The sequence below is a fragment of the Tursiops truncatus genome, chromosome 17 (assembly GCF_011762595.2).
Source record: "Tursiops truncatus isolate mTurTru1 chromosome 17, mTurTru1.mat.Y, whole genome shotgun sequence".
NCBI classification, from domain to species: Eukaryota; Metazoa; Chordata; class Mammalia; order Artiodactyla; family Delphinidae; genus Tursiops; species Tursiops truncatus.
This window is the reverse complement of record NC_047050.1, coordinates 37,589,955-37,727,302: the sequence shown is the minus strand read 5'-3', so window position 1 is coordinate 37,727,302 and position 137,348 is coordinate 37,589,955. Positions and strand designations below refer to the sequence as shown.

The 137,348-nt window shown below is 41.2% G+C and overlaps 1 protein-coding gene and 1 pseudogene across 1 annotated transcript; one reads left to right on the top strand and one right to left on the bottom strand.

Moving 5' to 3' along the window:
- The first annotated feature begins 20,028 nt into the window (after nt 1–20,028).
- Nucleotides 20,029–119,954, top strand: CDH17 (cadherin 17). The gene is made up of 18 exons (XM_033842714.2): nt 20,029–20,580; nt 32,014–32,084; nt 44,663–44,761; nt 61,067–61,201; nt 62,122–62,260; nt 64,430–64,588; nt 64,696–64,895; nt 68,883–69,014; nt 69,329–69,479; nt 74,648–74,863; nt 78,524–78,600; nt 80,724–80,915; nt 103,445–103,689; nt 106,978–107,108; nt 109,267–109,506; nt 115,688–115,804; nt 115,939–116,052; nt 119,052–119,954. Exons 2-18 carry the CDS (start codon nt 32,034–32,036, stop codon nt 119,150–119,152), a joined length of 2,499 nt encoding a protein of 832 aa, XP_033698605.1. The 5' UTR covers nt 20,029–20,580; nt 32,014–32,033; the 3' UTR covers nt 119,153–119,954.
- On the bottom strand, nt 51,441–59,845 carry LOC117308743 (uncharacterized; annotated as a pseudogene).
- Nucleotides 119,955–137,348: the final 17,394 nt, after the last annotated feature.

Sequence of the window (137,348 nt, the reverse complement as noted above, 5' to 3'; positions counted from 1 at the left end):
TCTCACATGTCCGGGGGCTTGGTTGGGACAGGTAAGCTCTATTTCATGTGGTTTCTCAACTTGTAGCAGTTAAGCCCAGGTTTGTTCACATGGCAAGTGAATGGAAGCATGCAAGGTCTCCAAGATGTAGGCCTACAATTGGCACTCTAGTACTTTTACTGTATTCTGTTGGTCAAAGCAACTCATAGAATCAGCCCCGATTCAAGAGGAAACAAAAAGGAATCTCCTTTTGGATACAAGGAGCTGCAAAGCCACATGGCAAAGGTGTGGATACAGGGCAGAGTGAAGTACTGTATCTATGTTTTGTAACCTATGGCTCCATCTTTTCCCCTCAGGGTCTCTCCTATTGTCTTATTGTTGGATCTCCAGTCTCTCCTCCTGGACTGTCTGGATCTCTTTCCAAAGAGATCTCTTCTCCCTCTTCTAGGTTCCCCAACTCTTCTTCCTACTTGAAGAAGACTCCAACTTCTTGTAACTTTATTATGCAAAATGTTTATTTTTCTTTGTTGACAATGTTTTCCTTTCCAATCATGTTCTCACCAAAAATAGTCCTAAGTGTGTTGATGAATGTATACCAGTGGTTCTCAACCTGGGCATTGGAGTCACCTGCAAAACTTTAACAAATTACTGATGCCTGGATCCCACCCCCAGATGTGGGGTAGGCTTTGATGTTGGTATTTAAAAAAAATCTCTCCAGGTGGTTCTGATATGTAGCTAAGGTTGAAAACCAGTGGAATAAACAAAAACACCGTGTATCTCTGAGATGAATTTTGCTCCTTTTTTAAAATGTGGACATCTTAGAAGCTGGATTTTTTTTTTTAATGAGCAAATTCCCTTTTCATACTACACTTGTGTAGTGTCCAGTGCATTGCAGATAGCTCACTAAATATGAGCCATCATCAGTGTTACTGTTGCCGTCAAGGATAGGACAGTGTGTTGGTGAGGAACGTGGGCTCTGAAGTCAGACCATTTCACCTCTCTCTGCCTCAGTTTCCTCATCTATAAAATGTGGATAATTAAAATTCTTACTTCATAAATATCTACTTACCTCATAGGACTGTTGTGGGGATTGTCTTAATGGTTGAACTTAGACACAGAGTAAGTGTTCAATAAATGGTGGGTACTATGTAATTATTGTTTTATTCTTTCAGCACCCCATTTTTTTTTTAACTGAGCTCAGTTTCCTTTCTCTTTGGACCAGTTTCCAAATCAAATGTGATGACAATGGATGGGGAGAGGTGGTGGTGCAGTTACACTGGAGCGTGCTGGGGCTGGAGGATGTGGAAGAGAGACATTTCCATTGCTTGGGGGAGCCCTCAGCTCTGCCAAGTCTAGATTAGTCACAGCATTAAGAAAATTCTTTCACAAACTTGGGAATTGTCTTTCTTTTCCAAGTTGAAGTTTTCTTCAGCCCAAACATTCAGTTTAATGGAGGGAGCTTCAAACTTGTGCAATTACTTGAGTAGTGCATAGTTGGCACATTTAGCTAATTCAGATGTCCTGAAGATAATACATGTGAACTAGGATACGAAAATCTGCCAGGAGCCTGGGCCGGGTCTGAGTGCCCGCCTGGGTGGTGGGGTACAGTCAGCATACTGAGGGGGTGGTGGGTAGGACAGAGGACATCTTGGAATCACAGAGAGAGTCAGCGGGACCCTTTGATGTCTAGACCCACATATAGGGTAACAGAGTCTTAGAAGAATTAAGCATATCCAAATCATAACTGTGACTGGTAGAGCTCAGACTAGGGGAATCACGCGGATGTTAACTGTCATTGTGTCCTTCCTTGTGCCAGGCTTGTGTTGGGTCTCTATCTTTACTACCTCAGTTACATCTCACAATTCCAGGAAATAGGGATTATTGGCTACATTTTGTAGCTGAGAAAACTGAGGCTTCGAGTTATGATGCAGCAGCAACTAAATGAAGAGTTAGGTCACCACACAGTAAGCCTGTGACACCACAAGGACTGTTTAAAGCATTGGAATGACTTAAAAAAAACACAAACTCCTGTAAAAATTCTGTTCACCCAGAAACAAATTGCTCACCTATCTGTAGATGCAGAATGGAATTAGCTCCATGGTATGATTATAGGAAGACCGTAAGTTAAAAAAAAATCCTTTCCAAAAACTGAAAATCAGAAAACCCAAATCTCACTTCAATTTCCTCTCACCTTACACATTGATATTGGAAAATAAATTAGAGCTCAACTTAAGGCTTGAATTTCTGATACAATGAAATCATTCTTGAAAGAAGCTAAAACTCAGTGTGACCTGAAAGACGCAACATGGTATAGGGTAATGAGCAGTGTGATCTCATATTTTAAAGAACCAATTTGGGTTAAAACTTGGTCAGCCCAGAACAAGTCACATATATGGAAAATTCTGGAGGAAAGGGCATGGACAAGATCTTATTTGTTGGAAAAAAAAGTCCAAATTATAAAATATTTAGAAAATATACAATTTTATTATTATTATTTATAAAGAAATGTATGTGGATAAGATGGGGATAAGGAAAAGATAAATCTCAACAGCCCTATTAATGTCTCACAGGCATAAAAAAATTACAAAATTAGGATGTCGTATAGTAGAGTGGCTAAGTTTTTAGACTTGGGAGTCACACTTCCTGGTTTCATATCCTGCTTGTATCATGTTTCTAGTTATGTTACTTTGTGTAAGTTTACTTAACTTCTCTGGGGTTGGGGACCCCTGAGTTAATGTATTATTATCTTCTTCCCAGTGCAGGATTCTCTTAATAGAAATCCTCTCTGAATTGTTACCTTATTGCTAGTAATATGTTTTTTTGATTTTAGGCAACCACTTTCCTGGTTTCTGGTCATTATCTTTGCATCGGAATGTCTGGGATTACCTCTTGTCAACTTTAATTTACCACTTGCCCATGGTTTCCTTGGCTTAGACCAGCTGCTCTTGCATTGTTTTTCACATTAGTCATGATTTGCAGAGCTTTGGCAAATGTACACTGGCTCATTGTTTGCAGCAAGAGGCACTGTGGAGGGGAAGGCAGTTTCTCCTGCGTCAGTCCCACCAGAAGGTGGCCATGGCATATCTGCTTGCTCTGGACATGTCTGTTGGGTGTGTAACTCATGGATGGGTGTGTTATTTTCATGTCTGCACCCAGTGGCTTTGCCGAGCACTCAGCCTCTTACCTACTCCAGGTCCTCCTGGAGATAAGGCACTGCACTAAGGCAGGAATAAGGTTATCTGGGGGCCATACGGAGAAGAAAGAGATAGACTGCTTTCCTAGCCAAAATACCACCACAGACTTTTTATTAAATTAATTTTTTTTGGAGTAGAGTTGATTTACAATGTTGTGTTAGTTTCTGCTGTACAGCAAAGTGAAATCAATTATACATATATCCACTCTTTTTTAGATTCTTTTCCCATATAGGTCATTATAGAGTATTGAGTAGAGTTCTCTGTGCTATACAGTAGGTCCTTATTAGTTATCTATTTTATTTATAGTAGTGTGTATATGTCAATCCCAATCTCCCAATTTATCTCCCTCCCCAATCCCCCTTGGTCCAACACAAACTTTTAAAAGCAAACAGCACAAATGTCTCTATTACCATGTTCTTGGATTGGAAGAATCAATACAGTGAAAATGACTATACTACCCAAAGCAATCTACAGATTCAATGCAATCCCTATCAAATTACCAATGGCATTTTTTACAGAACTAGAACAAAAAATCTTAAAATTTGTACGGAGACACAAAAGACCGCAAGTAGCCAAAACAATCTTGAGGGAAAAAAACGGAGCTGGAGGAATCAGACTCCCTGACTTCAGATTATATTACAAAACTACAGTAATCAACAATATGGTTCTGGCACAAAAACAGAAATATAGATCAATGCAACAGGATAAACCCAAGAGATAAACCCACACACCTATGGTCAGCTAATCTATGACAAAGGAGGCAAAGATATACAATGGAGAAAAGGCAGTCTCCTCAATAAGTGGTGCTGGAAAAACTGGACAGCTACATGTAAAAGAATGAAATTAGAACACTCCCTAACACCACACACAAAAATAAACTCAAAATGGATTAAAGACCTAAATGTAAGATTGGACTCTATAAAACTCCTAGAGGAAAACATAGGAAGAACACTCTTTGACATAAATCACAGCAAGATCTTTTTTGACCCACCTCTTAGAGTAATGGAAATAAAAACAAAAATAAACAAATGGGACCTAATTAAACTTTAAAGCTTTTTCACAGCAAGAAAACTATAAATAAGACAAAAAGACAACCCTCAGAATGGGAGAAAATGTTTGCAAATGGATCAGCAGACAAAGGATTAATCTCCAAAATATATAAACAGCTCATGCAGCTCAATATTAAAAAAATGAAAAACCCAATTAAAAAATAGGCAGAAGACCTAAAAAGACATTTCTGCAAAGAAGACATACAGATGGCCAAGAGGCACATGAAAAGATGCTCAACATCACTGATTATTAGAGAAATGCAAATCAAAACTACAATGAGGTATCACCTAACATGGGTCAGAATAAGCATCATCAAAAAATCTACAAACAGTAAATGCTGGAGAGGGTATGGAGAAAAGGGAACCCTCTTGCACTATTGGTGGGGATGTAAATTGATACAACCACTATGGAGAGCAGTATGGAGGTTCCTTACAAAACTAAAAATAGAATTACCATATGACCAAGCAATCCCACTACTGGGCATATACTCTGAGAAAACCATAATTCAAAAAGACACATGCACCCCAATGTTCATTGCAGCACTATTTACAATAGCCAGGTCATGGAAGCAACCTAAATGCCCATTGACAGATGAATGGATAAAGAAGATGTGGTACATATATACAATGGAATATTAGGAATGAAAAGGATTCCTTAAAAAGGAATGAAAAGGATTCCTTGAAAAGGAATGAAAGCCATAAAAAGGAATGAAATCGGGTCATTTGTAGAGACGTGGATGGACCTAAAGACTGTCATACAGAGTGAAGTAAGTCAGAAAGAGAAAAACAAATATCATATATTAATGCATATATGTGGAATCTAGAAAAATGGTACAGATGGACTGGTTTGCAAGGCAGAAATAGAGACACAGATATAGAGAACAAACGTATGAACATCAAAGGGGAAAAGTGGGGTGGGGGGTGATGGTGGTGGGATGAATTGGGAGATTGGGATTGACATATATACACTAATGTGTATAAAATAGATAACTAATAAGAACCTGCTGTATAAAAAATGAATAAAGAAGAAAAACAAGTTATGCAAGTGAAAAAAAAAAGAAGAAGAAATAAAATAATAGTGCCTTGAAATTGATATGATGATGCTCTCATCAGGCAAGTGACCTCTTGGGAGGGCTCCAGAAGACCCCTGGTGCTTGGCATTATGATGTAGATACTTCCTTCCTCACTTTGTAATGAATCTTGATCAAGTGTGTGTGTATGTGTGTGTGTGTGTGTGTGTGTGTGTGTGTGTGTGTGTGTAAAAGAGAGAGAGTGATTGTGACAGTTAAGGGACAACTTGGCTGGGCCATGCTGCCCAGATATGTTGTCAAACATATGTGTTGTCAAACATATGTGAGAGTGTTTTTGGATGTGATTAAAATTTAAATTGGTGGGCTCAAGTAAAGCAGATTGCTCTCCCTAGTGTGGTGAGCCTTACCCAATAAGTTGAAGGCCTGAACAGAACAAGACTGATTTTCCCCTGGGCAAGAATTCTGTCAGTCGATGGCCTTTGGACTTGAACTGCTCTTCCTGGTTCTCCAGCCTGCTGGCCCACCCTGCAGATTTTGGATTTGCCAGCCTCCATAATGCATGAGCCAATTCCTTAAAAGAAATCTCTTGCTGTTGGTTCTGCTTCCCTGGAGAACCCTGACTAATTCTGGTGAGACAATAGGAGTATCAGTGTTCTCTGCTGCCTTGTATCAGCTGAGGGACTTCACTTGACAACTCTGCTCATAGCACTTTTTTCACAAAGATTCTGCATTTTAGAAATACTGTAGTCTTTTTCTCTTGTGCCTGCTTTTCAGTATTTCCTTACTTGGGATAAATTAAAAGCATAAAACAGGGAATAATATGGTCATTATTAGAGTGTACTATGTTCAAGGGAATCTTAATTCAAACTAAGACCAAAGACACACACTCACTCCTCTTCTGATGACAAAATAAAAGACAATATAAGCCAGTTTCCATCAACGTAGTTCTATTATAAGGAGCTACAAGGCAAGGATCATTTTAATAATTATAATATGATAGTAATAACAATAGCTGCCACTTAGGAGCCCTTACCAATTATTGGGCATATACAGGACTTTACATATATTATTTCCTTAAACATGATAATAGATTTGAGCAGCCTCCCCAAATGCACCGGGGAATCACTGCAGGCTCCCAAGTTGTAGTGTTTAGTATCTCCCTAGGAATGATACATTTTGAAAGGGCTATCTCCAGATGATTTTCTACCAGATTCTTTCCAGTTTAGTTTTATGTATCTTCAACCCTTCATGTGGTAGAGTAAACATGTACGGTGGAGGTTTTGTTTACCTAGATCCAATGGCAGAAAAGCCAGCATCATCAGAGAATATGTTTATTCTGGGTAATCAAGTATTCTGGTTATACAGAGTTCACATAACCATATGCAGCTGAACAGTTGTCAGATAAATTTAATTCAATAAGATATATTTAATGCTCTGCCTCTGGAATGTAATTGCATTTTGATGGGTCATAAACCTCTTTAGGATATCTCACTGCCTTTGGGTCATCTTCACAGTCTTCAATTCTCACTGTGTTGTACCACTACTTTTTTTTTTTTTTTGCAGGGGTATAAACTTTACTCCTAATATTTTATGTCATAAGCTGGGCAATAGTAACATGGGAGTTTAATATATAACTTACATTCTTCATGTCTAAACTGTTTTAAACAAAAAACAAGAACAAAGATTCATGCAGTCTCTGCTTCCAGAGAGACCTGGTTTTGAATCCTGGGTCTGTTACTTAGAAGCTGTGCAATGCTGAGTAAATCACTGAACTGCCCTAAATGTTAGTTTGCTTTTCTGTGATTGGGGATAAAAATAGAAGCTATCACATAGGAATGCTATAGAATATTGAAATAACAGGATACTTAAAGCTCTTAGCATACTGCCCTGTTCTAGAATAAGTGCCAAAGAAGAATAACCTCTGTTTAAACATGCTTTAAATAGTCTCCTTGATTTTTTTATGCTCTTTATTTTTTTTTTTGACATCTTTATCGGAGTATAATTGCTTTATAATGTTGTGTTAGTTTCTGCTGTATAACAAAGTGAATCAGCTATACGTACACATATATCCCCATATCTCCTCCCTTTTGTGTCTTCCTCCCACCCTCCCTATCCCACCCCTCTAGGTGGTCACAAAACACTGAGCTGATCTCCCTGTGCTATGTGGCTGCTTCCCACTAGCTGTCTATTTTACATTTGGTAGAGTATATATGTCCATGCTACTCTCTCATTTCGTCCCAGCTTACCCTTTCCCCTCCCCACGTTCTCAAGTCCATTCTCTACGTCTACGTCTTTATTCCTGTCCTGTCCCTAGGTTCTTCAGAACAATTTTTTTTAGATTCCATATATATGTGCTAGCATACGGTATTTGTTTTTCTCTTTCTGACTTACTTCACTCTGTATGACAGACTCTAGGTCCATCCACCTCACTACAAATAACTCAATTTCATTTCTTTTTATGGCTGAGTAATATTCCATTGTGTATATGTGCCACATCTTCTTTATCCATTCATCTGTCGATGGACACTTAGGTGGCTTCCATGTCCTGGCTACTGTAAATAGACGTGCAATGAACATTGTCATACATGACTCTTTTTGAATTATGGTTTTCTCAGGGTATATGCCCAGTAGTGGGTTTGCTGGGTCATATAGTAGTTCTATTCTTAGTTTCTTAAGGGACCTCCATACTGTTCTCCATAGTGGCTGTACCAATTTACATTCCCACCAACAGTTCAAGAGGGTTCCCTTTTCTCCATACCCTCTCCAGCATTTATTGTTTCTAGATTTTTTGATGATGGTCATTCTGCCCAGTGTGAGGTGATACCTCACTGTAGTTTTGATTTGCATTTCTCTAATGTGTATCACTACTTTCTAATCAATAGGATGCTAAATAAATGAGCCTTTATTGCATTACTTGCCACAGGGGAAAAGGGGCTGTGTTTGTCTATAAAAATATCATTTGAGGTCTATTTAAAAGTGTTATAAGGTAATGGGAAAAAGGAGCTGTGAAATATACTTTCTCCTTACTCACTGTCCACCAGCACCTGTCGGGCTTTCTGGATGTTTTTGTCCTGGATTTGCTGCCCGCATAGGCGACAGAGGCATACATTGTCTTCTGAACTCACTTAACTTCTGTAACAGGTATTTATCCTTTCCCTGATGGTGCTGTTGCCCTTATTTCAAGGGGTAGGATTTTCACCCAGGAAATGCTGTGTGCATGGTGCCTGCAGGGACACCAATCACTGGTGTCCACAAAGTGCTGCCCAAGGCCTACCAAACCCAGACAGTGGAGGAAGGCTTTTGCAGGCGGACTTCCCTAGGTTCGAGGACAAATGAAGTCACTTGCTGGCTGTGTGACCCTGAGAGGATAATTCGACCTCTCTGAACCTCCTTTTTCTTATCTGTAAAATTGGGGTGATAATTCCTGTGCCATGGGGGAGGGGAAGGACTGTGAAGATTCAGTGAGCTAATTAATATAAAATGCTTAGTACGTGGTCTGGAATGATAATTCATGAACGGCAGTGAGTCTAATTGCTTGTAAACCCGCCATCAGCTCAGATTTCCCGGACCATTGGAGACACAGAATCTCAAATTATGCTGTTAAAGGCTAAAGACATCCCCAAGATGTCTGAAAATTCCTGAGGCTTAATCCCAAGTGGACAGTCTGCCCCTTCCCCCTACACCCCCTTTGATTCCAGGTCTCCAGCTCTTCTGTCTACAAGCACTACTTCTGTTTAGACGCTAACAAAGGAGAAGAGTTCTTCTGTTTCAATACTAACATTGTAGTACTTTGACCTCCAAATTTACCTTCCAGTTCAGGAATCTTCATTTACTTTTCCTGAAAGGCCAGATTCAGAATGTGAAATTAGAGGAACAGCACATGGGGTGACGGTGGAACCGTCTCTTCTCCGGCAGCTTTCCAATGAGAATGTGCTCATCACTGTCTCTAAAGAAATAAATGTCTTGTTTGAACAAAAAAAATCACCACTCACTCATTATTGACCCAGATCCTTTACTCAAAACATGATCAAGAAGGTAGGGAAAGCCAGTGTGTGTGTGTTTGTGTGTGTGTGTAACAAATTTTTTCGTTTTAAAGTTTTCTAATAGAACATGTCAAAATAAACAAAAGTAGAGAGAATAATGTAATAAACTCCCATGCACCATCATTGCCCAGTTGCTTTGGCAATTATCAGCTCACGCCTAGTCTTGTTTCATTTCTGCTGCCCTCTACTATACTACCCTCCCCAACAGCCGGAATGGATTCTTTTGAAGCAAATACAAGATAGCAAACCACTTCATCCATAACTCTTTTTATGTGTATTGCTAAATGAGAACCTTTGAAGAACTGAAACCATGTAACCATTTTCACACCTCAAAATGGACAACAAAAGAATTTCCCTATATATATATTTTTTTTTCAAAAAAGAATTGGTTTGGGGAATTTCCTGGCAGTCCAGTGGTTAGGACTCTGTGCTCTCACTGCCGAGGCCCTGGGTTTGATCCCTGGTTGGTGAACTAAAATCCCACAAGCCTCAGGGTGTGGCCAAAAAAAAAAAAAAAAAGAATTGGTTTGTTTCAATCAGGTCCAAATAAGGTCCACACCTTCTCTTAAATTTCTTTTAATCTATAATCTTTTAATCTTTTTTTCCTTTTCAATTTATACATGGAAGAAACAGAGTCATCTGTCCTGTAGTTTCTCACATTTTGTATTTTGCAGCCCTGAGTGTCATTTCATCTGTAACTTGTTTCTCTGACCAACATTTCCTATAGAGTAATTCTTTAGACCTACAGTCTAGAATGGAAGGTTTGATCTGATTTAAGTATAATTTTCCATCAAGAATTCTTCATAAGTGGTATTGCATACTTCTTTCAGGAGGCAAACTGGGCAACCCGTTGTCTGTTTGTTGTAGTTTATCATCTTTGATTAGATCCGATTTTTGAGTAGGGATTGCAAAACGGTAATATTCTAATTCTATCATTCCTTCATTTATTCACTGGAAGACTTCTAGAAAGAGAAACTTTTCCTTAAAACTATTTGGTTACCCTGAGATACAGTTTGTATGGCAAAGGCAGGTTAAATCCTTGATTCTTAACATGTGTTCAGAATAATGAATTGTTTCTCAGGCATCCTCCAAAGGTGATCAATGAGTTTTGTTGTCAAGTATAATTACAACCTCATGGATTTTAACATATTTGATGTGTTTCAGTTCATTGCAGTCATTATTCTTGTTGGTTTTCAAAAATTTTGCCTTTTGCCTCTGAGAACCTCTTTCTGTTTGCTTCTGAATCCTTTGATACAAGCCCAGTATTTTTTGATAACTTCCTTGCTGTCCGTTATGACAAATGTTCTAGGTACATTTTGTACATTTCCTGCTCCAGACCTAGAATCAGCAGTTTCTCCAAGGAGGCTTAGTTCCTTCTGTGAAAAGCAATATTGAAAGATCACAAGCTGGCTTTAGGGCTGCTCACTGCTTATGAGTTGGTCATTGTTTCTAGGATGTTTCAGTGGGCAGAATGATAAAAAATATTTAGGAGAAAATACATCATGAGTTCCTGCTAATATTTTGAATTGGAACTTAGTACTGCAGGACTTTAACTTCTTTGATTTTGTATTTGTATATTTCCACTCTTCTGCCTAAAATCTTGGTTCCAAACAATATTAACATAATTACTTTTGACTTTACTATCTACGTTTCAGAATGATGATATTAATATAATTGCTAGCAGAATGATTTCTGAAAACAGTTCAAGATTTTTAAAGTGATTTTTGTCCTTAGGTTCTAACCCACTAGGGTTCACAGAAATATTACTGTTTGTTTTTTTCTTCCTTTTTTAAGATTTTATTTCATTTTAATTTATTTTTGGTTGTGTTGGGCTGTGCGCGGGCTTTCTCCTGTTGCAGCAAGCTTGGGCCACTCCTTGCTGCGGTGCATGGGCTTCTCATTGCGGTGTCCTCTCCTATTGTGGAGCATGGACTCCAGGAGCATGGGATTCAGTAGTGGTGGCTCGCAGGCTTCAGTAGTTGTGGCATGTGGGCTTAGCGGTTGTGGCTTGCAGGCTCTAGAGCCCAGGCTTAATAGTTGTGGTGCATGGGCCTAGCCACTCCACAGCATGGGAGATCCTCCCGGACCAGGGCTTGAACCCATATCCCCTGCATTGGCAGGCGGACTCCTAACCACTGTGCCACCAGGAAACCTGATATTACTGTTTTTAAATTACTTGGATTAGTTCCTCTCAGGTTATGCTTCCGACTCAATACGCAGCGAAGTTCATTTGTTTAATTTGCTTTCTATTTTTAGAAATAGCTTCTTTTCATTTTGATTTAATGTTGTTTTGTAGTTATGTAAAGAATTTACATGGTTCCAATGTCAAATCTATACAGTCAGTTATATTCAGAGAAGTTCTAGCTTCTGTTCTTATTCTCTCCGCTTTGATCCCTCGTTTCCCCTAAGGTAACGATTAAACAAATATGGTTTATCCTTTTATTTTCTGAAGTATAAGCAAATGCACACTTACATGTGTTTATATATGTACATAATTTTATATACATACAAATACATAAATTTGTGTCTTCCCCTTCATTATTAGATAAATGGTATCATACTATATATACTTCCTTCAATCCTGCTTTTTTCACTTAATAGCTATCCTAGAGATTGCTCCATAATGTTATATAGAAATCATCCTTGTTCCTTTTAACTGCAAACTGTTCATCGAGTGGGTGCAAGCACATTTTATTCAACCAGAACCTTATTGTGGGTATTTTGCTTGCTTCTAGTTTTTTTGGTTTTTGGTAATAACTAGTGCTGAAATAAATAACCTTGTACATACATGTTTGGATATTTTTTCCAGTGTATCTATGGGATATATTCCTAGAAGTGAGATTTCTAAGACAAAGGGTAAATGTAATTTTGCTAATATTGCCAAATGCCCATCCACAGCGTTGTAATACCATTTCGCGTTCCCGCTGCTCCCACTAGAAGTGTACGAGAGTAGTTCTTTCTCCATAGTCTCTCCAACAGGACTTGTCTTTTAGGTTTTTATTAATCTGATAGTTAAGAAATAGTCTTTAACTTACAATTGTTTTTTATTTTTAGTGAGGTACAGTGTTTTTCTCATATGTTTTAGGGCTATTTGCATTTCTTTCCTGTAAACTAGTGTTCATATTGCTTGTCCATTTTTTCTTTTTTTTTTTTTTTTTTTTTGCGGTACGCGGGCCTCTCACTGTTGTAGCTTCTCCCGTTGCGGAGCACAGGCTCCGGACGCGCAGGCTCAGCGGCCGTGGCTCAGGGGCCCAGCCGCTCCACGGCATGTGGGATCTTCCCAGACCGGGGCACGAATCCGTGTCCCCTGCATCGGCAGGTGGACTCTCAACCACTGCGCCACCAGGGAAGCCTAATTCTTTGAACAATATTGGCTGCTAGGCCTGGTCTGAGCTGAGCTCTAGTAAAGCTAACCACTTCCTCGTTAGCTCAGAGAGAGGGTGACCTTCCTCCAGACCAGCTGAGAGACAGACTAGATCCAAGTCAGCCAGGTGATGCTCTTGCTGCATGACAAGAGAGGTCAGGGGGACATCTAAGAGGACACAGCTGGGGAAGAGATCTGGGGAGAAAGCGCTCTATGGGATAAAGCGGTTGATGTTATCAGCGCATGGAAATGACACCCGGGCAGGTTTCACAGCCCGGGCAGGATTCCCAGCGAAGTAACTCTCAGAAAAGGTGGAGTGGACGGACAGCTGGTGAGAATGCTCCTAGGGTGGAAGTGTTGACGTTTTGGCTGTGGCTCTGTGAGCTGATGCATCTGCCTAGCGGACTGAGCTGCGCATCTAATTGTCGTGCCTGGTAGGTAAGTAGAGCTGCGTAGGAGACGCATTCTACAGGAGCTCAGCCCAGGGCAGCTGTGAAGTGCTTTGATTTTTTTTTTTTTTAATTCACACCTGGATTCAAGCCTTGGAGAGTCCATTTTTATCTTCTTTGTTCCTCAGTTTCCTTATTTGTAAAGTAGTAAAAATAATGACCTCCCAGTTTCGTTGTGAGGATTAAATGAGATACTATGCTTAGACCAATTCGGAAAGTGCCCGGCAAAGGCCCGCATTAGATCGGTGGGTCTCAGCCTGAGCTGTGCCTTTGGTACCAAGAAGAACCTAGAGATGGTTGCTGTCAGGTCATCAAACACCAATCCTATCAGAATCCCTATGATTCCACGCAGCCAGGGCTAAGAACCTCAGTCCTGAAAATTTATTATTTGTCTTCAGAAAATTCTTTCAGGGGTTAGAAAAGAGTGGTGGGTTTTGGTTAACTTTTAGTCAAGGCCTGTGTTGTTAACTGTTATTAGTTTTCTTTTGTATTTGTAACTTAGAGACGGTACAGCCACCTCTGTCTTGTAAGTCTGTTTGGATATAGTCCTGGTTCTAGGCAATCCCCTTTGTTTCTCATGTTTGGGGAACAGATTTAAAAATAGTCCCTCTGGAGCCCTGCCTCTGTGACACACTGGTCAAGCTCATCAGGTTTAAATTAGGGGCATGGGGGTGAGTGGGATTCTAGCAGTTTAATTCAAGATGCTCTGCAGGGCCTCCCCCATGCTTTGTGAGGGAGACCTGGCGTTTCCTGAGCGTTCATTGGTGACCCCCGAGAATCTCTCCCCAGTGGCCCCCCTCCTCCCCTCCTCTGCACTGTGAGAAGCTCCTGAGGACTGGCAGAGGCAGGGGAACTAAGTAGATCGTAGATGTGAGATTTCAGCTCCTGGATTTTCTCATGTAGCAACTGGGAAATTTCAGGCTTAAGATAACAGAAGTTTTCCAGAAATTCTCCTGGGTTGTTACTGACACTAGGCTTAATATTACCCTGAGTGGAAAGAGCAAAGGGAGAAAAAAATTTCTCCTTTTTCTTCCGAGTTGCTAGGTGTGGTCGTGTAGAAAGAAAATTTTCTTCCCTTTTGGGTGGGCAGTGAGTTTAAAGGGTTTCTCTAGTGTTGAACTGCCTGACCTGAAACACTAGGAGAGAGACCGAAGGGCCTGTTGTCGGTCACACTGTCTTCTCCTTCCTTCTTTGCTCAGGGCAAAGATAATCTTCAAGTACTGAAATGTTCTTATTCACATTTTTAACAGTAAAACATGAAAGAGGAGATCAAATAATAAGTAAACTAAGTAAAACAAGTATATTTAAGTGAAAATAAAATAATTAAAAACCCTTAAAACATCTATGATAATAGAACACAATGAATTTGTTCTGAAATGCCTGGTCTGAGGTAACTGCAAATGTTTAGCCTGTGTCTTGTATTTCCTATCAGGGTGGGTTTGGCTGCAGGACTTACCTCTTCCTTTTTTTGTTAACAGCTTTATTGAGATAAAATTAATGCACATAAAATTCACCCATTTAAAGTATAGAATTCAATAGCTTTTAGTATATTTACAGAATTGTGCAACCATCATCACAATGAATTTTAGAACATTTTCACCAGCACAGAAAGAAACCCCAGATCCTTTAACTATAACCCTCCACCCCATCCCCCTACTCCCTGACCTCAGGCAACCATTAATCTACTTTCTAGCTCTATGAACTTCCCTGTTATGGACATTTCACATGACTAGAATCATACGGTACTTGGTCTTTTTTTGTCTGGCTACTTTTGCTTTATCCATGTTGTAGCATATGCCAGTGTTTCATTCCTTTTTATGGCTGAAAACTATCCTATTATGTGGATATACCACATTTTGTTTACCCATTTGGCAGATGAATGGACATTTGGGTGTTTTTACTTTTGGTTATTATGAATAATGCTGCCAGGAACATTCAGGTACAAGTTTTTGTTTGAACATACGTTTTCATTTTTCTTAGATACATACCTAAGAATGAAATTGCTAGGTCCAATGGTTTAAGTTTTTGAGGAAACTTCCAGATTTTTTTTCCAGAGTGTCTGTATCATTTTACATTCCCACAAGAAGTGTATGAGGATTCTGATTTCTCCACATCCTCTCCAATACTTGTTATTATATGTGTCCTTTTTATTATAGCTATCTTAATGGGTACAAAGTAGTATCTTATTGCGGTTTTGATTTACATTTTGCTTACGCCTAATCACGTGGACCATCTTTTCATATATTTGTTAGCTATTTGTGTACCTTCTTTAATAATGTCTATTCTTACCCTTTGTCTATTTTTATTAGATTTTTATGTATTTATTTTTGAATTGTAAGAGTTTTTTTTACGTCTTCTAGCTACAATTCCCTTCTCAGATATGTGATTTGCAGTATTTTCTCCCATCCTGTGGGTTGTCTTTTCACTTTTTCAATAGTATTCTTTGAAGCACAGATTCTTAATTTTGATGAAGTCCAATTTGTTTTTTCTATTGTTTGTGCGTTTGCTGTTATATCTAAGAAACCATTGCCAAATCTAAGGACGTACAGATTTACCACTGTTTTCTTCTAAGGGTTTTACAGAGTTCTTACACTTAAGTCTTTAATCCATTCTGAGTTAATTTTTCTGGATGGTGTGAGGTAGGAGTTTGACTTCATTCCTTTGCATGTGGATATGCAGTTGTTTCAACACCAGTTGTCGAAAAGGCTATTTTTTTCCCAGGAAATACTTCTTAAGGACAACATTTTCAGAGGCAGTCCCAATGTTTTGTTGTCTAGTGAGAGACTCATAAGCAGAGAAGGGAAACCAATGTTTATTGAGCCCCCAATATCCAAGTCACAGAGTCCTCCTAGACAAGGATGGTGATTTCCAGGCATATCCATTGCCAGTCTCCTATTTGTACCCATGACAGGAATTACTAATCAATCACAGCACACGTGCTACCAGGGCTAGCATGAAGCAGTGGTGTCCCAGGAGGATCTGTTTGGGAGGAATTAAAACCGTGTGGTTAATTTTGGATATGTTGAGTTCGTTGTGCGTTTGGGAAGTGTAGATCGTGCTCTGGCAAAAATTGGTTGGACTAAAAAGACTGAAGCCCAGACCAAGAGAGAGATCTGGGCAGTGAGAGAGACTTGAGACTTTGGTGTACAGATGGGAACAGATCCAACCTCCTAGAATGAGTGATGAGGCCAGACAACTTGGGATTGACCCCAGGAGTCTGGTGAGGCTACAAATAGGACTACCAGGGACTGGCTCGAGAGGTAGAAGAAAAACCAGGACCGAGTACTGGCAAACAAACCAAGGGTAAAGGGCATTTCAGGGAGAGCTGTGGATAGTGTCAGATGTTTCAAGAGGTCTGGTAAGGTGCAGCCTGGAGAGCGTCTCTGATTATCATGAGGAGGTGTTATCACCTTGGCGAGGGCAGTTTCAATGGGGTACAGGAGGTGGAAACAACGTGCAATGGTCTGGGCAGTGAACTGGATGTGAGGAATGACCCATGCTGGTGAAATCTGATAAGAGAGACAGAGATAGGTCTCAGAAAACCAACAAGATTATTGTCATTTCTTGGAATTAAGAAAAAAACTGAGGTCAAATAAAACATTCAGTAGACTGTGAAAAAAAATGTCTGAGGCAAGATGAGCATCTTTGTGTCTGCCAGATTCGGTCTTCACGTACAACATCAAGTCAACTGCAGTGTTGTATGAGACAGATCCTGCAGAAATGGATCCTAAATGATGGGGGGAAATTACTACCGAGCACAGGCCTTGCTAAAGAATATTTACTGGTGGATAAAGCAGAGAATCCTTAAGCTGTGTTTCTCAGAGAAGGGTCCACGTGATTACCCACATAAGGAATCCAGAGGGCTTTAAAAATGTTGATCCCTGGGCTGCACCCCAGACCTGCTGAACCAGGATCTCATGACATAAGGCCCAGTTTTAATAAACTCTCCAGATTTAGAAAGCTCTAGAAGGCATTTGTCCAATGTATGGTTGATGTGGATATTTCCTAACCATTCCAGTCACAGGATTCTCTAGCAGTTTCCTGACATGGGTAACTAGCGCCAGATCAAGGACCTTGTCTAATTGCCGGGAGCAACCATCTGTAGATGGAGTAAAACTATTTCTGAAATAAACAACTGCAAACCGGATCTACTTCTGTCAGAATAGAGAGCAGGGGAAAAAACCTCTTGATTAGCCCCAAACTGTCTTTTTTGAATATTTTTAGGTTGAACACAGGTGACTCTTAGCTAAGATTTTGCAACTGCATTATGTATGGTTCAGTGTTTCTTGGCATTAGTGATTTATTTTCTTATCTAACTCTTAAATCATTTAATAATGCCTTAAAGTGTCCTGGTTTGGAAAATTGCCCAAAACAACAAAAGAATCCCAAACTCAAACAAACCCACAGACGAGTATAAGAGCTGTAAAAGTAGGGGGTGTATTGCTTATATTTAAACGCACGCTGTCCTGGCCAGTGAAAGGAATTAGGGAAAATTCTGCTTCAGCCTCAAACATTCACTAGCAGAAAATTAGTTTCACCTCATCCCACTAAATAAATATGGAACAAAAGATGTAAAATATTGGTTTGAGGGGGTACAAAATCGTTCACTTGTCTGGGTTCCCATCAGCCTTGGTTGAGCCTGCCTGCAATCCTATTTGGAAATATGGAATTAAACAACTGAAAGGAGTTCAATTCTAAGAAATATTTACTGAGTGCTAATGGAAGACAAAGTTTCTGCCATCATTAAGTTAACCTTAAGAGACAGATATCGAGTAATTAAAAAATATTATTGTTACGTATGTATGTATTATCCAACTTCTGTCAGGTGAGGCTGTATGTTGATAGGCTCATGATAAAATGTTCTCAAGACACATGATATGTAATGCAAATAAAGTCCATGTTAAAGTGCAAGTGCATGAAAAATGGAAAAATTTAGCATTCGTAGACTTCATTTACCATGAGTTTTAAGTAATAGGAATATTAAAAATGTAACATACTTTGAATTTTAAGAATCATTCCAAATTTCATAAAGTTTTTATCTGGGAGGCTCTCCAAACTTTATTCATTGCTGACTAGCACTGTCCATAAATTAAATATTACTTATATATTTTCTAGGGCTAATGTTTGAGGAATGGTTAAAACATTATAGACAGAAGTGCTAATATGTTTTAATACCATGAAGCTGTTCGTCAGAAGTATTTGCCCAAATCTTTCCAATTGTTCACTTGTTTCCATCATATACATAATTTATGTCTACTTCGCTCTGATACAGGGAATTAGTCATCTTCATCAATTAGATTTTCCTTATTATTCCTATTATTACTGAGTCAGTATTAAACTACTGAACTAGAAATGCCTCATTTTTGTGTGACAATGGGTTCCTAAAATGCACTGGTGTTCACTCTGAAACACAGGGCAAAGCGTGCATGCTCTTAATCTTTGGATTTAATCTAGACTTATAAAATCCAAATAATTTTATAAATTATAAATGCATAAGTTAATACATAAACGATGAAACACACAGCTCTGAGCACCATGCTAACCTGTTATCATGGAGAGCACAGGAAAAGCCTTTATAACCCAGAGATGCAATCACCTGTTAATTTCTCTGATGGCTTTTTTAGAGTTTAATCAATCTGATGTTCTGACTTGGAAGCTACAGCCTAGAGGTAGCATAAAATATATAGGAAAGCCCAGTTCAGGAACTTGGCCATCTCCTGTCAGTAACGGCCTCACACAGAGGAATTTCTTCCTGTAGATTTTTTTATTACTTGGAGCCAGAAGGAAAATAATCTGGCAAGTTCAACACTTGTGGTGAATAGGTTGGGCTTTGACTCAGACAGACGAGGGCTGGAGTTCTGATTCTGTAATCACAGGCTGTGTGACTTGGGCAAGAGGTAAAACCCCTCTGTGCCTTTGTTTTCTGTTTATAAGATGGAATCCACTTCAGGCCATGTTGTAAAGACTAAACAAGAAAACATCTTTTTTAACATATGCTATGAACATAGCTGTATAATATTGCTAAGAAACAAGGATTAAAAGTGATATATATATATACATCCTTTTACAGAAAACTTTATAGATTTAAACGTACTTTTTGCATACCTTATTAAAAAGTACAAAAAATTTCCAAAGAAGAAGCAAACTCCTTTCAGAGCAATGCCATGAGATGCTTGTCATTGATTCGGGAAGTGAAACATACAAGAGGAAGCTATTTGATTTTGTGGAACCGAGTCATTTCATTCAGCTCAGGGGAGGGCACAGATGTTAAGAATGTGAGAGCTGCTTAGCCTCACTGACCTCATTTCCCTCAATGTAGTTATCTTGGCTGTGAGACAGAGGAAGAAGGATCTTTCCTGGGCCTGCTGGTCCACTGAGTATGCTAAGCACTGGCACGCAACTAGATGGTTTCACTTCACGGTCCCCAAGATAAACGAGGCTTAGAGCAATCACTAAGTCTTCTTGAGGGGATCTGGGAAGCAAGAAGCCCATCTAGACAGTGGGCTGTGCTCTTGTGCTTTCATTGTGCTCGACGCCCACCTAGCAGATGGAAAACACAACACAGCTCAGGAGAAGCCCAGAAATGAATATCAGAATGGATATCAAATTTGACACAAAGGTGACCTTGATTCTCATCTTTAGTGTAGATTCCAAGAGTGACTGAGGGGTGGGAATCAGGAATCTGTCTAAAAGAGCCCTTGCCTTAAGAAATCTGGGGCCATGTTGTTTAATCGGAAACCTCATTCTGAGTGAAAAAAGTAGTAACTTGCTCTCAGGCAAATCCATTCTCAGAGTGGTGAGAAAAAGGACTTGGTTTGTGGTTTGGGGGAAGGCTACTGCTGGTTGTTTCATGCAGACTTTGAAGAGGACCCTTGGGTTTCAGAAGCAGGTGCAGCCCGTTTACGTCATTGGCTGTACCTTCTGAGTCATTTCCCATGTCTCTCGTGGCCGGTTATCAATGAACTGAGTCACTGCTCAGACATGGCACCCTGTGCTTGTCTGTGTTTAAGACGGAATCTACACAAATATATGTCAGCTGAGTCTTCTGTGCTAAGTGGTGGGGGAGCAAAATATGGATGAAACTCTTGGATGTCATGGACCTCGCACTCTACAGATAGTTGAATACACAGAGAGTTTTTCCACTTTAACTTCTTCTTGTCTTCTAATTTATTAAACCTACATTCCAAAATTCAGAAACCTGTTTTGAGATGTATTAGATGTGAATTAACTTCTTTTGGTACAAACGCATTTCTTTCCTGGAGTACAATACCTTTTATGACATCTGATGGTTCCTGAAAATCAATAAAGCCAGTCGATGGTTAATGTTTGACTGAAGGTGAAGGGAGAGGCTGGGGAAGCAGAGCAGAGCCGGAGAGTGTCCTCTGGGGAAGATACTCAAGTCCCAGCAAGAGTCTCAACAGCTGAATGGAAGAAAATAACTTTTAACAACCATTTTGTTACTTACAGAAAGGTAAGCGTTGACATGTCTTAACTATGTCGATAGCGTATTTCTTTACGAATGACAGAATAGATGGTGGAGGGATTACTTAAGTTGCTGGACAAATTGATTCCTTGAGGGGTGCTATGTTATCATTTGCTGGGAAGGAAAGTTTATTCCTAGTGTGATGTTTTGTTTACCGAGCATAATTTCTTTCGTGGTTTCTTTTTATTAGTCTATATCTTTTATAAATTCATTGGATGAAGTGGTTTGGCTTGAATCTAGCTTGGTAGTGACATTAAAGAAAAGAATAAACTTTTGGATGTTTAAATGTGGATTACACCCATTCTTTGTAATTAAAATATAAAAAAAGTTCCTAGCCCTGAGATGCCCTGGGGCTCTTATACTCTACAAATCAGGGCTGGAATCTCATTTTCACAAAGTGTCATATCTCAGATGTGGTCTTCAAAAATTAGAGTGAGATTCAATTCAGAATTCTTTTTTTTTTTTTTTTTTTTTTTTTGCGGTACACGGGCCTCTCACTGTTGTGGCCTCTCCCGCCGTGGAGCACAGGCTCCGGACGCGCAGGCTCAGCGACCATGGCTCACGGGTCCAGCCGCTCCGCGGCATGTGGGATCTTCCCGGACCGGGACACGAACCCGCGTCCCCTGCATCGGCAGGCGGACTCTCAACCACTGCGCCACCAGGGAAGCCCCCAGTTTAGGATTCTTAGGACTGACTGCCCAGGACACAGCAGGGAAGGGGAAAGTCATAGGAGGAAAAACGCCCTTTCTTAAAAGAAGCGGAATAAGATTTGAAAACAGACAGATCTGCCTTCCCAATTGGGAAAGCAAGGCTGGTGTGTATGTTGGTCAGATTCTGGTCCTTCTTTTGGCCACATTGGCAGATGTAACATCAACTAATGTGTGATTATTTTGAGATGTCAAAACGTGTACAGCTTATTGGTGTCTTCAAAGGTCCAGCCCCTGCCTCTGTCTCAGTTTTTTTTTCATTGTGAGTGACTTTCTGGGAACAGATGCCCTCTGTGATGGGGGATACCAAACAGGAGATTGGAAGAGCAATGTATTCTCTAATATTTTCTTGTCTTTATTTTTCTTCAAAAACTTAGATAGCAAGAGAGGAATAATTTGAAAGAAGAAGAAAGCATATGTTTAGGTGACATGGAAAATGGATGGCATTCAGCTCTCACCAGGAAACAAATGAGTCTTACTGAGTGAGGGTTTATCATGGACTGTTGGGTATATAGTTTATGAGTCTTCAGGGTTGGGCAGATGGGTTAGGCCAGTTTCATCATTTACCAGCCAGCAAGCACTGAACAGATTGCTTAAGCTCACTGTACCTTAATTTTTTCATCTACAAAATGGAGATATTTGCCTAACCAAGTGATTGTGAGAGTAAATTAGATCAGCGTGTAAAGAACTCATTACCTTATCTGACACCCAACAGACGTTCAATGAATATTATCTCTTCTTTCCATGAGAAAGTTCAAGCAGGTGATGCAGGTCAAACTGAGAAGTTGCTGTTTCATTCTCTAGGGGAGAAAGCCCAGTAATGCTGCAATAACTACATTGTCCATTGTGCAAGGGAGAAACCAATTCTATGCCAAAGAAGTGGGGTCCAATAATATGAGAGGATGAGAAAACACTTGAGTTTTGCTTTTTTTTTTTAATGAGGCATTTTATTTATTTATTTTTGAGGTTTTTTGGTTTTTTTAACATCTTTATTGGAGTATAATTAAGCAATTATAATGGTGCGTTAGTTTCTGCTTTATAACAAAGTGAATCAACTATACATATACATATGTCCCCATATCTCTTCCCTCTTGCGTCTCCCTCCCTCCCACCCTCCCTATCCCACCCCTCTAGGTGGTCACAAAGCACCAAGCTGATCTCCCTGTGCTATGCGGCTGCTTCCCACTAGCTAGCTATTTTATCTATTTTGGTAGTGTATATATGTCCATGGCACTCTCTCATTTTGTCCCAGCTTCCCCTTCCCCTTCCCCGTATCCTCAAGTCCATTCTCTAGTAGGTCTGTGTCTTTATTCCCATCTTGCCCCTAGGTTCTTCATGACCATTTTTTTTTTTTTTTAGATTCCATATATATGTGTTAGCCTACGGTATTTGTTTTTCTCTTTCTGACTTACTTCACTCTGTATGACAGACTCTAGGTCCATCCACCTCACTACGAATAACCAATTTCGTTTCTTTTTATGACTGAGTAATATTCCATTGTATATATGTGCCACATCTTCTTTATCCATTCATCTGTCGATGGACATTTAGGTGGCTTCCATGTCCTGGCTATTGTAAATAGAGCTGCAATTAACATTATGGTACATGACTCTTTTTGAATTATGGGTTTCTCAGGGTATATGCCCAGTAGTGGGATTGCTGGGTCATATGGTAGTTCTATTTTTAGTTTTTTAAGGAACCTCCATACTGTTCTCCATAGTGGCTGTGCCAGTTCACATTCCCACCAGCAGTGCAAGAGTGTTCCCTTTTCTCCACACCCTCTCCAATATTGGACCTGCCCACCAGAAAGACAAGATCCAGCCTCAGCCACCAGAACGCAGGCACTAGTCCCCTCCACCAGGAAGCCTACACAACCCACTGAACCAACCTTAGCCACTGGGGGCAGACACCAAAAACAACGGGAACTATGAAACCTGCAGCCTACGAAAAGGAGACCCCAAACACAGTTAAGTTAAGCAAAATGAGAAGACAGAGAAACACACAGCAGATGAAGGAGCAAGGTAAAAACACACCAGACCTAACAAATGAAGAGGAAATACCTGAAAAAGAATTCAGAATACTGATAGTAAAGATGATCCAAAATCTTGGAAATAGAATGGAGAAAATACAAGAAACGGTTAACAAGGACCTAGAAGAACTAAAGAGCAAACAAACAATGATGAACAACACAGTAAATGAAATTAAAAATTCTCTAGAAGGGATCAATAGCAGAATAACTGAGGCTGAAGAACAGATAAGTGACCTGGAAGATAAAGTAGCGGAAATAACTACTGCAGAGCAGAATAAAGAAAAAAGAATGAAAAAAATTGAGGACAGTCTCAGAGACCTCTGGGACAACATTAATGAGGCATTTTAAAGCCCCTCTGATGTTTCACTATAAGCCTTCTGGTGAGGTGTGGGGTGGCATCCTTTGAAACTGGCTAAGATGTCCCCTGGGAAAAGTCACTGTCATTCAGGTGAAGATTGCATTTCTGGTACCTCCTCCATTCTTTTATGAAAGGCAAAATACATCCTGGCAGCAACTCGACTTCCTATTCCTTTGTCAAAGGAACTCTCTGGAGAGTGTGCTCTCGCTTTTCTTCCAGGTCAAGAGAGATGACTCTGAGAAGGAAAGCTGAGCACCACTGTGTCCCTTTCTCCAAAGGCTGACAAATAAGTGCTTTTATGGCTCTTAGTTTACACAGATAGAAATATACATATTTATTTGTTGGCATACAATTGTATTCCTTCGGAAACCTCTGGTGTTGAATTTAGAAGGAGCTAGTTGTTCTGTGGTCTCCCCAATGATTAAACAAGGAAAGAGTACTGACTTTTGTTAGGGGAATATCTATCTATCTATTTGTTACTTGTGAGAACAAACATGAACGTTTATTTAGGTATAAGAAATATTAACTTAATAAAAGCAGACATTCACCTAGTGGTTGAGGTTTTAACCATACTCAAGATGAGTTTTTCACTTATGCATATATGACAGACAAAGCTATCCTTGGCTATTGTGTATGTGACACAAAGAAAACTTAATTTCTCTTAAAATATTCTGTAAGCCTGACACTGAGTTCTCTCATCCATGATATTCTGAATCAATGATTTCTTACCGTATGTTAATTATTTTAAAACATTAGGACTTGTGTTTCTGAGTAAGAGATAAAGAGAAATCAGAAAAGTAGATTTATGCCCTTAAAGAATATTTAAACTAAGGATGAGCACATCTTCCTCACACAGAGGGTCTGTGCTTGGTCTCTGCAGTCAGACTGACACCCTTTCCTCAACCTCGCTGAGCTATTTCCTGTCCTGTGGGATGACAACAGGACCTGCCTATAGGATTGTTGTGAAACTTAAATGAAATAAGTCTTCCAAAGTACTTAGCTTAGTAAATGTTCATTAAATGCTAGTTTTTTAAACTTTCAATTATTAAAAAAAACTAGCTAATGAGTGAGATTTCATAGTGGTATGGCATCCTTTATGAAGATAGAACTAAATTTATTTCCACCTTACTCTCTTCCCCATCCCAGTTGTCAATTATGATTTAATTACAGAAATCAGAAGGTTAGCCTACTACACTTGAGCATGACTGTGCATTTTTGTCATTAGAGTCCTTGCCTCAAGGTCACCTCATAAATGAGCTAGTATTATAGCAAGTCTTTTGTTTTGTTTTGTTTTAAATCTCAGTGTTTAAACCATATGGGATGGGATCTAATTGAGATTTACCTCGTACTGAATTTCTAAGGCCAGAATGTGTAGTTTTATTATCTTGACAAAATACTCATCTGTGCACTTTATAATACACAAAGAAATGTTGTATAATGCATGAAGCAACACTTTGTCAAAAATAATTAAGCCACTTTTTTGAGAAATAGTGATTTCTACCCTCCTTTTTAGGCTAGAAAAGACCCTTGTGATGTTGTTCTGCTAGATATGGAAGAAAGAAAGTCCTCCCTCTGTCTCCCTTGTAGAGTTTCTGGGGTGGAAACCTGTGCACCTCGGAGAACTCAACACTGACATCCTTACTGCCAGTCTGCTTAAGATGTCAGAGAAGCACCACGGGGTGGGGGGGTCGCCATCTGTGTCCCCATGTGGGGGGGCCTCCCTTCCCTCTGACCTCCTCACCCCTCCTGCCCCTTCCCTTGCTCATGCTGGGGGAGTACCAGGTGGGACAATAGCCGGCTGGGAGTAAGAGTGAGCACACTTCCTAAAATATCCCTTAGAACTCATTATTATTTTCTTTAATAATTATGCTTGTAATGTGTATTTAAGTCAATCATAGAAATTTAAAATATTTTAAGAGGAGCCATCTATCCTCTCATAAGACTATTTACCTGATCATGAACCTATTGATTAAGTAAGAAATCATCCTCAATTTTGCATATGTGTAAATCCAGATTTTCATATGCTGAAAGATTGGCATACTTATTACGAAGTTTAGGGAGAGGACAAAGTGCTTACATTTATGTGTATGTTGGGTGGGGAGGGGGCAATCCACCCTTCCTTTTCCTTCCTTGGTCCTTCCTTCCTCCCTCCTAATCAGTCTGAAGTGCAAGGCAGCAGCCCAGATTTTATGCCTGCCTGTCTGTTTCTAGCTTTTTGATGGTCACTTTCATCGGGTCCTTAATTTGCCAAGAGTGCAAATTGGTCAGATCCTCCTGTGATTTTTTTCTAAACCTTAAGTGATGTAATTGGTACCAGAGGTTTGTGAGTGAGAACACAAAAGATGGGCATGATTGATCTGAACATTACTTGATGAACAATGGTGTGAGCAGGCTTTTTATCTGATCTTTATTCATATCTGGCCTTGCTGTATAAGTTTTGCTGCTCTTAGCAATATACAGTGCAGAGGTAAAGTAAATGGCACACAGGATTATTTGGTGCTGTTTGGTTCTGGTGATGTTATGAATTCTAGTCACATTCTTTCCTGTCCACATCACCTATGATATTTGAAAACAAATTTTGCAGTCCTCTCCTCTGTACCTTCTTTGTTCTTTGGAAATGTGTGGTTTAGCCTTAGAGCATGGTGAAGTGTTTTAATTCAAAGCCCTTAACTTTTTTTTTTTAACAAAAGGGATGAGCCATGACTGACTCGATTTAAGGTTTGCCTATCACTTAGCTTTCTTAAGAAGGGGGGAAAAACTCAATGCTTATGTATTGATTTACTTGCAGAGTTTGAGAACTGGGACCTAGAAATTTCCTGTCCTTACTCAGATAAATGGCAAAATGACAGGAGTGTCTAAAAATGCCTCTTGGAGTCTCTGGAGCCCAGCAGGAGATTCAATCAAGCTTGGAGTGGACCCCCTGGGATGCCGTGGGCACTGCATGTATAATAACTGGATAAAGTCCCAGCTGAGGCCACCCTATCCTGGGACGGCAGTGCCTTTATCAGTCAAAACTAGAGTTCCTTGATATATTCGTTTGCTAGGGCTGCTGTAACAAAGTACCACAGACGGAGTGGCTTAAGCAATAGAAATTTATTGTGTCATATTTCTGGAGGCTCAAAGTCCAAAATGAAGGTGTCTGCAGGGCTGGTTCCTTCTGAGGACCATAAGAATTGGTCTGAGGCCTTTCTCCTGGGCTCTCAGACGGCTGTCTTCCCCATGTGTCTTCATGTTGTCTTTCCTCTATGTGTGTCTCCACATCCAAGTTTTCCCTTTTGATGAGGACACCAGTTATATGGGATTAGGGCCCACCCTAATGACTTAGTTCTAACTTCATTACCTCTGTAAAGACCCTGTCTCCAAATAAAATCACATTCCGAGGTACTTGGGGGTTAGGCTCCAACATGAATTTTGAGGCAGGGGACACCATTCGACCCATAACACTTGGCTTGGTTGAAAAATGAGAGACTGCTGAGGTGAAGGTCAGAAGGAAATGAGGAGAGAGGGTACAAATCAGAAATAGATGTGCTGTAGGAGCCAAATCTCCTAGACCGACGGCCCTCTGAGAAGGCAGACTCATGTCAGCGTCTGAAGAAGAAGGGCAGCTATGGAGTGAAAAAAAACCTTTTTGAATTTTTGGAAAGATGTGTAATAGATTCAGTGCCGCTAGATGTCTTCTTTATCAGGATGCTTGTGCTTTCATAGAGAGAATAATATAGGAATAGAGTACAGGTGTGAAATTAGCCAGGCAGTGTGATCTTGGACAAGTCTGGTAACTGTTTTGACCCTCACCTCTTGATTTTTGATCTTTGAGAGAGAAATTTTAACAGTACCTGCTTCATAGGGTTCTTATGAAAAATCAGTAAGGTAATTCATATAAATCTCTCCGCATGTGCTGAGACAAAGGGCTTCTAGTAGATGTTAGCTGCCTTTGTGTTGTTATCCTGGCTGGACACAGATTCAGGATGTGGAGGGTTTCAGTGTTTTCTGGGCTACAGTGAATTAAACGAAGGCTTCAGCCCTAATCTGCAAGTCCAGCAGCCCTGATTCTGCATTTGTGAGTGGTCCAAGATTAAAGCAAGTGGTGGTGGCTTTTTAAAACTCCCCCTAAACCTTTGACCTCTGTTGCTAAGGATGTACTTGCCATCTCAGATAGTTGCCATAGAAACTGTCTGAATTTAGTCTTTGTACCTGAGGAAACCCTGACGAATAGCAAAAATTCCCAACAGATGGTTGGATCAACTATTTCAGGTAGTTCAGAAGAAATGTCACTGAATTATCTGGAAATCTACTCCAATCCTTTGCCGGGTAGGGTTTGTGAAATAATCTATCAAGTGTGTATGGCTTGGTGATTTTAGGCCATTTGAGTTATAAACCATGGTTTCCCTCCAGCATCATTATGATCCAGGACGTGGTATTCATTAGTGAAATGATGTCTGTAAAAAGAGGAAATATAGGCAAGACTTGTTTGAGAGGCTGAAGTCCTCTTCTGGAATCATCCTAGCAGTGGTGTAGTTTGCCTTGGATCGCTCAGACGAAGGCTTTGCCTGGCCACTTCATTTGGCTGTGAGAGTGTTGCTGTGAAGGATGCTTCTTGAGTATCCTTATGGCCAGGGCCGTTGAAAGCTGGGAATTGTGATAGGAGCTGTCCTGTGGGACAATATTTAATTTCTGACTAAGCAAACTTGGGTGGCAGAAGGAATTTTTATTTGACAAACATTGTTCAAAATATTAACTTATTGAGTCCCATAACTCTCAAAAGTAGATACTATTATTATCCTTGCTTTACAGTTGAGTAGACATTAGTCAGTGAAGGAGCCAGGATCCAAACCAGACAAACTAACAACCACAGGGTATGATAGATTTGTCCACAAAGAAATCACGAGACCCTAGGCGTGGGAGCAGAAAGCAATTACTTCTCTTTCCCACCAGAAACCCTTCCGTGAAGGATGAAACTGAATGTAAATGACAAAAGAAAGGATGAGTGTAATGCTATGTTTACTTTTTAGGTTCCATTAAAACACCCCGGACGGTGGCCTGTTTGAGCATCTGACTAAAATAAGGCATTTAATTTATTTTTATTTGCTTTTTATCATTCAACTTACATGTCTTTGGGAGATTGAAAGTGCTAAAAAAATCATTTCAAGTGGAGATGGTATATATATCAACCAGCTCTTAACCTATTTACTGAACAGAAATCTGTTCATGTATTTAAAAGAGAAATAATCCTCTTTGTTAACAATAAAAATGTATTACTTTGCATCAAAATAAATCTTTAGATTTCAAATTCGTTTCCTTTAACATTTTCTGTTTATTCTGAAAGCTCTTATAGATTGGACAAATTCATAGAATACCAATGTTAGACAATCACAAGTGTTTTAGAAGTTAAGAAACATCTGTTGAGAGCTTAGTATGTGCAAGCCATACTATGAAGAGCCATGAGAGGTTAAAAAATATAATTTTAAAATGAGGCCCCTGTCTTGAAGGACTTTGTATTCTAGTAGTGGCAGCAACACAGACATGTAAATACGTGATAAAAAATAAAATGCAGGCAGGAGGGGCCTTGAGAGGAAGATGCTTCTGGCTGGAAATCAGGGAGATTTCATGAAGGATGTAGGTTCCAGCTCCATGAAGCAGACCTTGTACCCCTTAGTTTGTCATCCCTGTTCTTAGCACAGTATCTGGCACATAATAGAATGATTAAATTCAGTGATTTTAAAATAAATGAATAAGTTGGTCTTAGATGGTAGGGTATGAGAAGTAAAAGTAGAAGTGAGAAAGGATAATCTCAATCCAGCTTGATTCAGAAAATATCAATTGTCATTTACTCCAGGTGGGGCCCTGTGCCGGGTGGGGAGAACAGCCAGTGACAAATTGTGGAGACAGGGAAGCTCGGTGCAAAGTCCGTGGGGTGCTCAGCATTACTGGGTGTGGTGGGTGTGGGAGATAAGGCCAGACGAGTAAAGTGGAAACAGCATTTAAAGGATCTTGAGGGACTTCCGTGGTGGCTCAGTGGTTGGGAACCTACCTGCCAATGTAGGGGACACGGGTTCGAGCCCTGGTCCGGGAGGATCCCATGTGCCGCGGAGCAACTAAGCCCTTGCGCCACCACTGCTGAGCCTGCGCTCGAGAGCCCGCGAGCCACAACTGCTGAGGCCCGTGCGCCCGGAGCCCGTGCTCCGCAACGGGGGTGGGGGGCCACAGCAGTGAGAAGCCTGCGCGCCGCAATGAAGAGTAGCCCCCGCTCACCGCAACTAGAGAAGACCCACGTGCCAGTGAAGACCCAACGCAGCCAAAAAAATAAAAATAAAAGTAAATAAAAGTTCTTGAACGCTGAGGGGTTTGAGGAGAAAGATCCTCCAATGTGTCATTATTGTCTGTATTTTTACTTCTCTTAAGCAAATATTGGTTGATCGCTGATCATGTTTATTTGGCTAATATAAAAAAAGACCAATTAGACTTAAGAATACCAATTTATTCATTTAGATACATTTCATATTGCAATATGCTAGAACCTGCGATTCTTATTGGTTTCTGTGTGTTTCCAAACCCCGTGAGCAGTCTAAAGCAGCAGAAAAATGTCTTGTTTGTGTTTGACAAGGAGCCAATTCTAAAATGATGTTTGGACACAGCGGCCAGACTAATTCTGTTGCAAAAGCTCATTTCTAAACATTCACAAAATTTACAGCTCTAATTGCACTGAAGGGTTGTAGTCCTAGCTCTTCCTTAACATAGCTGTAGATCCTTGGGACAAGTTGCTTCATTTATATAGCATATACAAGCAATATGTACATTTTATACGTCTCTACATCTCTACACCTACAGCTACGTCTGTCCAGCTATCACACTGTGTAGGGTGTAGCAGAAAGACTCGAAAGGCTCTTTGGACTTTGGCATCTGACAGATCTGGTTGGAAGCATGGCAATGTCACTTCCTAGCTATGTGTCTTTAGGTGAATGGCTTAACTTTGAACCTCAATTTCCTCATGTACAAAATAAGAGTAACATTTCCTAACTCATGTCTGTGAGAAACTCATAAGAGCACTCATTTATTACTGAGCAATTGCTATGTATTTTCCATTTGAGGAAACTGAGGCACAGAGAGATTAAGTAATACACCCACGGCCACACAGCTAATGAAAGGCCAAGCTGGGTTTCTGGTCCAGGCTGACGCAGAGTTTACCTTCTGTACCTCTGACATCCTGTTTGTAAAGGTCCCTCCACTAATCTACCCTATAGAATGATGCTTAATAAATGCTCATTTCTATCTTTATCTCCCAGGGCATTTGTGAAGCTAAAATGTGATAGTACTTTGACCTCTATAAAGTTCAAATATAAGCTATCCAAGAGTAAGGAATTAAACAATTTCAGGGTCTAAATTTTTAGAGTAGTTAGAATTTTATAACCATTTTCCCATGCTGATTATATTGATGATATAAGTTCAATGCAGAAAACTTTAAAAAATAAAGAAAAAATAAAGAAATAAACCAAGATCATCCACAATCCCTAGAGGCAATAAAATAATTGGAATTTTAGTGCAGTGAGTGCATTCTTCACTTCCCTGGTTTTTTGTTTTGTTTTGTTTTAGCAGTCCAATATTATGATAGGCAGCAACCCTGCTTTACAGGACATGTGGAAAATTTATCTCAGATCTTAAAATCAGTTAGTCATGATGTGTCTTAGGGTGAAAATTATAATTTCTGTGAAATGCAAAGGCACGAGGAAAAAGGAAAAATAACATTGAACAGAATAGAAGAGGGGCAGAGTTTGGATTTTTACTGGGTTGCTTTTGAAGTAATAAGAAGTACATTTTTTCCTTAGATGTATGGCATAGTTAACAGGAAGGTTTAGAAGAGCAAAGAGGCAGCTGGTGTGGTCTTTGAATGAAGGGTTGTGAACATTCTTGGGTTCTTCCTGCTTGAAGAAGCTCATCTATTTGCAGGTTTGAGTCAGCACCACTAACATTTTAGTATCTACTTATTGTGGCATTTGCCAAAACATATATCCCCCACGCATATAATGAGTGAAAATTATACTTATTGCCTATCATTTAAGACTCTTAAATGAAGAAGACTAATAAAGTGAAGCGGTTAGTAAAGATGGAATTAGCACACGCTTGTTTCCGGATGTTGACTTGTGGTTGCTGTGGAGGACAAGGTATCAGGAAGCTTCTGGAAGGCCAGGCTGTTCCACAGAGCAGAGGCTGAACTTCAGGGATGCCTTCTACTAGGTTTATAAATGAATATGATCCAATGATCCTTTATGCTTGGAGAAACATGGTTTTAACAGGATTGGCAACTAATCAACTTATCTCCGGTTTATTCACAGGAGCTTGAATAAAGAAAACCATGACGATGCAAGCCCAACTGCACTGCTTGTGTCTCTTTACACTTTACTTGGTAAGAGAAGAGAATGTTCTTTATTTATTTAGTAGAATATCCCCAGTCATCCTTCTACCCCGTACCAGGGAAGCAACGGCTATCATGATGTAAAAACTAGTCTATCAAAATTAACTCATTGTGAGCAAAGGGCACTTTGCCCCGATGGACTATTTTTGTTGAAATAGCTACAAGTCATATGTCCAACCTTTAACCAGAGGTGTGCTTTCTCCTCAGCTCTTAAAAGCCAATGCCACTTCACGGGCAAGGTTTAAGCAAATCCGTCTACTTAGCTTTAGACCATTGCATACAGCTCAGGGAATCTGTAAAGAAAAGTATACTGATACCTGTGTTAGTCTATGTCCCTTCATCTTGACTTTTTTTTTTTTTTAACTTTGACCATGAGAAATTACCACCGAAATTAAGAAAAGCATTTTCTCCATTTTGACCCTGCTCTGCTCTGTACTTTTCTTCCCGTATATGGCTTGGAGTTTTCTGACCAAATTTGTGCTTAGTCACTTGTTGAGCTAACCCTATCGACTCGGGCTTCTAGAAGCTGGAGCTGGATGGAACCTGGGGAGACCAGACCTTAACCTCGGGTAGAGACAGGGGTGCTGTCTTCACTTTCCTTATGAAGCTCATAAAGGTTATACACTTGCCAAATCTGTTGTATTATGAAGCAAGATTATGGGGAAGCTTTTGCTTTCTCCTTAGAAGGAAGCTACTAGATCCTCATACCTCTAATCTTGGTTCCTTTCTTCTAAAACCCAAATATACCATATTGAATTTCAAGTTCCAGAGAGCCCCTGAGAGCCCACACAGTTCAAAATATTTAGAGTGAAATACAGCCAAACTTGTAAACCTACCAGAGCTCTCCCCTTGGGGGGAAAATCTGCAGTTCAAACCTTACGAGCAAGGTGCATCCTCACAGACCAGGGCTTGAAGCGTGTAGCTAAGACTGCCTAAGGACTGGGTCTAACATCCCCACTTGACTTCTCTCCTCTTCCTACCCTCTCAGGTGTCCTTTGCTATCTGTATTATCTCAGAATGGTGGTGAAGTCAGTGCCTAGTTCAAACTCGGCACTGCTATTGATTGGTGATGAGAACTTGGGTGAGTTACGAAGCTCTGAACCTCAGTTTTCTGCCCTGTGAAATGGGTCTAATAATAGTACTTGCCTTATGTGGCAATTAAATGAGATAATGCATTTATCAAGCCCTTGAATCAATGACTCGCACGGTCTAAGGACTTGATAAATATTAACTATTATTATTACTACCATGTTTTAAATATCCAGCGTGTACACTCAGATGGACTCTGACCTCCATGAGGAGAACTGTGTTTTAGTCATCTTTGCAGCCTCAGCACATAGCACAGCGCCCAGAACAAGTTAGAACTTAAATACATAACTACGGGTTTATATTAGGAAACGTTAGGAAACAACAGTGAGACCTAAGGGAGAGAGAAGATTCTGTCATGATAATTTGACATTAGCAGGCTCATCAGCTTCTTGTCTGAGAAGGGGACATGCATTTTTCTTCCTAGATAAAGGATGAAAGTAAGTTTTCCTTTTTCCCTACTCTCACCCCAGTGGGATTTTTACCTGGAGTAAGAAGTACTGCCCAAACTACTGCTGGCAGCAAGAGCCTTGCCCAGGAGACAGCCACGTGCACAGCTGTCTCTGGGTGAAGGAGGGAGGCTGAGGCCTGTGTGCTGGGATTTCAGGGGCATTGGGATGGAGCCATTTCTCTTCTGCCTTCACCGACCCCTATGCCCAGACCCTCTCCTGTGAAGGCTGGAAGTTCAGTTGGAGCGTCTTTCCTTCAGCATAAGGCTTTATTCAGCAGAGGTAGCCATTTAAAGTGATTGCCAGTCATTTATTCTATACTATGAGTGGCTCTCCTGTTCTTTCCTGAGAACTGGTTCTCATAGGGAGTTAGAAACACTGCACGAATATATTGTAAGGGCACTGATGAGAGGGTTTGGGAAAGAGTGCTGAGTAGGGAGGCAGGGAAATCAAGGAGAAGCCAACTGTTTTGGAGTTTTGCCTGGGACTATGCTTCTTCTGGAAGGAAGAAGAGCTGACATACATACTATATAAACAGAGAACTCTTGCTGGAAAGTACAATGACGGTGGCTACTAGGCAGGCAGATCTGATAAGAGCATGTGTCATTTGCTGGCCCGGAAGGCAGTGGAGCAATGTGGTGCGGAGTTGGGGCTTGGTGGTCCAACAGAGCTGGTACCATCCCACAGCGGCACCAGTTATATGTGCCTCTGCTGTGGGACTCCTCCAGAGCTTTCCTGATATTGTTGAGGATCAGAAGAAATGACATGTGTGGAGGTTCTAGTTCCACAGAACCTGTTCTAGTTCCACAGAACCTGTATGGAAGGTTCTAGTGCTTCCATACAGGAAGCACTCAAAAATATCAGTTCCATTCTCTTCCTACTTTTCACCTCTTTATGCAAGATGGTGGGTTTTATTCTTCCAACTCTTTTCACAAATTTCCACCACAGCATTCTTCCCAGTTATGGATGTATGGCTTGATGACTCATGACGTGCCCATGCATTTTGAAATCTTTATAGCTCAGATAGCCAGGTTAATGGGCAGGAAGAGAGATTTGTTGCCCTGATACGAGAACCCAACCCAACTTTGAACATTGCAACTGAGACTTATCCTTTATTTCTCATAGGTGAGCCAGCTCGTCTACCTGGGAAAAATGCAGGCTTATTTGTGAGGTTTGCCTGACTAATGTAGTTTTCCTATAGATGCCGTCACTGGTGTGATCAGCTGAAAGATGGGCTGCTTGCTGATGCGAGCAGAAAGTTGATGAAGACATTTGCTGTTAAGCAGTAGCCCCTCAAAAAGCACTGCCCTCGTCCTGTACCAACCATGGCACCTACTTCTTGTGTCCTGCCTTGCAGAGGAACTGCTGGAGCTGGAGAAGATGTGGAAAGGAGTGGAAGGGAGGAAGAGCCCCCACAGGAAAATACACTTTGAGAGGAACTGATGAGCTAGAAGTCTGTATAGTTATTGTGTCAGTTAAGAATGCTTTTAGCTACAAGCAACTTTAGAGTGTTTCCAGTCAATAGGGATTTATTTTTCTCAGACAACGAGAAGGCTGTCGTGGGCAGTCCCGGGCAGGTTTAGCAGTTCTGTGATGTTATCAGAGATTTGGGCTTCTTTCTCTTTGCTCCACCGTTGTTTGAGCTGATTTATCCCCTTGTGGTTTCATGATGGCTGCCACAGCTACAGACATGAAGTCCATTGCTTGAGCAAGACGAACAAGGCAGAGGCCAGCCACATGTGTCTTTCTTAATCAGGAATACAAAATCTTGACCAGAACCATTCCCTCACCTCCACCCAGGCACAGCAGACTCCACCTTTTGTTTAACAAACCAGAACTAGGTCACTTGGTCACCCTCCTAGCTGCAAGGGAGTCTGAGAAAGAGACCACTTGTATTCCCAAGGGAGAGAGGCTGGCAATGGCTGGGGACAGCTAACCCAAGGGCCTGACACAACTCTGAGGGAGAGGAGACCAAATTCCAAAGTCCTCAGTGTTCTTTTTGTTTGTTTGTTTGTTTGTTTTTTACATCTTTATTGGAGTATAATTGCTTTACAATGGTGTGTTAGTTTCTGCTTTATAACAAAGTGAATCAGTTATACATATACATATGTTCCCATATCTCTTCCCTCTTGCGTCTCCCTCCCTCCCACCCTCCCTATCCCAACCCTCTAGGTGGTCACAAAGCACCGAGCTGATCTCCCTGTGCTATGCGGCTGCTTCCCACTAGCTATCTATTTTACGTTTGGTAGTGTATATATGTCCATGCCACTCTCTCACTTTGTCACAGCTTATCCTTCCCCCTCCCCATATCCTCAAGTCCATTCTCTAGTAGGTCTGTGTCTTTATTCCTGTCTTACCCCTAGGTTCTTCATGACACTTTTTTTCTTAAATTCCATATATATATGTTAGCATATGTTATATGTCTTTCTCTTTCTGACTTACTTCACTCTGTATGACAGAATCTAGGTCCATCCACTTCATTACAAATAGCTCAATTTCATTTCTTTTTATGGCTGAGTAATATTCCATTGTATATATGTGCCACATCTTCTTTATCCATTCAACTGATGATGAACACTTAGGTTGTTTCCATCTCCAGGCTATTGTAAATAGAGTTGCAATGAACATTTTGGTACATGACTCTTTTTGAATTATGGTTTTCTCAGGGTATATGCCCAGTAGTGGGATTGCTGGGTCATATGGCAATTCTATTTGTAGTTTTTTAAGGAACCTCCATACTGTTCTCCATAGTGGCTGTGCCAGTTCACATTCCCACCAGCAGTGCAAGAGTGTTCCCTTTTATCCATACCCTCTCCAGCATTTATTGTTTCTAGATTTTTTGATAATGGCCATTCTGACTGGTGTGAGATGATATCTCATTGTAGTTTTGATTTGCATTTCTCTAATGATTTGTTATGTTGAGCATTCTTTCATGCGTTTGTTGGCAATCTGTATATCTTCTTTGGAGAAATGTCTATTTAGCTCTTCTGCCCATTTTTGGATTGAGTTTTTTGCTTTTTTGTTATTGAGCCGCATGAGCTGCTTATAAATTTTGGAGATTAATCCTTTGTCATTTGCTTCATTTGCAAATATTTTCTCCCATTCTGAGGGCTGTCTTCTGGTCTTGTTTATGATTTCCTTTGCTGTGCAAAAGCTTTGAAGTTTCATTAGGTCCCATTTGTTTATTTTTGTTTTTATTTCCATTTCTCTAGGAGGTGGGTCAAAAAGGACCTTGCTGTGATTTATGTCATAGAGTGTTCTGCCTATGTTTTCCTCTAAGAGTTTGATAGTTTCTGCCCTTACATTTAGGTCTTTAATCCATTTTGAGCTTATTTTTGTGTATGGTGTTAGGGAGTGATCTAATCTCATACTTTCACATGTACCTGTCCAGTTTTCCCAGCAGCACTTATTGAAGAGGCTTTCCTTTTTCCACTGTACATTCCTGCCTCTTTTATCAAAGATAAGGTGACCATGTGTGTGTGGGTTTATCTCTGGGCTTTCTACACTTTTCCATTGATCTATCTTTCTGTTTTTGTGCCAGTACCATACTGTCTAGATTACTGTAGCTTTGTAGTATAGTATGAAGTCAGGGAGCCTGATTCCTCCAGCTCCATTTTTCGTTCTCAAGATTGCTTTGGCTATTTGGGGTCTTTTGTGTTTCGATACAAATTGTGAATTTTTTCATTCTAGTTCTGTGAAAAAGGCCAGTGGTAGTTTGATAGGGATTGCATTGAATCTGTAGATTGCTTTGGGTAGTAGAGTCATTTTCACAATGTTGATTCTTCCAATCCAAGAACATGGTATATCTCTCCATCTATTTGTATCATCTTTAATTTCTTTCATCAATGTCTTATAATTTTCTGCACACAGGCCTTTTGTCTCCTTAGGTAGGTTTATTCCTAGATATTTTATTCTTTTTGTTGCAGTGGTAAATGGGAGTGTTTTCTTGATTTCACTTTCAGATTTTTCATCATTAGTGTGTAGGAATGCCACAGATTTCTGTGCATTAATTTTGTATCCTGCTACTTTACCAGATTCATTGATTAGCTCTAGTAGTTTTCTGGTAGCATCTTTAGGATTCTCTACGTATAGTTTCATGTCATCTGCAAAGAGTGACAGCTTTACTTCTCTTTTCCAATTTGGATTCCTTTTATTTCCTTTTCTTCTCTGATTTCTGTGGCATAAAACTTCCAAAACTATGTTGAATAAGAGTGGTGAGAGTGGGCAACCTCGTCTTTTTCCTGATCTTAGTGGAAATGCTTTCAGTTTTTCACCATTGAGGACGATGTTGGCTGTGGGTTTGTCATATATGGCCTTTATTATGTTGAGGGAGTTCCCTCTATGCCTACTTTCTGCAGGGTTTTTATTATAAATGGGTGTTGAATTTTGTCAAAAACTTTCTCTGCATCTATTGAGATAATCATATGGTTTTTCTCCTTCAGTTGGGTAATATGGTTTATCACATTGATTGATTTGCGTATATTGAAGAATCCTTGCATTCCTGGGATAAACCCCAGTGATCATGGTGTATGATCCTTTTAATGTGCTGTTGGATTCTGTTTGCTAGTATTTTGTTGAGGATATTTGCATCTATGATCATCAGTGATATTGGCCTGTAGTTTTCTTTCTTTGTGACATCCTTGTCTGGTTTTGGAATCAAGGTGATGGTGGCCTCGTAGAATGAGTTTGGGAGTGTTCCTACCTCTGCTATATTTTGGAAGAGTTTGAGAAGGACAGGTGTTATCTCTTCTCTAAATGTTTGATAGAATTCGCCTGTGAAGCCATCTGGTCCTGGGCTTTTGTTTGTTGGAAGATTTTTAATCACAGTTTCAATTTCAGTGCTTGTGATTGGTCTGTTCATATTTTCTATTTCTTCCTGATTCAGTCTTGGCTGGTTGTGCATTTCTAAGAATTTGTCCGTTTCTTCCAGGTTGACCATTTTATTGTCATAGAATTGCTTGTAGTAATCTCTCATGATCTTTTGTATTTCTGCAGTGTCAGTTGTTACTTCTCCTTTTTCATTTCTAATTCTATGGATTTGAGTCTTCTCCCTTTTTTTTTGATGAGCCTGGCTAGTGGTTTATCAATTTTGTTTATCTTCTCAAAGAACCAGCTTTTAGTTTTATTGATCTTTGCTATCGTTTCCTTCATTTCTTTTTCATTTATTTCTGATCTGATTTTTATGATTTCTTTCCTTCTGCTAACTTTGAGTTTTTTGTTCTTCTTTCTCTAATTGCTTTAGGTGCAAGGTTAGGTTGTTTATTCGAGATGTTTCCTGTTTCTTTAGGTAAGATTGTATTGCTATAAACTTCCCTCTTAGAACTGCTTTTGCTGCATCCCATAGGTTTTGGGTCGTTGTGTCTCCATTGTAATTTGTTTCTAGGTATTTTTTGATTTCCTCTTTGATTTCTTCAGTGATCACTTCGTTATTAAGTAGTGTATTGTTTAGCCTCCATGTGTTTGTATTTTTTACAGATCTTTTCCTGTAATTGATATCTGGTCTCATAGCGTTGTGGTTGGAAAAGATACTTGATACAATTTCAATTTTCTTAAATTTACCAAGGCTTGATTTGTGACCCAGGATATGATCTATCCTGGAGAATGTTCCATGAGCACTTGAGAAAAATGTGTATTCTGTTGTTTTTGGATGGAATGTCCTATAAATATCAATTAAGTCCATCTTGTTTAATGTATCATTTAAAGCTTGTATTTCCTTATTAATTTTCATTTTGGATGATCTGTCCATTGGTGAAAGCGGGGTGTTAAAGTCTCCTACTATGAATATGTTACTGTTGATTTCCCCTTTTATGGCTGTTAGTATTTGCCATATGTATTGAGGTGCTCCTATGTTGGGTGCATAAATATTTACAATTGTTATATCTTCTTCTTGGATTGATCCCCTGATCATTATGCAGTGTCCTTCTTTGTCTCTTGTAATAGTCTTTATTTTAAAGTCTATTTTGTCTGGTATGAGAATTGCTACTCCAGCTTTCTTTTGGTTTCCATTGCATGGAATATCTTTTTCCATCCCCTTACTTTCAGTCTGTATGTGTCTCTATGTCTGAAGTGGGTCTTTTGTAGACAGCATATATATGGGTCTTGTTTTTGTATCCATTCAGCCAATCTGTGTCTTTTGGTGGGAGCATTTAGTCCATTTACTTTTAAGGTAATTATCGCTATGTATGTTCCTATTCCCATTTTCTTAATTGTTTTGTGTTTGTTATTGTAGGTCTTTTCCTTCTCTTGTGTTTCTTGCCTAGAGAAGTTCCTTTAGTATTTGTTGTAAAGCTGGTTTGGTGGTGCTGAACTCTCCCAGCTTTTGCTTCTCTGTAAAGGTTTTAATTTCTCCATCAAATCTGAATGAGATCCTTGCTGGGTAGAGTAATCTTGGTTGCAGGTTTTTCTCCTTCATCACTTTAAGTATGTCCTGCCAGTCCCTTCTGGCTTGCAGAGTTTCTGCTTAAAGATCAGCTGTTAACCTTATGGTGATTCCCTTGTGTGTTATTTGTTGTTTTTCCCTTGCTGCTTTTAATATGTTTTCTTTGTATTTAATTTTTAACAGTTTGATTAATATGTGTCCTGGTGTGTTTCTCCTTGGATTTATCCTGTATGGGATTCTCTGTGCTTCCTGGACTTGATTAACTATGTCCTTTCCCATATTAGGGAAGTTTTCAACTCTAACCTCTTCAAATATTTTCTCAGTCCCTTTCTCTTTCTCTTCTTCTTCTGGAACCCCTATAATTCGAATGTTGGTGCATTTCATGTTGTCCCAGAGGTCTCTGAGACTGTCCTCAGTTCTTTTCATTCTTTTATCTTTATTCTGCTCTGCAGTAGTTATTTCCACTATTTTATCTTCCAGGTCACTTATCCGTTCTTCTGCCTCAGTTATTCTGCTATTGATCTCATCTAGAGTATTTTTAATTTCATTTTTTGTGTTGTTCATCACTGCTTGTTTCATCTTTAGTTCTTCTAGGTCCTTGTTAAATGTTTCTTGCATTTTGTCTATTCTATTTCCAAGATTTTGGATCATCTTTACTATCATTATTCTGAATTCTTTTTCAGGTAGACTGCCCATTTCCTCTTCATTTGTTAGGTCTGGTGGGTTTTTACCTTGCTCCTTCATCTGCTGTGTGTTTTTCTGTCTTCTCATTTTGCTTATCTTACTGTGTTTGGGGTCTCCTTTTTTGCAGGCTGCAGGTTCATAGTTCCTGTTGTTTTTGGTGTCTGTCCCCAGTGGCTAAGGTTGGTTCAGTGGGTTGTGTAGGCTTCCTGGTGGAGGGGACTGTTGCCCGTGTTCTGGCGGATGAGGCTGGATCTTGTCTTTCTGGTAGGCAGGTCCACGTCTGGTGGTGTGTTTTGGAGAGTCTGTGGATTTATTATGATTTCAGGCAGCCTCTCTGCTAGTGTGTGGGGTTGTGTTCCTGTCTTGCTAGTTGTTTGGCATAGGGTGTCCAGCACTGTAGCTTGCTGGTTGTTGAGTGAAGCTGTGTGCTGGTGTTGAGATGGAGATCTCTGGGAGATTTTCGCTGTCTGATAATATGTGGAGCTGGGAGGTCTCTTGTGGACCAGTGTCCTGAAGTTGGCTCTCCACCTCAGAGGCACAGCACTGACTCCTGGCTGCAGCACCAAGAGCCTTTCATCCACATGGATTCGAATAAAAGCAAGAAAAAGTAGAAAGAAAGAAAGAAGGAAAGAAAGAAAGAAAGAAAGAAAGAAAGAAAGAAAGAAAGAAAGAAAGAAAGAATGAAAGAAAGAAAGGAAGGAAGAAGGAAAGAAAGAAAGAAAGAAAGGAGGGAGGAAGGGAGGGAGGGAAGGAGGGAGGGAGGAAGGAAGGAAGGAGGGAAGGAAGGAAAGGAAGAAATAAAGAAGATAAAATAAAATAAAGTTATTAAAATAATTATTATGAAAAAAAAATTTTTTAAAGAAAAAAAAGACCAAAAACAAAAAACAAGCAAAACCAAAACCAAACCAAAACAAAACAAAAGGACAGACAGAACCCTAGGACAAATGGTGGAAGCAAAGCTATACAGACAAAATCTCACATAGAAGCATACACATACACACTCACAAAAGGAGGAAAAGGGGAAAAAATAATAAATCTTGCTCTCAAAGACCACCTCCTCAAATTGGGATGATTCATTGTCTATTCATGTATTCCACAGATGCAGGTACGTGAAGTTGATTGTGGAGCTTTAATCCGGTGCTTCTGAGGCTGCTGGGAGAGATTTCCCTTTCTCTTCTTTGTTCTCACACCTCCCAGGGCTCAGCTTTGGATTTGGCCCCGCCTCTGTGTGTAGGTCGCCAGTGGGCGTCTGTTCTCCGCTCAGACAGGACGGGGTTAAAGGAGCAGCTGATTCAGGGGCTTTGGCTCACTCAGGCCGGGGGGAGGGAGGGGCACGGAGTGCGGGGTGAGGCTGTGGTGGCAGAGGCCGGTGTGACTTTGCACCAGCCTGAGGCTCGCCGTGCGTTCTCCCGGGGAAGTTGTCCCTGGATCCCGGGACCCTGGCAGTGGTGGGTTACACAGGCTCCCCGGGAGGTGGGTGTGGATAGTGGCCTGTGCTCGCACACGGGCTTCTTGGTGGCTGCAGCAGCAGCCTTAGCGTCTCATGCCCCTCTCTGGGGTCCGCGCTTTTAGCCACGGCTCGCGCCCATCTCTGGAGTTCCTTTAAGCAGTGCTGTTAATCCCCTCTCCTCGCGCACCAGGAAACAAAGAGGCAAGAAAAAGTCTCTTGCCTCTTCGGCAGGTCCAGAATTTTCCCCGGACTCCCTCCCGGCTAGCCGTGGTGCACTAACCCCTTCAGGCTATGTTCACGCCGCCAACCCCAGTCCTCTCCCTGCGCTCAGACCAAAGCCCGAGCCTCAGCTCGCAGCCCCCGCCCGCCCCGGCGGGTGAGCAGACAAGCCTCTCGGGCTGGTGAGTGCCGGTCGGCACCAATCCTCTGTGCGGGAATCTCTCTGCTTTGCCCTCTGCACCCCTGTGGCTGTGCTCTCCTCCGCGGCTCCGAAGCTCCCCCCTCCGCCACCCACAGTCTCCGCCCGCGAAGGGGCTTCCTAGTGTGTGGAAACGTTTCCTCCTTCACAGCTCTCTCCCACTGGCGCAGGTCCCGTCCCTATCCTTTTGTCTCTGTTTATTCTTTTTTTTCTTTTGCCCTACCCAGGTACATGGGGAGTTTCTTGCCTTTTGGGAGGTCTGAGGTCTTCTGCCAGCGTTCAGTAGGTGTTCTGTACGAGTTGTTCCACGTGTAGATCGTCCTCTGTGTTCTTGTTTGTTACTATTTTTTTGTTGGACAACCCAGATCAACTTAATCAAGATTCAATTAACCAAGGGATATAGTACAAGACCTTTTCCCCCATGATTTCATCCTAATTGTTTTTGGGTTATTCCCAGTGTTTCTATACGATAAGAGCACACTAGCTCCTCATAAAGAAATGGAAAATAAATTCTCTTCTCACTAGTTCTTCTTTCTTTTTTGGTTTTACCTGTCCAGTTCCCCAAACCATTAACTTTCCATATCGTACTTCTAATTCTAACCTATCCCAGCCCTGATTCCCATAACAAGTAGGAGACCTGAAGAACCACTTGGGAAGGAGGGGGCACTGGCATCAGTGTGGGTGTCAGATCCTTCGTTCCAGAGGGTGCTCTCTGTGGTGGGTTTATGGCTGGCTGCCCCTTCCTGCGTTCCGCCTGCTCCGCTCTGCCTCACGACTCCCGTTAGTGACCATTCCTGGTGGGAGACGAAGGGATGGCAGGAACTACTGCTGAATACACCCTCCTGCGCATCCCCATGCTGCCAGCTTCCCCCCCCTCCCCCCCCCCACCCCAGGCTGTCTCGGCTGCTTCTGCTGTTGTGTAGTGGGGGTAGTGGCTAAGAGGGCCGGGTCTGGAGTTGCAGGTTCGAATCCTGCTTCCTGCACTACCTGGGCAAATTATTTAACCTCTCTGCGTCTCAGCCTAATCACCAGTGAAACAGAGCTGGCAATAATAATCCACCCTGTAGGGTTGTTGTCGGGATTCAATGTGTTTAGGACAAAGCTCAGCATATACTAATTTAGCAAGTGTGAGCTCTTCTTGTTGGGTGCCAGGCAAGCATTGTACTCAACACGTCTACATATTTTTTCCCCTTAAAAATTCAATTGTCTTTGAGGTGCCTGAACTCTAACGTGCTGGGAATCTGCCATGGATTTCCTTATAAACTAAAAGGATTGGAATAGAGGGGTTTTAAGAAGCTGGTGTAGGGGTTTCCCTGGTGGTGCAGTGGTTAAGAATCCACCAGCCAATGCAGGGGATAGGGGTTCGAGCCCTGGTCCGGGAAGATCCCACATGTTGCGGAGCAGCTAAGCCCGTGTGCCACAACTACTGAGCCTGCTCTCTAGAGCCCGCGAGCCACAACTACTGAGCCCATGTGCTGCAACTACTGAAGCCCATGTGCCTAGAGCCTGTGCTCCGCAACAAGAGAGCCACTGCAGTGAGAAGCCCTGGCACCACAACAAAGAATAGCCACTGCTCACTGCAACTAGAGAAAGCCTGTGTGCAGCAACGAAGACTCAATGCAGCCAAAAATAAAAAAAGTTAAAAAAAAAAGAAGCTTATGTAAAACCATGTAGAATTTAACAGCATAGTGGCATTGTGGGAAGATCATGAACTTTCCTTCAGCTAGAACCCAGTGTGTGTGCCATGTCCACTGCTTATGGGTTTTACTCTGGGCAAGTAGCTAACCTGTGTGAGCCTCATGTATAAAACGGGAGTGTTAATTTCTCCCCACAGGGTGATTGCTTGAATGGTTAAATGAGAAAAGCCGTGTTAGGCTCTAAGCAAACCATTTTGACATAGTAGAGCCTCAACAACTATTAGACCCCTTCCTGCCTGTTTTGACTAGATTTCACATTGTTTTGAGCCAGGTTAGAATCTTAGGTTTCATATATCAGTCCTGGAACCATAAGAAAATCAGCAAGTGACGCGTATACATTCATAGTAGATGGTGATGCTAATTTTTTTTTTTTTGCTAATTTTCTTTTTCTTTCTTTTTTTAACAGACAACTGGATATGGCCAAGAGGGAAAGTTTAGTGGACCCCTGGAGCCCATGACCTTTTCTATTTTTGAAGGTCAAGGACCGAGTCAAATCATATTCCAGGTAACGGCTACTCTTGATCACTGTCATCTTGATTTTGCAGGCTCTCTCTTTTACTCCTTTATCTACTGTACACCCAGAAATAAAATATAGGCATAGTAGATCTCATTATCAAGAATGATTTCAGAAGCTAAGTTAAACACAGAGATGAGTGGCTTCAGTGCTATAAGACGTTGTACCTAACTTCCTCATTCGGACTTCCTCAGTGGTGTCTGGGGCAAGTACTCCCATCTCTGGGGCGGGGATCTTGGTGCCTGTAGACTCTGCCTCTTCCCCCAGGGTGGGAAGGGAACCTGTCTCTGGAGTGACAGGGCCATCTGAGGATCTGTCTGTTCAATGAGCTGGCTGCTTGAAGCATTTGAAGATGCGGGTTCTCTGGATTACTGCTGGAATGGCCTGCTTTCCTCACCGCCTCCTCTGAGCCCATCCCTGGGCCCTCACCCATGGGTTAGACAAGGCACAGTGGGAGGCAGTCATCTCATTTAGTTAGTTAACTGAGAAAGCATCGGGTTGAGGAGTGGACTGCAAGAGACTTCAGCTTTAAGGGCCCTGAGATAATCCCGGAAATGTAATGGAGAGAGGGAGAAAAACATACTACTGCATTGACCAGAAATCCCCTGGCGAAGCCTGCTTGGCCTTGGAGTGGCTGAGGGTGCTTTGATGAGCCTCTGGGTGGGCCCATGATCTCCTGTCCCATGCACTGGGGGAGCGACAGAGGGTTGCTAAACTACCATCTAAGGTGGATGCCTTCTGTTAACTGTCCAAGCATTTGTTTCGGCAGTTCCCGTCCACAGAGGAGAGACTGAAAGCTGCCTCATGCCACTTTCTGCCATTTGGTACCAAATTAGAGCAAAGGGGCTCCATAGTATGAGCTGTTGGGGGTGCATGTGTATCTCTGTGCCCTGCTGTGGGTATTTTAGAGGCTTTGACCTCTCCAGTCAGGGAAGCCGGCACTGAGCGACGAGCAAATGCTTTGAGAGCTGGAGGCTAATGAGAGAAGAGTGTTCCAGCAAAGGCACAGCTTGGACACCTGCCCTGTGCTGGGAGAGGACAGGGCATGCCCCGAGTTTCAGCAGAAGGCCAGCAGAGAGCCTAAAGAAGAAGGTAGGAGAGGAGGCTGCAGAGACAGGAGGGCCCTGACTTCTAAGGCTCTTAGATTTTCTCCTCAAAGCAGCGGGCCTGAAGCAAGTTTCCATTCAGGGCTACAAACTGGAGGGGGGCGGGAAACGGAAGAGGTTGCAAAGGAACTGGTTGGGAGTCTATGGCAGGGCTCACACAAGAGGTGATCTCGTTAACTAACTTTCCCTCCCTTGCCAGGGAGCACTTAGTTATAGATATCTTGTTTACATTTAAAAAATTCTGTTCAAGATGTAGAGAACAAACATATGGGCACCAAGGGGGGAAAGGGGGGGTGGGATGAATTGAGAGATTGGGATTGACATATATACACAGATATGTATAAAATAGATAACTGATGAGAACCTACTGTATAGCATAGGGAACTCCACTTCGCTGTACAGTAGAAACTAACACAACATTGTAGAACAACTATACTCCAATAAAAAAACATTCTGTTCATTTGTGTATTTTTATGCTTCATAAGCTGGTAAGAATGCTGTGGGATAGGCACACGTTCATCTCTTTTTTGGAATTTGATATATTTGTATTTATTTATTTATTTTTATTGGGGTATATTTGCTTTACAATATTGCATTAGTTTCTGCTGTACAACAGAGTGAATCAGCTATACGTATACATATATCCCCTCCCTCTTGGACCTCCCCCTCCCATCCCACCCATCTAGGTCACAACAGAGCACCGAGCTGAGCTCCCTGCGCCATATAGCAGGTTCCCACTAGCTATCTGTTTTACACATGGTAGTGTATATTCCCAATCTCCCAATTCATCCCATCCCCTACGCCCCCACCCCGTGTCCACACGTCAGTTCTCTATGTCTGTGTCTCTATTCCTGTGTTGCGAATAGGTTCATCTGTACCGTTTTTCTAAGTTCCACATATATGCGTTAAGATACAATCTTTATTTTTCTCCTTCCGATTTACTTCACTCTGTATGACAGACTCTAGGTCCATCCACGTCTCTACAAATGACCCAATTTCGTTCCTGATGGTGCCTATTGTTATAAGGCACTATGCTGGGTACTGAGGATACAAGATGACCCCAACACCATCCCTGCCCCCGCTGAGCTCATAGGGTAGTAGAAGGAGGCTAACAAGTAAGCAAACAATGTAGTGAAGGGTTCTGATTGGAGTCTGGTGGGCTGCAGAGGGAACCAAGCGCAGATGGAGAAAGAGTGCTCGATTTTAAGTGTGGGCGGTAGTGGTTGAACAGAAAAGGTTTCACTGACCCCTCAGCTGAGTATTTAAAGTTGAACAGGCACTCACACACAGAAAGCAGGCCCTGGATACAGTATGGGAAAAAGCACGGGGGTGTGCAAATCAGCAAGAGAATGAAAGATAACAGGTGGTTTAGGGTGTGCAAAGGCGAGGCTGCCGAGGTCGGGTGGCGGGGATGGGTGTCCAGACCGGCCCTTTAACCTGTGGTAGGCTGCAGGGCCCCTGTGGAGGGTTAAAGAAGGTGTGACAGAATTAGACTGTGCTTGCACAGACCTACTCTGTGATCACTGTAAGTGTGGGATGAAGGGGGTGAACCTAGAGGTGGGAAGGCTCTTGGGACAGTTTGCCATAGACCAGTGGCAAGCGGTGGAGGCCTGGTTTAAGTAAGTATAAAGGGGGAGTGGAGGGAAGGAGAGGGGTGGGAGCAATGCAAGGAAGTCACACCTTCTGGGGTTGGTGACTGAATGAGTGCAGTGGGAGAGACGAGGTGTTTAGGGTAACTCCGAGGCCTCTGGCTTGCTTCACTGGCTGGTTAGTGGTGTCATTCAGAGAGAGAGAGAGAGAGAGAGGAAAGGAGAGAGAGAAGGAGGGGAGGGGAGGGAAGATTTATGGGAAAGTCAGTAAATAAGTGTTAGGCCTACTGAATTTAAGGTAATATGTGGGGTTAGCTAGGTGGAGATGTTGAGGAGACAGTGGCCATGTGGGTCTGGAGATACAGACTGGGGAGCCTTCCTCACACAGGTGCTAACCCAGTGCTTGGGTGTGAAAGTCCATCTGTAGTAAGTATCTCAACAGTCCACAAGGGCCAGGTAAGTGATGAATGATGCTATCTTGGGATAAGACAGGCAGTGGCAAAAAAACAGATGTAGAAAAACCTCCAACTGTGCAAACGTGAAATTAACAGTCTTCTGATACTTGGCTCCAGCATGTGGGACACAGGGAATAGTGGGGACTGTGACAAACTGAGGGTACCTCAAAAAGTGTAGCCTTAATTCAATTCCAAACGATTTCACAAGTCAGAATTTGTGTACAGTATTACTGGATTCTATAGTTTTTCCACAAAAGTCAGAAATTTTTATATTTATGTAAAATTTCCTGATCTAAGGATATTGGCACAGTAAAAAAAGTCATCTTATAATCTAAGCAAAATGTACTTGTGGGCCAGAGAGTCTGTGGTTACTTCTGCAACCTCTGTTTGAGGAGACTCTTCAGCAGAAGGGAGTAGATGTTCTGTGAGTACAGGTTCACGTGCCACTGAACAGAATCAGAACTGTACCTCGTGGCAATGTCCAGCTAACAAACGTCACACACCTGGAAACTGCTTCATAGGATCCTTCTGCAGTCTCTCAGGAGCCCAGCCAGTAAAATCATTCCTTGGGTTACTCCACTTCTTTTTCTGTTCTTTTTCCATTAGCCACACTACAAAGCTTGTCTCTTCTTAACAGAAAATGATAGCCCAACTGCCATGGCTGAATGCTTCTTGTTTATGGGTGTGTGTGTTGGAGTGGAGGAGTGTAGGCAATGAAGGGGATTTCCTTCTAGAATCTCAGAGTCTTTGTTCTAGAAAAGACCTTAGAGACTTTTTGTACCAACTGCTTGTTTTACAGATAGGGAAACTGAGGCTTAAATAAGTTAATGGCATAACTGATATTAGAACACTGATATTCTCATTTTCTAGTCAAGCATATCATGCTACTTAACACCATATACAAAAATTAACTCAAGGGCTTCCCTGGTGGCACAGTGGTTGAGAGTCTGCCTGCTGATGCAGGGGACACGGGTTCGTGCCCCTGTCCGGGAAGATCCCACATGCCGTGGAGCGGCTGGGCCCGTGAGCCATGGCCACTGAGCCTGCGCGTCCGGAGCCTGTGCTCCGCAACAGGAGAGGCCACAGCAGTGAGAGTCCCGCGTATGGCAAAAACAAACAAACAAACAAACAAACAAAAAACTCAAAATGGATTAAAGACCCAAATGTAAGACCGAAACCATAAAACTCCTAGAAGAACACATAAAGAGAACACTCTTTGATATAAATCGTAGGAATATTTTTTGGATCTGTCTCCTAAAGCAAAGGAAATAAAAGGAAAAATAAACAAATGGAAACTAATTAAACTCAAAAGCTTTTGCACAGCAAAGGAAACCATTGACAGAATGATAAGAAAAACTACTGAATGGGGGAAAATGTTTGCAAATGATATGACTGATAAGAGGTTAATATCAAAAATATAGAAACAGCTCATACAACTCAACATCAAGAAGCGAACAACCCAATTAAAAAATGGGTAGAGGGCTTCCCTGGTGGTGCAGTGGTTGAGAGTCCACCTGCCGATGCAGGGGACACGGGTTTGTGCCCCGGTCCGGGAAGATCCCACATGCCGCGGAGTGGCTAGGCTCATGAGCCATGGCCGCTGAGCCCGCGCATCCGGAGCCTGTGCTCCGCAACGGGAGAGACCACAACAGTGAGAGGCCCGTGTACCGCAAAAAAAAAAGAAGGTAGAAGACCTGAATAGACATTTTTCCAAAGAGGACATGTAAAAGGCCAACGGGCACATGAAAAGATGTTCAACATTGTTAATCATCAGAGAAATGCAAGTTAAAACCACAATGAGATATCACCTCACACCTGTCAAATGGCTATCACTAAAAAGAACACAAATAATAAATGTTGGTGAGGAGAAAAGGGAACCTTCATGCACTGTTGGTGGGAGTGTAAATTGGTGTAGCCAAGGAAAACAGTGTGGAGCTTTCTCAAAAAACTAGAAATAGAACTACCATATGACCCAGCAATTCCACTCCTGGGGTATATATCTGAAAAAAATGAAAATACTAATTTGAAAAGATACATTCACCCCAATATTCATAGTAGTATTATTTACAGTTGCCAAGATATGGAAGCAACCTAAGTGTCCATCAGATAAAGAAGATGTAATCTGTCTATCTATCATCTATCTATCTATCTATCTATGTGCACACACACACACAATGAAATACTACTCAGCATAAAAAAGAGTGAAATTTTGCCATTTGCAACAACATAGATAGACTTGGAGGGTATTATGCTTAGTGAAATAAGTCAGACAGAGAAAGATAAATACTGTATGATATCCCTTACATGTGGAATCTAAAAAATAAAACAAACTAGTGAATATAACAAAAAAGAAAAGACAGATACAGAAAACAAACTGGTTGTTACCAGTGGGGGGAGTGTAGGCGAGAGGGGCAAGTTAGGAGTAGGGGATTAAGAGGTAGAAACCATTATGTATAAAATAAATAAGCTACAAGGATGTCTTGTACAACACAGGGAATACAGCCAGTATTTTGTAGTAACTATTAATGGAATATAACCTTTAAACATTGTGAATCACTATGTTGTACACCTATAATTTATGTAGTATTGTACATCAACTATACTTCAATTTAAAAAAAGGCCAAAATAAAAAGTAGGTTACATAGCAAAAAAATAAAGTAAAACCTGGCATATACAAAAAAAAAAAAAAATAGAATACTGTGCTCTCTCCATCTTCTTATGTGGAAATGATGTGGAAAACCCAGCCTTGGTAAGATGTACTTTGAGTTCTTTATTACAGTGGTGGGAAGGAGTTGTCCCAGTTCCCTCATCTGTATCACTTGAAATATTCTTACCTGAAGTCAGGGAGGAACAAAGCAAGCTTTCTGCCCCATGAGGTTGATCCTTGGGTTATTAACATGTCCTCCAAAAAACAAAAAAAAAAGAAAGAAAGAAAAAAGAACTAAACACCTATAGACTTGTCTCACTGAGGATTTTCAACTATCCCCAGCTCTGTACTCTCAGGGGCTTCTAGATCTAAGGATAGTATGATACGTATCTCAGATAGGTAATTACTTTTCTTCTTCTTTTTTTTTTTTTTTTTTTTTGCTTCAAAGGAGTAATGTTATTTTATAATTCTCCCCATTTATTAGTTGCTTAGTACTTGATTTTTAAAAGTGCACATTAAAAAAATGAGAGTTGAATGACTTTGGAATAAAGAGGTCAGGAATACCAAATAAATTGAGTCCGTTTTTAGTTTTGTTCATGATAATTAAAGATGATTCAGCAACGATGGCCATTTTACGCAGCTCATTCAGGAGGGCTTCTAGTACATGCAGGTGCATGCACTTGATACAGAGGAGGATTTCATGAAGTTTCAGTGACGACTAGAAATATCATAAGGTGACTATGGACAATCTATAAACACCTGTTGTTGTCACTGGACAGAGAAGGCGTCCAGTTTTCCAATTCACAGCTGGAACCAAGCTCTTGGATCTTCCACTCGTCTTCACTGGCCAAAAGAAAACTTTGTAATGGCTGATATTTTTTCCTTACAATTTCAATGAAGCCTTAGATTGGATCACATGAAAATGCCTCTGCGTATCTTCCAGAACTCCCCAATACCTTCCTTAATAGCATATTCAGCACAGTTCTTGCACTCTTGGGGTGTAAATCCAATTAATGCTCTCCCTGTAGTACCAATTCCCCGATCACTTGTCAATTTTTTAATTTGAGCTTCTATGTAATAAGGAGATACATAATAAAAATGGTCCCCAAGGACACTGTAAGCCATGTATTGAGAGCCTTCTGAGGTTTCTGTAACTTCTTGATCTTCAAAACTCTCTACATTGCAAGCTATCTCCATTTTCCCTTCGTGAGGAAAAGCCATCGTTTGGACGCCCTTCAGTCCATTCACATTTGAGCCCCGAATGGCACTAGCGATCTCTTTTCCCAGAGCCAAGTCTTGAGATCATCTTTGGTAACATTGCAGTTCATCACATACGGGCTAGCTACGACGCCTGATGTGAAAGTTTGCTTCTCAGTTTGCGGTTTCGCTCAGCTCCTGCCTCCCGCAGATTGGCTCTCGTCTGCTCTAGCGGCAGCATGAATCTCCTCACTGCAAAGCTGAAATTCCAATTTTGTTCCAACGCAACTGTCACAACACCCTGAAGCAAGCTGTTAAACCACATCTTCGGGCAGGTGCAGCTCCCAGGTTAGGTTTAAGAACACTGAAATCCCTCCTTGTGAACCAGCCCAGTTGCTTCCTTCTCTGGACAAGAGTGTGCTTCTCAGGCAGGTCAGCCTCACCAAAGAGAAACACAGTGCAGCCAGGAACACGTTGGACCAGATTCTCAGCAAGGCTTCTAGCCACAGCTCCACACTCTTCCACTCCAACACCAGAGAGAGGGTAAATGGGAATCGGGTCCACTGCTCCCAGGCAAGGATGGATCCCCTCTTGCACCTCCATATCAATTGACTGGAAAGCCTCCAGGCAGGCAGCCAGAATGGAATTGCGTAACTCAGCAAGAGAAGCTGCTATTGTAATGTCTTATGTGTTGCACCTTTTTTTTTTTTTTTTTTTTTTTTTTGCGGTACGCGGGCCTCTCAGTGTGGTGGCCTCTCCCATTGCGGAGCACAGGCTCCGGACGCGCAGGCTCAGCGGCCATGGCTCATGGGCCCAGCCGCTCCGCGGCGTGTGGGATCCTCCCGGACCGGGGCACGAACCCGTGTCCCCTGCATCGGCAGGCGGAGTCTCAACCACTGCGCCACCAGGGAAGCCCTGTTGCACTCTTGATCAGAAAATATATTGAGCACTGATACCTCAGGATGTTTCTGTCCACTTTTTTTCAAGAAAAGCTGCTTTCGCTGTGTTCTCAACAACGTATTTTCTTCTGACTTCTGAAATGTTTCATAAACAGGCAGCCAAACGGAGCCCCAGTCTGTGTCCTGCGCACACACCACCGTTAGCACTTTTAGGGCGGCAGAGGCTCTCCGGGGAGGTCGTAGTGCGAGGTCTGGGCAGACACCGGCGCTGGGACCCCCTGCGCGGTCCCGCCCAGGTTCTGGTGTGGAGTGGCCCAGACCCACGTGGGCCGAAGGGTAACCAGAGGGACTCGCTGAGGGCCCCGGGAGACTCCAGCAGGGGGATCAGCGTCCGCGGGCGGCGGGGCCCGGAGCGAGGGGCGGCCGGCGGCGGCGCTGCCCCGGGCCCGCCTCCAGCCTGCGACCACGCCGGCCGCTCCGCGGTTTGGGGGGACGCACCTGCGGGGGCGGAGGACGTCGCTGTAAGATAGCCTCTTTTTTCTATGTAATGTGTGAGATATAGCTTATATATCATAAGATCTACCCTTTTGTTTTTTTGTTTGTTTGTTTTTGTTTTTGCGTACGCGGGCCTCTCACTGTTGTGGCCTCTCCCGTTGTGGAGCACAGGCTCCGGACGCGCAGGCTCAGTGGCCATGGCTCACGGGCCCAGCCGCTCCGCGGCATGTGGGATCTTCCCGGACCAGGGCACGAACCCGTGTCCCCTGCATCGGCAGGTGGACTCTCAACCACTGCGCCACCAAGGAAGCCCTACCGTTTTAAAATGTCCAATTCAGTGGTTTTTAATATGTCACAAAAATGTACAACCACCACCACTATCTGATCCCAGAACACTTTCACCAGCCTCAAAGAAACCCTCTACCAACTAGCGGTCACCCCCTATTCTCCTCTCCTCCCAGCCCCTGGCAAGCACTAATCGACTTGCAGTCTCTAGAGATTTCCTTTACAGACATTTCCTATAAATGGAATCATGTAACATGTGACCTTTTGTGTATAATTTCTTTTACTTAGCATAATGTTTTCAAGGTTCATCCATATTGTAGCAGGTATTAGTACTTTTTTCCTTTTTTATGGCTGATTAATAACCCATTGTATGAATATAATACATTTTGAATATCCAGTTATCATTTAACGGACATTTATGGCTATTATAAATAATGCTATTATGGACATTCATGTACAATTTTTGTGAGGATATGTGTTTTCCATTCTCTTGGATATATACCTAGGAGTAAAATTTCTGGGACATAGTTAATTCACTTTTTAACTTTTTAAATAACTGCAAATCTGTTCTGCAAAACAATTGAACCATTTTACATTCCCACCAGCATTGTATAAGTGTTCTGATTTCTCCACATCCTTGCCAACACTTGTTACTTATCTGTTTCTTTATTGTATTGATAGCTATCCTAGTGGAGTAAAGTGATATTTCTCTGTGGTTTGGGTTTGCATTTCCCTAATGACTAATGTTAATATCTTTTAATGTGCTTATTGGCTATTTGTATATCTTCTTTGGAGAACTGTCTGTTCAAATCCTTTACCTCTTTTTAAATTGAATTATTTGTCTTTTTATTGTTGTAAGAGCTCTTTATATATTCTGCATAAAGTTCCTTATCATACACATGATTTGCAAATATTTTCTCACGTTCTATAGGTTACTTTTCACTTTCTTGATGGTTCATTTGAAGCACAAAACTTTTAATTTTGATGAAGTTCAATTTATTTTCTTTTTTGTTTGTGCTTTTGCTATAACATCTAAAAAACTCTTGCCTCAGCCAGAGTCACAAAGATTTATCTTCTCAGTTTTATAGTATTAACTCTTAACATTTATGCCTTTGGTCTATTTTTAGTTAATTTTTGTGCATGATATGAGAGGTAGGGATCTAACTTCATTCTTTTGCATGTGGATATCCAGTTGTTCCAGCACCATTTGTTGAAAACACTATTTTTTCCCCATTGAATTATCTTAGCACCTTTGTCAGAAATTAATTTGACCATAAATACAAAAGTTTATTTCTGTACTCCTGATTTTGAATCCATTGATCTATATGTCTGTCCTTATGCCAGTGCCACACTCTCTAGAATACTGTAGCTTTGTAGAAAATTTTGAAATCAGGCAGTGTTAAGTCTCCCAACTTTGTTCTTCTTTTTCAAGATTGTTTTGGTTATTCTGGGCCTTATACATTTTTATATAAACTTTAGGATCATCGTGTCAATTCTACAAACAAGACAAAATAATTTTGATAGGGATTGTGTTGAATTAGTATCTCAACTTGGAGAATAGTACTATCTTAACAATATTAAGTTTTTCAAGTTTTGAGCACAGGATGTTTTTTCCATTTATTTAGATCTTCTTTAATTTCTTTCAACAATGTTTCGTAGTTTTCAGTTTACAAATCTTGTATTTCTTTGGTTAAATTTATTCTGAAGTATGTTATTCCTTTTAATCCTATTGTAAATGGAATTATTTTCTTAACATCATTTTCAGATTTCTTTTTGCTAGTGTATAGAAATACAGTTGATTTTTTTTTTTTTTTGTATATTGATCTTTTATCTTGCAACCTTACTGGACTTGTTTATTTGCTGTAAAACTTTTTTATATTCCTTAGGATTTTCCATATGTAAGATCATGTCATCTGTGAATAGAGATACTTTTACTCATTTCTTTCCAATCTGTATGACTTTTATTTCTTTCTCTTGCCTAGGATTTCAAGTACAATGTTATATAGAAGTGACAAGATTGGGCATCATTATCTTGTTCCTGATCACATAGGGAAAGCTTTCAGTCTTTCACCATTATGTATAATATTAGCTGTGGGTTTTTCTTAGATGCCCTTTATTAGGTTGAGGAAGTTACCTTCTATTCCTACTTCGTTGTGTATTTTTTTATCATGAAAGGATGCTGGATTTTGTCAAATGATTATCTGCCTCTCTAGAGATACTCATCTGGTTTCGTCCTTTATTCTATTAATATGGGGTATTAAATTAATTGATTTTCATATGTTGAACCAGCCTTGTATTCTAAGATAAATTCCACTTGGTCATGATATATAATTCTTTTTATATGTTGCTGGATTCAGTTTGCTAGTATTCTATTGAAAACTTTTGCATCTATATTTATGAGATATTGCTCTGTAGTTTTATTTTGTTATTTTTTTTTTCTGTTTTGCATATAAGGATGACGCTAGCCTCATAGAATAAGTTGGGAAGTATTCCATACTCTTCTACTTTTTGGAAGCATTTGTGAAGGTTTGATGTTAATTCTCCCATACTTGTTAGGTAGAATTCACCAGTGAAGTTACCTGGTCCTGGGCTTTACTTTGTGGGAATTTTTTTGATTACTAACTCAAGCTCTTTAGTTGTTATAGTTCTATTCAGACTTTCTACTTATTCTTTGGTCAGTTTTGGTAGTTTTTAATCTAAGAATTCATCCATTTCACTTAGGTTGTCTGATTTGTGGGAAAACAATTGCTTATAGTATTCTATTTCATCCTTTTTATCTCTGTAAGTTTGGTAGTACTGTCCCCTCTTACATTCCTGATTTTAGTTGTTTGATTCTTGTGTTTTTTAAAAAAAATATTTATTTGTTTATTTTGGCTGTGCTGGGTCTTAGTTTTGGCATTCGGGATCTTTTTTTTTAGTTGCGGTGCGCGGGCTTCTTAGTTGCGGCATGTGGACTTCTTAGTAGTGGTATGCATGCGAGATCTAGTTCCCTGACCAGGGATCAAATCCAGACCCTCTGCATTGGGAGCAGGGAGTCTTACCCACTGGACCACCAGGGAAGTCCCTCTTGTGTCTATTTTTTTCTTGGTAAATCCAATTGAAGATTTGTCCATTTTGTTGATCTTTTCAAAAGACCAACTTTTGGTTTTGCTGATTTTCTCCTTTGCTTTTGTATTCTCCATTTTATTAATTTCCACTCTAATTTTTATTTCCTTCTGCTTGCTTTGGGTTAGTTTATTCATCTTCTTCTAGTCTCTTAAGGTAGAAGATTACTGATTTGACATTTTCTTCTTTTATAGGCATTTACAGCTATAGACTTGCCTCCATGTACTGCTTAATCTGTATCCCATAAAGTTTGGTATGCTGTGTTTTCATTTTCATTCATCTAAAAGTATGTTCTAATTTCCCTTTTAATTTCCTCTTTGACCTATTGGTTATTAGAGTGTATTGTTATTTCCATATATTTGTGATTTTCCCACATTTCCTGTTATTTGGTTATAGTTTCTCCATTGTGGTTAGAGAACATATTTTGTATGACTTCAATGATTTAAATTTATTGAAACTTGTTTTGTGATCTATCATATGATCTAGCCTGGAGAATGTTTAATGTATATTTAAGAAGAATGTGTGTTAGGATTTTGTTGGATGGAGTGTTCCATAGATGTCTGTTAGCTTCTGGTTGGTTTACAGTGTTGTTCAAGTCTTCTATTTTCTTGTTGATCGTCTGTCTGTTTGTTATATTCATTATTGAAAGTGAAGTTTTCAAGTCACCAACTATTATTGTTGAATTGTATATTTTATCTTCAATTCTGTCAGTTTTTGCTTCATGTATTTTGGGGTCTGTTGGTAGGTGCATATATGTTTATAATTGTTATAGAATCTTGAGGGATTGACCCTTGTATCAGTATAGAATATCCTTCTTTTCTCTAGTAATAATTTTTATCTTAAAGTTTGTTTGTTTGAATAGTAGTATAGCTTAATTTCACCCTCATTTTGAAGGATAGTTTTGTTGCATATACAATTCTTAGTTGGCAGTCTTTTTCTTTCAGCACTTTGAGTATGTCATTTCACTGTCTTCTGGCCTCCATGAGAAATCAGCTGTTCAGTTTATTGAGGATCCTTTGTATGTGATGAGTCTCTGCACTTCCAAATTCTCTTTTTTTTTTTTGTGGTACACGAGCCTCTCACTGTTGTGGCCTCTCCCATTGCAGAGCACAGGCTCAGGTCTTGCAGGTTCAGTGGCCATGGCTCACAGGCCTAGCCGCTCCACGGCATGGGGGATCTTCCCGGACCGGGACATGAACCTGTGTCCCCTGCATCGGCAGGTGGACTCTCAACCACTGCACCACCAGGGAAGCCCTTTTTGTTTTTTTTTAAATAAATTTATATATTTTTATTTATTTATTTTTGGTTGCATTGGGTCTCCATTGCTGCATGCAGGCTTCTTCTGGTTGCGGCGAGTGGGGGCTACTCTTCATTGCAGTGTGCAGGCTTCTCATTGCAGTGGCTTCTCTTGTTGTGGAGCATGGGATCTAGGTGCATGGGCTTCAGTAATTGTGTCACGCAGCTCAGTAGTTGTGGCTCACAGGTTCTAGAGCACAGGCTCAGTAGTTGTGGCACATGGGCTCCACGGCACATGGGATCTTCCTGGACCAAGGATCGAACCCATGTTCCCTGCATTAGCAGGTGGATTCTTAACCACTGCACCACCAGAAAAGTCCCTGTTTGTTTGTTTTGTGTTTTATTATGATGAGTCTAAGTTTGAGTCTCTTTGAATTTATTGTATTTCAAGTTCAGTGAACTTCTTGGAAGCATAGATTAATGTTTTTCTCAAATTTGGGAAGTTTTTGATTAGTATTTCTTCAAAAAATCTTTCTGCCCCTTTCACTCTTTCCTTTTCTTCTATGCCTCTCATTATGCATGTTTGCTTGATGATGTTCCATTTGTCTCTAGGGTTCTGTTAATATTTCTTCTTTCTTTCTGTCAGGGTGGATAACCTCAATTGATCTATTATCAAATTCACAAATTCTTCTCCTGCTAGCTAAGACTTACTGTTGGGCCTTTTCTAATGAATTTTTCATTTCAGTTATTATGCTTTTCAACTCTAGAATTCTTATTTGTTTTTTTAAAAAATAATTTCCATGTCTTTATTTATATTCTCTATTTGGTGAGACATTGTTATCATACTTTAGTTCTTTAGAGATAGTTTCCTTTTGTTTTTGAACCTGTTTAAAATAGTTAATTTAAAATCCTATTTAGTAAGTCTAACATCTAGACTTCCTTGGGGACAGTTTCTGTTGACTGCGATTTTTCCTTCATATGGGCCTTACTTTTCTTTTATTTGCATGTCTCACAATCATTTGTTGAAAACTGGACTTTATAAATAATATGATGTGGCAACACCAGAAATCATATCCCATTGTCTTCCCAGGATTTGTTGTTGTTGCTGTTTGTTTGTTTAATGACTTTCCTGAATTAATTCTGTAAAGTCTGTATTCTTTGCCATATGTAGCCACTGATGTCTGTTTGGTTAGCTTAGTGTTCAGCTAATGATTGAATTAAGATTTCCTTACAAGCCTAGAATCAATAAGTCTTCCAACCTTTGCCAATAGGCTCTGTGTACTTGTTGGGTACATCTTCAAAGATGTGGCAAACAGTTTACAACTCTGCATTAGCCTTTACTTCCTGCTTGCACAGCACCTCAAGGTCAGTCAGAGGTGAGAGATTAGGGCCTTCTAAGGTTTTTCCTGGGCATGTGCACAGCTCTACTTATGAATGTGGCCTTTTAGACTCCCAGGAATCTATTGGAGATTTTTGATGTTCCCCTGGCCCCTGCAAGGGACATCTCATTCTCAAGCTTTACCTTTTAAGTGTTTTAGTTAAAGTCTTATTTGCATCAACTGCTATCACTGTCTCAGGCAGCTGCAGTGTTAAGCAACTGCTGATGATTATTTTCAACAGATTCCCCAGGAAGAAAATTGTTTGCAGTGAGTGAGCTCTGAGTTGGGTCAAATAAAGACAAACTGCATGAATAGGTATTTCCAGGGAGCTTCCAGATAGGTTAGATAATATCAGTTCTTTGGGGACAGGACTTCTGGGAAACTCCAAACTCCAAACTCCTTCTACCCCCTACACAGTACCATGGTTGTGAGGCTGTTGGTTTTCAAGGCCACTGCATATCCTGAGAAAGGATGATGGAATTAGGGCAAGTCAAAGCAACTACAAAGCTTGCTTCTAACTGATAGTCAGTAATTTTCTTAAATAAACAATCCTTGGGTTTTGCAAGCCACAGTTCTACCCATGTAACACATCAGCTGTTTGTTTTTTTTTTTAAATTCCATTTCTTGCCAACCGACATGAATACACTTGGTACTGTTACAATCATTATCTAGACTTACTCATGTTCTCCTTTTGTTACTTTACACCATATCATTGTTCTTTTGCTGATTCATAATTTATAGAATGAACATTTTAATGCTTAAAATTCATTAAGTTTATGTGTTATATAATTTTATACCTTTCTTTTTTTGACCATTTAGGAGTTTTCAACTTTGCCAGTATTGTAGGCTACTATACTACAAGCATGCAGTTTATTGTTTAAAAAATATTTCCTTAGAATAAATTCTATTTAGTAATATTTGCTATCAAAGGCTACAAACATTTTATGCCTCAAGTTATTTCCAAAAGGATTATACTAATTTATATTTTCATCAATAATATGTGTGTTTATTTACATCCTTTACAACATTGACTACTAGTTTTTATTTTTTAAATATATAAAAATATATTAGGGGCTTCCCTGGTGGCGCAGTGGTTGAGAGTCTGCTTGCCGATGCAGGGGACACGGGTTCGTGCCCCGGTCTGGGAAGATCCCACATGCCGTGGAGCGGCTAGGCCCGTGAGCCATGGCCACTGAGCCTGCGCGTCCGGAGCCTGTGCTCCGCAACGGGAGAGGCCACAACAGTGAGAAGCTCGCGTCCCGAAAAAAAAAAAAAAAAAAAAAAAATATATATATATATATATATATATATAATTATTAATGAGGTTGAACAACTTTTACATCTGCTTTATTTTATGTGAATTTTCTATTCTTGTGGTCTTAAAAGTATTATAGCTATCCCATGAATAATCATTGGTATTTTCTTTACTTCTGAAAAAGTGAGATTGTCATATAGAACTTTATCAATTAAAGCCACTTTTAAGTTGTTTTCCTTAATATTAAAATGTCTTTTAATCTTTGTCACAATTTGTAGAAGTACTAAATGACATCTTTTTTATCCTAGCAATGAAGCTACCCTTTTTAATGTTACTTAAAAGCTAGTAGTATTATAGCTTTCTGATATTCCCAGAAAAATCTCATCTAACTTTAGCTACAATTTAAAGCATCTATTGGCTTTCGTCAATGTAGTGAATTATGTCACATATTGTTTCTTGAGGAAAATGTATTTTGAATGTACATAGCTAACGTTCAAGCAGACTTTTAGAATGTATCACTTTAAAAGCTTAGAATTTCTTATTTTAGTGATTGTACAAATGAAAACGTTACCTGAAATTGGTGACTTACTACAAATTCTACAACATTGTTTTTCCTTACAACCTAATCTAATGTTTGCTTTTCCCCAGTTTAAGGCCAGTCCTCTTGCTGTGACTTTCAAACTAACTGGGGAGACAGATGACATATTTCAGATACAACCAGATGGACTTCTGTATTACAGCAAAGCCCTGGACAGGGAAACAAGAGCTGTTCACAAACTCCAGGTGAACTGAGACCAGACACTAACTCTAATCTCTCTGAGCACTCTTTGTCCTGGAAATATCACTGGCACCTTCTTTCCTAGCACAGAATCCTGTTTCAGCTCTCCTGACGCTAATGACATGCTTTGCAAATCTCATTTGTCTTTTTAAATTTTATTTTATTTTTTAACAACTAGAGAGGCGTGTGGCAAAGGTATCCTCTTTTTTAGGCTTTATGACCAGAGTAACCCAATTTATATTGCTAAGGCTCTTAGATGGCATTACTCATCAAAATGAGTGGAAACCTGGATGGCACATGGATCAAAACTAGCCAGTACTTCTCTGCTATTACACTGGTGTCTGCCTATGGCTGTTGGGTGGTCTCTGGACCCACAAAGAAGGTGGCAGTGGTACTAGATGGAGCTCCTTTGCGCCTTGCAAGAAGCAGAAGTAATCAATGACCAAAGTCAGAGGCTGCCTAGAGAGACCCTTCTCTCTCTCTTTCCCCCTTAGTTTTCATGGTTTGTATCTCTATCTGAATGATAGAGAGCTAATTGTGGGGAAAAGAGCAAGCCAAAAGCTTTCTGTTTAAATTTTACTACTGGCTCTGCAGATCAACCACTAAAATGCCTCTGTAACAGGACAATTTTCATACCCTCAAGGGTCAAAGTGTTCTTATTTTACTGATTCCAGCTATTTAGAAAAAAAGCATGTCCAGTGTCCAGCCAACCTCACTGCTGGAAAAACACAGTCATGATTAGATTGATTTAACTGATAGGGCCTCTATTTTAGCAGCTCCCAATTTGGGCTCTTATGGGTGTCTTTCTCCCCTGTAGTGACCAGGTCATTGGTTATTTGGGCTCTAATTTCTTTCAAGTGACTTTTGAGTGTGTGATATGAGGTCCAGACTCACCAAGGAGGTTTCCTTTTCCTGTCAACATCAGGTCTCAGCCCTGGATGCTCACGGCAATACAGTGGAGGGCCCGGTCCCCATCACCATAGAAGTGAAGGACATCAACGACAATCGACCTGTGTTTCTCCAGTCAAAGTATGAAGGCTCAGTAAGGCAGAATTCTCGCCCAGGTAATAGGCAGGAGCCTGGAGATATCTGTGGAAAGATGCAAGTGTAACAGGCAGAGGGGCAGATTTGTGTGGCTAACATGTGTAACTAGCATTCATTAAGGACTTACCATCTTATTTAAATTTTATTTATCTTATTTAAACTTCACAGCAATCCTCTGGGAGTTGTTTTATTATCCCCACTGCTCTAGGACGCAACATCTCAACGTTGGCACTATGGACATCTTGGGCCTGATAATTCTTTTTTTGTTAGGGGCTGTTCTGTGCATTATAGGATGTTAGCAGCATCCCTGACATCTATCAATGCAGATGCCAGGAGCAACACTTCCCTTCCAAATTGTGACAGCAAAGATGTCTTCAGACATCGCCAAATGTCCCCTGGGGGGCAAAATCACCCCTAGTTAAGAATCACCATTTTAGGGTGAGAATTTAGAATACCTTACAGCTTTAGAACACTCTAGAACACTCTGGAAAGGTAAGCTTACTCTCCCACATCCTCCCAGAAATCCACATTCTCATGGTCACTGCTGGCTTCCAGTTCTTTTTCTTCTCTGACTTCAGCTCCTAGCTATGACTCATCCCTTCACTCTTTTACTTTTCATTTCTACAAAAGCCCCTCATCAAAGCATAGGTGTGTGTGGCAGGCTTTACTGAAGATTTAGAGGAATGAAGGAGCATCATGTCATAACAGTGCACAAAATAAACATGAATATTAGACTGTGAGTTCTCAGAAAGACTTTTGGCCATTTCCATCAACTCACTGTCAAACTTCCCTCTGTGTCACTTAATCACTATCTCTCACTCTTCTATGCCCACTTCCAATAACTCAGGAAGAATATTCCTTCCACTTTATTATGTGGAGCAATTTCACGTGTCTCTGTCCCTGAGGTTACATACCAAAGGCTCACCACTAAACTCTGCCAAGTAATAATCTTCCAGGTCTTATTCTTTACCAATAGGGTTTTCCAGTTCAGTGATTCTCAAACTTTTTGGTCTCAGGCCCCTTGTATTCTCATAAAAACTATTGTGGACTCCAAGAAACTTTTGGTTATATCCAGTGGTGTGCTAGTAAATTTTAATAGCTGTCTCTCTGGGGAGAAAAAACCCTGATTTGTAGAATTTGTCAATTTCTGTGGTATAAGTACTCTCACCATAACCTATTTTAAGCTACCACTGGTGTTAATAATTGGCTCACAAAATTTCTGAAAATTCAACTAGGTCTCACAAGTTGACTCCAATACGTCACTGGTTATATCTACCAATATTTATTGTATTTGAAATTAAAACTGAGAAATTAAAAAATATTTATTTAGTGATTGATTTAAAGTAATAAGCATATTTTAATAAAAACAACTATTTTCAAAGACAAAAGGAATGTTAAGAAGAATGGCATTGTTTTAATCTTTGCACCTCTCTTTAATGTCTGGATTAATTGAGAACAGTTGGATTCTCATTCCTGTTTCTGCATTCATTTTGTTGCCATATGCTGTTTTGGTTGAAACATTTAAAGAAAAACTCTCCTTACACAGTGTTAATAGTGTAATAACGCTTCAGATAATTGTGGATATTCTTTGATACTAGACCAAAACTCAACAAGTGGTGGTTTCTTAAATGTTATTTTCAATGTAGAATCTGAAACCATATTAATGCCTTTTTTTGGATACTCCTTTATGCTAAAATCCATCAAATTATGTTTTTGTTTTTGTTTTTGTTTTTTTTTTTTGCGGTGCGCGGGCCTCTCATCGCTGTGGCCTCTCCCGTTGCCGAGCACAGGCTCCGGACGCGCAGGCTCAGCAGCCATGGCTCACGGGCCCAGCCGCTCCGCGGCATGTGGGATCTTCCCGGACAGGGGCATGAACCCGCGTCCCCCACATCGGCAGGCGGACTCTCAACCACTGCGCCACCGGGGAAGCCCTTATGTTGTGATTTGAATGGGTCTTTCACACATGTATGACCCTAAAAACAGTCTCGAAGACCTCTAGAAGTCCCTGGACCATACTTTAAGAAACCTCATCCTAGAGGAAACGGGCAGAATAAAGAATTATTTCACCACTGATATGAATTATGACACCTTCCTCCATTCTATTTCTGCCTCTCAGAAGGCAAATGTGTCTGTGGTTGGTTTGGGTTTCAATTAATATCTTTTTTTTCTGGGTACATTTTGTTAAACAGGAAAGCCCTTTATGTATGTCAATGCTACAGACTTGGATGATCCAGCCACACCCAACGGCCAGCTTATTTATAAAATTATCATGCAGCTTCCCAAGGTCAACAATGTCATGTACTTTCAGATCAACAACAAAACGGGGGCAATTTCACTTACTCTAGCAGGTAAGTTAAGTGATGTCCTCATATGACTCTCTGAGGCAGTTAAAAGGACCTAGATCTGTATTACCTTCAGAGACATTTGCTTTTCTTTTCTCTCCTACTTCCCATAGGATCCCAGGACCTGGATCCTTTGAAGAATCCTTCCTACAAGCTGGTGGTCTCAGTGGAGGACATGGGAGGCCAGAATGAGCATTCCTTTAGTGACACCACGTCTGTGGATATTATGGTGAAGGAGAATATTTGGAAAACACCAGAACCAGTGGAGATTGAAGAAAATTCAACTAATCCTTACCCCATTAAAATCACTCAGGTAGTGCCCAAGGAATGCCTAGAGCCTACCCAGTCAATCAGCACTCACATTGTGGGGGCCCACCCTCATGGTCTTCACTGACATTTCTGCATAGCGTCATTATGAAGCAAACTAAATAGACAAGGTCTCTGGCCCCAAGTCTCTGGAGTTTGCCATCATGGGTAAACTCTGGACTTTACAACTTGGATTCAGATATATATATGTGTATATATATATATATATATATATATATATATGAGTTTTAAAAGAGAACTTCACTCACCTTCACCTTCCAAGTAGATAATACTGTTGTTCCCTGTCAGGAGTGTAGGATATGGCTGCCCTAGAGTGGGCTGTAGATGGTACATGTACATGATTCAAATTTGGGGCTGCAAATTATTTTTGAAAGGCTGTTTCTTATTCCTTTGGGAAAAATCTCTATGCGAAAGACTCAACCCATCACAGGCTGAGGAACAGAGATAAGACTGGTCAAGTGTGAAAGCTGAGTAGATGACCTTTACCTTTGGAGCCCACCCCTGCCAACTCCATCTCCTGTGGGTACCTCTCCCCTCCATTCACCCTCCCCCGGTCCCACCTCTATGGCTGGTGTTCATCCTGAGCCCCCTCCTCTTTCTTTAGCTCCTGGAAATCCACTCTGGGGTTCACCCAGATCTGATCTTTTCTGGAAGATCAGAAAGTTTCTTGATGCAAAAGCTGTGAGTTAAGTGGGAGAGTACTGGATTTGGAAGCAGATAAACTCTTATGAGCCCCAACTTCTCACCAATAAAATGGGGATAATAACAGATCTTTGGGTTGTTGTGGAAATTAATTAGTATCTGTGGAAGTGAATAAAAGGTATTAACGTTATGAAGGAGTTGTAGTCTGTAGTAGCCCTAATTATTTTTAGATGACACTGTTGTTGTTAAGGGGTCCTGGAATGGCCTATCCCACCATATCTATTGTCTAACTTAAAAGGATTTTTATTTATTAAACATTGAATTAATGAATTTCACCTTCAGAGGAAAAAACAAAAAGAATGAAAGCAAGAAATATTCTGCTTTACCAGCTAAGAAACTATGTCAGGACTCTTTACCGTGAGAATTTCAGATTGGGTTCCTTTACTAAAGTCTTCCCGTTTATTGTTTAGGTTACCTTCATAAGGATTTGTAAATGCTAAAAAGAACACATACGCTTGTTTTCACTTAGGGCTGTCAAAGAAAAGAAAATCTAAAGAGCCACACCCAATACCTAGGCCTGGGGAAGGTACTTTGTGTGGCTTGAAACTGAATAAGAGTGGAGGGGGACAGCTCAAGAGAGAACTTAGGCTGAATTTTTAGGACATCAAAGGAGCTCGCTTACAACTAAGAACATGGTTTTTGTCTTGGGCAGAGGGTGTGCTTAAATAACTAGAAAGGGATACCCTTCCCAAGCTGGTTTGAGAGAATAGTTTAGTGTGGAAATTTCAAATGGCTGTAAGACTAGAGGCAAGTCACTTAATTTTTGTGCCCTAGTTTCCCCATTTATAAGGTGGGGATAACAATAGTCTCTACCTCATGGGGCTGTTTGAGGATTTAATGAGATAACATATAAAAGTGTTTAGAATTATGTCTGGAATGGGGTAAAACCCTCAGTACGTGTTGTTGTTAGTACTAGACTATCAGATAGGCCAGGCTCTGTCTGTAGCAAGTAGACAGGTCTTAGTATTGAGTTTACTGATTTTTTTTTCAAACACATTTATTGGAGTATAATTGCTTTACAATGTCGTGTTAGTTTCTGCTGTATAACAAAGTGAATCAGCTATATTCACTTATATCCCCATATCCCCTCCCTCTTACACCTCCCTCCCACCCTCCCTATCCCACCCTTCCACAGTGGTCACAGAGCACCGAGCTGATCTCCCTGTGCTATGCGGCTGCTTCCAACTAGCTATCTATTTTACATTTGGTAGTGTATATATGTCCATGCCACTCTCTCACTTCGTCCCAGCTTACCCTTCCCCCTCTCCGTGTCCTCAAGTCCATTCTCTATGTCTGTGTCTTTATTCCTGTCCTGCCCCTAGGTTCATCAGAACCATTTTTTTTCTTAGATTCCATATACATGTGTTAGCGTATGGAATTTGTTTTTCTCTTTCTGACTTACATCATTCTGTATGACAGTCTCTAGGTCTATCCACCTCGCTACAAATAACTCAATTTCATTTCTTTTTATGGCTGAGTAATATTCCATTGTATATATGTGCCACATCTTCTTTATCCATTCATCTATCAATGGACACTTTGGTTGCTTCCATGTCCTGGCTATTGTAAATAGTGCTTCAATGAATATTGTGGTACATGTCTCTTTTTGAATTATGGTTTTCTCAGGGTATATGCCCAGTAGTGGGATTGCTGGGTTATATGGTAGTTCTATTTTTAGTTTTTTAAGGAACCTCCATACTGTTCTCCATAGTGGCTGTATCAATTTACATTCCCACCAACAATGCAGGAGGGTTCCCTTTTTACCATACCCTTTCCAGCATTTATTGTTTCTAGATATTTTGATGATGGCCATTCTGACCAGTGTGATGTGATACCTCATTGTGGTTTTGATTTGCATTTCTCTAATTATTAGTGATGTTGAGCATTCTTTCACGTGTTTGTTGGCAATCTGTATGTCTTCTTTGGAGAAATGTCTATTTAGGTCTTCTGCCCATTTTCAGATTGGGTTGTTTATTGTTTTGATATTGAGCTGCATGAGCTGCTTGTATATTTTGGAGATTAATCCTTTGTCAGTTGCTTGGTTTGCAATATTTTCTCCCATTCTGAGGGTTGTCTTTTCATCTTGTTTGTGGTTTCCTTTCCCATTTGTTTATTTTTGTTTTTATTTCCATTTCTCTAGGAGGTGGGTCAAAAAGGATCTTGCTGTGATTTATGTCATAGAGTATTCTGCCTATGTTTTCCTCTAAGAGTTTTATAGTGTCTGGCCTTACATTTAGGTCTTTAATCCACTTTGAGTTTATTTTTGTGTATGGTGTTAGGAAGTGTTCTAATTTAATTCTTTTACGTGTAGTAGTCCAGTTTTCCCAGCACCACTTTATTGATTTTTTTTGCCAAGTTGTTTACAAAACAACTCTAGGAGTTGGTAAATATTCTTTGTTTTGAAAAAGTAATTAATGAGTTAATTTATTTCTTTTTGGCTGCATTGGGTCTTCGTTGCTGCACGTGGGCTTTTCTCTAGTTGTGGTGAGTAGGGGCTGCTCTTCGTTGCGGTGCGCGGGCTTCACATTGAGTAGGCTTCTTTTTTTGTGGAGCATGGGCTCTAGGTGCGTGGGCTTCAGTAGTTGTGGCTTGTGGGCTGTAGAGTGCAGGCTCAGTAGTTGTGGTGCGTGGGCTTTGTTGCTCCACAGCATGTGGGATCTTCCCTCATCAGGGATCGAACCCGTGTCACCTGCATTGGCAGGCGGATTCTTAACCATTGTGCACCCAGGGAAGTCTGTTGGCAAATATTCTTATCCCTGAAGTCTTTAAGACTAAAGACTTAAGGGAGGAATGTTCTTTATTTATGTGTCATTTGTCTTGCTTAAATAATAGCATGGTGAAGAACTGAAAGTGTCTCATCATCTTCACTGGTGAGTTCTGGGAGCTTGTTGTCCATCATGGCTTAGTGCTCAGATAACGTCGCTACTAAATACATTTTGTTTCTTAAATTGGTGTTTCATGACATGAAATCTTCACATTCAGACTTCCAAAAGAACAACCCACAAACTCTTTAGAGGGTTCACAAAGAATTGCTTTAGAGAAGAAAAATACCCCTATATGCTTATTTGGAGCAATATAACTTAGTACAAAGGAGAAAAAGGCGGAGGGATTATTTTAAGCTGAAAATGTAATTTAGTAGTTATAAGAAACCATAGACATCTAAACAAGGTTGTCAGAAATTTCAAATCGAGAACCAGAAAATTGTTTATTTCCTTTCCAGTTCTCTCTGTCCGGATGTATCTTTCCTGACAATTCACTTTGGGCCCTGTAGGTGCGGTGGAACGAACCAGATGCACTATATTCATTAGTGGAAGAGGGGAAGCCATCAAAATTCCCATTTTTAATTGACCAGGAAGGAGATATCTATGTGACTCAGCCCTTGGACCGAGAAGAAAAGGATGCGGTGAGTAAAATTAGTAGGAGTTTCACAGGTGATGAGATCCTGGGCTCATGGATATCTGAGAGCAGAAACAATTTTACTTAACACCCAGCCCCCCACCAATATCCCCCAAACTGTGTTCTGAAGCTCAGTGCATTATTGCTCTCAGAGACATGATAATACCCTCACAAATTCAGCCCATTTTATATTTTCTCATTTCCCAATGCTAAGCGAATTGATGATAAGGGGATAAATGAAATAGCATTGAAATCGTTGTTTTCTCTGCCTTTTAAAGGGGATGATGAAGGACTCATGTCTTAACTCTGATCTCGTTGTAGTATGTTTTTTATGCGGTTGCAAGGGATGAGCATAGCAAACCACTCGCATTGCCACTGAAAATTCAAGTGAAAGTTAAAGACATAAATGATAATCCACCTATATGTCCATCTACAGTGACTGTACTTGAGGTCCAGGAGAATGAACAAATAGGTAAGAAACTGTGTATCTGTCCTCCCTATGTTAACTCTGTAATCCCTTTCTCCTCTTTGTCAAGTAAACGGTGGGCAGGTAAACCTGACTGGGGATCAGTGGTCCATGCCCGGCACAGCATAAAGGTAGACTAGACTTTGGGACTCACATAGGTACAGTATTTAATTTCAAGCAATATCTGGGAAGAGTTTTTCAAAATTGGACATTTTATAACTACTACTCATACTCCTAGCACCGTTACTGCCACTACTATTACTACTACTACTACCACCCTTACCACTACCACTAGCACTGTAACCATTTACACCAGTATCCTGTATACATGTATAAGGTTATCTCTTTGCAAGGTTTTTTTTTAGATTTTATTTATTTATTTATTTATTTATTTATTGGCTGCGTTGGGTCTTCCATTGCTGTGCGCCGGCTTCCTCTAGTTACAGCGAGCGGGGGCTGGTCTTGGTTGTGGTGTGAGGGCTTTTCATTGCAGTGGCTTTTCTTGTTGTGGAGCACAGGCTCTAGGCACACAGGCTCCAGTAGTTGTGGCACACGGGCCTCAGTAGTTGTGACTCATGGGCTCAAGAGCACAGGCTCAGTAGTTGTGGCGCACGGGCTTAGTTGCTCGGCGGCATGTAGGATCTTCCTGGACCAGGGATCGAACCCGTGTCCCCTGCATTGGCAGGCAGATTCTATTTTTTTTTTTTATAATTCATCTATTTTATTTATTTTTGGCTGCAATGGGTCTCCGTTGGTGCGCGCGGGCCCTCTCCAGTTGTGGAGAGCATGGGCCACTCTTCATTGCGGTGCACATGCCTATTGTGGTGGCTTCTCTTGTTGCGGAGCACAGGCTCCAGGCTCACGGGCTTCAGTAGTTGTGGCACGCGGGCTCAGCAGTCGTGGCACACAGGCTCAGTAGCTCCGCGGCACATGGGATCCTCCCAGACCAGGGCCCGAACCTGCGTCTCCCGCATTGGCGGGCGGATTCTTAACCACTGCGCCACCAGGGAAGCCCCTGCAAGGTTTTTCCATAGATTCTTATTTGCCTTCAACAAACTCAGTGACAGGTAAAATCCCATCAAACTTGCTAAATAATTTAAACAAACATTCACACCCAATGTCAGATATCCTGCAATTGACCCTTGATTGTCCCTCTCTAGGAAGCTGATAATAGCTCATGAGGCTGGAAGATGAAGTTCAAATCCTATCTGTTTTTGACCTTTTGTTCTTGGCCTGTTTTGTTTCCTTGTACTGTGCCAGGATAGCTTTAGTTTTGTACAGGGACGACTACTATTACAGCACTGTGATTTCTGGGAGTTTTATGACTTTGCTGGATTTGGGACACCTATTGTCTATTACCCCTTGGTGTTGAGCCCATTGGCTGAGCGGGCTGGCATTGCTTGAAGTGTTTTTGTCTGTTTCGTGTACGTTTCAGGGCTTACAGGGTTAGCAGGCTCTCATGACTACCATTCCCAGGGCTTGGCTGCCCTTGTAGGCAGATCCTCACCTGCCTTATGGGCATTCTCATCATTTTCTTTTGATCTCTTTACTCTTCTTACCACACACTTTTCACACAGTGGGTGCTGTCTTGGTGGACACTGCTCACATGGCCTGCTTGCTCAATGCTCACTTTTTTTCCTTCTTGCTGTCAAGAGTCATATGTAGGCTATCTATTGTCACTGTGTTCTGCTTAGGTCTTCTGTTTTTCATTTATTCCAGTTATTCTTACAATGGGAAGTATTAAACGACAGTTTGAAGGATTTCAGTTAATTTTAAGGAAGAATCTTCTGAAGTGACAGTGGAGTAACAATGAAATGTGTGACAATAGCCAAGAAACACCTATGGCATCACCCTTTTTGAAAATATGGGATGGTCTGTGATGCTGGATGAAGGCAGAAGATCTTTGAAGACCTTTGTAGATGATACCTCAAGTCTCTTTGCACAGGGCCTAACATTTAGTGTATCAGTCACCCATGTTGCATAACAAATTGTCCCAAAATTTAGCAGCTTAAAACAGCAAACATTTATTATCTCACAGTTTCTGGAAGTCAGGAATCTGGATATGGGGTGCATGCCTTTGATTCAGAGAGAGAGAGAAAGAGAAAGGGAGAGAGCTCAAAAAATGGCAAGTAAGATGGAAGTCAGGGGCTTCCCTGGTGGCGCAGTGGTTGAGAGTCCACCTGCTGATGCAGGGGACATGGGTTTGTGCCCCAGTCTGGGAGGATCCCACATGCCACGGAGCAGCTGGGCCAGTGACCCATGGCCGCTGAGCCTGCACGTCCGGAGCCTGTGCCCCACAATGGGAGAGGACACAGTGAGAGGCCCGCGTACCTCAAAAAAAAAAAAAAAAAAAAGATGGAAGTCAGTCTTCTTATAACTAATCTTGGAAGTAATATCCCATAACTTTTGCTATATTCATTAGAAATGAGTCACTAGGCCCAGTTCGCGCTCAAAAGGAGGAGGTTACACCAAGGCATCAATATCAGGGCTGGGGGGATTGCTGGGAGCCACCGTAGAGGCTGCCTACCTTATTTGGGAGGAGGACAGTACTAGTTTTCTGAAGCTGCTGAGGATGTCATTGTTGGTAAAACAAATTGTTCAGGGATGCTGCATGCTCTTTGCATCTCCAAAAGTGAGAATTTATTTTGTAACAATATTTCACAAAGTCTTGAATTATGGACTTAATGGACCAGGAATTCTTATAAATCAACACAGATTGAGTCTATTCTCTATATGTAGCCCAAAGGAGTACAAAAAATGTCCCTGCCTTTTGGGGTCTTACTGTCTAGCTCAATAAAATACTCAATTATTCCTTAGTATATTTATATTCTCCTGTTTGGTGTCTTATATTGGCCAGAATCTTGTGGGACTCATGTCCCCAAGTCTCAGCAATAACAACATTAATTCTGAAATCCCACCTGCTACCAAGACCTTTGTGTTCATACAGGAACTTCATCCTCTCGTAAAAGCCCCACCTCCCTATTTCTGAGTGCCCCAAGAGTTGCTGTATGTACCTCTGAATCAGTTCGGGCTGCCACTTGTTCCTGGCCTTTGTCACTCAGGGACACTTCTTTGACTCCTGGCTCATTCATAAGTTCTCTGCTCCCACTGAGTGGTGTCTCCTACTGGAATTTCCCTGTCACTGACGTCAACAGTCTTCACGGTGCCTCTGACAGCTGGAGGTTTCCTCCGTGGTGAGAGAAGGACGGTGTCCTCTGTGTTATGCTCACTTGCTGGGGGGAAAGGTCCAGAGCAGGGCTGCTCAGACACCAAGCAATCACAGAAGTTAGCAAGACACTCTTTCATTCCAACACACAGATGCTTTTCTCACAAGGGCAGATGCATGTTCCAAAGGTGACTCGGTTGTGTGTGAAAGCGGAAATGGCAGCAGCTGCAACACTAGATACGTGTTCTCTTCTGCTACCCATGTTGCCCCGCCTCCCCAGCCCATGAGACACGTCTGCACGTGCCAGCTCCATTATAGACATAACATAGGTACTTCCATTCCTCCCCTCACAAACGCTCTAAATCTCCCTGTAAATCAGTAGATGCAAAGTAACATGGGGAAGGGGATGAAACCGACCTCCGCAAGAGGGGAATACATATTCAAGTTTCAGCTCTCACATGGGATTCTGGCTGTGTGTAGAGAAACCCACAATTCCCATTTCACAGAGCAAGATGACCCAGCACCTATCAGAACTCAGCCAGACCTGGGTGGAGCACTGAGTCAGAGCCGGACTTCTGGAACTCCCTGGACTGAGACGTCAACAGAAATAAAACTCAGGACCATAAACTGCAGCAAGGCAGAGACGATCCCTGCTCTCCGTCCCGTGCCCGTCTTTATCTTTGGGGTGGAGTCAGTCTCTGCCATTTTTCCAGGAAGTTACTTAGAAGTAACCACGGTTGGCTTGTCCTTGTTAAGTTTTACCATTTGCCTTGTGTATTAGTGTCTGAGGGTGGCCGTAACAAATTACCACAGACTTGGTGACTTAAAACAACAGAAATTTATTTGCTAGGAGTTCTGGAGACTAGAAGTCTGAAATCAAGGTGCCAGCTAGGGGAGAATTCTTCCTTGCCTCTTCTGGCTCCTTGTGGCTCCTTGGCTGCTTGTGGCAGCATCGCTGCGGTCTCTGCGCTCTCTTCACATGGCCTCCTCCTCCGCGGGCATCTCTGTGTCTTCTCTTCCTCTTACAAGAACGCCCATCACTGGATTTAAGGCCCACTCCAAATCCAGGATGAGGGACTTCCCTGGTGGTGTAGTGGTTAAGAATCCGCCTGCCAATGCAGGGGACATAGGTTCGATCCCTGGTCCGGGGAGATCCCACATGTTGCGGAGCCATTAAGCCATGTGCCACAACTACTGAGCTTGTGCTCTAGAGCCCGCGAACCACAACTACTGAGCCTATGTGCCATAATTATTGAAGCCCGTGTGCCTAGAACCTGTGCTCTGCAACAAGAGAAGCCACTGCAATGAGAAGCCCACACACTGCAATGAAGAGTAGCCCCCTCTTGCCACAACTAGAGAAAGCCCGTGCACAGCAAGAAGACCTAACATAGCCAAAAGTAAATTAAAAAGAAAAAAGCAAATCCAGGATGATTTCATCTCAAGATCCTGAACTGTGTCCTCCCAAAATTCATATGGTGAAGTCCTAACCTCCAGCAACTTAAAGGGTGACTATTATTTAGAGATAGGGTCTTTAAAGAGGTAATTAAGTTAAAATGATGTCATTAGTGTGGGTCTTAAGCCAATATGACTGGTGTCCTTCTAAGAAGAAAAAATCTGGATAGATACAAGTACGGGGGAAGACCATGTGAAAACACATGCACCAGACAGCTATCTACAAGCCAAGGAGAAAGGTCTCAGAAGAAATCAACCCTGCTGACACCTTGATCTCAGACCTCTAGTGTCCAGAAACTGTGAGAAAATAAGTTTCTGTTGTTAAAGCCATCCAGTTTTTGGTACTTAGTTATGGTGCCCCTAGCAGACAAAGACACTTCTCCACACACTGTACTACTGAAAGGGTTAGAAGAACCAACATCGATCTAAGAACTTTAGTCTGCTATTCAAAGTTACTTCCAGTGCTTTCTAGGAACCTGATTCTTTGGTGAAATCATTTTTTAACAGAGTAAAAAGAGCCTATAATGGATGGGTTTCCTTCTTTTCTTCTCTTCAGGGAACAGTATTGGAACACTTATTGCTCATGACATGGATGAAGAAAACACTATCAACAGTGTTTTAGGATACAGAATTGTGGATCAAACCCCCAAAGTTCCTAGAGATGGACTCTTCCTGGTCCAAGCCTACTCAGGAATGTTCCAGTTAGCCTTGCAGTCCTTGCGGAAGCGAGACACTCCGCAGTACAACTTGACAGTAGAGGTGTCTGACAAAGGTTAGTATCACCTTCCCTGTGTCAAGAGTGATAACACTTGTTTTCTTTCTAGTTGTGATTTGCTAGGCTGCTCTGATGCCTGGGTGTATTACAGAAGGATGCTGTTTAAGGGTTCTTGCTTCCTATGTAAAACACAGCACAGAGGCAGCAGGTCCAACATGGTATGGCCAGAGTGGCAGCTTAGGCAACATTATTACGTTGGTTCCCTGAGAAGAAGATGCCCAAGAGGGAATTAAATATATAAGGATTTTATTAGGGGAATTGCCTATGAGAAAAAACGGGGAGGGATACAGAGAAGGCTGGGAGAGCCATCAGACCTCAATACAAGCCGGACGCTGAGTGAAGGAGAGAAGGAAGGACAGTGGTGGGAGCACCATAGACCACTAAGCAGTCAAAGGGAAGCTCAGCAAGGTCATTAGGGGTCCAAAGTTGGCCGTGGAAGGAGTCTGTGATCTCCAAAACAGGCCTACCTTAACCTGCCGGCCTTGCTCTGTCACTGGCTTGGGCCAGCCAATGGGAAGCAAGGCCTTGGTGCAAATGTGGTGATGGGTTTCAGAGCAAGGTGGCATGTTGTCAGTTAAGATCCCTGGTGTTAGGGGTTGGCAAGGCACGTTGTCATGGCCACCATGGTCACAAACAATAAAATTAGTTGTATTTCCCAAGTCTCCCTTTCAGACTCAAAGGATTCTACTGTATGACAGTGAAGGAAAAATGTATCGTTTGGGAAGTTTTGTCTTCTTATATTAGCTTCTAGGCTGCCATTTGACAGTATCTGGAGACATTCTTCCTTAACGCCTTATACAATTTCAAAACAAATGGTTTTTAATCTTTGTTAAGTCGTGAGACCCTTTGAGGATCTGATGGAAACTATGAATTCCTCAACAAATGTACACATTATCAACAAATTGCACAGACACACAAACTTACATGAACTCAGGGACAGGCTTATTTTAAGATCATTAATACTCCTAGGCTAAGAATCGTTCTTTAACTGGCACTGAATCTTAGATTACCAAATAGTTCAGTAATTGTTATGCTACGAGAGAGAGATTATACAGGTGTGCTGAAGTAAAGAGCACCATCTCATACTGTGCTTCACATTTTTTTGTTCATTCCACAGTTGCTTAGATACTGAAGAGAGCTGGGGTTTAGCAGGCCCCCGAAGCAGAATGTTTGAGACGTAGTGATTAGGCAAATATTGAGGGCCTAACATAATGTCTAGCATTATGTTAAGAGGTACAACAGAAGTGGGTATAATAAATTATCCCTGCCCATGATGAGCTGACAACCTCACACCATTAGCCAGCCATTCTTTCAGCAGTTATTGAGCAGTTACCGTGATTGAGGCACCATTCAAGGTACTGGGGATACACAAATGAATAAGACCCCGTGTCTGTCCTCAAGGAGCATTTGTGGTAGAGGAGATGGACATGGGAATAAATAAATTGTAAGAAATATGTACAAGGTAGCCCATGAAGGCAATGAGGGACTCATTGGAGAGGTAGAGAGCTGATAAAGCTTTCTGGAAGAGGTGTCATTGCTCTGAACTTTGATGGATGAATATGACAAGTTACGAAATAGTGTAAAGGCTTACAGAGGAGAAGAAAGCCCATGTGAAAATGCACGGGGACCTGAAGCAGTTTGAGGCTGCAAGAGCATCAGATTACAAATTGTCTATGTACCTGAGTACATCTATAGACTATATGGACCAGATTATACAGTATATTTATATATAACTATATATGTGTATTGATGGAGTTAAACATCCAGTTGCGTACTGTAGAAAATTAGACTGGTAGGCGGTAATTAACATAGTTTTACCTAAAATCAGGGAAGGTCTGTTAGCCAGGAGGTCCACTGCTGGCCCAAATAAGGTTTGTGCAGAGCAGGGAGCCAATGAGTTCAGGCCCTGGGACCTCCTGAAATCTTCAGCCATTCTTGCTGTCTACAAATGTTCTGGGGACTGGACCCAACTTGAGTTAACATCCACTTATTTGTAATACTGTTATTATTAGATTACATGCCTGGCTTTGTGTCCAGTGCGTCGAGCACAAGCTTTAGAGCTAGGCTGTGTGAGTATATTTGTCAGGATCCCAGCAGGAAACAGACAGCCCCCTCGAAAGAAGTAACCAAAAAGTGTTTAGAGAGGGGATTATTTGTAAAGGCTGGGGGTAGGGGTTATGGGAAACCAACAGGGGGTGTGAAGCACAATGGCAGCCTTCCTTACCTGAAGGTGAGAAGGGATGAGGGAAGGTAACATCCCCCTGAAGGAACAAAGCCTGTTCCTGTGACTATAGAAGAGGCTGCTGGCAGTGGGGAACTAGACCCTGACCCTGTTCCTCCTGCCCTTCCTTAGATCTCCTGCCAGTGCTACCACTGGTGGAACCCAACTTCTACCCAGAGGGCCAGGATGCCCACTGATGCAGTTCCTAAGGTCAGCTTCCAGGGCACAAAGCAGGGTGAAGGGCGGAGAGTGGACAGAGAGGGAAAAGGAATACATGGATTTGAATTCTGGCTTGAACACTAGTTAGTTGTATGACCTTGGTCAGGTCACCAACTTCTCTGTCCTTTGGCTTCCTCATTTGTGAACTCAAATGATGTGTGTGAACTCATCATGTGTGTGAACTCATTTGAGTGTGAACTCAAACTCAAATGAGAATGATAATTGTACCTACGTCATGGAGTTAGAATGAAGATGAAATTAGTCATGGAAGCAAAGCATTTAATATGGTGCCTGGTACATAAAGAGTGCTAACAATGTCAGTTAGGACGAGAACCTTGGCTCTGTTGCAATCTACATTTTCTAGATAAACTGACTACTGCACAGAGATTTTGAGTGACATTCCCAAGCTCTCACACGTCTGATAAGTAGCAGAGAAAGAATTTGAACAGTGGGGTTCCAAAGCCCAGAGTCTTAGCCTTTGTGTAATATACTACTTCATAGATAGAACAATGGAAACCCCAACAAAAAACCTATCATGTTGGTTCTCACTGTGGATATTTCCCTGGGGATCCCATCCCCACCTGTACTCCATGCTCATCTTGGACCTAGGTTGAACCTGCTGTCTCTGACTAGGTCTCTGAATTGTCAAACCCACCCCTCAAAGCCTATGCCATCTCCTAGAGTTCTATGAGCTACCTCTGCCTCTGTAGGCTGGGCAGCCAGGCCTTTTGAAGGGGCCTAATTGTACCTTTCCTCCCTCACTTGGGCCTTCCCTTTAGGGGGGGCAGAAGGGATACAGGACAGTAAGTGCTGGAAGTGTTCAGAGTAGGAAAGACAACCCTCTGGGATGCTCAAAGAAGTCTTTCTAGAAGGATAGTTTTGTACTGGGCTTTGAAGGAAGTTTCACTAGCCAGAAAAGAGAGGCTGCTTCACAGAAAAGAAGGCATCTTGCTCGGGGACAAGCCTTACTGAGGAGGGGGCAGGTAGAGGGAGTGGGAAGCCCAGGGGAGCCTCTCGTGGGGTTTTCTTCAGCCCTTGGTGACCTGCTTATGGGTGCAGGTGGGGAGCAGAGAATCCTCTCACCACACAAATCGCATGTCAATAGTAAAATTGTGGCTATGGCCGTCACTTTACTTGCCAACTGTTTTTCTTGCAGATTTCTGATTCTTATGCATAATTTTCAGTGAAAATTTCTGTGATGTGACTTTGATTTTCAGATTTCAAGACCCTCTGCTTTGTGCAGATCAACGTTATTGATATCAATGATCAGATCCCCATCTTTGAAAAATCAGATGTGAGTAGTTATCACCTTGCTTTTTCTTTACTTTGTTCATATTTACCTGACCCCTACTTCTGGAATAAAGACACAAACAGTAGTTCAGGAAAATGCCAGACTTAATATCTTAGTCGATGCACTGGTACCAAACTCGAACACCATCTTCAGTGGAACTCTTCAGGGAACAGTAACATTCACGGTTATAGTATCTGGAAGCATCTGGGTTTTTTATGAAAAACTTTTGCCAACAGCTCATTTATTTCAAGGACTGCTTGGAAGCTACAACCAGTGTGTAGCAGGACAATAAATAGATTACTGCTAGGTCTCAAACAAGCATGTGTAGTCAGAGTTTAAAATTTTGAATATTGCCAATTTAAACTCATTTTGTAATTATTGGATAAGAGAAAAGGGGAAGAAAAAACGAATCTCTGGTTTATGCCAAAAACTGTGCCCAAGACATCTGCAGGAATTAGAATTGGGAAAAAAGAGCAGGAGAAAAATGATCAGTTGAGTATATCAAGAAGAATTCAAGTTAACTTATTATTAATGTGGGGGTAGTTTGATCGATGCTTCCCTTAAAATGGACGCCTCTATTTATTTATTCTGGAGAAGAGAGAAGCCCTTTTGGCTATATTGTTACGTTTGAAGTCAGTTTATGAGGCGGCCCAGAGCCTTGTGACGATGTTCGTAAGTCACAATAGGGATAAGGCAGTGACAAAGAACGGGAATTGATTTATGGGAGGGTTTGAGGAGGTAAAAAGTGTGACAATATAACTTGTAGAGTAGGCACTGAGGTTAAGCAAGCGTGAGAGTAAGAGCCTGTTTCTACTCTGCCTCCATTCTCTTGGGCATTTGATCCTTTCTGTGTGTTGTAGTTTCCTTGCATTACATCTAGACGGTGTTTTTAGATTGAGGGTAAGGGTCTTGCATTGGGAATCTCAGAGCTTGGAAAGGCAAACTGGGCCTTAGAAAGGTGAGTCCACTTCTTTCATTGCCGTGGTCCTTTCCTGGACCCTGCCTGTTACCATCTTCATGATCATCATGCCAAGAGACATGATCTGGGGGATTTTCAGCGGAGGAGTGGAAGATGGTCTAGATCAGTGTTAATTAAGAGCACCTGCTTTGGAGTTGGACAGACATTGGTTTGAATCCCAATTCTGTGACCAGCGAGCTGTGTGGTCTTGGGTGGGTTTTACCTCTTCAGTCTTTTGCTCCTCTGTCAAATGGAGATGATAATATAGCTACTCAGTAGGGTGCTTTGTTTTGTTTTTTTTTTTTTTTTGTGGTACGCGGGCCTCTCACTGTTGTGGCCTCTCCCGTTGCGGAGCACAGGCTCCGGATGCGCAGGCTCAGCGGCCATGGCCCACGGGCCCAGCTGCTCCGTGGCATGTGGGATCTTCCCGGACCGGGGCACGAACCCGCGTCCCCTGCATCGGCAGGCGGACTCTCAACCACTGCGCCATCAGGGAAGCCCGGGTGCTTTGTTTTGTTGCTTATCTTTATTGACAACTTATTATGTGCCAGGCATTCAGGGGTTTTATATGCATCGTCTCTGTAAATCACCACAGCACACATGAAGTAGGTTCTGTTATTATTATTATCATCATTATCATCTCCAAGGACAGATGATGAACCTGAGACTTTAAAAAATTAGATAACTTATTTCAGTTCACCCAGGTCATAAGTGACAAGCCTAGGATTCATACCCAGGCCATTTAACTCTGAAGTTCAGGCTCTTAACCACTATTCCCTGATTGATTTAAGAATTAATTAAAATAATGTAAAGTGCCTGACACATTGTAGGTATGCAATACATAGTAGCTATCTATTTGTCTCAACTATAATGATAATTACAGTTATTAAACATATTGGATGTGAGTGGAGGGATATGTTTTAGAATCCTATCAGTAGATCTCTGAGACGTTGTGTTTCCTGGTACAATGGATATCAGTCTACAAGTATGACTGATGTCAAAATCAACTGTAACCCACTCGTTAATAGAAAAAAACATGCTTGGTAAGTATTGATGCAAACTGTGACTTGTGTCCATTCTGAAACCAAGGAGACAAGTTTGCCCTTTGACAATTGTACTCGATGACAATGGACATTCTCATTGTTTCCTTCCCCTGTTTCCTTCCTAGTATGGAAACCTAACTCTCCCTGAAGATACAGCCATTGGAACTGTCATCTTAACCATCCAGGCCACCGACGCTGATGAACCGTATACGGGAAGTTCTAAAATCTTGTACCGAATTACACAGGGAGACAGTGAGGGACATTTGGAGATTGAAACAGATCCCGAAACCAATACTGGATATGTCAAGGTTAAAAAGGTAAATAGCACGTGGAATGGAATTTGTCTTTTTCAAAGGTTAATTTACTTAGGACCATTCAAGGACCTATAAGCAGAGGTGACATATTAGCAGTGACCTCTCAGGTGTGTGATGGACTCCTGGAACACTCTCAGTCATTCCTGTCCTCCCAAAAGACAGAAGGCAGGATTCTTGTTCTGGGTCTGTCACTAACTGACCAAGTAGCCTTTGCAGAGTGAGGTAGGATTGACAACTAAAATATATAAACTACAAGATAGAAAATTTTTTAGTATAAGTATGTCCCATGAAATACTTGACATACTTATACTAAAAAACTGCTTGTTGTTTACCTGCAATTCCAATATAACCAGTTGTTCTATATTTTTATTTGCTAAATCTTGGGCAAGGTGGTGCTCCGGGCTTTATTTCTCTCTTTGCAAATGTGGGGTATTAGACTAGATGAACCCTGTGAGCCCTTTAGGCTGTTAGACTCTTTATTCTAATGGGCCAGCCATTGGCTCCTCTTTAATAATGACTGGAAATTGGTAGGTCTCCTTTAATAGACAAGTTTTAATAAACAACTTTATTCTTTCACGGCTTCTTCCCTGCCTAACCCTTACTTTCACTTTTATGGTATTGCTGCGTCCACTGGCTCTTGCTTCGTCTCTCCCTTTGTAAGGACTGGGTAGTCTAGAGCCAAAATCTTGATTACCATGATACTTGCTTTTTAATAGAGGGTCTTCCCATCCTTCCCTCAGTCTAATCCCATCCCCTACTGTGTACAGCTGAAGTTTGACCCTTTCCTCCATGGCTGCCTCATTTGTGCTTTAGAGCATGTAAACCGTTTACCAGATGACTCAATAGGAAGCAGCGCTTGTCATCCAATGTAGTTAGAATTAAAAGGGGTCAGAGTTACAGCAATTGAGACTTTGCAGACATGGTTAGATGCTGAAGGTTTGTAGGGCAGTGTGTTGGAGGCTGCAAAAGAAAGCTCTGGAGGAAAGTTTTGACCCAGAATAAAGGAAAGCTGAAGTAGAGGCTAAAAATGAAGACAGAATAATTTCACAGAAAATAGATAGAAGCACAGGGAGAAAAGTGCTAATGCTGAAGGAAGCCCTGGGGCAGAATCTCAGAATTCTGATACCATTATGACTATATAACCTACTTCTGACAAAGGGCCTCGCTGAGTTGTAGCTGCGAGGTTTTTGTGTGGACCTACTCAAGACATTAGTATTTTGTGTGAGTCTGACATTTGGAAAAGGTGCCATAACATCTTCCCCCTCTATTCATGGCTGCCTACATGGAGACAAAGAACCCAGAAGGAAAGGCCAATCTTCAGAGTTTGCAGTGGGTGGTCCAGGCAACATACGTGATCTTTTTGCAGGAGGTAGGGGCAGATAGCTTCTATCCTCCCACAGGCCCAGAGCTCTCTAGGCATCTAAGAGAAGATAAAGCCCTGTCCATCTCAGTATGAATGAGTCCCACATGTCAGTAATTTTTCATGGTGGCTTGTTGTGAATCAAGTTAATTGGACCATTTGTGGCTAAAGGGCACCTATAGGGAAAAATTGGTAACCTTGATGGTTAGCAGTAGGTAAGGGCTGTAAGTATCCTCCCACGTGCTCTTGACACGAGGAGGTATGTTACAGTACAGCAGGCCTCTGGCCAAAATCTTTGTCACATCCTTATTTTGTTTGTGGTTATATTCCAAGTGTCCAGAATATCGCCTGGCACATGGTAGAGGTTCAATAAACATTGGTTGAGTTGAATAAATAATTGAATTCTGTGCCATGTACAATTAATAACAAGCTGGGACAAAAAAACATCATCCAACTTGTGCTTTAGGCTTGTGACGTCCCAGCTCTCTGTCCCTCAGGCACTGTGGGCACAGTACTCTATTGAGGGGATTCATCTGACTGTCCACAGAAAAGGTGTTGATACACACAACAGAACTGGCGCCCTGGAACTATGAAGGCTATAAGCTGCTGGACTAGCCAGATGCCACACTCTTGTTCATTTAATGACCAAGAGATATACTATATTGTTAACCAAGCTGCATGTCTTGAATACCACTAATATCACAAAACCTCTTTGTAGGATCACTTTGCTAATTAACAAACCTTCTAGTGCAGCTTGAGATAGTATGAGCTCAAAAACTGTAGAAGCTGCCTCTGGAGTGTGGATCTCTGATTAGGATCTGTCAAATGCTAAGTGACAGCCAGCCCAGAGGTGTGGATTCTTGATGAGGATACACTAGATGTTAGCCAACTGCCCCTAGGATGTGTGTACTCACACTGACAGATGTATGTATTCATAGAGTTTTCAGTATTTTAAATAAATTAGACTCTATTATGTGGTTTTTCGCGTGTAACTTAGCCTTACTTCTAATTCCCGCCCCATTAAGCTATCCATTGCTTCAGGACCATTGTGTTGATCATTTTTAAAAAATTTAAAATCCCAATGTAGACTACTTTTTTTTTTTTTTGCCGTACGCGGGCCTTTCACTGTTGTGGCCTCTCCCGTTGCGGAGCACAGGCTCCGGACGCGCAGGCTCAGCGGCCATGGCTCACGGGCCCAGCCGCTCCACAGCATGTGGAAACTTCCCGGACCAGGGCACGAACTCATGTCCCCTGCATCAGTAGGTGGACTCTCAACCACTGCGCCACCAGGGAAGCCCCAGACTACTTTTATTTCCTAATATTTTCTTCATTTTTTTTAACGTCTTTATTGGAGTATAATTGCTTTACATTGTTGTATTATTTGCTGCTGTATAACAAAGTGAATCAGCTCTACATATACATACATCCCCATATCTCCTCCCTCTTGCGACTCCCTCCCACCCTCCCTATCCCACCCCTCTAGGTGGTCACAGGGCACCAAACTGATCTCCCTGTGCTATGTGGTTGCTTCCCACTAGCTATCTATTTTACAATTGGTAGTGTATATATGTCCATGCCACTCTCTCACTTTGTCCCAGCTTACCCTACCGCTCCCCATGTCCTCAAGCCCATTCTCTACTTCTGCGTCTTTATTCCTGTCCTGCCCCTAGGTTCTTCAGAACTACTGGATTTTTTTCTTTAGATTCCATATATATGTGTTAGCATATGGTATTTGTCTTTCTCTTTCTGACTTACTTCACTCTGTATGACAGATTCTAGGTCCATCCACCTCACTACAAATAACTCAATTTTGTTTCTTTTCATGGCTGAGTAATATTCCATTGTATATATGTGCCACATCTTCTTTATCCATTCATCTGCTGATGGACACTTAGGTGGCTTCCATGTCCTGGCTATTGTAAATAATGCTGCAATGAATATTGTGGTATATGTCTCTTTTAGAATTACGGTTTTCTCAGGGTATATGCCCAGTAGTGGGATTGCTGGGTCGTATGGTAGTTCTATTTTTAGTTTTTTAAGGAACCTCCATACTGTTCTCCATAGTGGTTATATCAATTTACATTCCCACCAACAGTGCAAGAGGGTTCTCTTTTCTCCACACCCTCTCCAGCATTTATTGTTTGTAGATTTTTTGATGATGGCCATTCTGAACAGGGTGAGGTGATACCTCATTATAGTTTTGATTTGCATTTGTCTAATGATTAGTGATGTTGAGCATCTTTTCATGTGTTTGTTGGCAATCTGCATATCTTCTTTGGAGAAATGTCTATTTGGATCTTCTGCTCGTTTTGGGATTGGGTTGTTTGTTTTTTTGATATTGAGCTGCATGAACTGCTTGTATATTTTGGAGATTAATCCTTTGTCTGTTGATTCATTTGCAAATACATTCTCCCATTCTGAGGGTTGTCTTTTTGTCTTGTTTATGGTTTCCTTTGCTGTGCAAAAGCTTTTAAGTTTCATTAGGTCCCATTTCTTTCTTTAGTTTTTAAATTTCCATTTCTCTAGGAGGTGGGTCAGAAAGGATCTTACTGTGATTTATGTCATAGAGTGTTCTGCCTATGTTTTTCTATAAGAGTTTTATAGTGTCTGGCCTTACATTTAGGTCTTTAATCCATTTTGAGTTTATTTTTGTGTATGGTGTTAGGGAGTGTTTTAATTTCATTCTTTTACATGTACCTGTGCAGTTTTCCCAGCACCACTTATTGAAGAGGCTCTCTTTTCTCCATTGTATATTCTTGCATCCTTTATCAAAATAAGGAGACCATATGTGCGTGGGTTTATCTCTGGGCTTTCTATCCTGTTTCATTGATCTATATTTCTGTTTTTGTGCCAGTACCATATTGTCTAGATTACTGTAGCTTTGTAGTATAGTCTGTAGTTGGGGAACCTGGTTCCTCCAGCTCCATTTTTCTTTCTTAAGATTGCTTTTGCTACTTGGGGTCTTTTGTGTTTCCATACAAATTGTGAAATTTTTTGTTCTAGTTCTGTGAAAAATGCCATTGGTAATTTGATAGGGATTGCATTGAATCTGTAGATTGCTTTGGGTAGTAGAGTCATTTTCACAATGTTGATTCTTCCAATCCAAGAACATGGTATATCTCTCCACCTGTTTGTGTTGTCTTTAATTTCTTTCATCAGTGTCTTATAGCTTTCTGCATACAGGTCTTTTGACTCCTTAGGTAGGTTTATTCCTAGATATTTTATTCTTTTTGCTGAAATGGTAAATGGAAGTGTTTCCTTCATTTCTCTTTCAGATTTTTCATCATTAGTGTATAAGAATGCCAGAGATTTCTGTGTATTAATTTTGTACCTGCTACTTTACCAAATTCATTGATTAGCTCTAGTAGTTTTCTGGTAGCATCTTTCGGATTCTCTATGTATAGTATCATGTCATCTGCAAACAGTGACAGTCTTATTCCTTCTTTTACAGTTTGGATTCCTTTTATTTCTTTTTCTTCTCTGATTGCTATGGCTAAAACTTCCAAAACTATGTTGAATAATAATGGTGAGAGTGGGCAACCTTGTCTTGTTCCTGATCTTAGTGGAAATGGTTTCAGTTTTTCACCATTGAGAATGATGTTGGCTGTGGGTTTGTCATATATGGCCTTTATTATGTTGAGGGAGTTCCCTCTATGCCTACTTTCTGCAGGGTTTTTATTATAAATGGGTGTTGAATTTTGTCAAAAGCTTTCTCTGCATCTATTGAGATAATCATATGGTTTTTCTCCTTCAGTTGGGTAATATGGTTTATCACATTGATTGATTTGCGTATATTGAAGAATCCTTGCATTCCTGGGATAAACCCCAGTGATCATGGTGTATGATCCTTTTAATGTGCTGTTGGATTCTGTTTGCTAGTATTTTGTTGAGGATATTTGCATCTATGATCATCAGTGATATTGGCCTGTAGTTTTCTTTCTTTGTGACATCCTTGTCTGGTTTTGGAATCAAGGTGATGGTGGCCTCGTAGAATGAGTTTGGGAGTGTTCCTACCTCTGCTATATTTTGGAAGAGTTTGAGAAGGATAGATGTTAGCTCTGCTCTAAATGTTTGTGAATGTTCTAAATGTTTCGCCTGTGAATCATTCGGGTCCTGGGATTTTGTTTGATGAAGATTTTTAATCACAGTTTCAATTTCAGTGCTTGTGATGTGTCTGTTTGTATTTTTAATTTCTTCCAGTCTCAGTCTTGGAAGGTTGTACTTTTCTAAGAATTTGTCCATTTTATTGGCATATAGTTGTTTGTAGTAATCTCTCATGATCCTTTGTATTTCTGCAGTATCAGTTATTACTTCTCCTTTTTCATTTCTAAGTCTGTTGATTTGAGTCTTCTCCCTTTTCTTCTTGATGAGTCTGGCTAATGGTTTATCAATTTTGTTTATCTTCTCAAAGAACCAGCTTTTAGTTTTATTGATCTTTACTATCATTTCCTTCATTTCTTTTTCATGTATTTTTGATCTGATCATTATGATTTATTTCTTTCTGCTAACTTAGGGTTTTTTTGTTATTCTTTCTCTAATTGCTATAGATGTAAGGTTACATGGTTTTTTGAGATTTTTCTTGTTTCTTGAGGTAGAATTGTAGTGCTATAAACTTCCCTCTTAGAAATGCTTTTGCTATATCCCACAGGTTTTGGGCCATCGAGTATTCATTGTCATTTGTTTGTAGGTATTTTTTAATTTCCTCTTTGATTTCTTGAGTGATCTCTTGGTTATTTAGTAGCGTGTTGTTGAGCTTCCTTGTGTTTGTATTTTTTACAGTTTTTTTTTTCCTGTAATTGATATCTAGTCTCATAGCATTGTGGTCAGAAAAGATAATTGATACGATTTCAATTTTCTTAAATTTACCAAGGCTTGATTTGTGACCCAAGATGTGATCTATCCTGGAGAATGTTCCATGAGTACTTGAGAAGAAAGTGTATTCTGTTGTTTTTGGATGGAATATCCTATAAATATCAATTAAGTCCATCTTGTTTAATGTATCATTTAAAGCTTGTGTTTCCTTATTTATTTTCATTTTGGATTATCTGTCCATTGGTGAAAGTGTGGTGTTAAATTCTCCTACTATTATTGTGTTACTGTCACTTTCCCCTTTTATGGCTGTTAGCATTTGCCTTATGTATTGAGGTGCTCCTATGTTGGGTGCATAAATATTTACAATTGTTATATCTTCTTCTTGGATTGATCCCTTGATCATTATGTAGTGTTCTTCTTTGTCTCTTGTAATAGTCTTTATTTTAAAGTCTGTTTTGTCTGATATGAGAATTGCTACTCCAGCTTTCTTTTGATTTCCATTTGCATGGAATATCTTTTTCCATCCCCTTACTTTCAGTCTGTGTGTCCCTAGGTCTGAAGTGAGTCTCCTGTAGACAGCATATATATGGGTATTTTTTCATATCCACTCAGCCAGTCTATGTCTTTTGGTTGGAGCTTTTAATCCATATACATTTAAGGTAATTATTGATATGTATGTTCCTATTACCATTTTCTTAATTGTTTTGTGTTTGTTATTGTAGGTCTTTTCCTTCTCTTGTGTTTCCTGCCTAGAGAAGTTTCTTTAGCATTTGTTGTAAGGCTGGTTTGGTGGTGCTGAATTCTCTTAGCTTTTGCTTGTCTGTAAATGTTTTAATTTCTCAGTGAATCTGAATGAGATTCTTGCTGGGTAGAGTAATCTTGGTTGTAGGTTTTTCCCTCTCATCACTTTAAATATGTCCTGTCACTCCCTTCTGGCTGCAGAGTTTCTGCTGAAAGATCAGGTATTAACCTTATGGGGATTCCCTTGTATGTTATTTGTTGCTTTACCCTTGCTGCTTTTAATATTTTTTCTTTGTATTTAATTGTTGATAGTTTGATTAATATGTCTCTTGGCCTGTTTCTCCTTGGATTTATCCTGTATGGGACTCTTTGTGCTTCCTGGACTTGATTAACTATTTCCTTTCCCATATTAGGGAATTTTTCAACTATAATCTCTTTAAATATTTTCTCACTCCCTTTCTTTTTCTCTTCTTCTTTTGGGTCCCCTATAATTCGAATGTTGGTGCATTTAATGTTGTCCCAGTGGTCTCTGCGATTGTCCTCCACTCTTTTCATTCTTTTTTCTTTATTCTGCTCTGCAGTAGTTATTTCCACTATTTTATCTTCCAGGTCACTTATCCATTCTTCTGCCTCAGTTATTCTGCTATTTTTTCCTTCTAGAGAATTTTTAACTTCATTTATTGTGGTGTTTATCATTGTTTGCTCTTTAGTTCTTCTAGGTCCTTGTTAAAGGTTTCTTTATTTTCTCCATTCTGTTTCCATGGTTTTGGATCATCTTTGCTATCATTACTCTGAATTCTTTTTCAGGTAGACTGCCTATTTCCTATTCATTTGTTTGGTCTGGTGGGTTTTTACCTTGCTCCATCATTTGCTGCATATATCTCTGTCTTCTCATTTTGCTTAACTTACTGTGTTTGGGGTCTCCTTTTCACAGCCCGCAGGTTTGTAGTTCCTGTTGTTTTTGGTGTCTGCCCCCAGTGGGTAAGATTAGTTCAGTGGGCTGTGTAAGCTTCCTGGTGGAGGGGACTGGTGCCTGTGTTCTGGTGGATGAGGCTGGATCTTGTCTTTCTGTTGGGCAGGACCACATCCAGTGGTGTATTTTGGGGTGTCTGTGGACTTATTATGATTTTAGGCAAACTCTCTGGTAATGGGTGGAGTTGTGTTCCTGTCTTGCTAGTTGTTCTGCAGGAGGTATCCAGCACTGGGGCTTGCTGGTCATTGAGTGGAGCTGGGTCTTAGCGTTGAGATGGAGATTTCTGGGAGAGCTCTTGCTGATTGATATTATGTGGGGCCAGGAGGTCTCTGGTGGCCCAATGTCCTGAACTCAGCTCTCCCACCTCAGAGGCTCAGGCCTGGCACCTGGTTAGAGCACCAAGACCCTGTCAGCCACACAGCTCAGAAGAAAAGGGAGAAAAAATAGAAAGAAAGAAAAATAAATAAAATTAATAAACTAAAAAAAAATTTTAGTTATTAAAATAAAAAAATTTAAAAAAGAAGAGAGCAGCCAAACCAATAAACAAATCCACCCATGATAACAAGTGCTAAAAACTGAACTAAGATAACCATATAAATCAGAAACTAGTCAGTTGCATACAACAAACCCAAAGTCTACAGTTGCTCCCAAAGGCCACCACCTCAATTTTGGGATGATTCATTGTCTATTCAGGTATTCCACAGATGCAGGGTACATCAAGTTGATTGTGGAGATTTAATCTGCTGCTCCTGAGGCTGCACAGAGAAATTTCCCTTTCTCTTCTTTGTTTGCACAGCTCCTGGGGTTCAGCTTTGGATTTAGACCCGCCTCTGCGTGTAGGTCATCCTCTGGTGTCTGTTCTTCGCCCAGACAGGAGGGGGTTAAAGGAGCTGCTGAATAGGGGGCTGTGGCTCACTCAGGCCGGGGGGGGGGGGAGGGAGAGGTATGAAATGCAGGGAGAGCCTGTGGCGGCAGAGGCCAGTGTGACGTAGCAACAGCCCAAGGCACGCTGTGTGTTCTACCGGGGAAGTTGTCCCTGGATCACAGGACCCCGGCAGTGGCGGGCTGCATAGGGTCCTGGTAGGGGAGGTGTGGATAGGAACCTGTGCTTGCACACAGGCTTCTTGGTGGCGGCAGCAGCAACCTTAGCGTCTCATGCCGGTCTCTGGGGTCCGCACTGATAGCCGTGGCTCGCACCCTTCTCTGAAGCTTGTTTAGACGGTGCTGTGAATCCCCTCTCCTCGTGCACCCCGAAACAATGGTCTCTTGCCTCTTAGGCAGGCCCAGATTTTTTCCTGAACTCCCTCCCGGCTAGGCATGGCGCACTAACCCCTTCAGGTTGTGTTTACGTCACCAACCCCAGTCCTCTCCCTGAGATCCGACCTCCAAAGCCCGAGCCTCAGCTCCCAGCCCTGCCCGCCCTGGGCGGGTGAGCAGACAAACCTCTCGGGCTGGTGAGTGCTGGTCGGCATGGATCCTCTGTGCAGGAATGTCTCCACTTTGCCCTCTGCACCCCCGTTGCTGTGCTCTCCTCCGTGGCTCTGAAGCTTCCCCGCTCCGCCAACCGCAGTCTCCGCCTGCGAAGTGACTTCCTAGTGTGTGGAAACTTTTCCCCTTTCACAGCTCCCTCCCAGAGGTGCGGGTCCCGTCCCTATTCTTTTGCCTTTGTTTTTTCTTTCTTTTTTTTTTTTTTTTGCCCTACCCAGGTACGTGGGGAGTTTCTTGCCTTTTGGGAAGTCTGGGGTCTTCTGCCAGTGTTCAGTAGGTGTTCTGTAGGAGTTGTTCCACGTGTAGATGTATTTCTGATGTATCTGTGGGGAGGAAGGTGATCTCCACGTCTTACTCCTCTGCCATCTTGAAGCTCCTCTCCCTGATATTTTCTTAACCACAATTCTATCAGCACCTGTTCATATGAATTACAAATGTGCTAACGCAGGTAAAATTCACCGAGGAGCACACACTCCACAACTGAAGCCCCTTGTGCTTCATGAAGCACTTCTGCACAGGCTCCTTTTCTTCTCACACTGACTCTGAGGGAGGCGGAAATAGCCCCGCTGTACAGATGAGGTTCAGGCCCACAGCAAGATACAGTCAGTCCCCCAGGGATGGCAGAGTTGCGAATTTGACCCCAGGCTTCTGACTCCCTTCAGGAAATGATTTCTGTTGGGGCCTGGCATTGCCATTTACTAGCTCTGCGACCTTGACCGAATGTTGTAACCTCAGACCTCAGTTTACTGATCTGAAACATTGGTGAAATGGCAGCACCTTCTTGATAAGGACATTGGAGGATTCAGTGTGAAAATACATATATAGCTCTTAACACAGCCCCCAGCAGGTAGCAGTCAATTTAATGAATGTCCAGCATTATCTTAATTCTAATTAATTAGAGTGAGGGCAGAAGCCAGGATTCTGCCTGTGGATAGATGTGTTTTCGCTTCTTGCCAAGGGGACCAAACTTGTCTAATCCAAGAGTCAAATGGTGCCCACTGGGGACTGCTGACTCAGCCTCTCTATGGGAGGACCTGGAAATCAGTAATTTTAGTGCCTGCAAAGTGTTTCTCCTTTACTCTTGCATTACTACCACACTTCACTTTTGACACCAGGTTTGTGGGTTTTCCACACATCAAGCCATTATCCAACACCAGGCTGATGTCCTACAATTTAACTCAGTTCTGACACTGTCTACCTGGAGATAGCATCAGACCCCACAGGTTAAAGGCTCAGTCCCACAAGACTCCCCCGCACCCCACTTCAAAAGTCAATTGCAAGTCCTAGGTTTTCACCTGTACTTCTGACTGACTGGCTATAAATCAGAGGTTCCCATGACTCTCTCCTTGGGTTGGATCATTTGCTAGAACAGCTCACAGAGCTCAGGGAGACATATTTACCAATTTTTATTTAATAAAAGATATGATAAGGGATATAGATGAGCAGCCAGATGAGGAGATAAATAGGGCGAGGTCTGGGAGGGCCCCAAGAGTAGAAGCTTCTGTCCCATGGAGTTAGGGTGTGTATCCACTTTCCCAGCACATGGATGTGTTCACTAAACCACAAGCTCTCTGAAGGCCTTACTTTGGGGATTTTTACTGAGGCTTCATCATGTAAACATGATTGATCATTAACTCAATCTCCAGCCCCTCTCCCCTTCCGTGGGGGGGGGGGGTGGGTGGGTGTGGGGCTGAAAGTTCCAAGCTTCTAATCATGGCTTGGTCTTTCTGGTAACCAGACCCCATCCTGAAACCCTCCAAGGAGCCACCAAGAGTCACCTCATTAGAATAAAAGGCACTCCTATCATCCGGGAAATTCCAAGGGATTTAGGAGCTCAGTGTCAGGAGCCAGGGGCAGAGACCAATATATACATTTTTTTATTGTTTCACTTGCCCCAAGTGATGCTTAGGATTAAGCAAGTTTTAGAAGCGCTGTCCTCTCTCTGTTTACTGCTGCCCCAAGCTCTCGCCTGTTGTGTGGTAGATCATCATACCCTTGGGACCAAGCAGGTGCCAGGAGCCAGGAAGCCTATTTCTTTGAGCCCTGCCTGGCTCATCAATAACTCTCCTGGCACCCCATTTCTTGAAATTCAGGGGTTTGTTTTGGCTTTAATTTTTTTTTTTATACAAATGTTGTCACTTCTTCATTATGGCTGATTCTTTTTCATTCTTAGTACGTGACTTATTTTTGACCAGCAAGGGTATCATCTGGAAAACTAATGTGCACTTTTTCCTCATCACTGATGATTGGTGTAAATGTTAAATATCCCCAGTCTCAATTCCTTTCCTTCGGCACTTTATCTCTGCTTCCAGGTTGAATCTAAATCATGGGGTTTGACCTTTGAGCAGTTGTATGCAGAAGAGCGATTGTGGCATGAGCATGTGTTTTCAGCTTACCTGAGGAGTAAGTTGCCCAGATGGGCCCGAGGTAATCCCAAGAGGCCGTGAGGGTCTCTTGACCTGGCTTTGCAGACCTGCCATGTCATGAAAGACAGTATACGTGGTTTGACAAGGCTCGTCCTTGATTCCACTCTGCTGATTATCATTTGCAAATTTAGCATCTTCCATTTCTAATTTTATCCCTGGAAAACTTGGTTCAGTGTTTTTCCTGGTGTGAAAGTTAAGCAGACTGATTGATGGCAGGCTGATTCTTCCATTCAGTAAGTGTTTCAGGAGCACTGACACCCTCTCCTAGGAGGGTGACTCCCAAGAGACTGACACTGGTCTCCCTGCCCAGGTCAGATGAATTCAAATCCACCCCTCCCATGGCTGCTCCCAGAGTTAACTTTCTACAACACAAATCCCCGCCCCTTGTCAGTCTTGTGCTCACCACCTCTCTCTGCTCATCAAGGATAAAGTCCCAACTTCTTAGCTTGATGTGTATCTTCTCTGTCATCTCTCTCTTCTCTCAGCTTCACATGTTCTGTTCTGGTAACACAGGCTGCTCCACCTCTGCAGATATACCATCTCATTTCTTTGCCCCTCACCTCTGGTGACCACATGAAGGGATGGAAAAGCCAGGGAGGGGACTTAGGACCCGATGGTAAGAATGGGGGGTGTGCATCCTCTGCCTGAGCACATAGAATGCTCTGCTGCCTGTCTGAGCTTGGGTGTGGCTGGACCCACAAGGAACAGAGTGCTGTGTCCTTTATCCACACGGCAGGCTTGCTCTGGGGGCCGCTGCCTTCCTGCTCCATCAACCAGACCTTCTCAGTTTGACACCCCTGCCCTTATCCCCTGAGATGATGAATGGGTCCCTGGGAGTCAGATGCTCCAGCTTGCACACACCTCCTCACACCCCCCCAGGTGAGTGGCCCTTTCAGACCATGTGGTGGTGATCAAGAGGTCATCATGGGGTTGTGCCCTGAGGGCAGTTGGTGCTTATCTCTATGAAAAACCTCATTTTTACATCATAGCTAGCTTGCAAAATTTTATATCCTGTATTTTAACAAAGGTCAATTGATTCTTATTTTCTATCTCAAATGACCTTGAGTCTTCATACTTAATTCTTTCTCTTCCATATGGGCAAACTTTCTATTATACTTTCTTTTGAACTAGAAGTTGGGTTGTGATGTTGTGTGTGTTTGTGTGTACGTGGAGGAGAGGGTTTCTAGAGAGTGGGGATTTTCTCCAGAATCTCTTTCCCACTGGAGTCTGCGAGGGCTTGAGAAGGACCAAGGCCTTCTCATTTTTACCTATCCTAATGGATATACTATGGCATGTCAGGGAAGTGATGAGAAGCGAAGAAGAATATAACACAGTTCCTCTCCTCAGAGAGCTCATGGTCAATAAGGATCTAGAATACATAACCAAACAATTAGAATCCTGAGTTAAGTATGATGAGATTACAGAGGACATGGAGCTCACCCATTTGGGGATAGAGAGGAAGGTCCAGGGAAGCCAATATGGAGAGGACAGCATTGAGCCAATTTTTGACTGAGGGGGAGAATTTTTTCAGATGTTGGGGAAGGGCAGGCCAAGCTAATGCAATCATGTGTCAATTTTTCTCTTCATGAAAGGATACTACCATTTTTGTTTAACTGATGAGAAACTGATACAAACTCAAGTTAAAGAGCTGACAGCTCACCAGGAGATCCTGGGTCCTCCAGGCCTGGAAGAGTGAATAAAACAGAGCAGTTCCCATAATCTATAATGTGCCTTTTGGGCTTTACTTTGGTTCCTTCATCTTTTTGAGGTCATGGGTACCTTTGAGACTCTGACAAAAGCTACATATCCTCCCCCTACCAAAAGATTCACATATGAACATATGTATTGTTAAACAACAAAAATTCCATTGAGTAAACTTAAGGATCAAATTGGCTTTATTAAATACTTCATAAATCAAGTGTCATCCCATTTAGCAATTAGAAAGAAGCTCCACCAAGCTGTAGAAAAGAAAAGATTTTTTAAAGGTAGAAAGGGGGCGGACAAAGGGAATTATTAGCAAAGAATGCATTGCTTCAGACAAGGCTGCCCCCCTAAGGGGAACAAAAGGGCCTATGAGGTGGATTACCTCACTAGTGCTGACCAGATAATTCAAGACTGACTGGTTAAAGGTTGCATTCCTGGAGCAGGGATTGAAACTGCAATAGGTTAGTTATTAAGTTTTGATTTGCTTACATGGGGTTTAGCACAAGTGACTCCATTTTGGGCCTGCTGTTTCTTTTTAACAATTTTCCCCTTTTGATCAGACTCTCAGCTTATCTGAGAGATGTGATCAAAATGTAAGGCATTAAATGCCACTATCACATACCTCTCTGTAGTTCTGTCAGCTTCTGTTGATCCTCTGTGTGGTACTCACAAGTCATAATGTTTTTTTGCTTAATCTCTGTGATAGTCACAGGCATCAGCTTCAGGTTCACAATTTTTAAGTTGGTCATTCTCTTTGTCTCTTTTCTGATGTTCTAGTCTTAGGGAGACTTTGTAGTTAGCAGTTGTGAGCATGCATTTAATGCTTTTTTTTTTTTTTTTGCGGTACACGGGTCTCTCACTGTTATGGCCTCTCCCGTTGTGGAGCACAGGCTCCGGACGTGCAGGCTCAGCAGCCATGGCTCACGGGTCCAGCCGCTATGTGGCATGTGGAATCTTCCTGGACCGGGGGCACGAACCCGTGTCCCCTGCATCGGCAGGTGAACTCTCAACCACTGCGCCACCAGGGAAGCCCTGCATTAATGCTTTTGAGAGAATACAGCACATGAGGGCGAGTACTCTGATACTAACAAGCAGGATAATTCCCAATGTTTGGAGAGCACTTTGGAGCCATGGTCCCCAAGACCCAAACCAATCAAATCAAATAAGTCAAAGAAAGACTCCATGGCAGAAGTAACCCTTTTAAGCCAAGAGGAGTGGCTTGCTCAGTGATCTTATGGAACTGAATTTCAGCTTCCCCAGAAATGTTACTCCAGGTGCAGCAGGTGGTGTTGGCCACAGTGCAGATACCTCCTTGCTCAGCTAAAAGAGAATCAAGGGCTCTATTATTATCAAGAACAACTTGGGCCAGAAAGTCTAAAGATTTTTTTGTTGGACAGCTATTGCTCTAACAGAGGATTTTTCAATATGTTTCAATATTTTCAAGAGTTAAGGAAAGGTTCCTGATCTAGTCTCATTTACATATACTCTTTTTTTCTCTCTCATTTACATATACTCTTAACTGGGGAAGTATGGCCCTGCTAAAGGAAGTGAATCCTGAGTCATGAATACCTCTTGATAATTCCTTTCTAACTCAATGATGTAAATCCAGGGGAGTCAACCAATGAGGTGTCTCAGTTTGTTTGTGAACATTTAGGGGAGCAGTTAGATAACCTAAGAGACATTGCCTGATATGTACCAGCCGTCTAGGTACATAAGAAGAATGACAACCACCACAGACAAAGATAAATCCTGTCGGGACACAAATCACTTCCACCAAGGTGGCACTGTTAATAGATTCACTTGCAGGGATAGTTGCATTTGCCTGTTCAAGCTAGATGTCAGTTAGGTTTTCTCCTAGCCTGAAATAGTAGTTGTTTTAAACTTCAGAGGTTACATCCCTTAGCAATGGCCTGGAAGATACAGATGATGGTGTTACCTTTCCAGGCCAATGCCAGAGTAAAAGAAAGGGAAAGAAAAAAAAAGTTTCTTGTTCAGTTGAAGTGTGAAGTCTTGTTGTGGTGTCTTGGAAGGAAGCATCTACCTCAGGGTCAGCTACTTCTCTTCCCAGTCAATTTGATTTGGAGATTTCCAGCATTTATATAAGACCAGATGTCAGGTGGAGTCTTCTTCAGCTGTGAGATGTGTATCCAAGGTTTAAGACCCTGAAGTTTGGCTGCCATCAGGGTAGTGAGGAGGACCTGGTATAGTCCCTTCCAAGGAGATTCAAGGGCAGTCTTTGTTCTTAGTGATTCTAATTCAGAAGGGTGGGAGAAAACTGGAAACATTAGTTTGGAAAGTTGTAGCCAGATATTTGAGGAAAGTAGAAAAATTCAGGATCCAATCCAGTTTTCATGTATATAACAAATCCTTAAAGATAATTAGCAGGATTAGAATCTAATATAGATAAAGGTGCAAACATAATTTATTAAGCAGTTAATAAATTTAAGCAGTTATTCCTGCGTTTTAAAAAAATTCTTTTTTAGGATAATCCTACTAAAACTTAATTTGTTTGCATTAAATTTGCCTTGATTATTTACATAAGTGCAGCAAGAATAGTGATTGACTATATAAGCTCTTTTTAAGATTGCTTTGCTGGAACCTTGGAAGCAAGGTACTCTCTGAGTCTATGTACATCTCTCTCAAATGTGACAATTCAGTCCAAGCCTTGGTAATATGGTCAGTGTTTCCAGTTGTGTTCCATTACAGGAGAACAGATTCTTATTGAACTTATGTGAATGACCACCTATATTGCCATGAAAAGAATACATTAAGAGTTTCTAAATTCTGGAAAGATCATGTAGAAAAAAATGTCATTTTTGTTTACAAAGGTATAGTGTATCAATTGCTGTAAGTCATAGATTGCTTAAGTGAAAAGATTTCTTTAAATCTGGAAAACCAAAGCATTAAGGAACCAGCAGTGTTTTAAAAGTCATACAAATTATAATCAATCATCCTCCTCATTTAATTTAATCCAATGTAATTAATACTTGCTCTGTTTGAATCGAGTTTTTCCACTAGTTCTGGAAATTCTTACTCAGTTTAGTTTTATGATCTTAAAATGATCAGAGGGCTTCCCTGGTGGCACAGTGGTTGGGAGTCCGCCTGCCGATGCAGGGGACGCGGGTTCGTGCCCCGGTCCGGGAAGATCCCACATGTCACGGAGTGGCTGGGCCCGTGAGCCATGGCCGCTGAGCCTGCGTGTCCGGAGCCTGTGCTCAGCAACGGAAGAGGCCACAACAGTGAGAGGCCCGCATACCGCAAAAACAAACAACAACAAAATGATCAGAAACCTGTATTCTAGAATACCTGTCAGAGTCCTTTTTATGGATTTCTCTGAAGATGAAGCAATTTTGTAGGAACGTTTTTGCAAAAGCATTAGAATAAAAATTTAACTATCTGTAAATGACAAAATCCTTAAAATGCCCATTATTAAAGATCTGATGAGAATTCATTATAATGGAATTGACAAGGAAATTTGGTTATTTTTGTAATATGTAATGTTTAAGATAATAATTACAATTATGACTGATAACATCATACCAGGAAATAATAGATTTCCAGGAATTTTATCCCATTTCTGTAACACTTATAACATGTATCTATACAAATATAACATAAAGAAGGCACAGTATTACTTGTTTGACGATTTTTCCCATGTAATTTAACATATCAAATAAGCCTAATTAGTGTCACATCTCTCTTTTTATAAGGAGAAAGAAGAAATCTTTTCTGATTTTTCCAAAGGCCCTATGGAAAATCCCAAAGTTATTTCCAGGTCAAAAAGACTTCACTTAGAATTTGATTTGGGGAAGTTTGCCAAAAAATTCAAAAGGTTTTGGACACTTGGCTAAAAAGGATCACAGATCATTATAAAACAATACTTAATTATCCACTTAATTATCCAAAGTGACAATAAAAGATTTCAAGAGCAAATGCAGTAAGTTACATACTGCTGAGCCAAACTTTGCTCTTTTAATATTGAGAAGACTCGGTTTACTTAAGTAATCAAAGACTGATAATAAAGATATAAAACACAAAAAATTATTTTGATAAAACACAAAATCTTTGCTTTCCAGGCAGGTTATTTTAAAGATAAAGAAAAAACTTTGTTTAAATTTCTCATTAAGGGTAGATCTCATTTATTAGTAAATCTAATAAAACTTTGTCCTTTTAACAGAGGAAAGAAAATTAAGTTTTAGTTTTACATAAGTATACTACTGGTATTAAAGCTTATTTTAAAACCCTTATAATAACAATTTAATTTTTAGCCAACTTGACCACACAAGATTTCCTCATTTTCCCTCTCTTTTTCTGTTTCTCTCTTTCATTCTTCTTAACTTCCTATATCCATAGTTTGTCCTTTTTTTTTCTTCCCACTTTGAAATAACTAGTTTTACTTTAGAGCAAAATCACTTTTATTTCCCTCAACAAAATGTATCTCCATACTTTATACCCTTTTAACCAAAAAAAAAAAAAAACTCCAAAACAAAAAACATATCCAATTTTCCTTGCATACAGAGTTGTTTCTTATTATTTTTATATATTGCATATTATATTATATATATATAATATATAATATATAATATATATTATATATTGCATATATTAGAATTCTTAACCCTTAGAAACCTTAATTTATAGTGCAAACTTAGTAAGCAGTTGTGAACTATTCCACTAGCATTCTTTAGATTAGCAAATTTGTGAATACATTTCATAATTTTTAGAAATACATGCTTCTTCATAGTAAAATTTTTAATGTGGCAAAAACCATATATACTAATAGAGCCAAATGTCTTTAGTTCCTCTGCAAAAGGAAACCAAAAGTAGGTAAAAATCTACGTTCAATAATTAATGTTTTAGTATTTTATATTATTTAGAAGTGATCTAGATATTCAATGAACTTCTATCATTTAATTTAGCAAAATGCTAAGGGTGTAAGTTATTAAAGAGAGACTAAGTACACATACCATAAAATATAATTATTGCAGAAAAAAGTTTACCTAAAAACTCTTATCCCACTTACATCTATCTAAATCACTTGCTCCCAACTATTATGTTTAGATTACCCATGAAAACTTCATGAGACATTAGACAAAGTCAACCATCACCATAAGCTTTTTTTTTTTAAATTTTTTGCTGACAAACTTTGTAACAGAGATAACATGGACTTATTTGACTAATAAACCCATGTAGAATAAAATTTGTGTGCCTGTATTGTATTCAGTGTCATTCTAGACACATTCTATTTTAATCAAACCAGCAACTTTAAATTAACTTTGATATAAAATTTTTTCCCAGAATATATAAAACTGAAAAACATTTGGATTAGCCTCTATTATATTTTTGAGACTTTCTATGAAGACTACATTTATATAAATGCTTGTTTGTTTAAGCCAGCTAAATAGAACTCTTTTGTAAATGAGTCTTAGCAATACCATACATCTGCAACACGTGTATATGTAGACACACATGAACATACAGACGGATGCAGAGACCTTATCACATCTGTTTTACTAGTTATTAAAAGAGTTGAATTTAAGTTGCTTTTTTTGGTCCTAAATTTCAAATGACCTTTCCCCTTTTTGTTTTTCTTCTGATAAAACTTACCTCCCTGAAGTTTGTACTTTAACATTTACATCTCAGAGGCACAGGGAAAGAATGCAAGTTATAAGCCTTTTAAGATAAAATAGGGGCGGTTTGGAGATTGGTAAAAGGAATAGGTGAACTTTGAATCGCCTCTAGAGCTGCATATCTAGTTTTGCAAAGATTTGTAAGATGAAAAGAATTGCTCTTGATTCCTCAAGGGATTGGTTTGAAACCTAAATGACATCATCAATAGCTTGTCAGTTTTCAGCCTGTTTAAATGGTAAATGTTTCTGGCAGTATTAAAGAACTCCATGGACCCAAGAGGTATCCTCAAAGAGGGTGCAAAGGTTACTACCTTTCTAGGATCCAGAGTTACTCCCAAAGATAGCGAAAGGAAAAAACTGACAGCCTGCTTGCCCTAGGTAGGCAGAAAGCCAAGCTAAGCTCTTATTTTATTAATAAAAGGTAACTAATTAATAGTTTCTTCAGAGTGGAGAGGCAATTCAGACAGAAGATTACCAGAATGAATATTCAAATAAAGGAGGATGGAGGGGAGCAGTAGGAATTATGTCAGTCCTATAGTCTTTTTTGGGCACCTTTTATATCTCTAATCTTTTATTAGCCTTTTGCAACGAAATTTTCAATGACACTATTTTGGAAATTTTAAGTCTTTTGGAGGCTTCTGCATGCCCATTAAAATAGATATACCTTGATTTTAAGTGCAATTCTTTTTTTTTTTTTTTCGGTACGCGGGCCTCTCACTGTTGTGACCTCTCCCGTTGCGGGCACAGGCTCCGGACGTGCAGGCTCAGCGGCCATGGCTCACGTGCCCAGCCGCTCCGCGGCACGTGGGATCTGCCCGGACCAGGGCATGAACCCGTGTTCCCTGCATCGGCAGGCGGACTCTCAACCACTGTGCCACCAGGGAAGCCCTAAGTGCAATTCTTAAATGCTTTTATCTCATTGGAACGTTTGCTAGGACCCTTAGCAGCAAATGGAGTTCAACTTCCATTACTTTCTGTTCAGCCATATTTGGGACCTCAGTCTGATGGTTACCAAGCCAAGTTCTTATGCACAAAATTCTAGGTTGTCTTTAGTAAAATTTTGGCCATTTTTTTGTAGGTATTTATAGCTCCTGAGACATAGTTTTTAGACATAAAATAAGCAGGTATGCTGGAAGGTGGCGCACTTAACTCTTTAGCGTTTATGGATCCCATTAGCTATGCTGAACTAATACCTAAAAGGGCTGTGCCACTGACTTGGGGATTGTGCATTGTTTTACCATGTATTGTACCTTGTTGCACAGAAATTTTCTTTAGGTTGGCAGGTGGTCTGTATCAATCTAACCTGTTCTATGACCAACTTATCCTAATACAGGAGTCTTTGAGTTAGGTGGTGAGCATTCTAATAGCCCTTAAATGTTCCATCTCTACCCACCAAATTTTGCAGCTTTTTTTTTTTTTTTTGGCTTCTGAGATCTCTGCTAGCAATAGCCCGTATCTACACAAAATAAGACAAACAAACATGTACACCTTAACACACCAGAGGTAATCAAGGGATGTTACTGCAGACTGACCAATAGAAGGTTGTGCACACCATCGGCAATTCCCAGCATGGATTAAGTCAACAGATTCCAGTAAATGGGGACTGTGGACTGGAACTAGGGAAAGGGATGCTATACAACCGAGGGGAACTTCAGACAGAACCAAGGCCTAGGGACTCAGATTCTGCATGGAACCATCAGCCAGCTCAAGCTGACCCACTGAACCCTGGACTGGAAAGCCAAGTGGATCAGGATCTAAACACAAAGAGAGTGGAGCTCAGAGGGGTTTACCCCCAGCTCTTGGAAATGGCAAGAAGGACAGTGAACTTAGAGTTTTTGAGGGGTACCACACCTGTGTTTCTCGTTGTCCTCAAAGCTGTTGTAAGTCTCCTCCAATCCCACCACTGCCACCAAATTTGTTAACAAAAATTCAACTGAGGAAATTTAAGGATCCAATTGACTTTAAATGGATTGGGCATTAGGAATCTAGCACATAGAAGGAACCTCCGCCAAGCTGTAGAAAAGGAGAGGTTATTAAAGCAGAAAGCAGGCGGAAAAAGGAAATTATTAGCAAAGAATGCATTGTTTCAGGCAAGGTTGCCCTCCTAAAGGGAACAAAAGGGCCTATTGGGCAGATTACCTCACTAGTCCTGATGAGGTAATTCCAGGTTGATTGGTTAAAGGTTGCATTTCTGGGCAGGGGTTGAGACTGTAATTAGGTTAGGTATTAAGATTGGGTTTGTTGACATGGGGTTTAGCACAAGTGACCCCATTTTGGGCCTCCTGTTTCTTTTTAACAATGCAATATTTAGATTTTGGTTTCTAGGAGTTCATGGATCCCAGGAAACCCTTTCTTCCCCCTTTAGAAGCCCTATTTTAGGGTCTGTCTCACTCCTCAGCAGGTCTCTAGGATTAGGACTTTTTCCCCATAGAATTATGGATTCTGCCTTGAGAGGAACCTTAAAAGAATGTAAACCAATTGTTTGGGTGATATTTAAAAAAAAAACAATTGCTTAAATGATACTTAAGTCCTTTTATGCTAGCCTGATGTATTGTTTAAGCCTATTCTTTTTTTTTTTTTTGCGGTACGCGGGCCTCTCACTGCTGTGGCCTCCCCCGTCGCGGAGCACAGGCTCCGGACGCGCAGGCTCAGCGGCCATGGCTCACGGGCCCAGCCGCTCCGTGGCATGTGGGATCTTCGCAGACCGGGGCACGAACCCGTGTCCTCTGCATCGGCAGGTGGACTCTCAACCACTGCGCCACCAGGGAAGCCCTGTTTAAGCCTATTCTTGAAAGCTTCCAGAGTTAGGAACTTGCTTTTTGAAGCAACTCTTTCTATCTTGGGTAGCCCTAACTGTTAAATTCTTCCTCAAACTAAACCAAAATTAGTTTCTTGATTTTCATTCCTGGTCCTGTCCGACATGGCTTGAACCAGAACAGACCATCGATCTCTTGATTGTGTCTGCTAAACTCTCCCACCCTCCATGAGTTTAAAGTCTTTTATTTTGAGGTTTAAGTCCTGAGGTTTCTGGGAAATCATCCTCCACCAATGTGAAAATCTCTGCATAAGCACTTCCCAATGACTTCTGAGAACCATCTTGAGAGAATCAGTAGGTTTCTGCTGAATGAATGAATTACTCAAGGGTTAATAAATTTGAGGAGTGCTGCATTGATTTCCTCTTCTAGGAGAGTCCGAACACACATTAGCATATTAAAAGTCCTGAGAAGTCCTGCAGCAAAAACTTTTCCATGGCTCTATTATCCTGAAAAGTAAGTTTTTGCTGACACTAGATTAAGAACTGCTGCTCTGTACGAGTTTTTTCAAGGAACATAGGGAATGAATCTTAAGAGAGCTAAGTATCCCCCAATTAATTTTCCTTCTTTTTTTTCCCTACACAGCCTCTTGATTTTGAAGCAGCAGATGTTTACAATATTGTGTTCCAAGCAGAAAACCCAGAGCCTCTGGTGTTTGGTGTACAGTACAATGCCAGCTCTTCTGCTACATTCAGACTTACTGTGACAGATGTGAATGAGGCACCGCAATTTTCCCAACAACTATACCAAGCAAAAGTCAGAGAGGATGTGGCTAAAGGCACCAAAGTGGGCAACGTGACTGCCAAGGATCCGGAAGGTCTGGACATAAGGTAGAGGAGAGCAGTGCTGGGCAGGCCTAGCTGTGCGCTGTGACCACAGATGGTGGGGAGGAGGAAGGGCTGGGAAGGGCAGAGAAGCTGGCCTGACTCCAGGACTCTCCCCTAAGGGAGCAGCCAGCAATCTGAGGCCATGTCCCAGTGCACTTGGTGAATCTGCCCTTGGCTCTGGCAGGTGCCAGTACCCTGGGGGGCATCAGTGAGAATCCAGGCTCGGGCAAGCGGGAAGCGGGTCAGATTCCACCCCAACCTGCCTACTGCAGGTCCCGGCTGAGAGCTGGTGAGTTCAGGAGGTGGGGTCTAGAGACTGGGCTGTCCAAAGCTAGGCCCTCTGTCTGGACCAGTCGTGGGACCAGGGTCTGGGGAAGAGTTCCAGCCCCTAAGGCGGACTGGAGTTCTAAACAGAAGAATAAAGCAAAAACCTGACTCGGCAGACTCAGCCACCTGATAGGGTGAAGGGAATCTTCTCAAAGGGGGTCATATAGGATCCTCAGCTTTGCAGAGAGCAAGTCTGGGGCAACAAGACTCATTCCAGAACTCAGCCCTGGAGAGATGAGTGCATGGGATGAGAAGGTTAAACAAGATGTGTAACTCTTTCTACCTTAGCAATTCTCAATCTTTTTTTTTTTTCAGTGCAATAGAACCCACACAGATTTGCCTTAAATATGTGCAATGATAATTAATTTTTCTAAGATAACATGTGTATGTGTATGTATCCATATCTGTATCAATATCTGTAACCTTTTTAAGATCATCTAGTTAATAAGCACACAGATAGGACTTGAACCCGGATCTTTTACTTCTATTGTAGAACATCAGTCCTACTGTCCATGGCATGACAGATATTTTAGCATGACTTAAAACCCATGCATGTGGTTATGAATGACAATTCCTTAAGTGCCTCTAAACATTTAAGGGGAGTTTTCCCTCCCACTGAGCGATCATTTAGGCAATTGGAATCAGTTCCAAGACCTTTTTCTTATTGTCTGTCTAAGATCCCACCTACTGTTTTGCTCTGCAAGCACTTGTCAACTTTCATAAAGACAAATATGAGGGCTTCCCTGGTGGCGCAGTGGTTGAGAGTCCGCCTGCCGATGCAGGGCACACGGGTTCGTGCCCCGGTCCGGGAAGATCCCACATGCCGCAGAGCGGCTGGGCCTGTGAGCCATGGCCGCTGAGCCTGCGCGTCCGGAGCCTGTGCCCCGCAGCGGGAGAGGCCACAACAGTGAGAGGCCCGCGTACCGCAAAAAAAAAAAAAAAAAAAAAGAAAGACAAATATGAGAAAGGAAAGAAGACTTGGGTTGTACTGTATGGATAGTGTAGATACTGCTCTGTACATCAGTCACTAATTATGATGGGGCACAAAATGTTCCTAATTTAACAACCATTTATTGTTTAACAAATGCTTCTATCTCCCTTATGAGAATGCTATGAAAGTTATTAGTCAGAGACAAGTGAGTAAAAATTTGAGTTTATGAGTGGAGAAAACAAAGGCATTTAAGATCATTCCTCAGATGGGTCCAGGAAAAGATATAACGTATGTACTATTAAGTTATAATCAGGAAGATGAGAAAGAAGACTGAGAAAGGGAGTGTCCTGTAAGAGACACATGAAAAAAGTACTTCATGAATGAGGAATAATCAATAGATCGAATGCTAGTAATGAGTCAGTTAAGAATTAAGGATGACTCAAAAGCTGCCAAAGCCTGAGCAATTTAATTCTTTTCTTTCTTTCAGGTCCACACACTTAGAATCCATTAGCACCCAGTGGCTCCTAATCCAATGTATCAGTAAATATTAGAGATTCTTTCATTGAAATATATCCAGAATCCACCTGCTTCTCACCACTTCTGCAATGGTCCAGGTCACCATAATCATCTCCTCCACCCCTCCCTGAGTCCATTCACTGCAATCAGAGTGTGGGTCTTTAACAAAGTAAATCAGATCATGTGACTCCTCTGAAAACCTTCCAACGGGTGTCTTTCTCACTCAGAAATCCCGACTACATAGGAATTTTTAATTCACCGACCATACACATAACCTAACACAGTGCTTGGCATATAGAATATTCTAACACTGGGGAAAAATTAATTTGAACTAACGCATTATAACTTCTTAATCATTCTCCTACTACTGGACATGTAGGTTGCTTCCAGTATTTTTTTTTTAATTCTAGAAAAGTTTTGAATGTGTGTATATAATTCTTTTTCTTAACTTCGATTCAATTGTTTTTTTATTTGGAGAACATTTCCAGAGGTGGGATTCTTTGACCTAAAGATATAGACATCCTTATGGCTCTGAAGTGTTGTTCCCAAAAGGCTATAGAAATTGGTTTTCCTGTGGTTCTAGGCTTGTCTCTCTCAAATTCACCTTTCATACACCTACCAATGAGTTCCATTGAAGACACAAACATGACTAGGTCACCATCCTGCTTACCACCATTCCCTGGCTGCCCACTGCTTCTCATGTTTCAGCTCTTTCCAATCCCTCTGGCTTCATCTTTTGCCATCCACTGCGTCCTGTTGATATGTTATCCCACCACTGCTGGAACGTCTGATGCCTCCACACCCTAAGCTACTCCTTGGCCTCTCAGCCTTAGTTCATACAATTCCTTCTGCTTAAAGCATCCTTCTTTGTCTTGCTTTAGTTAACATCTACTCTTTCAGAAAGACTTCTCTGATTCCCTTTCATTTATTTGGGATTCCACATGGCCTCTTTGTATTCACCACATTTTGCTGGAATTATCTGTCTCTGTGTCTGTCTCCTCCACCGGCCTAGAACCCCTTTGTGTAATCTCCTCTCTTGGTCCACAGCATGATGTTTGCTAAGCCCTCAATAGATGTCTGCTGAATGAGGAATTCACTGCGCCACCCACCAGTAGCCTCTGAGTATCCACCCATTCACACATTTCCACCAATGAGTGTTCAAGTTTTCTGAGAGGGGGCGGTTTGCTAATCAATTTTAGAAGATAATTCCAGGTTGTTTTAATTGAAATTCTTTGATTGCTAGAAAAGTTTAACTTTTTTTCTGCTAGAGTTTGTGATGATACCTTTTCTTTTAAAACAAGTACAAAAACCACTTCGTAAGGATGAACAAATCCTCCCTTTGAAGGCCGATGGTTTGCAAATAAAGCAGTAATAATATTAGATCACGTTTCTTTAAATATGTTGTCAGTAATATGCAAGGGATAGTGCGGATATAATAGCATAGTGATGCATAAACTATCTTTACATTTTCCTGCAGAGTAATGTGGGCTTCCTTTTGCTCTTTTCTCTTACTAAAGTTATTCACTAAGAGGTGACAAGAGAGGTTGGCTAAAAATTGACCCCGTCACCGGCGAGATCTTTAATGTGGCTCCGCTGGACAGGGAAGCTGAAAGTCTGTATCGGGTACAAGTGGTGGCAACAGAAGTAGGTGAGCCGAAATAGATACATAAATTAAAAATAATAATAAATAAAAGGTAACACAAATGATTAGGGGCTACATCAGTAGAAATGGGAAGGAGGGTGAGGTGGGTGGGAAACTGGGTCAAATTGTCAGAATATCTTACTTACAGTGGAAAAATGAGAAGGGTACAAAAGTGGAGAGGAGTGCTCACACCTTCTCGGTTTTGTTCAAGATGAGAACCCCCGTGCCCGGTAGCAGGGCTCTTTCAGGCAGGGATGCACCCGGAGGCTGGCTAGGCTTCAGGGCTGCTGCTCACTCTGTGGTGTCCTGAAGGGACCACAGCTTCTAGGAAGGTTCCTGTGTCCCCACTGAGCTACCTCCCTTCCTCCAAAGTGGCTGTGGGTTTCTCCAGGGAGCAGGGTCAAACCACTGACCTGCCTACCTAGACTATTACTTGCTCCTTCAGGCTTAAGTTGCAGTGACCGAGGTCTCATCCTTTTGAAGCATAAAATGTTTTGTTCAATGTTCTCAACTTTATATATGCCAGAATCACCCGGGAGCTTGTTCAATACAGATAGGAATTCACCTTGCAGATTCTGATTTGATAGATTTGGGTGACCCTGGATATCTGTTTTGATGAAACCAGGTGAACTTTTGGAAGGAAAGATTTATTATGAAGATAAGCTAAGGATGTTTGAATCTTAGATAGCTATAAAAATAAACTCACAGGAATATTAAGCTTACCAGTGATAAGGCTCGTGATTAAAACACTGAGTTTCTTTACGTTTAAATGGAATTTTCCAACTTGGAGTCGGGATTCTGTTGATCTTATGCTGGTCAGAGCCTCGAATTAGACAATAAATATATCTGCCTGGCTTACCAAAAAATTAGAATTGAACAGATTATGACTAAATAAATACAGTTTTATACCAAAGAAGGAAACTTTCAAAACGTGAAGCCCAGGGTTGGGAGCTGGAATGCGGAACATTCCAATAGGTGGGAACCATGAAGATGGTCCCTGTGTGTGAAAAGATGAAGAAAAACAAAAGTACTGCAGGCACGTTAAACCAGTGAGGGTAGACATGCAGAAGCGTGTGTCGAACTTGGAATGGTGGTGTGTGAGTGGACGGGCCTCGCTGAGGCAGGTCGGGGACTGGCTCTCTCTCTTACTTGTAGTTGATGTGCTTCTTTCTAGCACATACCACTATCACACTCCATAAATTTAACTCTCAATTTAAAAGTTCCTGATTTAATCAGCAGGAAGTTTCTGGCTAAGCCTTTGTGCTGTGCCTTCCGCTAAAATGTACTGTGGGGTCAGCACTTCGCTTTGGATGTGTCCTAAAGGCCTCTCACATTTTAGAAGTTTCATGAATCGAAACCAGGGTTCAAAACCCTGCTCTGTTTGCCGTTGTTGGCCCTGAAATGACACACATTGATGAAATGACGTCCTCCTTTGGTTAGGGAGACAGCCGACAAGAAAAGCAGGCAAGTAGTGTTTACTGGAATTGAAGCAGGTCTGAGTCAGAAATTGTAGAAACATCAGGGAGAATGAGAACAGTAAGTGTTTACGTTGTACTGACCATCCTGTTCTAAGCACTTACCCCTCATACAACACTATGGGGTAGGTACTATTATTGACCGTATTTGATGTGTGAAGAAACCAAGGTACTGAGAAGTAACTTGCCCATGATCACACAGTTACCAATTGTTCAGGCTACAGAGGTCAAAATTTTCTCCAGGACACCACAGCAAATAACATTTGTACAGCTCTGTACAATTTTCTAAGAATACATGTCAGATCCTCATAAAGTCACGTTTTACAGCTGAAGAAATGAGCCTTAGAAAACTTAACGAACATGCCTAAGTCAGTGTTGAGCGATTAAAGGTGTGGGCGCTAGAGTCAGATCCCCTGGGTTGGAAGCCTCTCTACCGCTATGTGACCTTGGGCAAGTCACACAACTTCTCTGAACCTCAGTCTTCTCATCTGTAAATGTACACCAGTGTTGTTTTGAAGTAATGTATATAAAATGTTAGCACATAATCCTTATTATTATCAAGACTTTCTAAGCAGAAAATGAAACTAGGTCTGAATTGTAAACTTTTTTTTAAAGAAAAGGAAATATCCTTTCTTATTGAGAGGAGAATGAGAAAGCAGATACCATATTTCAATGATTCAATTCCTTAGGTGGATCCTCCTTGAGCTCCGTGGTGCAATTCCACCTGACCCTCATGGACGTGAACGACAACCCCCCACGGCTGGTCAAGGAGTACACAGGCTTGTTCTTCTGCTATCCCCTGAAAGCACCCGGAAGTCTCATTTTCGAGGCCACCGATGATGATCAGCAGTTATTTCGGGGTCGACACTTTACATTTTCTCTTGGCAGTGAAAGCTTACAAAAAGACTGGGAAGTTTCCAAAATCAATGGTGAGTTGTCAAAAGAACATCGAGAAAAACACTGATGGGCGATGGAATGAGTTTTTATTTGCCTTGGTAGGCATGCAGCACTCAACACAGAGCTTTCTTCCACGCTCCAGGAAGGAAGTTCATGCTGTGGAAACTTGCACAGGCAAGCTCTCCAGAGGGTTGAAAGCCCCCGGGGTTTGGAGGAAAGAAAGATTGTTAATACACAACATCTCTCTTAGTGTACATGAATAGTTGGACAATCAGAGCAACATTGCAAAATTTCCAATGGCAGCTGAGAAACAGGTTTCATCATGATTATTTTTAAAATAAATTTATTTATTTTATTTATTTTAATATTGGCTGTGTTGGGTCTTCCTTGCTGCGCGGGCTTTCTCTAGTTGCGGCGAGGGGGGGCTACTCTTGGGTACGGTGCGTTGACTTCTCATTGCGGTGGCTTCTCTTGTTGCTGAGCATGGGCTCTAGGCACGAGGGCTTCCGTAGTTGTGGCGCACGGGCTCAGTAGTTGTGGCACGCGGGCTCTAGAGTGCAGGCTTAGTAGTGTGGCACATGGGCTTAGTTGCTCCACGGCATGTGGGATATTCCCGGACCAGGGCTTGAACCCGTGTCCCCTGCATTGGCAGGTGGATTCTTAACCACTGCGCGCTAGGGAAACCCGCTCATCATGATTTTTAAAAAGAGCTTTATTGAAATATAATTGACTTACAATTAACAGCACATATTTAAAGCATACAATTTTATAAAAATCAATATATATATATACCATTGAAGCCATCAGCACAATCAGATAAGAAGAGTTCCACCCCCCCCAAAGTTTTATTCATGCTCTGTTGCAATCCCTATTTTCCACCCCACACTGTCCATCCCTCACCCCAGGTAATCACTGATCTGCTTCCCGTCACTATAGATTCGTTTGCATTTTCAAGAATTTTATCTAAATTAAATAAGAGCATGTACTCTTTTTTTGTTTGGTGAATATCACTTAGTATACATATTTGGGGATTTCACCATGTTGTTACATATATCAACACTTCACTCCTTTATACTGTAGAATAGTATTCCATTGTATGACTATATCATGATTTATTATTCATTAACATATTGATTATTACTTAAATTGCTTCCAATTTTTGCTATTTCAAATAAAATTGCTGTGAACATTTGTGAACAAGTGCTTTGTAGGAGCTATGCTTTCATTTTTCTTGGTTAAATACCTACAAGTCATCATATGGTAGCTATACAGTCAAATTTTTAAGAGAATATCAAATTGCTTCCCGAATAGTCTGTAACATTTTACATTCCCACCAGTGAATGAGAATTCTAGTTGCTTAATATTCTTCCCAATGCTTGCTATGCTCAGTCTTTTTAATTTTAGCCACTGTAGTGGGAGTGTAGTATTTCATTGTTTTTTTTAATATGGTTATATGAGTTGTTAACATATTTATTAACTTGTTTTTTTTTAACGTCTTTATTAGAGTATAATTGCTTTACAATGGTGTGTTAGGTTCTGCTTTATAACAAAGTGAATCAGTTATACATATACATATGTCCCCATATCTCTTCCCTCTTGGGTCTCCCTCCCTCCCACCCTCCCTATCTCACCCCTCCAGGCGGTCACAAAGCACCGAGCTGATCTCCCTGTGCTATGTGGCTGCTTCCCACTAGCTATCTATTTTACGTTTGGTAGTGTATATATGTCCATGCCACTCTCTCACTTTGTCCCAGCTTCCCCTTCCCCTTCCCCGTATCCTCAAGTCCATTCTCTAGTAGGTCTGTGTCTTTATTCCTGTCTTACCCCTAGGTTCTTCATGACCTTTTTTTTTTCTTAGATTCCATATATATGTGTTAGCATACGGTATTTGTTTTTCTCTTTCTGACTTACTTCACTCTGTATGACAGACTCTAGGTCCATCCACCTCACTACAAATAACTCAATTTCGTTTCTTTTAATGGCTGAGTAGTATTCCATTGTATATATGTGCCACATCTTCTTTACCCATTCATCTATCGATGGACACTTAGGTTGATTCCATGTCCTGGCTATTGTAAATAGTGCTGCAAGGAACATTGTGGTACATGACTCTTTTTGAATTATGGTTTTCTCAGGGTATATATGCCCAGGAGTGGGATTGCTGGGTCGTTATGGTTTTAATTTATATTTTCTTAATGACTAATGGTGTTGAACATCTTTTCATATGCTTATTTGCCATCCGTATATCTTCACTGGTGTAGTGTCTGGTCAAATATTGTGCCTGCTTAAAATTTTTAGCAGTTTGGCTTCTGTTGTTGAGTCATAAACATTCTTTATATAGTCTAGATTCAAGTTCTTTGTCAGATATATGTTTATAAATATTTTTTCCCAGGCCATGGCTTACATTTTTATTTTGTAACAGTGCCTTTTGAAGAGCAAGTTAAATTTCTTTTTTTTTTTTTGCGGTACGCAGGCTTCTCACTGTTGTGGCCTCTCCTGTTGCGGAGCACAGGCTCCGGACGCGCAGGCTCAGCCGCCATGGCTCACGGGCCCAGCCGCTCCGCGGCATGTGGGATCTTCCCGGCCCGGGGCACGAACCCGTGTCCCCTGCATCGGCAGGCGGACTCTCAACCACTGCGCCACCAGGGAAGCCCGCCCCTAAATTTTTTCGATGACATCTGATTTACTGACTTTTTTCTTCTATAATTTGTGACTATTTTGTGTATTGTTTAAGAAAGTTTTGCCAAGGTCACTAAATTTTTCTCTTTTTTTTCTCCCAGAGGTCTTATAATTTTAGCTTTTACAGTTACGGCTATCTAATTGTTTAAACACTATTTATTGAAAATATCATTTTCACATTGAATTGTCTTGGCATCTTTGTCAAAAATCAAGTGACCACATATATATGAGTCTATTTCTGGACTTTCTTTTCTGTTTCATTGATCTCTTTGTCTTTATAGCAATACTCTAATGTTTTGATTACCACAGCTCAATAATAAGACTTGAAATCAGGTAGTGTAAATGTCCTTGCTTTGTTCTTTTTCAAAACATTTATTTTGCATTTCTACATAAATTTTAGAATTGAACTTGTCTATTTCTACCCAAAAAACCTATGCAGATTGTGATTGAGATTGTGTGAATCTATAGCTGAATTTGGGGGAGAATTTACATCTTAACAAAGTTGAATTTTCCAATCCATGAATATGATTATGTCTCCACTTATTTAGGTCTTCTTTACTTTCTCTGAGCAATGTGTTCTAATTTTCAATGTATAGTTCTTATAGAATTTCCCCTAAGCATTTCATATGTTTGTGCTATTTTAGATGTTTAAAAATTTAAAATTTTTAAGTAATTCCAGGATATGGAGATATAATTGATGATTTTTGTATATTGATCTTGTAGCCTTGTAACATTGCTGACCTCACTTGTAAGTTCTCTCTCCCTCTTTTTCTTACGTTTTCATAGATTTTCTACATAGACAGTCATGTTGTCTGTGAATTATAGGTTTTATTTCCTTTCCAGTCTGGATGGCTTTTATATCTTTAGCTTGCTTTCTTAGCGGCTAAAATCTTCAGGACAATGTTGAATGAAGGTAGTGAGAGCAGAAACAACTTGGCTTGTTCCTAATCTTAGGGAGATGGCATTCATAGTCTTTCACCATTAAGTATAAAGTTAGCTATAGGTTTTTTGTAGATACCCTTTATCAGACTAAGGACTCTATCTTCTATTCTTAACTTGCTGAGAGGTGTTTTTGGGTTTTTTTAAATTAGGAATGGGTGCTAAAAATTTCAGGTGTATTTTTCTGCATCTATTGAGATGATTGTATGGTTGATTTGGGGTTATGGTTGTTGTTGTTGTTGTCGTTGTTTTGAGGGGGTACGTGGGCCTCTCACTGTTGTGGCCTCTCCCGTTGCGGAGCACAGGCTCCGGACGCACAGGCTCAGCGGCCATGGCTCATGGGCCCAGCCGCTCTGCGGCATGTGGGATCTTCCCGGCCCGGGGCACAAACCCATGTCCCCTGCATTGGCAGGCGGACTCTCAACCACTGCGCCACGAGGGAAGCCCTGGTTGTTGTTGTTTTTGTCTGTTAATTGGAGAAGTATATCAATCAACTTTTGGATGTTAATTCAGTCTTCTCTTCCTGGGATAAAGCTTACTTGGTGGTGAAATATTAGCATTTTTATATGCGGTTGGATTTGATCTGCTAAAATTTTAAGGTTATTTCTATCTATATTCCTAAGGGATATTAGTCTGTATTTTTCTCTTCTTGTAGTGTCTTCGTCTGATTTTGGTATCAGAGTAATGCTGGCTTCATAGAATGAGTTAGGAAGGGTTCTACCTCTTCAATTACCTGGAAGTTTGTGTAAAATTGTTTTTTATTTCTTCCTTAATGTTTGATAGAATTCACCAGTGAAGGCTTCTGGCCCAAAGTTTTCTACAGTAGGACTCAGTGCCTACTGTAGTCCTTACCCTCTTTCAACTGGTGTCCTTACCATGAGTTAACTACAAATTCAATTTCTTTAATAGATATAGGGCTATTCAAGTTATAGATTTATTTTTGGTTGAGCTTGTTAGTTTGTATCTTTCAAATAATTTCTCTATTTCATTTGATTTGTCTAATTTATTGGCACAAAGTTATTCATAACATTATTTTATTATTCTTTTAATATCTGCAGAATATGTAGTGATATCACCTCATTCTGATATTGGAAAAATTTGCCTCTATTTTGGTCCTGATCAAGCTGGCTAGAGGTTATTAATTTTGTTGATATATTCTCAATGAACCAGCTTTTGGTTTCATTGATTTTGCTCTATTTTTTTGTTTTGTATTTCATTGTTCAGATCTTTGTTATTTCCTTTATTCTTCTTATGCTGTATTTAGCTTGTTCTTCTTTTTCTATTTTTATTTAGATGGAAGCTGAGGCAATTGAGAACTTTTTCTTTGTTAACATAGGCATTTGGTGCTATAAATTTATCTCTTAGTGTCATGTTAGCTGTATTCTATAAAGTTTGATATGTTTTCATTTTCATTCAGTTCAAAATACTTTCTAATTTCCCTTTAGATTTCTCCTGTGACACATGGGTTATTTAGAAGTGGGCTATTTAGTTCTCATATATGTGGAGATTTCCCACATATTCCTGGTTACTGATTTCTAATTTAATTCTGGGGCTTCCCTGGTGGTGCAGTGGTTGAGAGTCCGCCTGCCGATGCAGGGGACACGGGTTCGTGCCCCAGTCTGGGAGGATCCCACATGCCGCGGAGCGGCTGGGCCCGTGAGCCATGGCCGCTGGGCCTGCATATCCGGAGGCTGTGCTCCACAACGGGAGAGGCCACAACAGTGAGAGGCCCGCCTACCGTAAAAAATTTTAAAAATACTTTAATTCTGTAGTGACCAGAGAACATTTGACTGGAATACTTTTCACTGTTGTGGCCTCTCCTGTTGCGGAGCACAGGCTCCGGACGTGTAGGCTCAGTGGCCATGGCTCACGGGCCCAGCCACTCTGCAGCATGTGGGATCCTCCCGGACTGGGGCACGAACCCGTGTCCCCTGCATCGGCAGGCGGACTCTCAACCACTGCACCACCAGGGAAGCCCTGACTGGAATACTTTTAAACTTATTGAGACTTTTTTCTTTCAGTACTTTAAAGATATTTCTCCTTTGTGTTCTGGATTGTATTGTTTCTTCTTCGTTTCTTTGAATGTCATGTGTCTTTTTTCTCTGGATGTCTTTACGATTTTTTCTTTCACTAGTTTTAAGTAACCTGAGTATTATGTGCCTTGGTGTAATTTTGTTCGTTTTTCTTTTTCCTAAGATTTGTTTGTTTTCTTGGATCTGAGGATTTAGACTTTTCATCAAATTTGGAAAAAAGTTAGCAGTTATTTCTTCAAATATGTTTTCTCTTTCTAATTCAGTGTTTGCGGCCACTATATGGAACATAACTACCACGAGTAATGACAACCTGCTATGTTTAGTATTCATTTCTAAAGAGAAGTCATGAATTGAGAACTTGAAGGATGTTTTAGCATCCTTTTTGACATTTTGGAGGGTACCTGTGGAGTGGTAATACTTTTGGTAGTTTAACTCATACTTATATCTAACCATTTCCTAGTCAACTTTAGTATTATATGATACAGAGATGAACTTTATTCCTGCTCATCCAGGGGCCTGCAGTTGTGTTCTCACATCAGTCATTTTTTCCATATTCTGACAGGAACTCATGCCAGGCTCTCCACCAAGCACACGGGCTTTGAGGAGAGAGTTTACCACATCCCAGTCCGCATCAATGATGGCGGTCGGCCACCCTTGGAAGGAATTGTCTCTTTACCAGGTAGATATTTTGCTGCAGGCAACTTGGGATAATGTCTGTCAATATGGTAGTTTGTAGGAATTCTTGTCTTTGAGATGGGATTCTGCAATTGTTCGCTCAAAAATTTATCTACAAAATATGGTTCTGTTTTTCAGTTACTTTCTGCAAGTGTGTGGAAGATAGGTGTTTCCAGCCAGCAGATCACATGCCTGGGATACCTACTGTGGGCATGACAGTTGGTATACTCCTTACCACCTTTTTGGTCATCGGTGAGTATAATTTCTCAGATTCAAGGATTTCTGTTCTGGGCCTTGGAAACATAAGCTCACATCAGGATCTGACTTCATGGACTGGTGTGGGGCTGCTCAAATGGCAATCTAGGCAATAACCAAGAATATAGATCACCAGAAAACCATATCCAACTTTCCTGATTGGGAGCTACTGCTTTAGTACCACCCTCTACCTATCACTGCCTTGCTGGTTAGGTTGGGAAATACAACATAAGAGGCTTTAAAGAATAAATTATTGTATTTTATGCTTAGTTACCAAGCTTTCATGATGAAGGAGAAAGAAATGCAGTAGCTGTGCCTCTGCTATGTGTCAGGCACAGTGCTTGGTGGGGAACACAGTGACAGATATACACAGATCCATCAGTCACAGAGCTTATGGTCTAGTCTGCCATTGTTGGAATAGGTAGAAGCTAGCCTTCCCGTGGAGATGCTGGCATACCTGAAATGTTGCAGAACTCCCCTTTTTATGTTTTGTGACTGTGGGCCTTGATTCTTTATTATTTCAGAATAATTCCACTGCATCACAGGGCTCACTCTGCCATGGCCCCTGGCCTGGCTAGATAGCAGAGTTCCCTGTCTTCTTTTTGTAAACAGCTCAGTACCTACTGTAGTCCTTACCCTCTTTCAACTGGTGTCTTCACCACAAGTTAAGTATTAGAAGTAGATACTTCTGCCCATTTTTTAATTGTTTGTTTTTTTGCTGTTGAGCTCCATAAGCTACTTGTATTTCACCAAAGAAGACATATAGGTGGCCAAGAGGCACATGAAAAGATGCTCAAAATCACTAATTATTAGAGAAATGCAAATCAAAACTACAATGAGGTATCACCTCACATGGGTCAAAATGGCCATCATCAAAAAATCTAGAAACAATAAATGCTGGAGAGGGTGTGGAGAAAAGGGAACCCTCTTGCACTGTTGGTGGAAATGTAAATTGATACAACCACTATGGAGAGCAGTATGGACGTTCCTTAAAAAACTAAAAGTAGAACTACCATATGACCCAGCAATCCCACTACTGGGCATATACCCTGAAAAAATCATAATTCAAAAAGAGACATGTACCACAATGTTCATTGCAGCACTATTTACAATAGCCAGGACATGGAAGCAACCTAAGTGTCCATCAACAGATGAATGGATAAAGAAGATGTGGCACATATATATAGTGGAATATTACTCAGCCATTAAAAGAAATGAAATTGAGTTATTTGTAGTGAGGTAGATGGACCTAGAGTCTGTTATACAGATTGAAGTAAGTCAGAAAGAGAAAAACAAATACTGTATGCTAACGTATATATATATGGAATCTAAAAAAAAAAAAAATGGTACCAATGAACCTAGTGGCAGGGCAGGAATAAAGACGTAGACACAGAAGATGGACTTGAGGACACAGGGTGGGGAGGGGGAAGCTGGGGTGAAGTGAGGGTAGCATCGACATATGTACACTACCAAATGTAAAACAGATAGCTAGTGGGATGCAGCAGCATAGCACAGGGAGATCAGCTCGGTGCTTTGCGATGACCTAGAGGGATGGGATAGGGAGGGTGGGAGGGAGGCTCAAGAGGGAGGGGATATGGGGATATATGTATGCATATGGCTGATTCATTTTGTTGTACAACAGAAACTAACACAGCATTGAGAAGCAATTATACTCCAAAAAAGATGTACTAAAAATAAAAAGTAGATACTTCATCAATTCACCTGTGTAAAGGGGTTTATACAGTTCCACATCCTTTCTCTTTTAAAGGAAGAGCTGGGATTATTCTAAGTCTTCTTAATTGCTCTCTTGGCATCTGGTCTTTTCTGCCACCATCCAGTCTACCACATTGGACTCTGATTCACAGCTCTAAAAGGGATCTCATTTCCTTATACCCTTCCATTCGAATTCCTCATTATTATGGCATAGAAGGGCCTTTGTGACATGACCATTACGCATCCTAATATTGCATGGTGACCATCATTTCTCTTTGAGAACCACAGTTTGGTGCACACCTTTTAAACTAATTGAGCTGGCTTTTGAGGTTTACTCACTTATCAAACTCCCCTCTACTTCTATGCCTTTTCTTATTCTATTTGTCCTCTCATCTTGAAAGGATTTTTGAGTTTTTATGCCATGGTTTTCTAACATGACCATTTACTCTCATAATTTTACAACAAGTTAAAGATTGGATGAGTTTGGTGATCTAAAGATAGAAGTAATAGGATCTTGTAGTTTCATATCCTTACTTTTTTCAAAATAGGAGGGTTGGGATTATTGCAAGATTCTTAATGGGCTTCTGAGTATCCAGTCTTTTTTGCCATGATTCCTCTTGTAAACTTACTGCCAGGTTAATTTCTTAAAAACAACTCACTTTTCCAGATAAGTCTCTGATTTATAGTATACATAGTGCTAAAATGCACAATGTAATTTTGTAGTAGGTCAGAGATGGGGGAAACCAGAGAGGTTAGGTAGTCTACTCAAGCTGGAGCGACAAGGAAGACGGCAAAGAAAATGTAATACTTGATGTGGACATGGTGAAAGTAGGCTTTAGGTAGGTGAATTGGTCTAAGAACAGCTTTCTGGTTTTTCTCATTGGACTACTTCCTCTAGGGAAGAGGAAGAAGAACTGGAATCAACATTTATTGACTGTGTCTGAAGTTCAGGAATTCTGTCTAATGCTCACGCACTTAGTCTTCAGGGTAGTGTAGGCATTAAGTCCTATATTCCTTGATAGAGACCCAGCGATAGCCACCAGCTTCGATATGACTTGGGACTTGTTACATATTTACTGACAACAAGATAAGTGGTAAGCTTACTTATCCAAGAAAGCCCATGCCTAGAATCTCTTAATCACCAGGACAATGAAACTTTGTTGAACCACAAACAAAAATGAAATTACATGAGTCATTTTTTCCTATGCAGGTGCTACTTTATAAATGAATGTGACAGTACATTTTAAGACTCCATCTCTTTGACTCTGAATTTTCTCTTTTAGGTATAATTTTAGCTGTCGTGTTTTTCCAGATAAAGAAGAATAAAGGCCAACATAATGTTGAAAGTGCTCAGGCATCTGAAGTCAAGCCTCTGAGAAACTGAATGTGAAAAGGAATGTTTGAGTCTATGTACCAAGTGCTATTTCAGTAACACAACCATTTAATCCCATAATTTTGCTTTTCATCCAACATGTGCACTATAATTTTTTACGATATACCTTCTTGCCCTTTACTATTTTATTACTCTTAGATATTTCATGTGCTGTAGACATTAGAGATATTTTCCATTTTCTCATGACACTTTTCCACTCTGCAAAAGCCTTAGCTATTCATCCAAACACAAAAATGTATGTGCTTTTCCCTCTTAGGGAAAGAGGGGCTGATGAAATACTCTGTGCAGTTTTTCTTCATTAAGAGATCGATCAGTCATCCATCACAGCACATCCCGGATTCCATTTATGCTTTTGCTAATTCCATCCCGTGTCTCCTTCCTCCATATCTCCTTTGGTATTTCACTAATTTTAAAACATTTGTTGGAGGAAAGAACAAAGCTAAGTCTCAGGAAAAAAAATTAAAGCGCAGACCTGTCCCTTAGTTTGAACAGAAACTTTTTGTTGTTATTCGCCTCCTTTAGCCCCACGTGGCTTATGTTGCTTTTCGTTGGAGGATTTTGCACTTGGGAACAGCATGAGACCACTGCAGACCATGCAGAGTCCTGCTTCATAAACCCTGGTGCCAACACCGGCCACTACCTACCACGCTCACATGCTGCGCATGTTTTCTTTATGTGTATATTAATAAAGTTCCGGTTATTATATATTTAATAGTAGAGGAAGATAAGGAAGCACAAAAGATGTAGTGACAAAAATCAAGAATAAACATTGGCTTTGGTTTTGTTTCTTGGATCTCTTTGTCTCTGCTTCCTGGTTCTCTGCATTTGTTGAGGGAAGGACTAGATAACAATGGTTATCTATCATTTATCAAAATTGCCTCCCATGTAGAATTAACCCATAAAGAGTGGGTCCACAATGAAATAAAAATTCCCTGTGCTCACGACTGTGGATTGGGGTGTTCGAGGCAGATACACTAGGAATTTTAAAATCTTAAATAAGAAAACCTTAGAGATTTGGAAGCATTTCGAGGCCCTGGAGCTGTTTTCTGGCTTCTGATTTGAGGCTTGAAAGCATTCAACATTACACAGCCTCTCAGAATTTTCAAGAATGTTTGGGAAAACAACTTGTATCTGAAAAGGTGCTCCTACAATGACGGCTGAGGCAGGCCATGGAGTTCTGTTTTTCATAAATAATCCTCTTTGAGGGCTTTTATTATCTTTTTTTAAGGCAAAAAAGTAAAACAAAAGAAAATATCCGAACTCTATTTCTAAGACCTCAGTATTACTTTCTTGTATTGATATGTTATCCTGTGCTTCAGGATAATATTGAGCTCTCTTAGCTGTTTTTTTTCCACACAAGGCTCATTGGAAAACTCATAACGGGCGAGATTCTCTCGTCTCACCATAAGCTGAAAGACAAAACAAGAAAACAAAAATCTAAGAGCACCAACAGCAAATTATATCCCAACCTAAGGAATGGTTTAACTTTCTCAGCAACTTCTGTAGGTATTTTCTTGTGTGTTTTTGACCAAGAGTGACTGTGATATGACATTTAGTTCACTTAAAATTGCATCATTGCTAGCCCTGCTTATTTTCCGGAAAGCACTTTATCATTCCTGAAAGACTGAGGCAGTCCCAAGGCAGGTCTGCTCAGAGGGCTTAGGGATGCCTCCTGCCTCAGTTCAGGGCTGTTCTCTCTGGACCAACTTGTATCATCGAATAATAGACTGATTACACATAACCTTCTCGTCTATAACCACTGATTAGTATTCACATTTCTTGTGCTGCTCTTCCTCTGGGTGGGCCTTCCCTCTAAACCTTCTCTTCCTTCCATGACCAGATCCCACCCATTCCTAAAGGCTTAAAGACCAATTTATATACTGGTCCCTTTGGGAAGCCTTCTCTTAGGAAACTACAGGGTACCAGGCCACTACCTCATCTAAACTACTATACTGTGGTGAGGAAAATTCTAGGATCTATTCCCTCTTCTGGTAAAGATGGTTCCATTTCCACTGGAAAACATCTTCCCCTCCCCTTCACCTGGTTCTTCTACACCTAGTCTGTATAGTTTGAGTAGAGTCAACTTCCTGTTTTCCCCCATTTCCCATCTTCCACTTCTAGAACTGTGTTGAAGCTCTTAGAAAATAGCTCTCTTTAAGTGGAATTTGCTAAACTAGTAGAAAATAAACTCAGAGCATTCTAGTTACCACAAAAGGTAAGCCTACCCCAGAACAAGGACCACACAGAGTTGAGAGAAGATTCTGAAGATGTTGAGTGCCTGGATCCAGCTGTGCCTGAAGGCAACCTTGCCCTGGACTTTCCTATCCTGTGAGCCTGTACATTCCTTATTACTTAAAGCTCAATATATTTCTGCCCTTGCAACCAAGAGTGCATATTTGTGCCTTGCTTATGGACCTTATGTTCTACAGTTAGGGCCCATTTGATCTCCTTAACTAGTCTGGGACTTCTTGGAATCCTCTCAATGTCTCTATGACAAGTCTTGGCTCATAGTACCTCCTCTATAAGTTTTTGAAGAATGAATACATGAAATAGCTGATTCATGTAGGCCACTTATGCTACTGTCATCTTAGAGCCACCCACCTGACAAAATTGAAACTAATCCACTCTCTATTTTTAGTTACAGTATCCTCAAAGAGGCGTTAAACTCCCACTTCACTACACTCCGTTTCCCTACATACAAACTCTGACGCTCCGTTCAAACATCCTGAGAGCTGAATGCAATGGTGAATGAGGCTGTGAGTGACAAAGCCCTCAAGAATTTCTGGATGGTTAAGAAATAGCAGGGAGAGTGAGGGGGTCTCAGGGTGGGGGTGGGAAGTATAGGGGCAACTCCTGTGAGTAGCTACGTAGAAAGTCTCAGGGGTTTCTGGAGAGCAGTAAATTAAGAGTAGAGATCTCAGGGTGCTGGTCCATGGTCTAGACAACTCACAAGCAGGAAGCTGAGATTACCTCTGAAGCATCTAGGGCAAGAAGGAAATAATTTGTTTCCAAGATTCTGTATAATGCCATATGCATCATGGGAACTTGTTAAACTTGGAACCTTAAAAGTTACCTGAAAAGGTACAATATCTTACAATTTGATTTTAAAAACTCATTTCAACTGTCTTGAAATGTACAGTTCAGTTGCATTAAGTCCATTCACGTTGTTGGGCAATCACCACCATCATCGACCTCCAGAACCTTTTCATCTTCCTAAATGAAACTCTACTCATTAAATAAGAACTCCCCCGGGCTTCCCTGGTGGCGCAGTGGTTGAGAGTCCGCCTGCCGATGCAGGGGACGCGGGTTCGTGCCCCGGTCCGGGAAGATCCCACATGCCGCAGAGCGGCTGGGCCTGTGAGCCATGGCCGCTGAGCCTGCGCATCCGGAGCCTGTGCTCCGCAACGGGAGAGGCCACAACAGTGAGAGGCCCGCGTACCACAAAAAAAAAAAAAAAAAAGAACTCCCCATTCCTTCCTACCTCCAGTCCCTGGTAACCACTATTCTAACTTTCTGTCTCCATAAATTTGAGTGTGCTAGGTATAAATGGAATCATACAATATTTGTTCATAATATCAATGTTTTAAAACAGGTTTCACAATAGTAAGAGAGAAAAAAATAGCATTCAAGCCGAAAAGTTATCTTATGAGGAGACTCTCTCAAGACTAATGCTATTTTTGATTTTGTTGCATTCAAATGTGTCACACATTGTATATACTTAAATATACATTTTGCACACCTGTGAAGATATCCATACAATGTATACACCATGCAGGTGTGTTCTCCAAATACCACTCATTGCTCCTAAATTTCTTCTCACCAAAGCCTGTCTCATTCTGACTGAGTCCCAAGACTGTGGTCAGGTGTCGGATGCCCAGCTCTCTACCACAGGAGTGCTCAGTGGGTGCAGGTTAAAAACACCTGGGGGAGTTTTTCAAAAATACTCATTCCAGAGCCTTACCCCCAACTGAGTCAGCATCTCTGGGCAGGGGGCCCTAGCTTTAATATTCTGAAAAAATATCCCCATGTGAGTCCAATGTGCAACCACAGCTGAGCTCCCTTATTCCAGACAATCCCTAGAGGGGTTAGTACCAGTCTGGTGTGGAATATGATCTTTTGTAGGGTCTGAATCAGCGTCTTTCTTCAGAACATCACCTTCCCAATCCTCTCAACTTTCTGGGCACCTTTAATCCTAACCAGGCCTGCTTAGACCCTTTCCCAGATGCAAACATGGGCCATGCCCCAGAGTTCAGGGAAGGTAGGAAGGGCTGCTGTCAAGAGAGCCATTGCTTGGCCCATAGAGATCCTTCAGCTAAGAGCAGCCTGGTGGGTCCAGCCCCAGGTCACTCTTGCCAGCACATCGGAGCCTATGAACTCCAGCCACGAAGCTGAGAAGAAAGAAGCTGGTTTCACCTGCAGGAGAGTAGCCCCTTTGTAGACCAGAGCAAAAATTACTGTGAAAACACACATTTCTGTAAAGTGATCTTCTTGTGATTGTGCTTGGAGAACTGGCTATTTAAAGGGAAATTCCTGACAGTGTTAACAAAAATAAATAACATTTTTTATAACACAATTATTTCCCATTTTATTGGTTTTCCACTTTTACCTCCTAGCATAGTTCAGGCTCCATTCGACATTTCAGAGTGACTATACGCTATGTGTTAGTCGTGTGTCAGCCATCTGGGCCCTTAAGACAAGGCGGACGGCCTCCTGAGATGGTAGATAATTCTAAAGGGTAAGGGGCTGCCCTGGAATCCAGGGCTAAGAATGTCGATGGCTAAAGCACAAGTCCCACTTTAGGCCTCCACAAGTTACTTGCCACGAACAGTCATTGGTTTCTTTGGACGGAAATCAAAACTCCCCTTTTTTTCATGTGATCCTTATCCTGGAAGGGCCGACTGAGTGCACAGTGGGACAGGAAAGGGTGTGACGAATGGCCGGTTATGGAAACAAGTGTTCATCTGATTGAGAGAAAGAGTTCTCATTTTTTCCATTGCAGCACTTGGGCTGAGGAGAAGTCCAGGATTTGGAGGGCTGCATTTGGAAGGGGAGGAGGGTACGCAGAAGGAGGTGGGAATAAAAATAGGCCCCGTGTGTACCCAGCATTTCAGTTAGTCTCTTGAATTAAGCACAGGACAGGGGGAAACAATATATTTTTAGTAACAGAAGTTAAACTGAGCCTCTTCGGCTCCTGGCCAAGAAGAGATCCCGGAGGCAGAGTTTCCGGGGGCTCTGCTCTGGGACAACCAGAGTCAGCTGTGGCCTCGGTTGGCGGTGGACGCAAAGAACCAGGGAAAGGTCCACTGTGGGGCAGGAGGGGAGAGGCCCCAGCTGAAGTTCCCTGCTGCGTCTTGCCTTTTGTGGTGGGGTCTCAGACAGCCTTCCTGGGGCCTACGAGGGGGAGGGATTCCCCTGAGTAAGCAAACGTGGCTTGGTGTATGCTCGCAGAAATCCCAGCACGGGGATTTTGACCCTGAGCCGTGATGGAAGGTTGATGGGTGTTAAAGAAGAGAAGGGACTCAGGCCCATTATACAGCTCTGAGAGAGCCTGGGCCAGGCGGGAGCCGAGCCCCGAAGCAAAGCCTGATGGAGGAGCCCCTGTTCGGCAGAAACCACTGAACTTAGAACCCCTACTCTGCCAGGTCGCTGACCAGGGGTGTGATCCTGAAGGTGAAGATGGCCATCAGCCAGCGGGGGCCTCTTGAGGGAAGGTCTGAGCCTGCCCCCCCATGGCTGTCATAGTTAGTTTGCTGTTTTAGTCTTTTGCTTATTTGTCAGATCTTTATCGAACCCCCATCATGGCCAGATACTGAGTTGGTCACTAGGAACACAAACAGCAGTAGCTAATAATTCTACATTTATAATGTGCCCTGAACTATTCTAAACGCCTTACAAAATGTTGTCATTGAATCCTTACAACAACTGTATGAGTGAGATATAATTATTATGTCTATTGTACAGATCAGAAACTGATAGAGAAAGCTTAAGCATGTAACTCGCTCAAGGTCACAAATAAACTATCTCAGAAGTCTTACTCTGAAGGTCACGCCCAAAGCTACCATATTTCATCTAATCTATGGAACCGAATATTGTAAGATGTGTTATTTTATGTGACACTAAGAAAGAAAAGAGCACGATCAGTTAGCTTTGCCGTACCATTATAGGATTGCATCCTCAACTTCAGAGATGTTAAAATGTGAAAAAATGTGAGTCTTGAATTGACAGCTGTTACACAGAGGCACTGTCTCTCTTCTCATGGGCTGCACAATTGCACAGGAGAGACCACCTAAACAGTCATCATGCAATGAGGTGAGCATCAGGTGTCACCAAGGTGGAGCACACAGATTGCTGCGGAGATGAGAGAAGCGAGACCTTCCCTTTTTTTTTTTTTTTGCGGTACGCGGGCCTCCCACTGTTGTTGCCTCTCCCGTTGTGGAGCACAGGCTCCGGACGCGCAGGCTCAGCGGCCATGGCTCATGGGCCCAGCCGCTCCGCATCATGTGGGATCTTCCAGGACCGGGACAGGAACCTGTGTCCCCTGCATCGGCAGGCGGACTCTCAACCACTGCGCCACCAGGGAAGCCCTAAAGAGACCTTCACTTTTGCCTGAGGGTCTTGGGAACCCATCACAGAAGTGACACCCAGCTGTGCCTTAGCATTTCTCCAAATACAGAAGGGGAGGATGAAATGGGAAATCTGGGGCATTTTAAGGGCCATGGTTGATAACGCTAATGCTAATAATATAGCAATAGCTAACAATAGCTAATCATTAATAGCTAATCACTGTGTGCCAGGAACTGCCTGAGGGCTTTCTATGCATCATCCCATTTAATCCCCACAGAAACTCTGTGAGAAAGCACTCTTGTCAGCCAGAAACCTGAGGCTAAGGAGGTGAAGCAATTCATCCCGCAGGGCACAGCTAGAGGGAAATATATCAGGATAAGGATCTCCGGAAGCCTGACTCCCAAGTTTCAGACTTTAACCACACTGCTGGACCACCTCTCAGAAGTAAATTAGTCTGATAACACTGTACCGTATAACTGAAATTTGGAAGACAGTAGAACTTCAATGTTCTCACACACACACACAAAAGGTAAATATGTGAGGTGATGATTGTGTTAATTTAAATAGTTCAATGGGAGGAATCCTTTCATAATGTGTATGTAACTCAAATCATCACGATGTACACTTTTGAGTACTGGATTGGCCAAAAAGTTCATTTGTAACATCTTACAGAAAAACTCAAACGAACTTTTTGGCCAACCAAATTTTATTTGTCAATTACTATACATCTCAATAAAACTGAAAAAAAGAAAAAGAAGAAGAAGAGAGTTAGTGATGAGACATGTTCACCAAAGTCATTCTCATCCACTGAGCTCTCCATTTCCTGGGATAAGCACGAGTGAGGGCTGGACATTGTCAAACACAAAGATTGAAGAGAGACCTCTGGGAGACCTGACTCTGAAGTTGGGCAGAGAATGACTGATGGGCGGGAGGTTCTGGAAGGGTTGCTTAAGATGGGGACCTCAGTCATTTCAACTATCAAGTATCTGCTGAAATCTCATCCTGAGCAAAGGTCTGTGCCAGGCATTAAGGGGACTGTTGAAGGAAGTCGTGGCCTGAAGGCCAATGCTGAATGAAAGAAGTACAGCGTTGAATCCCTTCTCAGGCCTGCCTGGTGTGGCACTCTGACCTGGTCTCCTGCCTCCTTCCTCTTGCTCACCATGCTTTAGCCACACTGACCATCCGGCACTTCCTTGAGGAGGCTGAATGCCTTCCATTTCGTTCCTTTACACGTGCCTTGCCTGGAACATCCTCCCAGCTCCAGCCTCTTTTGTATGGTTTGCCTTTTCTCTTGCTTTAGGTTTCTGTAAAGTTGGTCTCCTCCGAGCTGTCCTGCCAGTTATTTTCTTCCTGTTAATTTTCTTCCTAGCACTTTTCAGAGTGTAGAATATGTCCTTTATTAGTTTGCATCTTTGGGGGCAGAAATTTTGTTCACTGTTGTGTCCCAGCACTGAGCATGGTGCTGGCATATCGTAGACACTCCCTATCTGAATGGATGAATGGCTTAGCTTAGAATCTAATCATGGAGCCAAGAGGTACATCTATGATACAGAAAATAGCTGCTGAACTTCTCAAGGAATGGAGAGATTGAGGTGGGTGGAAACTGTCAAGGAAATGCATTGAACAGGGTGGGCAGAATTCAGAGACTTAGGGATGACCTTGGAGAAAAACCAGCTGGGGGAGATAATGCAGTCTGTGGGAGAACAAAAAATAGTTTTCTCTTTCCTTCAGGTTTGAAGCACCTTTATTTTCAGTATCTGGAATCACCCTAGCTTTCCTTACCTCCTGAGCTCTCCTTCAACTTACTGTAACATGGGTGAAAGCCATGGCGGCCAGTTGTCCAGCCTTCTCTCCCAGAGTGCTTTGGTGGACTCCCTTCGGGGACCAAACACAACATTGAGACTGAACTCTCATATGGCTCCTCAGCCTAGGAATGGGGATTTTGGGGGAAACCTTTATGGATGCCGTTCTCACTTCCAGCATCATGAACAAAGTGATTCCCAATGTCCAGAAAGGACCTCAGATGGCCATATTTTAGAATCCTTTCAAGGATTTTAGAAGCAGAGATATAGCTCAATAATTATAGTGTCTTCAGTCAGCTATTCCTGTCCCCTCGCCACCCACTCACACAAATCTAATAGAGCACATCATGTGATTCACTCTCTTAATAGTTGTACAACTTTGAATTTCATGGATTTCCACACCATAAATTTTGAAGGTCAAGATTTGTTACCATTTCATACATGTTTTGCCTTATTTATCTTACATGTCTAGAAGGATGTCTGTCTACAGAGTATTTAAGTCTTATTTTTATTATTTATTCATGTGTTTACCTCTCCTCACCCCACCTCCTGAGGGCAGGAGACCATGTCTTATTATCATTGTAACTCTGCTGCCAGCAAAGCATCTTTAACAAAAGTTTCTTGGTAAACTTGAATTAAATTGAAGAGTTCCAAGACCTTCCAGAAGTTCAGTTCTCTTTTTAGCGGAGCAAGTTGCCTCAATTCACCTGAGCCCAAGGTTGTTGCCTGTTAACCATATAAACCAAATTCGTGTCCTCCTTGTCAAAGACTATTAAAGAGCAGACATCTCAGTTTAGCTTTGATTGATCTGGGACTTAATTTGGGAAGCCTTGCCTTACCCAAGATTAGACATTATTGAACAAGAAAACAGAGAACGAACTAAAATAACTTTCTGCTATAATGGAACAACAATTTAAAAATTTAAGCAAAACTCTTTGCCATCAACCCTTTAAAAAGCATCTAGTTATTTCAGAATTTGTAGGGCATATTAATCGCCACTTTTCAGCCAAGGACAACACCATGCAATGGAGCTAGGAATGAAGTCATTTTGGTACGTGTTTTCTGGAACGGTGCCCTGAATAGTTTTCTTCTTGACATATGTCCAGCTCTTTAATACAGCTTAACATTAGTAATGCTCATAGTTTGTTTATAAAAATCATGTTTAGAATATGAAGGAAGCATGGAAAAATTCTCAGAGTGAGGGAAAGGAGAGAAAAGTAAGGAAAAAAGCAGTTGTTGAGGATGAGTGAGCATTTACCCTGAGAGTGCGCGATGAGACTGCTCTGTCAATGAGAGCCTTATCCAAAGAGTCATCCCAATGATTGACATGACATTTGCTCCCTGAATTAGGACACTCTGAATTTAGCTAAGGATTATCTTCTTCAGATTCATGCATTATTCACTTAATCCACAAATGACTATTTATTACTTTTTTATTCCTACGAAGCAGGCAGAAGCAGTGGTAACAACCCCCAGAGCTTTTGTTCATGCATTTTCCTCTCCATTAATCTTCTCATTCAACAGAACCCTGTCAAGTCTTCAGAAGGAATTGTGGATGTTCCCAGACTCCAGGTTCAAGGACTCTTCCACCAAGTGATTATTAAGTAAATGTTTGCAGTAATATTTACCCACTTTGGACTGTTCCTATCTCTGGTATTTCACCACAATCAGAGCCTGATCCCAAGATCAACTGGGAAACATTTTAAGGAAATAAAAGGTAAAATCCCTTTGTGAGGGCGGAACTACGGAATTACAGAGAGCCTTGGTAAATTCTCCCCAGCAGCTGGGAACAGTCAGCCAGAGAGTGATGCAGAATTCATAAACCATGTTAAAAGTTTTGGTGCCCTGGAAAAAGCTCTGAAATGTTCCAATCATTAAATTACTCAACTGAAATCACTTTCAGATGAGCCAATTCAGAGCAAACATTACCAAGCTTTTAAACTACATCATATGTTCCAAAAGTAAAATGGAAAACAATAAAGCAGAAAGGTCTGTTCCCCCACTGGCTTATGTAGGTGATTTCAGATTTAATACAAAGAAATCTCCAGTATGTCTGCCTTCAGCACCAATAACGTGAATAAGCTTGGACCACTGATTCCAAGGAGTTTAATCTTTAAATGGTTCTGCCAATTAGAGTTAATGTCAGGACACTTCATACGTGGTAGATGTTCAGTAATGTTCATTTCACTGATATGTAAACACATGGATAAATAACATCTGATGAAGAGAATAAGGTGAAAACTCCTAAAGTTTGGCAGAGTAAGATAGCCCTATGAAAGAGGATAAAAACAGAGGTAAAAAAGTAAGACAAAAAATTGCAGACTAAAGCGCTGACAAAAATCAGAGAAGAAAATTATAAAAAGGAGTAAGTGGTTGACAAGATCAAATGTAGTGAGATGCCTTGGACTGATAAATGTCAAGTGGATTTAATAACAAAGTGGTAATCTGGATGATGATAGTTGCAATTTGCATATAAGACCGTTTAAGTAGGCAGCCTTTACCACTACCTCCAACTTCCTGCGTTCACACCCTTGTATAATCCCCTACCAGGAGTGTGGGCTGGATTTAGTGACAGAATCCTAGTGAATAGAATCTGGCATAAGTTATGGATGTTACTTCTTGTGTTAGGTAGCAGAAAGACTGTGGCTTCTCTCTTGGGTTGCCCTCTCTTTCTCACTCTCTGATTCGCTTTTTCTGCCACGTTGTGAGCTGTCCTAAGCAGAGAGTTACATGACAAAACCCCTAATGTTTCTGGCCGGTAGCCAGGGCGAACCTGAGGCCTGCCAGCAGCCATATGTACCCAAGCACATTTCTGCAGTCACTTACTCTGTTAGGAATATGTATTAATAAACATGGATTATTTTCATTGGTCTCAAGAAGTACTGCTATGCTATTGCTGAAGATCACAGGGTAGCCATTCTCTCACCTAACAGCAAAGAGTGGTGGCCCCATGGGCTTAAGGATAACTATGGAAGACATCCCTCCTAAATGACTGAGCTAAGAAGATGTATGTCTTCTCACATTCAATTTACTCTTTAGTCTCCCAATTCATGGTTTCATCTATTGCTTCAATGTCCATTTAGAAAATTCCAAACTGTTTTGACTAAATAGGCAAAATAGATAACTAAGAGCCAAAACAAAATACTTCAGAAATTGTGATCTTTTAAAACGGGATGTGTTTTAAAGTCACTTTCTCTTTTGAAAAAAAATACCTGAAGAAAAACATTTTAACAGGATTGATTAACACAGCCATTTGGTTGTGGTTATTTTGATATAGGAAGTATTTTGATGTAACTGTTTTGATCACAGTATTCTGTTGCTTCATCAGAATGAGAAATTACAGTTTATTTTTTTAAATTATCAACTGATATACCCAATAAATTAGTGGATATTTCTACTCTGATCCTCCCCCATCCTAGATCACTTTGATCTTAATTTCCAGGTACAAGTTGACGATGGGATGAAACTTGGGGATTAGGTAAGGATGACAACTTCACAGTATTGCAGAATGATATTTAAAATGTAAAATTTTACATTACAAGGAACTAGCAGACAAGGATGGTAAAACAGCTGTATTTGAGTATTTAAAGACAAAATATTGAGATCAGTAGAGCTATAAATAAGAACTCAAATGGAAATTCTAGAGATAAAAACCACAATATCTGAAATTTTAAAAAGTTCACAGGATGATATTAAGAGCCAATGAGCCACTACAGAAGAAAAGATTAGTGAATTTGAAGACATAACAATAGAATCTATACACACTGAAGCAGAGAGAAAAAAGACTGTAAAAAATGAGCAACTCAGTAGAATGAAAAGACAAGTCACAGACTGTGAAAAAATATTTGCAAAAGACATATATGAAAAGGGATTGTTATCCAAAATACACGAATAACCCATAAAACTCAACAATAAGAAAATGAACCTGATTTAAAAATGGGCAAAAGACCTAAACAGAAACCACACTAAAGAAGATAGAAAAAAAAGTACACGAAAATATAGTCAACATCATATGTCATTAGGGAATTGCAAATTAAAAAAACAATGAGACACCACTACAAAAAATTTAGAAAACATTTAGCTTTAAATTAAAATTAAAACACAACATATAAAATGTGTAGGATTCAGCTAAAGCAGTTCCTAAGAGGCAATTTTATAACTCTACAAGCTTATATTATAAAAGAGGAGGGACAAAATCAATGATCTAGAATTTCACCTTAATATACAAGAAAAAGAAGGGTGAGTTAAACCTAAAGTAACCAGAAGGAAGAAAATAATAGAGCAGAAAACAATAAATTAGAATATGGAAAGAAATAGCAAAACTAAATTTATGTAAAAGCTGATTCTTTGAAAGATCAATGAAATTGATGAACATTTAGCTGGACTGATCAGAGAGAGAGAGAGAGAAAGACACAAATTACCAATATCAGAAATGAAAGAAGGAACATCACTATAGATCTTATAGACGTGAAAATGATAATAAGGTAATATTATGGGCAACTTTATACCAACAAATTAAAAAATTCAGACAAAATGGACACATTCTTGAAAGACTCAAATTACCAAAACTGACTCAGGAATAAGTAGATGATACTTATGGAGTCAACCTAGCACTGATTCACTGAATGCTATTGAAAATGACTAGTTTTGATCAGATTTTATCTAAATATATCAGTGGACCAAAATTACAGATGATCTGAACAAGATTAGGGTGTCCAAATAAAGCCAAACAACCCATTAAATAATAAAATACACAATGCAGTTGATGGCTGCACCACCAAACAAATGAAATATTTTTCACTGAGCTGCTGAACAACTTGACTCAGTTATTTAGGAGTTTTATAAACCTGACCTTCAAGATTTAGATACGAAGGCACTGTGGGTTGGCTTACTCAACAGCCTTTCCCCTTCCCTCTTGCTTATTTTCTAAGCCTCCCTTGCAGCTAAATAAAGGTGGCCATATGCACCAATCTGGCAAGAGTTATAAACAAATGTCTGCTAGAGGGTGGGGGAAACACCTTGACAAAAGGAAACAAAGTTCAGCAGCCGTCTTGCAAATGAGACAATTGCAGAGACAGGAGTCCTAACATCTTTTAGCTGTTGAATCATTAATGGAAACAATGGCCTTCTTATTGATTTTTTCTTGTTGTTATGTGAGAAAAATATTTATTTAAACAGTTGATGTTGAGCTTTCATTTACTTGCAACTAAACACAGTCTTAACCAGAGAAGACCAGGGCACATTTACATACCCCCATAACGAAGGAAACAACTAAGGCCAAAAGGGAGCCATCATTCAGCTCTTCCCTTGACTGGCTACAAAATCTTAGAACCATTACTTAGCATCAATGAACCTGAGTTCTGACACCAATAGATTAATAAAAATAATAACAACAACAATAATAGCTATCTAGTAAAAACAGTGCCGAGAGTGGGAACAAATAAGAGGCTTCAGAATCCCTTTTGGCCACTGGAAAGAAAGACGGTATGTCAATACAGGAATTTTTTACACATCAGAATTGCTAAATCAAGGCTGTGATTCTCCATGCGGCATAATAAAACTTCACTAGGCATCGGTTTTAGTATGAATATGAAGAGTCTTGAAATTTTTAGAGGCACTGACACTAAGAAGGAGTCAACTCCTAAGAGGAACAGGAAAAGTAAATTAAGCACATTCAGTGTTTCCCCAACAGAAGCCTGTGACAATATTTCATATGAAGGAATCTTTGCCTCTGTGATTCACTGCAAATCCCATGACCCGTGTTTCTTTTCACATGACAAACCACCAGGGTTCCCCCAGAATAACTCCTTGTTTAGCAGATATTTGTGGTCAAGGTTCAGAGAAGATTTTTGCCCATAAATGGCTTGTGCTCTATCCAGCTGGAGGAAAGGAGGGCTCATGGAATTTCAGAAGACTGCAACTGCCCAGGGAAATCCATGCAAACCAACTGGGCATGTAAGCAAACAGAGCAAGCCACAGTCATGTGCCACTTCCAGTTGAAAAGGAAAGGGAATAAGATTGGAATACACACAACCACGGTGCCTTACCTTTCTTTCTTGAAGCATGGAGCTCTGTTAGCTTGCTAGTCTAATTGGTTTCTTGTATAAAAAGGAGGGCTCTGACATCACCCAGCTCCACCACTTACCAGCCGGCTGTGTTGATACTGGGGAAATAGACAAGTTGTGTCTCAGTTTTGTCATATGTAAAATAAGGATAATAATAGCCCCTCAATAATAATAACAATAATATTAAATTTATTGAGCCTTTACTTCATACAGAACACTATTTTAAGCACATTAAGTATGTCAAACTCCTGTAATCTTCACAACTCTATGACGTAGACTCTATTAACATTATTGTATTTTATGTTGAAAAAGATTCAAGAAAGGGTAGGAACCTTCCTGAGGTCACATAGCTGGTAAGTGGCAGAGATTAGATAGAGGGTTACTGTCAGGACTGAATGCAATAATGTATGTATGTAAAGCCCTGTCTGGCACATAGTAGGTATGTGCCATGATAAATGCTAGTTGCTATTTCTAGGTCACCTTCTGCCCACGATGTCACCTCAGAAACAATTATAGGAATCTATTGGAGGCCATGTGTAGGGAAAGTACCACAAATAAAAGCACTGAATCTTTTCATTGAAAACCAAGTTAGTGGGATAGGAACATGCTGGGTAAGGCAGTTGTAATAGTTTCCTTGGAAGCCTTTCGGGAGAAGCAGCCAGCACAAACCAGTTACAGAGCCATTGTCAATGGAGAACTAAAGTCAAGCTTAGGAAAGAAACAAATGCTGAATTCTCACAATGGCAGGGGAGCTGTAAGAGAATGTAAAGTGGGTAACCCTGCAACAGACACATTCCCACTTCTTTCCAAAATAATCTACAGGGATCTAATCCTTTTGTTTTTCTATTTCATAATTAAAGAGTCACTGGCTATCTTTCTGCTCCCCAGACAACGCCTTCTATTAATATGGACTCTTAGAACATGTTTTCCATTCCCCAAGATATACTTAATGCTAATCCGCTCTTGAGTTCATCTTTAGCCAAGCTGAATTTTATGCATCTTTACTTGTATCGCCTCCAACCAAGTTTAGAACTATTCACTGAGCTATTTTCTCAAAGATTTTTTCTGCAATCAGTAAGATTTATTCCTTAATGAACTTCATGGAAATAATTTTAAGGTTTTTTCCTTCTTTCTTTTTCACAACTCTCCAACACAGCTTTCTGTTCTGATATATTTTAGAAATGGGACCTTTGGGAACTATCCCGTGATTTGTAAGATTCTCAGAGAGATGACTCCTTCCTTTCCCAGAGGTCTTGCCCTCTGACCAAGGTTAACCTCCTGTGCACACCCTTGACTCCTTCCTCTCCTTCTTGCCCTTTGAGTCCACTCTTACTCTCCTCTTCCACCATCATCCATCGCTCCCTCTCCTGTGTCCCCACTTCCCACAGTCTCATTGATCTCTTGTCCCTTTAGCACACCAGCCCCCTCCGCTGTCTTCTTACTTCCTTCCCACAGTGGTCGGTTCTCTCCAACAAGTGGTATCACTTGTAGTTTCAGCTGTGCCTCAGTCTTATTTCCCTTTAAATATATCCTCTCCTTGATGACCTATGACCTCCTACTTGTCGACGTCAACAACCTTTCCCTGGTTTTTGTCCTCCTTAAGCACTCGGTACTATTTGGTGCTGTTTACTCACCACACCCTTCCTGAAATCCTCTTCCTTCTTCTGGCTCCTCTTCCTGACAGAGGTGCTTCCTTGGGGTAGCTGTCAATCACTGATTTCCCCAAATGAGATGCGACTTCCTCCTTCCTGCAATTGCATGTGTCTATGTCGTATCTGTTCTAGATTATTAATTCCTTGAGTGCAGTGACTTTGTTTTTATCTCTTTCTCCACATACATATATACACATACAACCTAGAACTAATACAGTGCCCTGCTCAAAGCTAGTATTTAGCAACAATGAGCACAGATAGAAACATGGCCTCAGAATGTCAGGATGCGGGCCCAAAGTCTGAATGTGGACCAAAGATTAACTTAATTTGTCCCACTTAGTTACTTTAAAAGATTTAATAATCAGCTTTTTAAAATTGGGATATTTCACATCAAATATTCATATGTTTTGGTCATTTTTTTGACACATCTGATTTAATCTGATCTGGGTCCCTACTCCTATATGGCAACACTTAGAGGATCTGAGCATCCACTGTCACCATGGGGAGGACACATGTCCCCAGTTTTCCACTTCACTCATTGACATTTCCTTCGTGGACCCTCTAGGTACTTTTGTTTAATGAACTCTTGATAAATGAACCAAGACAATTGGATCAAGGAGAGATAGACTCTTCAATTTCTCCGTCAGTTTTCCTATCAGCTCTGTCCTCTGGCTAACTATTAAGAATTTGGAGTGAATGGCAAATTGTAAGTCTCTCTGAGCTTCCTGTAACTGGCCAGGATCTGGAGCTAATGCTTCCCCCATGAAGTCTTCCATGGTTGTTCCTGCTAATACAGGACCCTCAAACTCAACATACACACACACACACACACACACACACACACACATACACAAACACACACACACACACACACACACACACACACTTCAGTCAGCTTTGGCTATATATATGGCTTAACTTTGACTGCCTACACCATGATTGCATCTTGGGGTCTATTCCCCTCTGTTCATACGTGTCTGAGCTTCTGGTTGGTGAGCGGTAGAGGAGCGGGAGCCTTGGTGGGGGCAGGGAGAAGAGGAGGAGGAGATTAGAAAGGATGATTTGGTCTCTTCCTCCAGGGCAGGCCCTATGGACTGAGTGTGCCTCATGGTGAAGGGGGAGAGCCTGAAGCCGACACCAATGTCTGGAGGGGCTCTGGGTAGGGCTGCCCAGATGCCCCAGGACACTCAAGGTGGCCAGAGTTGCAAAAGAGTCCCTACTTACCTTTTTTTTTTTGCGGTACGCGGGCCTCTCACTGTTGTGGCCTCTCCCGTTGCGGAGCACAGGCTCCGGACGCGCAGGCTCCGGACGCGCAGGCTCAGCAGCCATGGCTCACGGGCCTAGCCGCTCCGCGGCATGTGGGATCTTCGCAGACCCGGGACACGAACCTGTGTCCCCTGCATCGGCAGGCGGACTCTCAACCACTGCGCCACCAGGCATAGCCCCCCTACTTACCTTTGTAAAGAACTTTGGCACCGCTCTTTACCCAGAAGGCTGGAGAGGTTGGAAGCGGGGGAAATAGTCTCTTGGCCTGGGTAGTGGCCATCTTGTGATGGGCAGTGAATGTGGCAAGGCAGGCCAGGCTGAAGGCAATGTGGGTGACAGGGAGCAGAAAAGGAAGGATAGAAGAAGTGTGCACATTAACAAACTAGTTGTGGGGTAGTAAAGCACCTTCTGGGGCTCCCAGGAGTAAGTGGGGACACCATTACGCAAACGGGGCTTACCCAGTTATTGGGCACTGATTTACAGGTATTTGTGTTCACATTTCTATTAATTGGTGTCTTTAACAAAGAGACCTAAATAACAGTGATTTAAATGATAAGTTGACTTCTCTCTCAGGTAAAAGTACAGGGAGATGATAGTCCAAGGCTGGTACGGCAGCTACAGAATCATCACGGTCCTAGCTCCTTCTATGTTGCTGCTCTGCCATCCTGAATATGTGGCTTCCACGTCATGATTCTAGATGGCATCTCCTGCTCCTGCCATCATGTCTGCATTCCAAGCAGCAGGAAGGAAAAGGAGGGGGAAAGAATGGGAGCATTGCTTCTGTTTCTTTTTTTAATTTATTTTTTATATATTTTTTTTTATTGCGGTATAGTTGATG

What these genes read in the sequence shown, in the direction of transcription:
- CDH17 (XM_033842714.2), top strand. Translation starts at nt 32,034, where the DNA reads ATGACGATGCAAGCCCAACTGCACTGCTTGTGTCTCTTTACACTTTAC. An exon ending in AAGGCAGAATTCTCGCCCAG is followed by an intron (nt 62,261 to 64,429) that starts GTAATAGGCAGG and finishes TTTGTTAAACAG; the next exon opens with GAAAGCCCTTTATGTATGTC. An exon ending in AATTTCACTTACTCTAGCAG is followed by an intron (nt 64,589 to 64,695) that starts GTAAGTTAAGTG and finishes TACTTCCCATAG; the next exon opens with GATCCCAGGACCTGGATCCT.